General features: G+C 43.2%; 2 protein-coding genes and 1 long non-coding RNA gene across 4 annotated transcripts; all 3 read left to right on the top strand.

The window, feature by feature from the left end:
• The first annotated feature begins 11,960 nt into the window (after nucleotides 1-11,960).
• On the top strand, nucleotides 11,961-14,025 carry FSHB (follicle stimulating hormone subunit beta). The gene is made up of 2 exons (XM_074998990.1): nucleotides 11,961-12,119; nucleotides 13,584-14,025. The coding sequence occupies exons 1-2, from the start codon at nucleotides 11,961-11,963 to the stop codon at nucleotides 13,818-13,820; spliced, it is 396 nt and encodes a 131-aa protein (XP_074855091.1). The 3' UTR covers nucleotides 13,821-14,025.
• Nucleotides 14,026-89,789: 75,764 nt separating this feature from the next.
• ARL14EP (ARF like GTPase 14 effector protein) lies at nucleotides 89,790-104,643 on the top strand. 2 transcript variants are annotated; one of them, XM_074998989.1, is made up of 4 exons: nucleotides 89,790-90,325; nucleotides 96,667-96,980; nucleotides 100,227-100,357; nucleotides 101,904-104,643. In XM_074998989.1, the coding sequence occupies exons 2-4, from the start codon at nucleotides 96,696-96,698 to the stop codon at nucleotides 102,130-102,132; spliced, it is 645 nt and encodes a 214-aa protein (XP_074855090.1). In that variant the 5' UTR covers nucleotides 89,790-90,325; nucleotides 96,667-96,695; the 3' UTR covers nucleotides 102,133-104,643. The 2 variants fall into 2 exon arrangements, with proteins under 2 accessions (XP_074855090.1, XP_074855089.1); XM_074998988.1 differs by having other exon boundaries at nucleotides 96,465-96,980.
• Nucleotides 104,644-106,249: 1,606 nt separating this feature from the next.
• LOC142015460 (uncharacterized) lies at nucleotides 106,250-134,371 on the top strand. Its single transcript, XR_012646156.1, has 3 exons — nucleotides 106,250-106,268; nucleotides 132,868-132,906; nucleotides 134,280-134,371. It is a non-coding gene; the product is annotated as an uncharacterized LOC142015460 (long non-coding RNA).
• Nucleotides 134,372-144,179: the final 9,808 nt, after the last annotated feature.

The raw sequence follows: 144,179 nt of genomic DNA, 5'->3' as shown, positions 1-144,179 counted from the left end.
TCTGTGATATAATTTTACCTCTGTATTTGGTACTGGTACAACCACTCCTGAAGTACTGTTTCAGTTCTGGTGTTCACAATTCAAGAAAGGTGTTCATGAATTGCAGAGTGTTCAGAGAAGAGTCACAGAAATGATTACAGGCTTACAGGACTTATCTCTTATGAAAAACTCATGGATATCAATCTCTTAACTTAATAAAGAGAAGGTTAAGGAGTGACTTGATTGCAATCTATGAGTACCTCAATGGGGAACAAATATTTAAAAAGTGTCTCTTCAGTCTAGCAGAGAAATAGAAGATACAATCCAATGGCCAGAAACTGAAGTGAGACCAGTAATAAGATGCACATTTGTAACACTGAGGCTGGGTCTACACTAGAGAGCTTTGTCAATAGAAGGGACCTTTGTCAACGTAACTCAGGGAGCATCTACACACTTAAAGTGTTCTGTCGACAGGGTCTCAACAGAATTATCCCTCAAAATTTGAGGCATAACAATTTGCTGACAGAGTACTGTCTACAGCAGCGCAGTGTAGACAATTCTATCGACAGAGAGGACTTCCGGTTGCCGGGCAGCCCTCTTTGCAGAGCTGCCATTCTGCTTTCTGGCACCAAAGGGCACTGCAGCCTGGCAGTTCTCTGTCAACAGAGCAAGCTGTGTGTAGATGCAATCTGTTGGCAGAGGTTGTGTCGAGATTTCCATGTCGACAGTAAGTTCTGTGGACAGATGCTTCTAGTGTAGACGTAGTGTGAGAGTAACCATTTATCAAAGTTTGTAGGAAACTCTCCCTCCCTGACCAATTTTAAATCAAGATTGGATGTTTTTTTCTAAAAGTCACTCAGGAAAAAAAAAAAAAAAGCAGTCATTTAGCACATTAAAGACTAACAAATAAGGCCCACTTCTTCAGATCATAGTTATATTTGGTAATGCTATGATCTGAAGAAGTGGATTTGTCCCACAAAAGCTCATCACCTAATAAATTATCATTAGTCTTTAAAGTGCTACATGACTGCCTTTTTGTTTTGACAGAATACAGACTAACATGGCTCTCTCTCTGTCACTGTGTTACATAGGCATTTAGGCTACATGATCACATGGGTCCCTTCTGGTCTCGGAATCTATGAGTCTGTACCAGTAGGGTGTTGGTCCATAGTATAGGAATGGTCATATAATACCAAATAAACACTTTTTTCTTTTAGACCTACATGTAGGTAATAAATCACTGTTTGAACCATTTAAAATCTAATGGGAGTGATAGTGAAGATCTGAGGCCTAGATTCCGTACACACTTGCATGACCAGATCTCTGTGCACTTCCTAGTGTTCTGACTCAGTGGCCCTAAGAGTTTAGTAACTCTCATCCACACCACAGATTTAGAACTACCCCTCAAATTGCCTCCTAACATCCAAGGAAATGGAAAGCCAAAGGGGTGGAGAGTAAGGATGGAAGGGGCAATGGGGCAGCGCTGAGGGCTGGGTAGGGCTGACTGGAGGAAAGGACATGGTGTGGTTTCAGTTAGTGTCTGCTTCTTCTTATAAGCTACAGCATTGGACTATCAGGAGTATAACTCCCCAGCCAGTACGGAGAAAGATGTCCTAAGGATACATGTGATTTCCCAGGACGTGGGAAAGACTTAGAAGGGATTGCGCAAAGCATGTGCTACTCGTGCCTGGGGCAAAGTTCAGCTCAGTAGCTGGAAGGAGGGCAGGAACAGATTGCAGGATATGCTAGTATGTAACTGCTCCCAGCCTCCCCTCTCCCTTATCTCAGCCCCAAGGAATGGGTACATTATGGCCCTAAAGGCTGCTCTAAATTCTCCCTGTCTCTCCTCATCCTGCCAATTTTAAGAACAGTCCTTGTAGCCAAGAGAATGCGATGAATGTAACTATCCCCAGCACATCACAGAGAGAGCATCTCTTTGGCCCTATTTACCCATCCCCCTTATATATCCATTTAAGGGCCTGGTAGATAATCTCACAGCATTTGGAATTTATTGTGCTATTATTGTTCTCATGCTTCTCAGCTTGAGTCTAGCATCACCTATTGGTTGTTGTGATGATACACCAGCTACAGGTCGGAGTGAATGAGATTAGAATTTGCCCCATAGATAGGATGGTGTTAAAATTCAAAATAATTTTGTTTACATTAATTTGATTCAATGCCACAAAACACACTACCGCAGCAAAAAATATTTTCAACAATTGTTCAAGCTTTATTCAGTAATCACTAGATGGCACCACTTCAAGCTATAAAAGGTAGATAAATTATTCAGAACAATTAGTCTGACCATTTGCGAGAACACTAGGTTTCCATGTTTTAGAGATTACAAATGCATCTTCATTTCTGCCAGTGTCCTTCTTCTGTATCCCCAAAATTGTGTATACGAGGCACAAACTTATCTATTTGATCTGGAGAGGATGCATTGATATCAAGTAAGGGTGTGCACAAAGTAAAAATTAAAAACCAAATATCTTTTTGAGAAAAATGTTGTAAGAAAAATATTGACACTTTGTTCTAGATCAAGAACAAGATTAAACTTTTAAAATATGCCTTTAAAGGGGAAATTGATTTTTGTTGGAATTATCCTTTGAATTTTACATATGAACATTTTCACTCAGAAGTATGGTAACTGTGTACATCCTAAACCCTCATCTGAGATTTTCTGAGACAACATGACTAGAGAAGACTTCCTCACTGTATAATCTCCTCCTTCGACTCATATGAGAAAAATGTGCATGAACAGCATCATAACAGCAATATATAAGCCACATGGTAGGAGAGAAATGCAGCACAGGATGCTTCATCCTTCAGATGATGATGACTATCATTCTGACAAGAACACCCATAATAACTCATTCAGTATTAACTACAGTTAGAGATAGAAGGTGGCTGTGAAAGGGACAGAGAGTTCAGGATATTCACCTTTCAAAACTATGAGGATTTCCTAGAAGAATTGATGGGAAGGGTCAGGGTATTAATAGGGGTTTAAGCCTTCTCAAACTTAGAGATGCCTAGAACCTAAGTTAGTGCAAACAGGTCTAAATTACATTGCCGTTCATATCACTTCTGAATTTGGTCCAGTTTATTTCACAATTTTGAAATAATGTGGAATAATTTAATCAGAAACATGAAATGAAAGCATGCCAAAAGGCACATAACAGTCAAAACTCAAAGTTTCTGGAGTATCTGAGAAGAAATAGTAAAATATAACTCAACAATTGAGCTGTCAAAGGTTAAGAGGTGACAAGTGATGGAGCAGCTACCACCCACAGGATGAAAGAACATCATGTTTAATAATAATTGTCTCATTTTAAAAATATTTACCATTTCAAAAAGAATGAAAGTTTCATTAGAAAGGTAACCTGATTTTGTATTCACTTTTTTTACAATACGTCCTAGCAAATTGGAAGGTTTTGTTTCTTTACAAGAGCTATACAATGGGCTGATGGTGTCAAAGATTTTTTCCACAGTAAAACCCTGTATTCATCTCTCATTAGAGCTCAGAAAGATTGCTCCATTTAGTACAGATTCACTTGATTTGTATGTGGACTTATCATTTCCCATTTATTCTCAGTAAGCTTGCAGAAAATTCTGGAAAGCCAATTAAATGAGCACATCTATGGCTCTCAGAGCAAGGCTATCACCTCTGCTGTACAATAATGGCTATTTCTTGCCCTAGACCAAATGGTACTGAGAGATTTCTGGGAACAAAACCTTTAAAAATATCTCCACAGGTGAGAATCCTAGCAAGCAGATAATATTGTACAGATGGATGTTCAGGTAGAGTTTAGAAATTACTGCCGTATGAATTGGCTGTAGCTGTGTGAATTCTATGTGACCTATTTTTTCTATGCAATTTGACCTGCAAATTATTGTACCTAAAAATATGTGGGTCAGGCATCTCCTACTTAAGGCTTTATTTAGTAGGTAGAATGAAAAGGACTTTTTATCCTTTACCCAGTATGCACCATCATTTTGCATCAATTTTACTGCACTGTCACATGCTCAGATCAGTGCACATTGTCAGCGTGATCCAAATAAGCCTGAGGTTGCTGTCACAGCTGTAATTTGAAAACACTTTGCCAGGGCTATCTTCCAGCTGTGAAGAATAAGGGAGAGTCTTGCCCATCCAGCTGTTGTTTGTAGAGAGGTGCATGTCTTCAGGTGGAGGGCTAAACAGGTCAAAGAGGCAGTAATCAAATAGTGTAGTAATGGTCTGTACCTATACAGCAGTTTGGAGGGTACTCCGCCAAACACTTGGGCTGTTTCTACACAGACCACTTCCTTTGAAAGTGGCATGCTAATACATGGAGTGAAAGATGCTATTGAGGCACAGATGCAAATTCCCCTCACCCCATTAGCATAACATCACGTGATTTGGAGTCCAGAAGACCTTTCTTCTGGACTCCAAAATGCCATGTAGAAGCGTGGCCCCAGGAGGGCTTCCGGAAGGAAGTCCTTCTTCTGGAGGCCCCTTCTTCCCAAAAATTTTTGGGGAGAAGGGGCCTCTGGAAGAAGCACGTCCTTCCAGAACGCCCCCCCAGGGGCCACGCTTCTACACAGCATTTTGGAGTCCAGAAGAACGGTCTTCCGGACTCCAAATCACATGACGTTATGCTAATGAGGCATGGGGAATTTGCATCCATGCCTCATTAGCATCTTTCGCTCTGTGTATTAGTATGCCACTTCTGAAGGAAGTGGCCTGTGTAGAAACGGCCTGGCTGGGTCTACACGTGCCCCTTCCTTTTGAAAGGGACATGTTAATGAGCAGGTTCGAAAGATGCTAATGAGGTGCTGCAATGAATATGCAATGCCTCATTAGCATAATGGCAGCTGTGGCGATTCAAAAGTGCGGTTTTTTGAATCGCATGCCACCCGTGGAGACAGGATCTTCCAAAAGGACCCTTACAAGTTTTCAAAAGCCCTTCTTCCTATCTGGTGATAACTAAACAGGCATTAGAGGTACAAAGTGTTCAATCCAAATGACACTTACGTCAATAGCAGCCTTTCCTTGCACCCTCATTCTTTTCCAAATCCCTCCTCAGGCTCTCCATTCAAGTCCTTCTAACCAACTTTTACTCTTAACCTATCAACAGAATAACTTATAAACAAAGGAGACCTATTGCAAGGAATTTACAAGACTTGTATATGTTACGTATTATATAAACTGAATCTTTACTGTGCTCTCTCTCCTGCTACCTGCTTAGTTATTCACAGCAGAGCCAACAGCAGTCGTGGGCCTAGAGGAAAGGTGGAAAGAGGGGCCTAGCTCCCTGCCCTAGAAAAAGTGGGGCCAAGAATGGAAAGGGCAGGGCTTAGGGCCATCAGCTCTGGACCCACCCATGCTTCCTCAGAGCTACGTGCAAAGCAGCAACACAGCATTGCCATGGCAGTTCAAAGGGGCTACTTCAGCAGTCATGGCAGCCAGAGCGCGAGGCCCCAGGTCCACTTCTCCTTTTGCCCTCCCACCCCCATCAGTGGGCCTGGTTAGTCATGCCTTGCAGTTTTGACTCACCTATCCTGTAAACTTCTTTTATCTGTCTGCAAAGCTCCATAGACACCTATGGTGCTGCATAGAAAATAATAACGTCTCCACAGATCTGCATAACACCAATTACTGTATTCCCCCTACCTATCAGAATGCTACACCTAGAAGAAAATACAACATTTTATGAGAAAAATAAAATGCTTCAAAAGAAAATAATATGGTAAATGTTGCTAGAATTGAAGTAGAATTGGTCTGGTAGAACACAGTGTTTCCAGTGAATGAATTATGTTTAAACATCATTGAGTGATGAGAAAAAATCTCAATGCACTTTATTAACATGGGCAACTGATGTCACAGAATGATCTTATATGGCAGCCATCAAATATCTGGAAACAGCTCAGCATGTAGCTTTAGTAAAACAAATAACTGAGAAGTCTATTTAACTCATTTGTTGAGGAATTTCCAGTATACACCCTTGATTTCAAGGGAGGTTTTTCTGGGGACATCAGTAGGAGAAAGATTGTGTCCCAAAGTTTCTTTTGTCATTAAAATATGTATAAAGCATTGGAAAAATCCATCCAAGTAAAGAGCTCAGGGATGATTACACATTGCGACTTTCTCATTATTTATCTGCTTGGTGTGAAGTATTGTGTCGATTTATGGGTTATGTGAGTTTCTCATTGAAGCTTTCCTCTTTAAGTTGCACTAATTAATGTCAGCTACCCACCTGTGTGTTTGGTCGGCACAGTCCATTGAGGAATTTTGATACCATTGACACCAGGAACATAAAACAATCCTGGCAATAATTATATTGAATGATGAGAACCAAGGGTCTGATTCAATTACTACTGAAGTCAACGAGAATTGCTCCTTTGACTTTAACAGGAATTAGAGCAAACTCGAAAGGAATACACAATAGGTCAAAATACAAACAAAGCACTCACTTTGCTTCCTATAGCAAGCACATAGAGCCAAGCTCTGTCCAACCGGCAGAAAGACTTGTGCTGGGGATTATTAGCCCTACTGGGGATAGCTGAAGTCCAGTACTTCATTCACGAGGTCCAGAGACCCCTTCAAATGTGTGGCCTACATCCTCGTACTCTTAGGATACTGACAATCGGCCACTGGGTGGCAGCAGTGATACATTTTGCTCAATGTACACAATGTGCCTGACAGTCACCCCAATGCAAAGGTAGACTTAAATGTGCCAAAACAGGGCTTAAATTCGAATTAAGTGGCTTATAGTCCCTAAGCAGCCGGGAGTGAATTTCACACTGTATGAGACAGCAGTGAAATTTACACCTCCAAACTTAAGTGAAGAACTTTCCATTCTGTTCCAATCCACAGAAACTTAATTAAGCTATATTTTGTATGAGAAACAGCTTTCACATGCTGACACTATTAAATTTAGCAGACAGCTATCTAGTTAATAGGACCTAAAACATGTAGCGAAGCTACAGCCATGAATCTCTGAGGATTAAAACCGAATCCTTGAGCACATTTTTAATATGTAAAGAGTTATAGCAACTGGAACTGTTTTCCAAAAAGACTAGTTATTTTCTAGCAGACATTGTGCCTGTCTCACCTGAATGTTTAATGAATATATTAAAAACCATATTGGCACCAAATGGTGAAGCAAGAAAAGAGAGCCATGAGAACAAGGTGGGTAAATGAAAGTTTAAACTCCACAGATAGCATTTTACAGAGTGGCATGAATCTGTAGAATAACTTCCATAAGGAATAGCCTATCAACTTTCCTATGCTCAGGCCTGCCAATGGGTGAAGGGGTAAAACAGGATAGTTGCCCCAGGGCCTGGCAAAACAAAAGGGCCTGGAGCTCCTGATCTCTGCTACTGTTACTGAGGTTTTGGAGTGTATGTCTCGGGAAACAACATGGTCCAGGCAGAATGGAGTGCTAGCTACCCTGCCCTGCCCCTTCTTGGGGCATAGAGCAGGGCCCTGCCCCCTCCACACACACACCTGCCCTCCCCCCAAAGCTGTCAGTCCTGCTTCCTATACTACAGAAACTAGCTGTAGTCTTTACAACAATAGAGTCAAATAGTCTCTCTGTTGGAAACAGAGAACGCAATCTTCAGCTAGTAAAAATCGGCACTTTTCCCTTAATTTCAATGGAGTTGTGAAACTATACCAGCAGAGAATTTGACTGATAGAACTTATATAGAGGTACAGCCTCTTGACTGTTCAAATGTAGTTACTTCAAGAACTGTTCCTGGCACCTGTGTTCCTGGTCTTGGAGCGGTCAGAAAGATGCTGCAAAGACTTGGACCCCCTTGTCTGGTTTACCTGGAGTTTTGTTCTGAGCAGTGGTTTCACTAAGGAGATAGCATAGATGTGTGCATTAGCTCTCTGATCACTACCTTAGATGAGTACATTGAGAGTCATGGAATTCCAGCAGTTCAGTGTCTGTGAGGCTTTGTCATTGCCTGGACAATGACAGCTATGGAAGCATGAATTACCAGCAGGATCCTAAAGGCTAATTATTATGGAAGATGGGAAGAGACAAGAAAACTGGGCAAAGTGCTGCTGAATCTCCTCAGAAACCTAACCCTTGTTTGACAAACGCAGTGAGTTTCATTGTTCATCTGTTCCATAAAATGATTTCATTGTATGAGCTCTTGATTGTAATGAAAATTTAACACAATGAGGTTACTCAGCAGCTCACAGGACACCTGTCCTAGTAAACACCTATCACAGTCAAAGCAACTGAGTAGACTTTATGCTCTACCTTCCCAATAAGAGGTAAACAAAAGAGCCTAAAGCCACAAAGGTACTGCAGCACCTAAATCCCAGATTTAGGTATGTACATTTTGAGTTTCAATGGCTGTTTTGGCTCCACTGTGATCACAGAACTCTTGCTGAACCCTATAGGTGTACACACACTCATTTAGCACCTAAGGTTTCAGAATAAAAATTCCCTAAGAGTCTATGGTTCTATTTCTGGGCATGCACACTATGGTCTTCCACTAGGCACCCAGACATTTATATCCCTCCTATGCCCCAGTGAAATCCACAAACCAGGGGAAAATAAGTATTTGTTAACTTATAATATGTGTGGGGCCTAGATAGGGTCCCGTTCAAAATCAAGAAGGAGCAGGAGGTAGTGGATCCTGCCTTATAATTTTTAGCCCAATGGTTAGAGCACTCACCTTGGATGTGGGGTACCCTCTGCTCAAATCCTTCCCTCTCCTCCCCAGGCAGAAAGGCAAGACTTGAACCTGAGTGTGCCACGTCATGCATAGCACTCTGACCAATGGGTTAAAAGTCTGAAGCTGGAGTATCCCTTCTCCTCCTCTTCTTTTGGGTAGAATGAGGCAAGTGCCTAATCCTGTCTCACAAGACATGACTTAGGCATCTAAGATCTCAAAAGTGTCACTGTACTCTCAGCTGTAGGCACAGGCACCTAAGATATATGTCTCCAGATAGCTGAATCTCAATTTTGGATCCCTAAACCTGGATTTAAGTGCCTTGAGAGGAGTGGTGCTTAGCCTGGCCTAGCTTAGTTGGCTGTGCATCAGTCTCACTCTATTTATAGTATAGGGGAGCTAAGCACCTAATTTAGACTTTGTGGATCAAGTGCAATTCCTGTATTTTTAGGAGTCTAAAATGTACATATATGGTAAACTTTTAGATGTGTCTAATTCAACACATATATTTAAAGTTATGGATCACATCCCCAGTTGCACCAAAGCTCTCAGCACAGCATAGAAGGGAGGGAGCAAAGATGGTTTTTAACCACTTTTGCATTTCCCCAATCCCCAGAGCTAACAGGAGACAATTCAAACCAGTGCAACATAGAGAAAACTCAGAACTGCTTTAAATCATGTAAACTATGCCTGGCACCACAAGCTCTGATGGACCATTCCACAGCTAAGGTTCACAGGATCACAACTCCTGTCACACCCCCTTGCTTGGTCATGCATCTATTACACAGTGCTTTTACTGTGCCAGTAGTTACCAGTATGGAGTACCAGCACCTCAGCAGCCCAGCCATGGGTTTGGCTTGGATGCAGGAGTGGGGAACTGGCTGAGCACCAGCTCTTGGTTTCTTTTATAAAAATGGCATTGCTGATTCAATTTCAGGGATGGTCTCTCCTCTCAGAAATTGACCTATGGCAGGAGAATCCCTGTTACCTGGGTAAGCTAGTTTTATAGTTGCTTTGCACCCCAGGAACAGTGGGAAACAGATTTATTAAGTGTCAAGGACTAGCACATTAAGATTATTTTAAAATATATATTCAACCTATACACTGAAAGTAATGAGAGCTGGTATATACAGAAAATTCTGTATGTGGGAACTTTTAAAATGAAAGCTAATAGACCCATAATACTCCAGTGGCTGTATTTCAATAAGTTTTTGTAACTTCAATCCATGTATTATTCATTTCCACTTATTAAGTCTTCCTGCCCAAATTCCATGCAGTATTTTTAATGAAAACGGGTAGCACATCCATGCACTAACTTTTTCTAAGCAAAGTCACCTGTAACTCTCTTCTGTTTTTATGCATCTCTATCCCACATGGAACACAGTGGCTTGCCACTGTCTTTCATCTTTGTAGGACTCCTCCCATGTCATTCTGATAGTTTTCAGTTCTGTATTTGTTGTGTGTTTCTGTGTTATCTGCACTCTACCTTGTTGCATCTTGTTCTAGGATTCCCCGTCCAATACCTGTCTTGTTTTTTTTTTTTTTAATTGAGCTCTTTTCTCCGGAAACACGATAGTCATCTCCATTTCGGTTGTGAAATTTCCAGTCTTATTGCATTCTGTTTTATCCTTCTCCAGAATTCTTCACTGGTGATTTTTATTTCTGTAAAATAGAATTTATTAAGCTGGCTACATGTCTTCTGGTACATGCTGTGGGCAAAAATGCTCCCTGCAAATCAATAGCACAGGTGATCTCTCATCTTCAAATCACAGCAGAGAAGATACATAAAGGGGATTTCTGCCTCTCATATATGCACCAGAGCACTTCCAACCCTACAAAAGCCTAAAGCTGGTGCAATGCAAGCTACTGCCTTCACAGTTGAGAATACAGCTGAAGACTGCTAGATCCTTTATGAAAAGCCCATAATGGAAGTCAGTGCAGCTTACAGAAGAAAGTGTGCAATGATTTAACTAGCTTCCCCTTCCATGGCAGAGAAACCTCTCTTCGACAGGTCTTGAGAGGCAGCAGGTCTTCAGTGAAATGGCTCCTGACAGTGAAGTAGCATAGCAGCTGGAGGAGCTTAGTTCTTCAGGGACTTCAGGTGAAGAAGGACACTGAGTAGGAGCTATGAAAGAAGGGGATTCCACATGGGAGCATCTTATGTATTTCTCAGATGGATGACTTTCATGATGGAACCACAGAAGAGTTCCAAGGAAACTCCACAAGTTTAAATTCCTAAGGTTTCCACTTCCTCCCATACATACGGAGAAACGGGGTCCTATCGCAGTACAGTGCATGATTTGGAGAGAATAGGGATTAGCACTATAATGGGTCACTTGACTTTTTTTCCACCCCTAAATCCCACCTCTACGCTTTTCTCTCACACCAGGAAAAACTATGTAATGTTGGAGCTTGGCCACTCATTCACAAAAAATAATTTTAATGTTTCCATTAACATATCACAGAAAAGGTGTGACCATCTCTCCATTTATTTTTTAGTTAAAAAATTGGCAGAAATTTTGCTATTCCATTGCCTCCAAATAATGCCATATTTAAATAATAATTACAAAACATGCTAATGAATAAAAGCTGGTGAAATTTTTAACACATCATGTCTGTAACAATAACATGCCTCATCATCTGCTGAATTTATAGTGTTGCTTAAAAAATAATGTTTGATTTCGCTGTCTGGGTAACAATTAATTCTCTTTCACTAAGCACCAGGTATATTAATACCCTGTAAATCCCCAAGGTGTAAGTTACACATGATTTAGTATAAAATGTAAGCTTTGGGGCTTCGCTCTCTCTACAGATATTAACAGCAAACCAAGTAGAATACAGGTGAGTTTGTCTGGGTTTTCATTTGAAATTGCAAACTTACATATAATTCCTTTAAAAAAAAAGAGAAAAGATTATTCTTTACTGTTACTATTCCTTAGTTCTAATGTATTTATAGTATTTTTTACATCAGTGAAAGTTTGCCAGTATTCTTTGTAACAAGAATTCAGATATAATTTATTCATAGAAAATGTCTTGGTGCATTGTAATCATTTTCTCTCAAAGATTGCTGGATATAAAGGTCTAGTCATTTAACTAAACCAATCTCCCTTAACAATAACCCTACAACTGTATTTTACTGAATGGGCTGTACATTTTTACTGTTCCTCAATGTGGCTGAAAAATTGTCTTTGTGTTAGCATTTGTGGCTAATAGGAAGACCTAGGTTTCGTATTTTTCTACAGAAATCTTATGTTACAAATAACTCTACATGTTCTTCCAGAATGGCTGAACTGTTTGCATTATACTACAGGATGAAGACAATTAACTGTTACTTGCTGTTACTTTGCTGGAAAGCAACTTGTGGTAATACCTGTGAGCTATCCAATATCACCATAGCACTGGAGAAGGAGGAGTGTAGGTTCTGCATTAGTGTGAATGCCACTTGGTGCTCTGGATACTGCTTCACAAGGGTGAGAATCTAAGCTGTCGAAATAACAGGACAGAATTAAACACTCCCCAGAAATGATTATAAACAAGCCAGTCTTTCCGTCCGTAATGTGTAGACTTATGCAAGGTCCAGTTAAAAATGAAACAGACTTAAGTAACCACAGTGTTGGGAAGTGAAGCTGTGAATACCACAGCTGTCTTGAAGTTCAGAGAAACAACTGAGAAGTGTGTTGTCCCCTTAAGTTCACTATTTATTCAGTTAAATACACAGGTTTCCTAACTGGATTCTGTTAAAAAAATTGCCTTTTAATTAATTTGGTTTGAAAGCCACTTGGCAACTGTTCTTTATTCTCTGCACACATAAACACCATGCATCTTGCAGAGTATGGTGGTTTACATAGTGCCCTTAATTTTAAAAAATTTTGGTGTATGACATGCATATTTGGGGCTATTGCCAAAATGTACTGAGTGTTCCTCCACCATACTAAGTGCCCCTAACTCTCAGTGACATAAGGGTACTCAGCAGCCCATAGGAATGCTCAACACTGTGTGGGATTGGATATTAAAAAGTATTTCAGATGCAAGCTAATATGTGGAGGCAAATTCTGCTCTCAGTTACTTGGGCAGAGCTCCCATTAACGTCACAGAAATTGCTCCTGTGTCATTGACAGCAGAATTTTGCCTTAATGATTATATCTGAGAGCAACTGAGTGTCTGCCGCATTTGGTAATGCAGTACAAATTCAGAAATGTAAACCTTAGTAAATTCAGTGAGACAGTCTAATACAAAGTATTTTGAATCAAGGATTAGCACAAATGATCAATTATAAACTAGGTATTTATTTTCTCACAGTAAAGATGATAACAAATCTTTCTTGTATTATTCAGTGTAATGAGCATAGATTTTGATTGTATCATGAACCAGAAATATGAAAAAACATAGATACTAAAGATGGTCCAAGCCTTAACACTGAGTTTCAAATTGATCTTCCCCTCAGTTTTGAGGATGTTCATATTTGGTGTCTCCTTTTTATCCTTTGCAGAGATAGGACATAGTCACAAAGATTGTGCGGCTGATAACTTGTTCATATTTTGACTCCAGTCTAGTGCTCTGCCTTGTGCTAATTTCTATGGAATACAGAGTTGGGAAAGGATATAATTTGGTGGCTGCACTGGAGTTTACATATCCAGTCATTACCAAAGAGAAGTCTATGCCTTCCATGTAAAAATTAATCTGAGATCAAAAAACAATAATCATTTAGCGTTACACCATAGTTGCATGTATATACTATATCCATTCTTTGAAAGGAGAAAACTGGCAAATTCAGTTGTAATTTTAAGCCTAACAAGTCAGTGGGATAGTTTCCATTGAGGTCACAGGGCTTTGGGTAAGACACTACAGAAAGATTCTGGTTTACACAATGTCTGAGAGACACCAAGGGTCTCAAACTAATTTCAGATCTAACATTTTCTTCTTGTCCTTTTCAGGATCCAGTGTATAAGTACCCACCAGTATCATCAGTTCAGCAAACTTGTACTTTCAAGGAGCTTGTTTATGAAACAGTGAAGATTCCTGGCTGTGCTGACCATGCTGAATCATTTTATTCATATCCAGTGGCTACTGAGTGCCACTGTGAGTCATGTGATACTGACATTACTGACTGCACTGTGAGAGGCTTAGGGCCAAGCTACTGCTCCTTCAACCTGAACCATAGCAAAGAATAAAGAGTATTGGAAATGTTAATTTAGTTTAGGTTTTCTGTTTTAAATATGTAAATGTATTGTATTAAAATAGTACAAAAAGGTGGGAGAACAAAGAAATTTACATACAGAAAAGTTTTCAACAATTATACTAGCAATATATAAAATGGAGAACTATGTATTATATTTGTCTTCAGTGGCTCCTCTCACATTATAAATCAAGGTTACTTTCCCCTGGGTCAGCCTCATGGCCCTTCTGACATTTCTGCACTTCCCTCCTTCAACACTTCCTTCCATTCTCTTCACAATTCCATTCTGTCTCCGCCTCATGGCTCCATTTGTCTGCTGCTGCTCTCAGTTTCACATCTTATTCCAAGCCAGCCCTTTTCCTTCAGGCAACTTCCCACCAAGTGCGTACCGAGCAGTTTTTATCTCCTTATTCCATTCTCCCTTAGAAAAGAGCTATTTTGAAAAACCTTCCATCCTTGCTCACCTTCTCAGCATCTGCACACTTATTTTTAACTGTCAACCTGTATTTCTTAATTGTCTAAGTTCGACTATAAGCTTCCCTGGGAAGGGACCTTCATTTTTAATGTGTTTTATAAAGCATCATGTACCATTGCTATAATCTAAAAATATTAATAACCTATGCATTATCAGAATCTGGAAACAAAGACCAAGAGTAATATTTGCAGATAGGTCTTAAGGTAGGTCCACAGAACACTTGCAGCTGGCGTAGGTCAGCTGATTGGGCTCAGGCTGCAGGGTTGTAAAGCTGCTGTGTAGATGCTCAGATTCAAGCAATAGCCTAACCTCTGTGACCCTGCAAGGTGGGAAGATCCCAGTGAGCTCCACCTCAAGGCCAAATATCTGCACCTCAATTAAAAAGCCCCATAGCCTGAGGCCCGTGAACTTGCACCAGCTGTCATGGGCCAGACAGCTGCTGGTGTTTAACTGCAGTATCAACATACCCTTACGTTTTAGGAGACTAAATCCCATTTTGAAAAGTGAAAGTCAATTGAAAGTCATTGGGACTTATGCTCCTAAATCGCATTTGAAAAGGGGACTTCAGATCCTCACTCACTTAACTGCTTTGGAAAATGTTACCTCAGATCTTTTCAAAGTCACCATATTTCCCGTTCATTGTGGAATTCTACATAAGAATGAGGGATCTTTTTAACTTAGTCCCCAACTCTGCAAAGACAAACTGCTTAACTTCAAACACAGCGCATGTTGTTATTCACATATCTATGTCTTTAGAGGACTGAGGCCTAAATTGACAAGGTCGACTATTCTTTCATGCAGTTCTAAACAATTAATGTGATAACAATGAGAAGTCCTGTGGCAGCTCATACACTAATGGATGTTAATCAATCAATCAATTAATTAATTAATTAATTAGTGTGATGGTAGCTAATTTAGATCTTTACTTTAGCTTCATATTGAACAATTGTCTTTTTTGTAGTGACTATATTAGTTTCGTATTGACTCTATATTATATATTCCTCAGACTAGTAGCGAAAATGTTTGGTCCATTGTATGTACCAATAAATATTAAAGTGTAAGGTTATTATGCATATAATTATCTAGGGGAGATTGTCTGTTAACAGAGAAATCTCTTCTAGCCATAATATTTAATTTATTTAATTTTTTTACTGTAAAAATAGTTCTTGTCACAAATTTGTTTGTGAGATGTTGTTTTGGAGGTCTTCGTTGCTCACTGAAGTTATAGGAAACAGAACAGTAGTATGGGGGATATTGAATTGGATTCTCTTTTTGTTTAAACCTGTTCTATACTAGAATAACTCCAATGATGTCCACAGAGCTACTCCTGATTTGTATTGGTGTGAGATCAGAATCAAGTTTATTACTCATTCTCACCTCCAAACCACTCATTAGTCAGTCAAGGGAATTTGAAACTGAATAAGTATTTCAAAATTTGGTCTTTATTTGAAAAAAAGGAGAGGAGAAATAAACATGCCTTCAAAAGTGCTTCAGTAAATTCTATTTGTGCCTGTTTTATGCCTCTTGGAATATTAAAAAGTATTTCATTGCACTTGTGTCATTTTATTCTTTTGTAATGATCTTATTGCAAAAGTTGAACTCCATCTGTGCATTATCTTTAAAATACATTTCCTACATAATATTCTTCAAATCATTCTTTTTTTGCAATATCTCATTATTAATTTGCTACTCTAAACTGCGTTTGCATCAGTCAGTATTGGGCCATATAGGATCCCACAACCTATTATAAAAACACAGATACATTTCATCCCATAGAGGGCAGCAGTACATTAAGTAGAACAGAGAGTCAAAATCAGGATTATAATGAAAGTCTGACGTTTAAAACAGAAAATGATGATAACTGAGGTGAGACAACACTAGGGTTAGCGTCATAACTCTGACACAAAAATAGCCCTGATTGTTCCTGACTGCAAGCTGTCACAGCTTCATTTTCTATTCCATCCTCACATCCTATACCTGTGCTTTGCCTCAATAAAGACCAAGGGGACGGAATATGTCCCACTCGATTACTACATCATTTCAGGCTTCACTATCCCAACACATTCATCTTGTATTGTGAAATCCAACAGTCTCTCTCACAGGACGTTTTATGACAGCTTCTTGTAAATCGTGCTTTGAAAAGGCCTTACACAGTGTCCACACGGTAGTTTGTTCTATTGGATACTCACACAGTGGACACTCACACTCACACAACAGTTCTTTATATGGTGCCCAACTCTAGACCTGTGTGAATGAAGGATAACAAATAATTTATTTGTTAAATTTACCATTCTTTTCTGTCTGTGACTTGCCCATGAGCAGCTAATAAACTCATAAGTATGTTCACCAAGAGCTAGTCTCAGCTACGCAGAGGCCCAATCAAGGCTCGTTCACTACCCCACCCTGAACACTTTTCACTTAATTCAAATTTACGTCATTGAGTTTTGCATCATGGTGTTATGTGGAACCTAAATGGTGCATAGGTCTGGAGCTGGCCCTCTGCACTGAGGTGAATTTCACCCCAAAACATTTCTCTGACTAGTACTCCTACTACTCCTACTATTAATTTTGTAAGATTTTCACTAGCAAATCATTGCCAGTCAACAGGGCCAACAGTCTCACTGGGCCCCTGGGCAAGGCAGGAAGGCCCTGCTCAATGCCCCTGGAAGGGGTGGAGCCCCGGGTGGAAGGGGTGGGACTGGGGCAGCCAGCCCTCAGCATCACCTGGACCATGGCATACCCCCCACAACGCCCAGCCCTCACTGTTGCTTGGAGCACGCCACCCAGCACCCGGTGCCCCTGCTTCCCCAGGCAGCCTGAGAGCCTCCTGGAGTGCAAAACATGGTGCTCTGGAAGTGATTTAAAGGGCCATGGGCTCCAGCTGTTCCCATGGTAACAGTGGCTAAGTGCTCTGGCACCTATATAGTATCACCAGGCCCCAGGACAACTAATCCCTTCTCCGCCCCCGCCCCCCCCCCCCCCCCCCCGGTGGGCCTGTTGCCAACAGTGGATTTGCCAACAGTGGATCTTCAGGCTTGTGGTTCTGTTTATTTGTTTTCATTGGACACATACTGAGGTAACACGTTATAGCTTTTATGCTCCATAGATTTTTTAAAATCAGAGCTACATATTAGCTCCCTTAGTCTGACCTCCCACATATCACAGGCCACAGAATTTCACCCAGTCAGCACAGCCTTGAGCCCAATAGCTTATGTTGACTAAATCATATCTCCCAGAAAGTCATGGAGATGTCAAACGCTGGAGACCTAGTAGTTTGTTCTGTTGGACACTCAATTTGAATAGTCAAAATTTGCTTTTCGCACCATGTTCGCTTTGTTTAAAACTGTCTGTTACATGAATATACTTGCTACTAATCTATCACTCAGATGTCAGCATATAATAAACTTCAAAAGGGTATTATGATAACCCCTGTCACCAGCATGGCAAATGTAAGAACCCCAATTGTTTATTTTCTGCACATGGGTAGTAATTATTTGCCTCCTGCACTGTAGGAAGAGGAGGTAGGCCTTATAAGTAGACTGTGGGGGCTCAGTTGGGAAGAAGCCCTGGGGGAGGGTTTAGCAGGCAGAAAACAATGGAGAAAGAACACTACAGAAACTGTACTGGCTCCAACTGGAAAAGCTCAGAGCTAAGCCCAACAACAGAACTGTGGGGGTATTACTTTGAAGATTTGTTTGGATTTGATGTGGATTCATTTGTATTAGTCTAAAAGGAGTTTAGTCTTTCATGTGACCGGGCTGGAGGGCTAAGCACCAGAACACCCAGAAGGAGAGCATAGAGAAGATTAGCTTGGGATAGTCTATTGTAGGGCTAAAGGAGAGCATGGTTGCGGATGCTAGAGATGCAATGCTTCGACCAAATGGGGGTGCTGATGAGGTGTGTCTGCTATGAGCACAGACACTGTTGAGTTATGTGTCCCAAAATGACTTCAATTTATTATTTGAACAAATCTTTAAAGGACTTGCCCAGCTCTAGCTATTAGGATAACTAGATACAACACTTCTCAATAGGGTGAAGTCTCACCAAGAAATACTGGTGATTCTCAAGCGAGTCAGTATATGGGATAAAAGTTTGGAGATGTCTTACTAGAACAAAAATAGGATGTGTAAAAGCTTTTAGTGTTGTTATAACTCTGTTCCTATCAAAGCCAATGCCCCACTGACTTTAACAGAGTACAGTTACTCTAGCTAGTTGCTTGTAAGAATCCTGCATAAAATTATCACTTGAAAGACAGCTCTGCAGAAGCCTATGCAACTTGTCACCTTTTGTGTCCAACTGCAGTGACCTTGACAAATATTTTGGAGATGCTTTGAGCCACTATAGCTAGTACATAGCTTGTAACATTAAAGCTGAAATAAACCGTATTGCTCAAATACTCAAAATAACTGCTGTCTTCCTTCCTGTAATATCTGATAAGATCCAGACGTGCAAAAAATATTAGTCTTTTCTGCCTCAACAATTTAGCTGAAAATTTGGGAAATCATCTTTTGTAGACCTGATAAGGTAGCAGTTTAATCACAATGAACAATTTTACCAACTCTTGGTTAGTCAGACCGACAGATGCTAGCCGAACGTTCTTATGCTTTTTATTTCATGTACTGTTTACATGTGTTTGGTCCCTTTCTTTCTACTGCACACTATTCCTTATTGTATTAGTAAATGATCTGTCATATGATTAATGTTTGCAGTTGTTTTTACTGTATTGCATCAATGAAAATGTAATGGACCTTGGAGCCTGCTTTGGAAGTTGTTCTGGCTATAGAATTTCTGATGATACTAAGGGAAGTTATAATTTGTGTGGATATTGGTTCCAGAACTGATTCCTCAATAATGAAAAAACCTTGCTACACTTTTTAAGATGAGATAACGAATGACTAGCAGAGACCTAGTAGTGAATAATTTTTACTGTGAGGAAACATTTATTTATTGCATTTTTAGTAAAGGCCCAAATCCCATGTCTTTCAGCTATTAGTCTTTTCTGAAGCTAAACTTTAGTTGACAGCAATAGGTGCCTTCACCTAAATAGCAAGTAAATATCAAAGACCAAAATGTACCTCACAAACCTATTGGATTTGACACAGTAAGAGAAAAGGAGCCTGGTCCTGAGATGTTTGCTCAACTTTTATTCAGTTTTTATTTGGAAAAGTCCATCTGAGTGCCTTTTTTCATAACATCAATTGAAAAAAAAATCCTCGTGCTGTTATGTCCTTCAGATAGACAGACAGAGAGATAAACCATAAAGATTATCCATCTGTGAGTCTACATATGTGGGTGAAATGTTTCCTTCTTCACTTATTGTTCTAGCAGTTTGACCTTGATCTTATGAGTATCTGCACCAGTTATATCTGAAGGTCTCCAGACATCTGCTTAAGAACATGAAGTGAACTGAGAATAGCCATAACTTTAGGATTAAAAGATCATTTTAATAAATAATTTTCCTTTTAGGTGGAAAGCACACACTGAATATCCTACCTGGGTTTTACAGAGCAGCTGGGAAACCTTTGCATCTCACCTTGCAGCAAAGGACAAAACACTAATATCAAAGTGACACCCAGTAACCCCACCATACTGTGGTTAAGGGTCACTTATCAATCCCATTAGGAACCCCATTAAATTCTCATTTTAATTCAAGAGACTGAGATTGGGCACTCTAGTTTTCAGCCTTATATGAATTTTTTGTGTTATTTGGCTATTAGTTTAACCATTTTAGATCATATTGTCATTCAGTTATGAATATTCATCCAACTACAGTATTCACCAGTATAAGAGGACTACTGCAAGTCTGACTAGGGATAGAGACTTGAGACTCTGGTAGTGTATTTGAGACTCCATTTGTCTCATCAGATCAGCACTGTGGACTCAGAGGAAATTGACTGGGCCCTGCTCCCTCTTTACCACAGCTTTGCCACCTCTCAGTAAGAACACAGGTGCTTACTGCTCAGTCCCACTCTACCACAAGCAGGAAAAATGATGAGTCCAATGATATTTCTAGTCCAGTTTAGTGGGCTTGTAGAGACCTAATACTTTGGTGGCAAACACTTGAGTGTTTATCAAAATAGAACCTCTTAATCTGTAGGGGTCCTTCTATCACTAGTAAACTACCTTTTGTACATAGTCTTGGGGTAGCCATGATAGTCTGTGTCGGTGTGGGCAGAGTCGCGGGCAAAAAACCCCACTGACCCCGCACCAGCGTACCATTCGGATCCCCACGGGGCCCCGGACAAGGGTAAAGAGGAGACGGTAGAGGCCCGACGGCAGGTGGAGGCCACTCCGCCTCTCTGCAGGCCAAGCCCACCCACCTTCAGCAGGGGGTCTAGAGAGTTGCGCACTGACTTTGTGCTGTAGTTGAGGGGGGCTGGAGGATGCTTAATTCCCTGGCGGGCAGGAGGCTAATTCGCCCGAAGGAGGAGAGGGTGAGACAAGAAGAGGAAGATCGGTTAAACCACAACCGCTTTTATTAACAAAAACACCAACATGCGAACAAACAACATAACATATAAAACAAACCCATACAATAGTTCATTATAACATTTAAATTATACGAAATATCAACAGTGACTTTAACTAAACCTTATTATCTCTATAGGAGTATGCTATTCAAACACTTACACTAACCAGTAACAGGAAATCCATGTAGGGAGCCTATGTGGGTTTTCTTATTGGACAGAAAGGTAAAATGGTTAAAGAAAGCCTTGAGACTTTAAGGGGTTGAGATAATTTTCTTCTCCAAGCAAGGGAAGGCAGAATTGCCTTTTCCCTTTAGACTCTGGGTGGTTAGCTAAGCCACCCTACTGGAGACCTTGAGGTCCAGCCTGTCAAGATCTCCTCCCAGCTGGGTTAGTAAATGAAGGACTTCCCAGTGGGGTTTGGAGAACAAAAGTGGGTAAGAGAAATCAGAACTTGGGGAAGGAAGAGGGAAGTTGGGAGGTTAAACCTCTACCGAAACAACTTTCTTACAAACACAATCAACATTTAAGCACCTAAGCCTTAACTATGGAACTTATTAAACAAGTGTGCAGCTGGAGCGAACAACTTTGGCTCCAGGGTTGAGGCAATACGTAGCCTTTTCTTGGCCCTGTAGAGCCGTGGCCTGAGCTACAATCCTTTTAAGTCCCTTTACAGGATTTGAATTATCTGAAAGAATTCTAGTTGCTGGTGACAGTACCCCAGGCTATGCCCGGGGCTTGTAGGGATATTACGTGTCCAGTAGCAATGGTCCAGTCAGGTTCTGCGGTCGTGTCCGGTGGTCCAATCAGGTGCGGTGGTTGTGTCCGGTTGTCCAATCGGGGGCGGTGACGTCACGGGGCAGCGAGAGCAATGGTGCTGCTCCAAGAAGGTAAGATGGCGGCCTCTGGGTTAAGCAGCCGAGCGCGCAGTACCTGCCGAGGCAGGCCAGTTCAACACTCGGCTGCTGCTCCACAGAGGCCTCTTAGCCGCCGGGAAGCAGGCCCTGGGTTCGGCTGTCAGGTACGCAGTACCTCGCTACTAAGGTGAGGCCAGTTCGCCACCCAACCACCTTGCCTTCGGCCTACTTATTGCCCTAAAAGCTCTTTTAGAAAATAGGGGCTGGCTCTAGGCCAGGCAGGAGCTCTTTGCAAAGCAGGAGCTCTTCGCAAAGCAGGAGCTCTTTGTCCGCAGCCAGACCCCCCAGACTGACCCTGAGTGCTGTGCTGTGCCACCTTTTATTTGGTGTTCTTATGTTTAATTCATGAGTCTATTTGAATATTTATGAGTTTGTCCCTGGTTTTCAATCAGGTCCTCCAGGTTTTGGAAGTTTCTAGAAGGTTTTCGCCAATGTCCAATCAGAGGCCTAGGTTTGAAGCATGTATGAGTTCAGGGTTACCAGGGAAACCAACTGACTCAGAGAGACCGTTACAAGGGGCTGCTAAAGGCAGCCTACGGGGTTTTTAGTTTATACCTGTACCTGTAATGTTGTTAAATGGCCAAAGGCCTGTTTCCCCTGACCCACGGGGGCGATGATGCCTGAGGGATGGAAAATCCCTGACAGTCTGTATCATCACAAAACAAAGCAAGCAGTCCTATAGCACCCTAAAGACTAACAGTATTCTTTATTAGGTAATGAGCTTTCATGGAAAAGACCCATTTCTTCAGATTCTGGAGCAGTTCTCTCTCAGTTCTGCTCCAGAACCTGAAGAAATGGGTCTGTTCCATGAAACCTCATTACCTAATTAATAAAATTGTTAGTCTTTAAGGTGCTACAGGACTGTTTGCTTTGTATTACCTTTTGTACAGTTGTAGCTGAGGTTCCAAATCTGAACACCTCAAGAATGAAGGTTATTTATAACTCGGAACAAAATATGATGGTTGTTCAGTTGTAAACCTTTCAAAGAACATTGATTCAATACAGTTTTGAAATTTTACTCCAGAGAAGAAAATGCTGCTTTTAACTGTCTTGACTTGAGTGACACTAACAAAGAGTTTACTCACGCTGTCAAACCTATTTTTAAACTTTCCCTTTAAATTTTAGTTGCTTATGTTTAATACAGTACTGTGCTGTATTTACTTCTGTTTTGCCTCTACTGCTTCCTGCTTGCATTCTTCAGATTCCAAATGAGGGGTGTGTGATTGACTGATCAGTTGGAAACTGTGGTGTTCATTACTCTGAGGTTCTACTGTAAATGGGAAACAGAGACGGATTAGTTGCAGGAAACCTGTTCAGTGAACAATCTCAAAAAAAAAAAAAACTTTCTACAGCATATGTTATGTATGCTCAGGAGTGATAGTCACTCAGACACCACAGAGATTCACTTTGGCCCGATGTACAGATGTAATATTTAAAAACTTAGGCTGATTAGCCAGAGGACAAGGAATAGGCCATGTTGGCTAAGCAGCGTATTCAACACAGCACCATCCCTTCTGGAAGCATCGCTTTTGGTAGGAAAAAAATTTACTGTACTGCTGAGTAGATAAGAACCAATTGCCCCACTGGTAGATACATGACTGAGATGCCTAAAGATTTTTCAAAATTTGTTAGCCAGAGCTGGCTCATAGCAGGTCCTCTGATGGTGGGTGGGGGGCAAATGGGACACCGGCCCCTGGGCTCAGCATTTCAAAGGAGCCTGGAGCTGCAGCTGCCATTACTTCCAAAGTAGCAATGGCTGGCACTCTGGGCCACTTTGAAATCCCACAGAGGAGGGGGGCCAGGGCTGACTGCACTTAGCCCCACCTTTCTGGGATAGGAAGCTAGGGCCTCTGCCGTCTTGCCCCTGGGCCCACCGTGGCTTTTGTCACCACTGGCTCATAGGCATGAGCCTTGCGCAGTCCACAGCCTATGCCTAAACTCTGAACTGTAAGACCTTGCTCATAAGTATTCAGGTAAAATGGGTGTTCTGAAGAATGGGAGTATCAAGAGGGACATGATCATTTGTGTAAACCTCATCATGAAAGTCAGGACTTTGGGGTATGTCTATACAGCAATTAAAAACCATGGCTGGCCCATGCCAGCTGTCTCAGGCTAAGAGGCTATTTAATTCAGGCTTGGGCTGGAGCCTAAGCTATAGGCACCTCCATGCAGCTCAAGTCGAATGTCTACAGCACACTTAAACAGAACCTTCACCCAAGCCCAGCAAACCTAAGTCAGCTGGCACAAGCCAGCTGCGGGTTTTTAATTGCGGTGTAGACATACATTTGGATTCCTGAGTCCTTTCAAGGCCTCACTCAAAGCACAAGAGAGGAATGACTTGCTGACCATTCAGCAGTGCTCTCGTACATGATCAAGTTCCCTGCATTTCCTGTCCTGCCCACCACCTTTTGTCTTGTATTTATCCATAAACATTCCACATCTGTACTATGCAACAGCTAATCCAACATAGCAAAGGTCTTTTGGCTAGTGGACAACAAGATGCCTTTGGTTTTATTGGGTGGTGAACACCCCCATTTCTTTCCCCTTTACTCCACCCCTCCCTTAAAGAGGGGGCAATAATCTGCAAAACAGTAATTTTCCCTTTGTCTAAAGGAGATGTACACAACAGGCTGAGTTTGGTACCCACGCTGTGACTTGCAAAGGAGCCCAAAGGATGTAAGCGCCCAGCTCCTATTGGCCAAGTAACTCCTTTGGGCTCCTTTGAAAATCCCAGCCCCAGACCTTTTCCCCCTGGCTGGCCCCACACTGTGCTGCCTCTAAACCGTGAAGTCACTTCTGGGCTAACTCCTGGTGATGGTGTTGTGTTCACTGCAGTCATTTTGTATGTATTTAAGTGCAGTAAAAATAGAAGAGACTTGACATGAGCTGGTGCAGCTGATGTTATAGGTCTTCAGTTACTAAATGAGCTTCCATATTTTTCTGGCCCACCTATGTCTGTGGTATCACAGCATATGATCTTGTTTCACATCAGAGCTTTGTATTAAATCATCAGGGAATGTAGCTTCTCTCACACAAATGGTCATACACACACCATCACACTTCCCACCACCACTTGTGTTCCCTGCCACTTATCTATGACGGCACATCCCTCAGCAACAATGATCTCTCACAGGGACCCAGTAGCTACTAGCTGCTTGGCTGAGGAAAGGTGGAAAGCTGAGGGCAAGACCTTTGTCTCACACAGCTCTATACCAGCGTGTACAACATGCTGAATTCCTGGCATGAACTATATACTGCCTGGTCATATGCTTGATTTTCAATAATGTCTTGCTGCAATATTATTTGGAGTGACAAGAAAACAATGAAATGTCTTGGATAATTAATCTGAAATGTTCATTTAAAGATGACAGATTTTAATTTGTTTCCACTTCATTCTAACACTAATGCTTCTAAGTAGCTAATATTACTCTTCCATTTATTTCATTAATATTCACTATCAAGACATCAAAACTGGTTTTCCAGTATTACTTTTACTGATAGATTTAGTAGTAGCTCACATGATTGGAATCCCTGGGAAACTCTGCAAATAGGACAGCAGAAGCGAACAGACATAATTACAAGAAATCTACTGTTGGAAGAGATTTCCAGTGCAAGTCCCCTGTGTCATTGTCTCAGTAGGTGAAGACAGGAGAGAAAATATTAAATAGTGATGACATATAGTGGTTAATCACAGCATCTCTTTAACATAGCAACACTAGGGGCCAGATTCCGCTCCTCTGTTCACACTGAGTACCTTACTCCTGTTTTCTTTAGTGGCACTACTTGTGTAGTGAGACTTTACTCAGTGGAAGGACAGGTGGCAGAATCTGGCCTTAAAATTTTCAGGCAACACTCTGCCATTCTTACTCGTGTTGAGTAATGGTTTGCTTCTTGAGTAATCCCATTTATATGAATGTATCTCTTCCAGAATAAGACGTTACTCAGTGAGAATAAAAGTGGCAGAATCTGACTTTGGGCATGTCTCCACTACAATAAAAGACCCACAGTATGGCTGCAGCAGGTGTGGGTCAGGGATTCAGGCTGTGGGACTATAAAATATCAGGCTTGGATTGGAGCCAGGCGAAGGCAACTCCTTGGGGTCCTGGGCCCTGCTGCTCAACTTCTCCCACTGCCTGTCTCCTTCCCACAACTCATCCCTCTCCTGGGGCTAAGACAAGTGCTCAATCCCTACCTGCCCTGGTTCCACGTGGCTTCTGGAAGCAGCTGCCAGTCTATCATGCCCTATAGGTGTGTGAGTAATCATGTGTTTCCCTCACTCAATCACCAGTTCCACAGCTCCCATTGGCCAAGAACTTTGACCAATGGGAGCTGCAGCAGTGGTTTCTGCAAGCACAAGTGCTATACAAGAACCTTCCCTGACTGCATATGTCCCTAAAGACCTCAGAGACCTAGAGGCCAACTTTTTGGGAGCTGTTGTAAGTGCCACCAGGACTCCACACACTGAACCACATCTCCAACCCCTGCCCCAGCCCAGAACCCTCTTCCACACCCAAACTCCATCCCATAGCCTGCACACCTCCCATATGCCTGTCCCAGTCTGGAGCTCTATCCTGCACTGAAAAGCCCACATTCTCCTCCATCCCAAGCCTGCACCCTCAACCAGAGTCCTCACCACCTCTGCTTCCCCAACTCCCTTTCTCAGAACAGCAAACCTAAGTGATGGTGAAGCAAAGTGAGCAATGGAGAATATGGAGAGCAGGGGGTGGGGCCTAAGAGAAGGGCCAGGGCAGAGATCCACAGGAAATTTTAAATAAAAATGGCCATCCTCAGGCTGCTGAAGTTTGAGAATTGCTGGCTTAGTGGAAACCCTGATCAGTGTGTAGTGATGGCCAAGGAAAGTGAGCAAAACATTTGTATATCAAAAATGAGAGCTCATAGGGTTCCATATGGTATCAGAGTGACCCTGGCCCCCCAGTAACAGGAGTGTGTCATGGATCAGGGCTTCCCTATCCCCTTGTAACTCCTGACATTCACAACAGTCCTCAAAGGCCAAGGATAGCTGGCTGGGAATTAAAGGAAGAAGAAATGAAGCTTCAAGTTGCTTTTGTCCCTGGCCCCAATCTTCTGTCAAGTACAGCTTAGCCCAGCTGGTGAATCTGGTCCTATAACATTTCTTCTCACATATTTTTCTGTATGTAAGGGATAGTCTAAATATGTCTGGTAGCATTTAATGCTTCCAAGGGTAAAAAGGGAATCCCCAGGAACATATTTAAAAAGTGCAATGTCTGTGACTCAGCTCTTCAGTGGGGAGACTTGCTTACATCATCAGTGTGCCTGCTCATTGCTTTAGCGAATCTGGCTTGTCCGTTCATATCAAACTACCTTATAACAAGGAGATCCTGATCCACAGTATCTGGGTTTGTTCATACACTTGGATTATAATGTCTGGAATTTGACACTGCTTTGTACTGTGATGCTTAGTTCAGGGTCAGTGCAATACCAAATGAAAAAACAATTCCTATTCAGCCTCACTCTAGCCTCCTGAGGTATCTGTTCTCATTAAGCAAACACAATAGAACGTTACCATTGCATGAAGGTAGATATTAAAATTGTTTCTAAAACTATGCTTGTTAGATTACATTAATTGTGGGCCAGACCCTCAGCTCCTCTCATACCCAGGGGTTAGATCAATGACCTGTGACAGCTCCATCTCAGCTCTAATAGTTCTATTCATAGGACCATGGACAAGATTGTATGTCTGAAATGCAATAGGAGAAGGCATTCTGTGACATAAGAAATGTGACTACTGCATATAAATATTGGCTTCAATATACTTCTGACTCTATAGACACTGGCAATTAATTTGGGTCCCACCAGTCTCCCATAATCAATAGTACTGGTATGTTTCTGTATTGCTAATGTCCCCTGGGATCATCTGAATGTAACACTTCTTTATTCAATAATTCGTACAGTATTTGCTGGGAGGAGAGAAATCAGATGCACCTGTGTGCCGAGGAAACCATTTGGGTGTCTTATATTGTGCTTGAATTAAGCATGCAGACCATTTCTACGGGGTTAACAATATTTGATGAATCATGCAGGTTCCTTCTTCTGGCATCAACTCTTGTGTTATTGGGCCTGACTATATCTTGCCTTTTCAATTTCACGGTACTGGCAATCTATTGCTCTCTTCTTAGTCTCTGGGCTCCAATTTATTTTATACAAATCCAATGCACAGTGTATGCTGAGGTAACAATTCCATTTCCAGGGAGGATTTTCCACAAATAAAATAATTCAGGCAACATTATGGCATATAGCCACATCCATTATAGGGATTGAAACAGGCACATACCACCAAAAAGGGAATATTGAGGGCATTGTGCCTCTCCTAGTTAACTAGGGTGGAAGAAGCGTAATTTGCTATATCCCAGAGGTTAACAAATTCCACTGCATTGCAACCTCTTGTAACAAAAATTACTGTATGACCCTGGCATAGAAGGGGGTCAAAGCTTGAGCTCTGCTGCCCCATGAAGGGTGGGGGCAAAGCCCAAGCCCCACTGCCCTGAATAGGAGGTCCAAAGCTGAAGCCCAAAGACTGCAGCTCCAGGATGGGCTCTGTAGCCTGAGCCCTTCCATCATGGCCCTAGTTGGTGGGGCTCAGGCTTTTGCCCTGGGCCTCCTCAAACCTATCACTTTTGATATTCACAGTAATGAGACACATCCAGTTTAATATGCTTCATGAAACTGAAGGGTTGACAACCATAGCTGGTGAGTGAGATTGTGCCAGGCAAGGAGAGGGAAAGATTCCTTGACTCTTACAGACACATAACAAAATGCCACAAACTAGTCCTTGATAGTTATTTGTTATGATTAGAAAGCAGATCAGTATTGAATGAGGTGGTCATTTATTTATATAGCGCTTGATCCTGCCACCCTTCTGCATGCTGAGTACCCTAGCTAGCAGGTTGTTTCATTTACTTCAGTAAACCAGAGTTTCTACCTGACACTAATAAACTTTTGGAAAGGTCTTCACAATAAAACCTCTGTGTGCATATGGTAAGCAGAATGCCAATAACACCATCATAGTATACAGAGCTTCCCAAAAACCCACACACTGTTTGAAAATAATCTCTCAGGCATGGATCCAAATCCCACTTAGGTTAACAGATTTCCATTGACTTCAGTAGGCCTTGACTCAAACCCATAATATAATGAAAACAAAAATCTCTTTAGCACTTTAGCAAGAGTGACAGACTCAGTCTCTTGTTTCAGACAGAACTGAAATATTTCCTCACACTTTCACAGTCATAATACACAGTAAGACATCACCTTGATCCAGTGAAGCATGTCAAACCATTAAAATTAATTATATAATATGTTAAGGAATTCAGTGAATGTACAGCGAGAACCCCTGGTTTAACACTCTCCAGAATTCTCTCTCTCTCTGAAGGGGTGTGCCAACCCCACACTAGGGCTGTAAAAGTTAACCCTGGTCACTTAGGTGGGGCAGCCCTGCCCCCTTCAGATCTATTGAGCATGCTCCAGTTGGAGGCCAGGTATAAAAGCCTGTAAAGCAGCTCAGTCTGGGCTGACCACCAACAGAGGAGTGCTGCAGAAGCTCCTGAGGAGGAATCACCAGTACATCAGGACACCGACACCAGCCAGAGGAAAAACGGTGTGGTCTCCCCAGCCTGGGACACTGCAAAGAGAAGTGACACAGAGAGCCCAGAGCTAGAGTCAGGTAGGAAGTAACAGAGGAGAAATCTGCAGAGAAGAGTAGACTAACCAAATCAACCCAACATGTTTCAGTGGGATACCCACCAAGCTGGTGGAGGGCAACCCCACCGACAGGGCCCTGGATTGGGACCTGGTGGAGAAGACAGGGCCATGTTTCCCTACCCCAACCAACATTGTCTTCTGAGACAGTAAATATGTACCGCCATAGTTACTAACTGGCTGCTAGGTTGTCTGGGTGGTTGGTGTTGGACCCAACTGCGAGGTCATGCAGTGCATGGTCCACCTCTAGACAAGAACGTATATACCAGCCCTGTGACGCGCCCACTTGTGCCACCACCTAGGTCTACCATCTAATCAAGAAGAATCTTCCATTTGTGCATTAAAACACACACACCAATCTTCATATCACGTACTCGATAATGATGAATTTGTCCTGCATAGTCCGTTAATTGTGGGTACAGAATTTCATCAAAATCACAGGACTCCATCAATCTTTCTTATTTCACTTTGTAAACATGGAAGCACAAGCCTTGTTTAAAAATTTATTCTGCATCCATTATCATCAGTCACTTAAGGGAGCTGTAGTTTTAGCTTCCTTCAGTGCAAGACACGTAGGCCAGGAAGCTCTCATTATCTTACCTGTAATTTCTCCAACAGAGTGTAGAATCCATCTCATAATGTTCCAGTCTGCAGTTCATAAACTGACTAAAGGCAACAGAGATACAGTATTTTGGCAAAGATTCAGTACATCCAGACTTTGAGCAATGAGTCCAATCACAAGCATCACTTCTGAGACAGATGTGGCAGTACTAAAAACCAGCATATTCAGGGCTGTATCAATTATTGGCAGAAGCATCATTCTTTAGGTGGTACAGAGAACATCAAGAAGGAATGCAGTAAGTGCACAAGTATTTTGGATGGTTCACAGGTATTCCTTTGGTAGCCAGGAATAAATATACCTGAACATCCTCTAGCAAAAAAACAGAACATAAACGACAGGTTGATAGGAAAACAACCATCTCAGCTCTGAAGTAAAAGAGGGAGGAAAAGGGGTTAAATACGCCAGGGTTTGGGCTCTCCTTAAATAATTCAGTCTGTCTTTTCAGCAGATTTCTGATGCATTTACTAATGCTTTGAAGAGTGGAATGGGTGTTAGATCTCAAATTAGAAAATTTTCTTTTAATGTCATTGTTGCCTTAATATCTGTCACTTTATTTCAGGTTATTTGAAGCTTATCTAGCTGAAAGATATTAATAACACAGAGCAGGGTTGTCCTTACCCATATGCAGAATACACAGCTGCAGAGAGCACCTGAAAATGTAGGGCACCTCTGGGTCTTAATGTCCACCCACCCACCTCTTCCTGTCCCTGTTCTGTGACTGCTGCAGCCTGGTGAGTCTCCCTTGAGAGAGGATCTAGTTAACTTAGAAGTGGAGAAGACATATTAGCTGTGTCTACACGTGCACGCTACTTCGAAGTAGCGGCACTAACTTCGAAATAGCGCCCGTCGCGGCTACACGCGTCGGGCGCTATTTCGAAGTTAACTTCGACGTTAGGCGGTGAGACGTCGAATTCGCTAACCTCATGAGGGGATCGGAATAGCGCCCTACTTCGACGTTCAACGTCGAAGTAGGGACCGTGTAGACGATCCGCGTCCCGCAACGTCGAAATTGCCGGGTCGTCCATGGCGGCCATCAGCTGGGGGGTTGAGAGATGCTCTCTCTCCAGCCCCTGCGGGGCTGTATGGTCACCGTGGGCAGCAGCCCTTAGCCCAGGGCTTCTGGCTGCTGCTGCGGCAGCTGGGGATCCATGCTGCAGGCACAGGGTCTGCAACCAGTTGTCGGCTCTGTGGATCTTGTGTTGTTTCGTGCAACTGTGTCTGGGAGGGGCCCTTTAAGGGAGCGGCTTGCTGTTGAGTCCGCCCTGTGACCCTGTCTGCAGCTGTGCCTGGCACCCTTATTTCGATGTGTGCTACTTTGGCGTGTAGACGTTCCCTCGCAGCGCCTATTTCGATGTGGTGCTGCGCAACGTTGAAGTTGAACATCGACGTTGGCAGCCCTGGAGGACGTGTAGACGTTATTCATCGAAATAGCCTATTTTGATGTTGCTACATCAAAATAAGCTATTTCGATGTTGGCTTCACGTGTAGACGTAGCCATTAACAGTGAAACATATTAACTGAACCTGTGAAAGAGCCATTCAAATGGTAATGAAGCCCTTTAACAGGTATATTCTGTCAGTTTCTGTATTTACTGTGTTAGTCTACAGCACTTTAGTTTAAAATTTGCTTTAAAATATTTAATTGGTGTGTTGCTGTAGATTATAAAATAACATCTTTAAAAAATCTCCACAACTGCCTCCACTGGCTGCTGTTGGGCCAGTGGCACCAGGTTAATCATAGTGTACTGGGCCCCTATAAATCCTAAAGACAGTCCTGGCACACAGAGAGTGGGTTGGTGGTTAGCATGTTAGCTATACAACCTATGTCAAAAAACAACTCTACCCTCAGCCATGGCCATGCAGCCCTGTTGACTCCAAGAGTGGGAAATAGGACAGGTGTTAAATGATTAGTACAAGGCTGCACACTGGATCAGAAGCAGGACTGACCTGAGAGGTCAGGAGCCTCTGACTCTGATTTCAGAAGAGGTGCATGGGACCTCAACTGGGCCCACTGTTTAATTGGTGGTTAGATAACACATTGACCTATTGAAAATGCATCTTACTACCTTGGCTGGGGGCAAAAGTGAGCATCCTGATCTTTGATCATATGAAGAGCGAGTTAGAAGTGAGAAGTCATAACTCTGTATTGTTAGTGATAAAAAAAAGACCTGATTCCAGTCTTGCCAATTTTTGAAACTGGGTAATTGAACTGGGAAATTCCTTCCAGTTTTGGCATGTCATAATATGTGATACTGCTCTGAAATGGCCACCCAGAAGTGATAAATTAAAGCAAATGAAAATAGCTACATACTTACAACACAGAAACAAGCTCCTGTGCACAGCTGAGGGATAGGAACTTTCATGAGAGAAACAAAGATCTGCTATGTTACATTCTGGCTGTGTCTACAAAAATAACTTTGAAGTAAGCAACTTCGAAGCTGAGCATCTACACACACCCTACTTTGAAGTTAAACTTCAAAGTAGGGTGCTATTCCATTCCCAGGAATGGAGTAAGGATTTCAAAGTTGGGCTGCCTACCTTGAAGTTAACTTCGAAGTAAGGGAAAATGTGTGTAGACTCTCTGCTGGCTACTTCAGTGTAGCACCTAACTTCAAAGTTAACTTCAAAGTTACTTCCTAGTGCAGATACACCCTCTGCTCTCTGCACAACTCTAAAAAAGATTAAGCATTAGCATCAGACTGGTCACTTAAGTCACCCAGCCTTTCTAATGGATAAACTAATATTTGTAAGCAGTCATGATGTTTCCGTAACTTTGACTTTGGGTAGATTTACATCATATTGGCTGCGTCTACACGTGCACGCTACTTCGAAGTAGCGGCAGTAACTTCGAAATAGCGCCCGTCACGTCTACACGTGTTGGGCGCTATTTCGAAGTTGAAATCGACGTTAGGCGGCGAGACGTCGAAGTCGCTAACCCCATGAGCGGATGGGAATAGCGCCCTACTTCGACGTTCAACATCGAAGTAGGGACGTGTAGACGATCCGCGTCCCGCAACATCGAAATAGCGGGGTCCTCCATGGCGGCCATCAGCTGGGGGGTTGAGAGATACTCTCTCTCCAGCCCTTGCGGGGCTCTGTGGTCCCCGTGTGCAGCAGCCCTTAGCCCAGGGCTTCTGGCTGCTGCTGCTGCAGCTGGGGGTCCGTGCTGCATATACAGGGTCTGCAACTCGTTTTCGGCTCTGTGTATCTTGCACTGTTTAATGAAAGTGTGTCTGGGAGGGGCCCTTTAAGGGAGCGACTTGCTGTTGAGTCCGCCCCGTGACCCTGTCTGCAGCTGTGCCTGGCTCCCTTATTTCGATGTGTGCTACTTTGGCGTGTAGACGTTCCCTCGCTGTGCCTATTTCGATGTTGGGCTGAGCAACGTCGAAGTTGAACATCGACGTTGCCAGCCCTGGAGGACGTGTAGACGTTATTCATCGAAATAGACTATTTCGATGTTGCAACATCGAAATAAGCTATTTCGAAGTTGGGTGCAAGTGTAGACGTAGCCATTGAGTGGCGTAACTGCTGCTTATGTAGATGTGCCCAACCTGGTTCTGATCTAACATCATCCAGAGAGTCGTGATACAGTACCTCTTCCTCCATAGATCAATAGTACAGTACACATTTAAAAGAGATCAAGAATATAGAGGGAGTTAGTTCTATTTGTGTGTTCAGTGGGGGGCGGGGGGAAGACAAATTAGACAGAGGAGTACGTACGTGCTGGTCCCCTGCCAGGGATAATGCAGTCAAACTCAACTGAGGCAAGTTCCTGTGTGGGGGATTAGTTACATTTCTTCACTCTACTAATGGAGAGAAACATAGCGAAAGGGTCAGGGTTCTCACCATCATCATCCATGGCAACATATCTCATGCAAGGGTCAATCACTCACTGGAGGATGTCGTGTCATGGTTGCATAGACCAGCAGCAACCTGAAATGCATTTTGCAACCTAATTCGTGCCAAACCAAGAGAGGACTATGGTCAGGCCCACCTACAGCAATTCTGGGCCCCAGGGCAGAAATCAATGGGTTTCTTTTCTTGGCTGGGCATACAAGCCCCTCCCACCTGCCAGAGGAGTCCTGAGCCAGCCCATCTCCATCCCCTATCTGCACAGATAAGCACCAGGGCAGACACACTGTGCCTCCCTACCTTCCCCAGACCCAACCTGCCTGCTCTGGGGAAAGCCACGGTGGCATCTCTTGATTAAAAGACACTTTTGATATGCCCCATCCAGTGTTCCCTTCAAGCTGTGTGCTCGTGTGGCTGCTTAGGAACTTCAAATGATGTCCAGCTGATTAGCAGAGCCCCCCACTGCTAGTTTTTTGTTTCTACTGGTGGTGCACATTTGCACATGCCTCCGTGCACAGTATTCTGCACATGGATGGAAAAAATCTCCACATGGATGGAAAATATTAGAGGGAACTTTGGCCCTGTGCAGGTTCTGGGGACTAGTAATCCAGCCCTGGAACCTGCATAAGGCCTACCAAAAGCATGTTTGAATCAACAGACACTTTTTGGCAGAGCTACAGAGTCAGTAGGGTTGAAGGCACTCTATGGATACCCATTTAGACCATCAAGCACCTCCTATCAGTCAGCTCTTCCTGCTCCATCACTGTTTTAATTGATGGTGCAAGTTGTATATGCACACACAACCTCATCAGTGCAAGGAGTGGAAAGCTTCTGTTTACAAGGTTTTTAAATCAAAAAGGCATGTTAATTTCATTCTAAATCTTCACAGACAGCAGCCACCTCCTCCCTTTCCATCAACATTGCATCTCAGTTGCTCCTAGCCACGAAATGAGACAGCTGTCTCTGGTGACTTGCAATCATGATGCTGTTAAAAACTCAGCCCTTTTCCATAAAGCCTCTTGAAAGGTAATCTCTGTTATCTGCCTTTTCAGTTCTGTATCTCAGCTTCTACCCTCAGTACCCACAATAGTGGTACTCAGTGTCTAATTTTCCAAATTGTGTGCCAAACTGAATGCCCAACATACGAGAAGAATTACTGTGGTTTTGCATGCTGATCAAATGTCCATACACACAGATGGCCTGAACACTTGTGTGTGCAAATGCCCAGTTTGCATGAACAATGTAAATGGAGTGTGTAATTGCATGCTCAGTTTTGTACACACAGTGCCATGTGCAATTCTGAAAGTTAGGTCTTCAATCAGTTATTAAAAAAGACAATATCAATGCCAACAGGAACATCATAAACTTTACCCACTCTTGTTCCAAGTAGAAGATGTACTTCATTGATCCTACTTTCTCTAACATAAACACTGAACAGCATGTTAATTTTTTAATCCACCAAAATAAAACTCTGTAAACACAGTTCTCATCGGGGAGAAAAAACACTCATGACACATCACTTCAAGAACTATTCAAAGGTGCTATATACTATAGTAATGAGGGTGAAATAAGAAACTAGAATGCAACACCCACTAACCTCAAATTCCTTGCTTTTGGCTTTAAAACATTGCATAGATTTTGGAGAAGCCAGACTTTTTTCTAATTATGTGATTTTTGTCCTTCTAAATTGCAAAGGGGTAAAGCCATGATATCTTCCACGGGTGGTATTTTCAAATCTATCCTGAAATTTCATTCTCTTTATTGCTGGGTTTCCAACTACTAGGCCCTAGTGAATAAATTTTATTCTAGTTCCTACATAGGACCACATTGGAAAAAAAGAGAACCAGATAAATACAGGATATTGTGACAAATAAGGTGTGCATATAGGAATTGACAGTAACTGGTACAATCTGCATTCTGTGCAGAATAATCTTCTCCCTAGACCTGATTCCTTGATTTCTCGCTTTCACCTTCAGTTTATGTACAATGGCCCTTGTCATTTGTTAAGCAGACTGTTTTTCTTTGCTTGGGTGGGTTTGACACTGCAGCAATGATTCAGAGAGAGAGAGACTAAGGTGGGGTATATTTTTCTGATGCATTGCTGAATGTCTAAAACAAGTACTGACAATAAACATTTCTTTCACTCCTACTGATGTGGTTGGCTAATGTAAACTATAAAATCTTCTGGTTAGGTCCTTGAGTCTAATAATTCTCAGAAATACTGGTGTTAATCTGGAGCATGTCAATGAACATGGCCCTTGGGTAAAATTCTCAAAAGAATCTGTGCTCTAGGTTTCTACTCCGATTTAAAAAAGGTGCCTAAATTTCATAATTTTTTTTTCTAGTGGGAATTAGGAATGTGGTCTTAGGACCCTGTAAGGTATTTACACACAACTAATTTCAATGGGAGTTGAGTATCTAAATGTCTTTGAGGATCAGTACCCAAGTCACTTTTGAAGATGGGACTTACACCCCTAAATTGCTTGAATACTCTTATCACTTTAGCAATTTGTTATCATATGTGTCTACCTTGCACCCCACATGCTAGTGAATTGACCTTGACCTTGGGGTGTTGCTAAACTCTGGTTGAATCAGGACCCATTGATAGAGGGCAAAAGTGTCTTTTCAGCTCCTTTGTACCACAAAGATCCCAAGGCTTGTAGGGTCCCGGTGCAATGCTCCCATGATATGCCCCCCATACTGGAGAATGGGAAAGATGGATGTTCTAGGGCCACCTCCCCATCACTGGGGGATTCCTTCACACCAAGGAATCATCAGCTGGCTGGTGGCGCTGAACTGGTACAAAGGAGCAATAGTGGGAGCCAGAATATAGCTCATTTGTGACAAAGTGGAGTGTTATTCACCTTGTTATGTTGCATGAGACTCATACTGCCCTATACTAATAGTGTGTATGTCTGTTTCCCGGGGTATTGCACCAATGCCTAGATGGTGATGGAAACTGGGTGTGTGATTTTGTTTAGGCCCTTGGGGCAGCTGAAGCTGCCCTGCTGCCTGTGCTGTAGCTGTTGACCAGTGCCTTTCGTAACCTGAGAGCCAGGAGGCGATGCCACCAGAGGATACCTTTCACCTGGGAAGCAGGACAAAGGCTGGGAGGAGCAAGGAGTGTGCCTGAGGCCAGGCAGCTGGAAGTGACTTAGTCTCTTCTGGCTTGGGGTGCAGGGGGAAGGGCAGAACCATGGCTCTGGGCTTCCCTCCCCCCAAGATGGATTTTACTGAACGCTCCTGTTTTTCTGTGGTAAGATCTAGTCTACGCTTTGTCCCTCTCAATAATAAACCTTCCATTTTACAATGCTAGCTGAGAGTCACTGCAGACTGCAGAAGTGGGGTGCAGGGAGGGCCCTCTGGATGGACTCAGTGTAGGAATAGCACAGCTGGGAAGGGGAGGCTGAAGCTATATAAGCTTCTTGCCCTGACATCACTGTGCTCAGAGAGAGGGGGCATGCTGCACCAGACTCCTGGCTGACTTCATAAAACGCTGTTCGAGAGCATCACCCCCATGACTCCATGACATCAATAAATAATAATAAATTGCTTGAAGTCCTCATTAAAGATAATGATCCATTGACTACAGAGCTGATGTATTAGGCTTTCCAGATAATGTGACTGCAGTTTAATTTTAAGTCAGAGGTTAAATGTCCAGTTATTCCACTGCCTGCCATTGCCATCCTTAAACGAGACTGTGCTAACACATTAAAACCCTGTGATTCAGCTTTTATTTCCTCAGGATACCTCATCCTCCCAAACAGATATTTTTTGATACTGCATGCCCTTTAGTTCACCAGAAATCACCATGCATGCCACAGAGTTTGTGAGAGGAGGAGTTACTGACATCCCATTTTTTAATATTTATCATGGGCATAACTATTTAGTTGGATTGATTTGGGGGGCAGCAGAGGTAATCTGAACAAGAGCAAAAATAGCTTGTTAAGAAGGTAGTGGGCTACTCAATCTGTGATACATGTTGCCTAAATTACTATCTTGACCGATTTGCTCAATTGACAAGTCAAAAGGCGTTTTGCTCCACTCATCGATGTAGGGTCAATTCCACTTAGGAAAATCAAGTCTCTTATGTATCGTCCTAGCGGAATAGATAACACTATAGTTGTTGTGGGTTTTTTCTTCACTTTTTTATGGCAACCTACAACTATAAAAAATGCACTTATATAGTATGGAGATGTGGGCTGGATTTTTAAAAGCACTCAGCATGGCCTAACTCAGCTCCCCGTGCAATCCTGGAGTGAGGCCAGCACCAAGTGTGGGCACCAGAGGAAATTCGTTGACCCGTGGCATACAGGAGATCAGACTAAATCATAGTAAGGGTCCCTCTGCCCTTAAAATCTATGAAAAGGGCATTTAAAAACATTTTTTTTACAACAGAGGATTTTAGAAACAAATGTGTGCTGGAATTCTCTCAATCCCATCAAAGTGATTGGAAAGAGCAAAAGCATTTATTTATGTACATGTTAAAGCTGATCAAAAACCATTTGTTGTCCAGTCTAAAAACTATTTAGTTTTTGTGAACTCAAAAAATTTTGAAGAAAAAATTCAACATAATTTAAAAAAAATATTCATATTCAAATATCCTCAGCTGGTATACATCTGCATAGTTGATTCACGCCAGCCAAGAATCTGAGTTTGTGCCTTCTGCTGCCATAAATGTGCAAAGGAAAGAAATGATAGCTTACTGACCAGACTGCAAATGGCAAGCAGCAGGAAAAAATGGTATGATCCAGCTGCTTCTTTTGAAGCAGTGTCCCCAATTTCTGTGACAGAAGAAGTTGATCAATGGGCAACATCTGTTTGCAACCATTGTAACTAGACTCAGCTATACCATTGTCTCACCAACCAGGGTAGATGAAAAGTCACTAGAGCATCAAGATACTGCAGGGATGGATGTTTGAAATATATAATAGACTGACAGTTTTTTATTTGTTAAGCCTTTTTTGTTGCCCTTGTTCTTGAAGAGCGAGATGATTGTGGCATCACCAGTTTCCTGTATGGCTATGAAACCTGGACCTTGTACAGAAAGCATATAAAACTGCTGGAATGCTTCCACACACGCAGCCTGAAGTCAATACTGCTCATTCGATGGCAGGACAGAGTTACAAACCTGGAAGTCCTGGACAGAGCAGGAACCACGAGCATTGAAGCCATGATTCTGAAAGCCCAGCTTCGCTGAACAGGGCACGTCATACAAGTGGAGGAGTCAAGAATCCCTAGGCAACTCCTCTAAGGTGAACTCTCCCAGGGCAAAAGGAATCAATATAGGCTTCGCAAGAGATATAAAGATGTGTGAAGGCCAATATTGCTCATGCTGGTTTAAAAACAGATCAGCTAGAGCAGCATGCAAAAGACAGAACAGCCTGGCGTGCTCTCATACAACACATGTATGACAACTTTGAAGAGTAGCGATGCATACACCTCATTGATGCTTGTGAGAGGAAGAAAGCAACAGCAGCAAGGACCATTTCCTTGCCCCCACTGTGAACACCCATGCTGTTGAAAGCTTGGACTCCTCAGCCACATGCGAGTCCACAACCGATGAGCCTGTGCAAGCTCAAGACGTCATCATTGGACACGAAGGACTACCTACAAAAAAAAATACAATTTGTTAAGCCTGAAAGGGTGTAAGTTCTCGGCATAGTAAAAAACATAAATAAAGATACTCTCTGTCCCCAGGTAGATAAAATACCTTCATCTGAATATCACAAAGAATCATCATTCTGGATAAGCACCTACACACAGATTTGGTTCTTTCACACAGCATACTGTGGCCAGTGTTCATCTGTAATGAAAGACATGCCAGTGCCCAAGTAATTTTTTTACATTCATAACTAATGCAGCAAGCCCAGAAGGGTTGGAGCTATGAACTGACAATGCTACAGGTGCTGGGCCTCAACCTGGAAGCTCCTGGCACAATTTTATCACTGGCTATGGCATATACAACTTGAAAATATATTACACAGGCCTACATTCTATTCTTGTATACAATTCATGGATGTGTGTGTTGCCTTCGGGCCATTTCAAAATATAGTTTCTACTTATACAAAAGTGAAGTGGGAGAAAAGAAGAGAAGAGAAGAGAAGACTATTTTTAATGCAATTTCCAAGAAAGAGCCAGAAAATAATAAACATTTTGCTCAAATTCCCTCCAAGGCCTTTCCATATAGCTTATCCAGATCACCTTGTTCAGTTCCAAAAGAACACTTTAGCCAGCTGTCTGAGTGTGAAGGCACGTTTATGCCACGCTGGCTGTGAAAGGGTAAATTAACCAAACAGGACACACATGAGAGGAATCAAGTGGCTAAGCAACCCCCTAACCCAGGGATGGAACGCAGCTGTGGAGGAAGGAGCTAAACTGGATGTATAAATACAGCAAATTGGAAGTAAAGGGGGCTGTTGGGAAAATCTGCAGTCACCTCTTTGAGAAAAGGATGAGTGTTTAAAGACTGCAGGTATGGTAGTTGATGGTTATTTCCTGGGAGTTGGAAAGATGGCAAACCCAGAGAGGGAGAAGTGCCAGCTAAGTATGGAAAGGGCTCCGCAAAAGGCAGTCAGGTCTATAAGGGAATAGGCATTGGCTGCTTACTCGTGGGTCTCTGAGCCAGAATTTGTAGAAGATAAGCCCAAAATCTGCTGCCAACCACTGAGGATGTAGCAGCAGGGGCAGTGAGTGGGAAGACTAAGACTGAGGAAGGAGCACTGACATAGTCTTTAATGAGACAACTTGGAGTCCCAGAAGGGGAAAACACATATGGCTACATCTACACTAAAGGTCTTTTGAAAGAAGGCCTTCTGGAAGATCTTCTTTCTAAATAGTGTGTCCACACAAAAAATTGATCTGCTGTTTTGAAAGAGAACATCCACTCAGCTCCCACTCTTTTGAAAGAATGGGCCAGGGATTAAAAAATCGAGCACCATGAGGACTGCTCTTTCAAAAGAAGAGCTCTGTGGAGCATCTACACATATTTTCTTTCGAAAGACTCTTTCAAAAGAAAGAGATCTTCCTGAAGTGGGAACGGAAGATCGCTTTCAAAAGGAGCACCGCATTCTTTTGATTTACTTTTGAAAGAATGTTTTTGTGTGTAGGCGCTCTGTGGGATCTTTCAAATGAGCCCCCTTCTTTAGAAAAATCTTTCAAAATAACTTGCTAGGGTAGATGCAGCCATAGTGAACTGGAGCAGAGGCACAAAAAGGCAACAGCAGCAACTAGAGCAAGAGAAGCACTGCAGATTGAGCACGAGGGACAGAAAGATGGCATTCATCTATGGAAAATTAATCCCTGGAATGGCCAGGAAGAAGCACCATCCTATCAGTGAGTAGAACATTCTATGACACTGGGATCCAACAACTCAGTTTGACTCTGCTCATCACTCAGGTTACTTTATTAGGCATGTAACAGCTCTATGCCCATGCTAGACAGGACCAGACATATGGGGTGAAATATAGGATCACGTTGCAATGCCAGTTCATGTAACATACTGCACAGTTTGTGTACATCTTTCCAAGCTGCTAGTATTTATATTGCTTCTATGTCAGGGTCAATGGTTTTGCAGACTGTTAGTGTTCCTTTCCACTTTGTTTACTATAAACATAGTCACAATAAAACAAAGCAGCAGAGATGTAGCACTTTAAAGACTAACAAAATGATTTATTTGGTGATGAGTTTTTGTGGGACAAACCCACTTCATCACATCACCAAATAAATCATTTTGTTAGTCTTTCAAGTGCTACATTTCTGCTGCTTTGTTTTGTTGGAGTACAGACTAACACTGTTACCTCTCTGTTACATAGTCACAATAGCTGTTTGAGTAGGTACTTGTTCAGACTTGTCTTATCTTAACTTGAATCTGCTTGGGTCAGCTAAGCTAGCCATACTCCGGGGCTTGAATAATTCCTGCAGAGGAAAAGGATATATGATCATAATTTAACCAGTTCTCTCAGCTGGATCTTCATTTTACCTGAGGTATCAGTCACCAGCATTGACTTTCACAATAGGGAGCTAAGGGAAAAGGAGGGAAAATGTCCTTGTCTCAACAGATTTATCAGAGGAAAAAGAAAAACATTCACAAGTACATCACATGTTCACCAAATCCAAACCCCACATTCTTATCTGACTTCCAGTCGATTCTATGCCTGGAAGCAAAGGGAGGATTAATTGACGCGAGTCTCTGTTTTCCACAGCTAGTTGACCTAGATGATCTACATTTAACCTCTGGACTTGACTAGAAGCCAAATCAGCTAATGTTTACACCAGCTGGGATCTGGCACTATGTAGCAGAATGTCACTTCTTTGTAGTGGAAAGCAATCAGATACTAATCACTGATACAAGTATTGTACATTGTACATACTGTATATTTTAGTTTTATACACCTTCTCTGTAGTAGGCATCCTTCAATCTGCATAGACTATGGATCACGCCCTTTATAGTTTCAGTTGAGGACTTCATTTACAGCATCTACTGTGACTATGAAGACCCACACGAGAGTGACAGCCTTGCTGCATCTCTTGCAGATGTAGTGGGTGTCTGGCAAGTCCTTATTGTGCTTTCTGTGCGCTCGCTTCTCCTCTGCTAGCTGTCTGATCTTCATCTTGCCCTTCTGAAGGCCCTTGTGTAACCCCTGCCTCCATCTGCTGCGGTCATCTGCTAGTTCTTCCCAGTTGTCCAGCTCGATATCTACCTCTCTGAGGTCTCTCTTGCAGACATCTTTGTAGCGCAACTGAGGGCGTCCGGGAGGTCTTTTGCCAGAGGCTAGCTCACCATACAGGATGTCTTTTGGAATCCTTCCATCATTCATCCTGTGGACGTAACCAAGCCAGCGGAGCCGACGCTGCCTGAGGAGGGTGTGCATGATTGGGATTCCAGCTTGCTCGAGGACGGCGGTGTTGGTCACTCTGTCCTTCCATGATATTCCAAGGATGCGCCTGAGGCAGCGCAAGTGGAAGATGTTCAGCCTCTTTTCCTGGCGGGCATACAGGGTCCAAGTCTCACTGCCATAAAGGAGGGTGCTGAGGATGCAGGCTCTGTAGACTTGCATTTTGGTGTGAGTGTAGAGCTTGTTGTTATTCCACACTCTCTTGCTGAGTCTGGACAGAGTTGTGGCCGCTTTTCCGATCCTTCTATTCAGCTCAGTGTCCAACGACAGGGTGCCAGTGATGGTGGACCTCAGGTAAACGAACTCATGGATGACCTCTAAGGTATAGTTGTCAATGCTGATTGATGGGGATTCAGCAAGATCCTGACCGAGTACGTTTGTCTTCTTTAGGCTGATGGTAAGCCCAAAGTCCTTGCACGCTTTGGAGAACTGATCCAGCAGTTTTTGAAGCTGGTCTTCTGTGTGAGACACTACAGCAGCTTCGTCTGCGAACAGCATGTCTCTGATGAGGACTTCCTGCACCTTAGACTTAGCTTTCAGCATTGCAAGATTAAACATTCAGATCTTGTGTGCAGCAAGATGCCCTCTGTTGAAGATCCAAAGGCATGCTTCAGGAGGAGTGCGAAGAAGATCCCGAACAATGTCGGAGCAAGCTCCGGCAAACTCAGAGAAAGCTGAAAAGTTCAGAGGGACCCTCCAAGAAAATCTGTGCAGCGGCTCTGGGGCGCCGATGTGACATCCAAATGGCAACATCTGAGGGATACAGTTTACAACACGGCCTTGTCGGTGTTTGGAAGAAGAGCTAGAAACACGAACGACTGGTTCGAAGCTAACTCCGATGAGATGATTCCAGTCATTGAAAAGAAGCGCGCTGCACTCCTGGAGTACAAACGCTCACCAAGCCAGAGTACCCAGCAAGCACTTAAAGTGGCCAGAAGAACAGTACAGCAGACAGCCAGGTGCTGTGCCAACAACCACGGGCTCCAGCTATGCAGCATCATCCAGACCTGTGCTGACTTTGGTAATCTCAGAGGAATGTACGAGGGTATGAGGAAGGCATTAGGACCCACCCAGAACAAGATGGCACCTCTGAAATCCAAATCTGGTGAAGTCATCACTGACAAAGCCAAACAGATGGAGCGCTGGGTTGAGCACTACTCCGAGCTGTACTCACGCGAGAACGTTGTGGTTGACGCAGCCCTCGATGCCGTCGAGCTCCTACCAGTAATGGATGAACTGGATCAGGAACTGACTGTGGATGAACTGAAGAGAGCCATCGACAGCATTGCAGCAGGAAAGGCCCCTGGCCAGGATGGTATACCACCAGAGGTAATCAAATGTGCCGCAGACACACTCCTGGAACCCCTACATGAGCCACTGTGCCTGTGCTGGAAAGAGGGTGAGGTTCCACAGGATATGTGTGACACTAACATTGTAACATTGTATAAGAATAAAGGAGACAGAAGCGACTGCAACAACTACCGTGGAATCTCCCTCCTAAGCGTCACTGGTAAACTGTTTGCTCATGTCATCCTTGGCAGACTCCAGAAGATTGCTGAGAGGGTGTACCCCGAATCACAGTGCGGATTCCGCACAGAGAGGTCTACCGTTGACATGGTCTTCTCTCTAAGGCAGCTGCAGGAGAAGTGCAGGGAGCAGAGGAAGCCACTCTACATAGCCTTCATCAACCTGACCAAGGCCTTTGACTTGGTCAGCAGGGATGGTCTGTTCAAACTGCTCCACAAGATAGGCTGTCTTCCACGGTTACCCAAGATGATCCAGTCATTCCACGAAGACATGAGAGGAACCATCCAACATGATGGCGCATTATCGGATGCTTTCAGAATCAGAAGCGGCGTCAAACACCTTCTCTAAGGAGTAAGCAATCTGTCCTTCTATGTTAATGGCTAGAAGAATGATTAAAATATCATTCCCAATTCAATGTTTGCTGACATTAACTAGTCTTCACATTGATTCCAGTGTATGCTGGATCAGACCTTTATTCATAAGGCTACAAAATACTATAGAGTTTGTACAGTATTTTGTGAAATGAAACTACGGATCTGGGCGCCTTAGAGCTGAATGTTGTGTCTTCCACCCATCTCTATATCTCAGAGAATTCTGCTTTGTTTATGAGAGACTTCCTGAGTATGAATTCAGTAAACTCCATACTGCATGGGATCTTCCACTATGCAAAGGCTGCTGCAGGATTCTGAGAGGAGGAAGCAAATGGGAGAGAAGGATCATCCACGAATATTAAGGAAGGCAGATTCTAAGGCTATGCCTATGTGTACAGCTGGTCTGGTGAAGATGTTCTATGGCAAGAGGAGAGAATTCTCCTGTCTGCATAAAAAATAACCCACCTCTGTGAGCGGCAAAAGCTATGCCAGCGTAGGCTGTGATAGAGGCATTCCTGAGAGGGAACAGTCAAAAAATGTTTTTTGTTTGTTTGTTTGTTTGTTTGTTTTTTTAAATCAAGTGTTCAAGTTAAAATTGCCTAAGCTGGTGTCCTAGACACACAAAAGAGTCACTCATGATAAATAAACTGTAGCCTAGGCCCACTGAAAACAGAGGCAAATGGAACACAGGAGAAAATACTCTAAGCACTTTTCTATTTAACTCTCTGTACTTTAAAACAAAAAAGCAGTCAAGTAGCACTTTAAAGACTAACAAAATAATTTATTAGGTGAGCTTTCGTGGGACAGACCCACTTCTTCAGACCATAGCCATAGCTACTTGACTGCTTTTTTGTTTTGATAGTACATAGACTAGCACAGCTTTATCTCTGTCCCTGTATTTTAGTGTCTTAAGTTGGAAAAACCTTAAGTTGCTCAAGAATAACTCAGTATGAAGGCTGAGCATGGATATTTTCTCCCCTTGGCATAACCAACATTTCAAGAACTGAAGCTGTGATCTAGAGATGGGCCCCAAATCAAATCACCAGATGTGCTCATTCTTGTGCTTTCAGGGGATTTGAAATCAGAAGCTGAATCTAACTCTAAATTTTGTAAGAATCCTTCTATTTGTGACGATCTTACTAAAACTCAGTGCAAGCTAAGCATTTTAGGGGTCCTTGAAAATCCCAGTCTTTGTTTTTAATCTATAGCCTTATAACTGGCAGAAAACATAGAAACTCTGTTACATCTCTGAACTGGCACCGGAGTCAGTGTTTCACTTCTTTCAAGCCACAGTTGGCAGGTGTTTGTACTGTTTTGATAAACTGCCTGGTTGTGTGCATTGATGAGGGTTAATGGTCAGCAGTGATGCAACTGTGTTTACACTAACAGATTTAGGATTAGCAGCAGAGAGGCAGCCATGTTAGTCTGTATTCCAACAAAACAAAACAGATTTAGGAATAGGACCTCACTATACTCTACCCACCTGTTGCTATGGCACATCAATTGTTCTTGGAATATCTCAAAATTGCTTTGTCTCTGCCATTCAATATTTTATGTGCCATAACCCAAAAGTATGGTACAGCACAAAGCTTGACAACATTCTGTTTGTAGACTTGAGTTTCCTGGTGATAATATCTGAGATACTGTGCTCTGTTGCATAAGTTACTGGCCTAGCAGTAGAAGACCAGAATTCTGGTTCTGCCAGACTTCACTTATTTGACAGGTAGTAAGTCACATCAGATTTGTATGTGTCTCTCACATTCCCCTCTCACCCAATTTCTTTTTTGCGGGGAAGGGCAGGGGAATCTGTTTGTACTGTAAGCATTTGGGGCCAAGAACTGTCTCTCAGTATGGTTATGTCTATACTAGAGCCATCTGTCAACAGAAGTTTCTGTCGGAAGATATCTTTCCAACAGGACTTCTGTCGACAGAGCATGGCCAGATTGCCGAGTGGATCGAAAGCACAGTCTGCTCTGTTGGCAGAGAGTGGCTGGACCGCCCGGTCTTGAACATCCAGACTGGCTTTCTGTCAGCAGAATCTGTCAACAGAGGTGTTCTGCCTCATGCAGAAGAGCCAGAATGCTGTCGACAGAAAATTGTCAGCTGAAGTGCTGTGTTCTGTCAATTTACTGTTGACAAAACGCCAGGGTTTTTTGTCAGCTAAACTCTCAAATGTAAACATAGCCTATGTGTACAGCATTTCTACAGTTTCACTTGTGGTTTTATTCTCTACATGATCTCCCACCACATACCATTATTATGTGGCATTTCTTCAGGCTTCAGGCAATATAGAATCCAGCTGGGTAGGGACAGGAAACAGCCGGTCCTACCAGCTAAATGACTAAATTCACATCCCTTCTGAAGAGAAATAAAACAGTGTTTTGCAGTGTGCCCAGCTGTTTCTATATTAATTTGTGTATGTATATGAGAGAACTTACATCACAGCCAGTCACTAATGCTTTTAGCAACCAATAGAAAAGCTTCAGTAGCCATGAAATTCCAAAATCTGCAGTGCCAACTGTCCTCTCTTTTAAGAATCAGATCTTGTCTGCCTTATTCCAGCAACACTCCTGCTGACCATCAATAGGAGTTTTGTTGAAGTAGGGTTTGCAGGACCCGTTTGGTTTTTTTTGGTTTTTTTTTAAGAATAAACAGAAAACTCCTATACTAGAGACCAAGAGGTCAGATTATATGATCAGAATAGTCCTCTGCCCAGGAAATCACTGAGTGAATTCCTGGCATCATTAAAGACGAGGGCAATATTGCCACTCAGTTTAACAGAGCCAGGATTTCACTCTGAGGTGTGACATACACAAAGGAACAAAGTCAATCCCAGATACGCAATTCTAGCTAAGCCATTAGCATACCAAGAATCAATTTATCAGGATTGACTTTGTTTTCTGGTGTCGATCAGGGCTCTTCAGGCTCACACCCACGTCCCTTACTCAACCAGGGTCGACAGTCAAGCCAGATTGATTTTGCTGCATCTTCATACATCTAAGTACTGTATAGACATTCACTGAGTCCTCCACACACTTAAATCTTGGCAGGAGAAGGTGTGTGTGAAAGTGGCAGGTCATATGACTCCCAGGTCAAGTATACCTTTCTTTAGCTAACCAGCAGGCTTCATCTGTTGGTGTTAGATTCAGCCCCAGGGTCTGTATGCAGAAAACAGCTCCACAAAGCTAATATATGAGGAGAAAGGTAAGGGAGATGGGGTAATAAATTCCTAGTAAGTTATTCAGTTCATTTAGCTTCTTTCTTTGCCCACAGAATGTTTGCAAGCAGACTATGATTTCCCAGGATGGATTAGTAACAGAGAGTAAGCCGTGCTAGTCTATACACTATCAAAACAAAAAGCAGTCAAGTAGCACTTTAAAGACTAGCAAAATAGTTTATTAGGTGAGCTTTCGTGGGACAGACCCACTTCTTCAGACCATATCCAGATATGGTCTGTTTATGATCTGAAGAAGTGGGTCTGTCCCACGAAAGCTCACCTAATAAACTATTTTGCTAGTCTTTAAAGTGTTACTTTGACTGCTTTTTGTTTTGTCAGGATGGATTAGTTACTCACACCGCTTTGATTTACCACCACCTTCTTTTTTATACTCCACAGATTGACCAGAACAGTTTTACAACCAGTAATTATACTCAGCATTTGAAATTCAGGTTGTATTGGTTAACTGTGATTGGTCATATGAATGATGTAGTATTCGTTCATTGATCAGAGGATTTTAACTCTTGCAGGATGTACATCTAGCGCCAAAAAACCCACCCATGAATGCAAATCTCACAGTGCATGAGCAGTCCTGTATGAATTGGACACTCACTTCACTTGAATTCTTATAAATAAACTACAGTTACTCAAGTGACCATGGGAAGAGAGGACAAAACTGATGTCAGCACAGTGAGAAACAACTAACTGGAAAAAGAATATAACCTATGCCCATGGAACTTATTTCATGATCTTTGCCCATCTTTAGTAGTATCAAATTATAGCAAGTCAGCAGTACACTCTATAGTACATCAGAGCACTAGGATATCAGACAACAATACTCACTCTTGCCTATTTTACTGTGCACTTCAGATGCACATAGCAAATGGTTTCATATTTACCTACATTCACCTGTTGCGCTAGTGACGCTAGTTACTTTGTGCTTAAATACACAAAGTAAATGCAGTTGCAGAGCAGGGCATTGCTGCTTGCTCTGTGAAACATGTGCTTGCTTTCTGCAACAACTGTTGCCTAGGGACTTTCTTATCTCAGGGCTATGATGCATGAGGGTAACTTTGTTCTCTGTACCACAGCATAATAAGAGTACCTCTTCCCGCAGCCTTTGCTGCCACAATGGCACCTTTGGCTAAGGAGGATACAAGTGAGCCTATTGGGTGGATGATCTTCAGTGATTAGTTTTAAATAAAAGCTGTAAAGTACATAGAAAACATGTAGCATTTATGTAGGCTAATTAGTGTGATCTTTTTTTCCTCCAGTGCTGTAGGGCACCTGAGAGCCACTAGTGAAATTCTACATTCTTCCTAGGGACTCAGTCTTATTTTCCACAGCCCATCACTTAGGAAATGGTGGCCACAGCAACAGCATCTCGTGGGATGTCAAGGTGCAGCCAAAATTCTGTCATCCTTTGTGAAACATTATTGCAAATGGTCTATACTGCCACATAAACAACTTTCCGTACCTGTTGGGTGGAGCCACAGGGTTTAACAGCTCTTAACAACTACCCAGTTTCCAAGTATAGCTCAGGCTTTTGCGCTCAGTGTTCTATTTCAGCACAGGGAAGGAGACCAGTACATTTTTCTTCCCTTGAGGATAAAGGACAGTGCTGCTGCACAATTGCTAGTTCTTTGCATCAATAATATACCAAGAACTCCACTAGATGGCACTACACTACCTTTAAAAGAAAATACACTCAAGCTTAGCGTATACCCAGCTCCTGTTTTTCTATTCAAAAGTTATTTGCTATTCACTGCAAACCATCCAGAAATAACTGAGATTCAGAAAATACTAATACTAATTCTCACTAGTATTTATTACCAGAAAAACAATGGTGGAAATAGGAAATACAATGACAAGCTACATTTCCTTCTTTTTAGAAATAAATGAGGAAAAAATTCAGAGAATGGGGAGGGAGGAAAAAGCAATTCTCTGTTTTGCTGCCATTGATTTGTACATTAACAGACTCAGGCTAGCTCTGCTATAGGTTTATCTTTACTTCAGTGTTGACCTTACTTACTGAGTTTTGCCCCTGACCTACCTGTCTACACAACAGTCTCTAATTCAAGTTAAGCAGTGTGTTAGCCTATTGTTAGCAGGTGCATTGGGGGGATGGGCTGAAAGTCATTTCACTTATGCTCAGGCTAGTAATGGAGTGTGTGTACTCAACTCCTCATTGCTGCTAATATAACTGCTGTGATGCTAATCCTGTCACTCTGTGCATATTTTCCTTGTGTAATGCCTGAGGTACATTCTTCACACCAAATGGGAAGACTTTGTCACAAATTAGGAGCTTTGGAATAGAGCAGGACAAGAACCACTTGACATTCAAATCAAGAGAAGAAAGTAGGGATGGCTAGGCCACACTCTCAGAAAACCATCATCAACCATGGTCTGTCAAGTTCTCAAATGGAACCCGCAAGGAAAACACAAAGGAGGAAGACCTCGGACAACATGGAGAAGATCTACTGAGACTGAAGGAGAACAGCTGGGGTACTCCTGGAGTCAGCTAGAAGTTTTGTCCCAAGACAGAGTGAAACGGAGGAGACTTGTAGATGACCTATGCTCCACCTGGGGTACAAGGGTTTATATTAAGTAAGTCAAATCACTCACAGTGGTACTTAGGTACCTTGGCAGGAATTAGCCAAAACCATTGGAGTAAACTGTAAGACTCCTATTGACTTCAGTGGTCTTTGGATCAGGACCTGAATGAACAAGATGTTTGTCTTTTTAACAGGGCTCTCAGTGGAACATGCCCTCTGCATATTCATCCTATGTGAATGTTTCTATCTTTATATTCTTTAAAGGCACAAATATGTTGGATTATCAGAAGCATGAACATTTTAAAGGGAAGCTCTGTAACAAAAGGGCCATGCCCCTGAGTTAAATTCGTTCATACAACTCAGCAGTCCTTGAGAATACTTCCATGGTGTCTGGGTAGGTCCCAACTGCTTGGACGGGCACCACTGTGTCACAGATTCCAGTGCAGATTCTGGAGGAAGACTCAAGTTGGTGGAGCATGGCTGTCTCCAGCTGCCTGCGGCCACCACTGTGCAGAAGTGACAAAATTCCAAAAAAATATGTACTGAGACAATTCTTTTTAAAATGCCACAACTCTGGGGAGGGGTCAGTTGGAGAGGCAAAAGGGGGAGTCACTAGGTTGGCTGTACTAAGAAGGCAGGGTATTTGATGGGGACATGAAGGAGAGTTTTATCCATTAGGGAACATGGGGTAAGGAAGAGGGGAGTTTGCTGGTGGTAAGGCATAGGGGAATCAAGAGGGAACCTGTTAGAGACATTTGGTTGGGGGAGTTGCAGCAAGGGAGTTGATGGGTTTGTAAAGAAGGCAAGATTCCCCATCCCTCTTAGGAAAGTTACTAGTGGCTCAAGAAAAAAAGGAAGAGAGGCTTTAAAAAATATCTGGTTCCCAATTTTATAGCTTGGGCATTGTGAGGGAGTTTCCTGGCCAGCATGGGGCACATGCCTAGAGTTAGCAAGCTGCTGTGGGCTCAGTAAGTCCCACCTTGCCAGAATTTAAATAGCTTTCAGGTTTGGAAGGAGGGCTAAGAGGCAAAAGACCGCTCCACTGGGAGCCATCTTAAAAGGAGAGCAGACACTAGTTCTAATGGGGAGCCTGGCTGGAATAAGAAAGACAACTGCCAGTGTGAACCTCCATGAGGGAATGTAGGCTGCCTGAGGCAGGAAACAGTTTTGTTGATTTACTCCTCGTGCACTGTCTGTGGCTTCAGAGATACCCTACCTAAAAGAGATGAGAAACAAATAAAAAACGTTTTATTTCTTTACTCCTGACTGAGAAGGTGGCAGTGGTTTGACCTTAACCCAAGAGTGAACACAGTCACAGGCTTATTTCTAGTATTAACACACTAGGCAGTCTGAAGTTGCCCACTCTAATTTAGTTATTCTGCCGTCTAATTCCAATTTGAATAGACAATCATCTTCTAGTTTAAGGGTATGGAAATATGATGAAATGAAAATGAATGCATAAGGTTGGGTTCATCTGGCAATTGGTCTTGCCTTTTGTGTAAATTACAAGACCCAGGATGAGAACTACGCAGAAAAATTCAGAGCCACACAGATCAATGCAGGACTTACACCAAAGTGTGCTACACATTTGAAGAATGCAGAATTTCTTAGGATTTTGTACCTTGAGGACCTGACATGGTGACTCTCATACAAAGGACTTTCTATTAACTCTGTATTCTTAGAGGTAGACTCATCTTAATTACAGAAGTATGAAACTGAACTAATTCCACTGTAGTCAGTGTAAGTTACTCTAAATTTACATCTGTGTAACTGGGATGAGAACTGTAGTCCTCCATGGATTATAAAGAGCAATAATGCCATGGAACAGAAAAGTCAAAATGTGGCAATCTACGTTAAATAGCGAAGGTATCCTAAGTGTAACATTTATCTTTTCTATTAACCAGCACAAACAGCTGTGAAAGTTTAGTGTGAATGATGATCATAAAGAACCAAATGAGAGATTTAGACTGAGGTTTAGAGCAAACTCATTAGCATCAAGATAACCTTTAAAGGTTAAAGGTCCATTTGTAATCAGAAAAGTGACTAGGTAAAAATGGCATCTTCCTGTATTTCTATACTGGTGTGCCATTAAGCAAAATTTGCTTGTTCAACGGACAAAACCCACCATTTTACTGCGTCAACAGTGCAGAGCCAATGAAGCTATAGAAGGGTGAGCTAAAGTCTTCAACACCTTGCACATCAACAAAACTGTCAGCTTTTGCCTTATTGCAGACTTTTTTCACGTGATGTCAGAGGTGAAGATCTCATCTGGATTCTTATCTCCTAAGTTCAATTTCCAGATATGGCCACTATGAAAATTAACTTTTTCTGCTTGTAAACAACAGATTTTCTGGAATCACTAAGACCAAATAAATTCAGAACTCTCTGATTTTGTTTTTACAGATGTACTTTTCAGAGTGTAGTTGTGATTTAAAAAACTGAAAAGGAAATTTTCATACTGCAGCAATCTTGGAGCAGCAAATATCTATACAAAGCGTTGCCTATCTTCTTTGAAATTACACATCTCATTGCACAGGAAATATTTTCCCCTGCTCCCAGTGATGCTGGAATAATTTTCATAATGGGGGTGTTGTAAGCCATTGAATCACACAGTAAGCCTCCCTCCTTTTAAAATAAAAATATTTTAAATCTGTGGCTGTCTAGAAGCCCTATTGGTGATGTTACACTTAATGCTAGTGCCGCTCAGAACTTCAGAGTGGCAAACATATGTGAAACACTAGGAAGGCCACTTCCAGAGTCTTTGGTTTTAATCAAATCTAATTGATTCTTTCTCTTGAAGTATGGATTGATCTTGATTAACATGCAAGCTGAAGAGTCATCATCTATTTATTGTAATTTTGAGCACATGCCTTCTCTGCCAGTAAAAGTGATACAAAAATTAAATCAAGATGTCACTTAGATTATGCAAGTGATCATATCTGATAAATCTATAGCCAGATCCTCTGCTGCCTTACACCTCTGAAGAGAGAGAAAAGTGTTTAAGGAAATATTTTTTATTGGACCATCTTTTGTTTGTCAGGGAAATAAACTTCTGACCTTACACAGAGCAGAAGTTGCTGTAATAAAATAGATTACCTTACTCACCTGTTCTCTCTAACATCCTGGGATCAACATATCACAACAACATTGCTTAAACCTGTGTAGTCACTTACAGTGAGATTGGATGTAAACCAACGGAGTTGCTCTATTTCAAATAGGAAGTCTTGCACGAAGCCCTTAATTCCTAGGTGAAATTCTTCAGCCTGTGTTAGGTAGGTCAGACTGTATTTTTATGCTCCTTCTGAACTTGGAATGATGGAACCATTTTATTGTGGACCGTGCTGAACCAAATGGTAAATTCTGTATAAAATGGAAGTCAGAGGGTACTGGACACCACATTCTGCCCCATACCCACACACCTCTAGTTCCTGCACCGCTGTTCTAACCTTACAATCCATGAATCTATTTACACCTCTGCAAAGAAGATAAAGGATATAAAATACTCCTGTATAAACTGTTTATTCCCTAAGAACCAGCTGACCTCAAGGGTAGTCTGTCCACTTGCTTCAACAGGCATTTGGTCTGGGGTCTTGCAAACCAGTCTTTTAAACCACTTTGCGTTATTATCCACAGATGTAAGTGACTATTCAAGTGACAAGAGAGGAGAGAATCAGGCCCATATTATTATACTGTGGAATGGCTTCTCGATGTGCTGACATTTCTCTCCATTGAACAACGTAAATGAGAGGACAGTACTTCTCTCCTGTACCTGACATTCAGATGAGTGATTGGGAACATAATGGTAAAGGTAATTATAAAGGTATGACAATATATAATTAGTGGTGTAAGGCTGGTTAATTTTCCAAACTATTCTAGCTCTGGACTTCAGGTTGAAAACCCAACCTGCTGAGCTTAGTAATCAGTACTGAAACATTGATTCTTCAATCCAATCTATCTAATGTCCTGCTTTCAATTTCTCCATTTCTCCTGATTTCTAATTTCTTGTGGATTTATGTGAACCAAACTAATTTACCTATTAATAAATATCCACCCTTGGTCTTGGCTGCCCTGAATACAGTGCATCTGTAATTAGCTTCTATATTATAGTGTCAGCTTGATTCATTTTTTAATCTATATCTATTTTGCCTTCTTGTTTAAAGACCACTGAAATATTTTTGTTACATAAAAGTTGGAGGATTCCCAGTGATTTTATCGAGTGTTCATGCTTCTAAATCCAAATTCCTGCCAAAGATATCACAGGTTGTACCTCTCTAGTCTAGCATGCTTGCAACCTGACCAGGGCTGAATGACAGAATTTGACAGACCACAGGAGGTCAATATTGTCTAGCAGTATAACCAACATTTCCACTGGTTACTGGGCTCTTAGAAGATAGTTAGGGGTAAATTACAGCTAAATAACAGCACAGACCACTGAGAGCCAGAACGTGTGGCTGTAAACAAACTTTATAGGACCACAGTAAATTTGGCTACGTGCATGATAATTGGTCTTCTGGCTAACTAAAATCATCCTGCATTACAGATGTTGCTGGACAAGAGAGTTCCAGACTAGAGCAGTTCAACCTGTAGTCAAAATTGATTAAAGTAGGTTTGTAATTGGTTTATTCAAATTTGAAGTATTTCATTCAAATATAAATGTTATTTGAATGTATGTGAGCATTTAGATGATTTGCAGATTGGTTGCTTTTCATCCATAAAAGTCAGAACTAGAGATAGCAGTAAAGAGGAGAAGAGTGTTATCTAGAATATGCTCAGGATTAGCTAGAAGCCATAAACAGATTTTTTCAATTGTAGGCTCAGTATCTCCCTATAAACACATATTTGAACAGTTAATCCCTTCTATTCTATTAAGTGTCATCCATGCTCTTAGAAATGAGGAAAATAAGGCAGAGATGTTACAGGATTTGCCTAAAACCATACAGGAAGTGAGAATCAACATTAGAGGCAGACTACATATTCGGAAATTCCTGATTCCAAGCTATAATAATTTTTTTAAAATAAGCTGTGTTCATCAGACCAAAAGATCCTTTGCCTCTTAATGAATGTTTTAAAATAAGGAGAGAAGGACTGAGGCAGATGCAAAAAAGGTGTGGGTGCCTCATTCAGGGAGAAAGCACAGAAAGACTTGGTTAATATTTCACTTTGGTTCCCCTAGAAGCTGATAGAATTTTTCCAGTGACTGCAGTAAGGGCTGAATTCCACTCCCAGACTATAAAGTGTTGATGTAAAGATAGTGCTGAAGTCTTTGTTGGAGTTTGGCTGCAGCCAAAGCACACATATTTTGTAGCTATATCAAGTGTGTTAATGGAGATTGTGAATTTATTTGCACATTAGCAGGGCCTTACCAAATTCACAACAATGAAAAATGCATCACAGGCCATGAAATCTGGCCTTTGTATGTTTCTACCCTATACTATACAGATGTCATTAAGGAAGGAGACCCATGTTTCTCAGACTGGGGTTCCTGACCCAAAAGGGAGGTAGTTCAAGGGGTAACAAGGTTAATTTAGGAGGTCATAGTATTGTGACCCTTACTTCTGTGCTGATTTCAGCAGCCCTGATTTTCAGCTACTCAGCTCTGAAGGTATCACTGCTACCAGCAGCACAGCAGAAGTAAGGGCTGCAACACTCACCCCCTCCCCCGCCATCTGCAATATCTAATTTCAGATTTAAATAGTGAAATCATGAACCTCACCATACTTTAAATCTTCTGACCATGAAATTGACCAGAATGGGTTGTGAATTTGGTAGAGACCTGCCCACGTAAGCTCTCATTTTCAGTCATTTGACTATATATCTCATTGCATTTGAAGTCTTAGCTAACTCAAGGGCGTGGCTCTGTAGTTACAGAGATTCCCTTTAAAATGTTCATACTTCTGATAATACTCCATATTTGCTCCTTCGACGAATATAAAAGTAAAAACATTCACATAGGATGAATACGCAGAGGGCATGTTCAACTGAGAGCCCCGTTAAGGAGACAAATATCTTGCTCATTCAGTGCCTGATCCAAAGCCCCTTAAAGTCAGTAGGAGTCTTTCAATTTACTCCAATGGTTTTGGATTAAACCTAAATGCTTCAAATGAACAATCTTTTCAGTGAATCAGAAGTTCCTGTGGTTATTAATTATTGGACCTAAGAACTGATCCATCCCATATTGCAGAAAATTATACAGGCAAACACTATATATATAAGGTTAAGAGAGAAGCCAACAGCTTACCGATCATAAACCTATAAAGTCCCTTCTAATACAAACAAACCACACAAGAACCTGGCACACTGATCTAAGTGTTACAATGGCCGTGTCTACACTAGCCAAAAACTTCGAAATGGCCATTTGCATTACTAATGCATCACTAATGAAGCGCTGAAATACATATTCAGCACCTTATTAGCATGCGGGCAGCCGCGGCACTTCGAAATTGACACGGCTTGCCACCGCGTGGCTCATCCAGACGGAGCTCCTTTTCGAAAGGACCCTGCCTACTTCGAAGTCCCCTTATTCCTATGAGCAGATGGGAATAAGGGGACTTTGAAGTAGGCGGGGTCCGTTCGAAAAGGAGCCCTGTCAGGACAAGCCACGCAGCAGCGAGCCGCATCAATTTCGAAGTGCCGTGGCCACCCGCATGCTAATGAGGCGTTGAATATGTATTTTAGCGCTTCATTAGTAAACTTCGGAATGGCCATTTGCATGGCAATTTTGAAGTTTTTGGCTAGTGTAGACGTAGCCAATATGTTTGTGCAACCTCCTCCCATTATAGAAGAGTTGCACTGACTTGTTTTCTGTCAATCACACAGTAAATCAGAAATCTATTATGTAAATACATAGTTCATGCTCAGGTGTCTGAAACAGCACACAGGATTTGGGGATGCATCTGACAAGAACTCAGTCAAAAGAAAAGAGGTGCCAAATTCTTATAGCAGAGAAGGAAATTGCTTTAACTCATCAATGGGCAGTGTGTTGTTCTGTTTGCTGTATTGTAAACAAAATAACAATTTACAATGGGAAAAATCTCAGGGACCTGTATTGTGGCTTACAAATCCAACATATATGCACATCCCATAGAGCTTTGTTGTCCCAATTTGTGCAGAAGTCCAAGGCCCATGCACTAACTAAGATTCTGTTTACTCTTACAACTTTAAACCACAGCCGCAGCAGCACTTCGACACAACAGTGTTGGTCAGGGCAAGAGTGCTGGGATAGACAACTTACTGCATTTGAAGTGTGTGAGTGCTGGGGGCAGGGGGTGTTTTTTCATATCCTTGAGACAGAGAGTTGCAGCACAGTAAAGTGGCAGTGTAGACTTCACCTAGATTTCTCTTAAGCCTTTCAGAGTGGTGCAGACTCCTTGTGATGGCTATCTGCACAGGAGTGAACTTCAAATCAGATGTTTGATTTGCTTCTTCTCTTAATTTTCTTGAAATGTTTTCTAATCATCCCTTCTACTAACTTTGTACTGAATTCTGTTGCTAGATCTGTATATTGAATGACAAATAAAGCCAAGACCTTCACTTCATTAATTGACACGTTGCATTTTCTACAAAATTAGAGGGGATTCCTCTCATTAAAATTACTCTGCCTATCAAAATAAAAATTATTATCCTCTTCCTGGCTATTGCATTAGGTTTCTGTGAGCCGTTAAGGAGCTATTGCATTCTACTCCAGATGAAACATATCATTGATGGATGAAGTGTTGTCTCTAAGTATGGTCTGAAAAGCATTTTATAATCCTTGTAAATGAAATCTGTTGTAATAACTCTGACTAGCACCTGATATATTTACAGCTGTATTTCAGCTGCCATTTGAACCTCCACTTCTCCTTTCTTCCTCCACTTTTTCTCAGAAGTTGGTATTTTTATTGATTTGTTTTCAAGACCCAAAGTTTGTGAGAGTTTTGTTCGTTTTGTTCTTTGGGGGCAGGTTGGGTAAAATTTAGATGGCTCTTAATGTGTAGAATGTCCTAGTTTGTGTGTGCTTTATATTTCAAAATTAACACAGCATTCAATATTGTTATTAGAACTATCATGCAAGAAAGCTTTGGAATGAAGATTTGGTTTAAATAAAAGCTGTGGAGTCATCTCCAATCATCTAATGAGAGGGAATTTTCTTATGATCTTTTAGCAGTAGATATTTGTACTGTATGTTTAAGTCCTCATCCTTCATCACATAAGCCAAACTGCTAATTGTGGGGATCGCAATCATCCTATCCTATAAACAGGTTAGCCCAAAACTGCCTTCTGGTCATTTTCTTGATCTCTCCAAAGCAGCAGGAACTGGCCGCTTTTCAAGAGAAAATACAGGATTTGATGGAACACTAGTCCACTATGTATTGCAATGCCTATGTTCCTAGCTATTAGTGCTATTACTGTGCACTGTGCACTGCCAAACGCAGGGGAAAGCATGGTCACTGTTCTCAGTGTCAGAGGTGAAATTAATGCCAATGAATGTGTCTTATGTGCACCTGACTGGATTCTCAGAGCTCAAAGACAAATTCCTTGCTACACCTCAGTTCCTCCAATTTCAGAATCCAGCGTCTTGACTGTTCCTGAACTCATGTTTCCCATTCAGCTCCATATTGTGACTATACCAAGACAAAGGACTGAGACATGAATGATTTGCTGCACCTTACATAGATTTTTTTGCCCTTCATGGCTTCTTCCTTTTCTTTCTTGTCTTTCTCCCTTTTGTCTCCTACAGACCTCTCTTTTTATGTCCCAGTTTTATCCCTGGCTTCACTCATTGCACTCTCAAACCACTCTGATCTCTTAGCTCTCATTCTGTCCCTAATGCTTCTTCCTCCACTCCAGCTCTCTGCTTCTTTTTCTCTGCACTTTTTCCCTTTTGCACTTGATGACTCTGACTTTGTTTTTGGCACATATTTTTCCCTAGCCCTGCAACTGCTCTAGCTCCTCAAAAAGATTTCCAATAGGACTGTGGGATTTTTATTATGGCTGTGGTGCCTTGGGCCCCACATCTTCTGAGCCCTGCACTCCAGTTGATTGTATCATGTACCGTCCACTGGCCTGGCCCCACTGTCAACCTCCTGCCTTAGGCCCTGCACACCAGTGGGGCTCCACTGTCACAGGGCCACCTTTGGCCCCACACACTGTTTGGCTGAGCCTGGTTCTATAGAGCCACAGCTTATGTGTGTGTCTCTGCCACAAAATCCATTCAAGGATGATTAGCTAGTGAGGAGATTTTTTTAGCCAAGATGTAACCACCGAGGGATAAGTTGAATGCCATAACATAAGCTGAGTTAATTACATATACGACTGATATATGTTTTCTTTGCCATTGCTATTTACCAGAGGCAGAGCTTCCCAAGCCAAGCTACAGCAGCCACATCAGTAAAGCGCAGAGCAGTCAGACTACTATCAAATCTGGTCAGGGGGCTGTTTGCAGTGATGTATTCTATGCCACAGGCTGTAACAAAGCTCTTCATTGAAGGTGGGCTAGGAAATCAAGCCAAAGACAAACTGTTAAATGCAACACTAACAGACCAAAATCTGACTTCCCTACAAAACTAATTATTTAGCATATCACTCACTTCTCATCCCGACCAAATATATTACATAGACAGTGATCACATTTTGTTGCAGGTAAACTGCAAGATAAATCACCCTATGCCCTCCCTTCCCCCCATGCCTCTAACAAAGAGCCAAATGAAAAATGAAACATTGTTCCCATGAGGTAACTTGCAGTTCACACAAACACTCAACAAAGCATGCTGGCTTCTGTGTGTTTCAGTCACAGCAGCTTGTGCTTCTGCACACAGAGCATGGCTGCCAAATGAAAATGCAGCTATTTCCAGGGACCTTTAGCAGAAATCTCTGGAAATAGTTATCAGAAGATAAACCCCAAGAATGAGCAACCTGAGAAACCAGTCATTTGAGCTGAATTTGAACTTCAGTATCATATCCAGGTTCCCTAGAACTTTGAAGAAAGCCAGATTCAAATCCACATACAAAAATGTAAGGCTTACGTTTATCTCTGATGCCACCGATTATTATGCTGGCCAGTATTGTCTCACAATTTCCTTGTACTCCCCAGTCTGTTTTCCTGTCTATCCATTTGCTGTCACTTGCAATATACTTTAGGGCAGTGACTAACTTGGTTCTGTTTGAACTGTACCTAGCACAGTGAGAGCCATGACTCGGGCATAAAGGCACTGCAGGAATACAAATAGTAAGGGTTAATAGATAGTATTGTTCCCCTAGGAGGTGATTTACAGGAATCTTCATTTTCAAAGTTCTATATAGCTATTAGTATTGAGGCAGTCATTTCAGGGAGAAATTCCTTCATCTGAAATATGCAATCCAATTTATTTATTTGATTATCATCATGGCAGGTTATTTAAAACCCACTGACTGGCAAGCATTGAGATAGTATGTATTTTCAGAAGCCCAAAGGAATTAGGAGCACCATGCTGTTCTAGGGGGCAATAATCTAGTTCCCCGGGGGACAAATCTTAAGACCCAGGGAGAAAGTAGACTCTGGCATGTTTGTTGTTGCTCTAGATAATTCTGCCAGGTGCTTGCTTTTTCAAGTTAGACTGAACCGATGGGTATCAAGGCAAAAGAAATGGATGGTGGCAAAGTCAAAGACTGTCCCCTCCACAGACTTCACCCTGTGGCCATCAGAGAGGCCATTATATTCACCAGAAGGCTGTATAAAGTAAATGGAAGGTGAGCTGCTGGATAAGTCCACTTTCTAGAGAGTAGGTGTCTACATTCTAAATATCACTATCTCAAGCTGCACTAACTGGAACCTGTGTCAGTAGTCTGTTCCTATAGGTGGTTTCATCACTCATTGTTGTCCCTCCAGGATAGAACTCAGTGGGTAAATTTTTTCCCTCCTTTGAAGCCAGTGGATCAAGGAATCCACCTGTGTATTGGTGGGTTAGGGACATTTGATTACCTCTCCCTCTGCTGTGATTATTTTAAAGCTATATCCAGGACCTCAGAAATCAAGTAGGCTAGAACACTTAATTGGAGCTATACTCCTTTTTTTAAAAGAAGTACAATCCATCTTATTTACTAGTTTCTGTTCAAGAAAGGCCTGCAACCAGAAGAGCAAGATACGCTGCAGATCACTACTAAGCTATGTAAGGAAAGTATACACCAGCTTGTCTGCATTATGCTTGGCTTAAGCCATGTAACACTACATTCTCTCACTGCTATCCCCACCCAAAAAAAAAGTTAAAAAATAATGCAAAGCTATAACAACTTGTAACTCACAGGTCTGGAATTCTAGCTGTGCTAAGAATGTACTATTGCAGCACAAAATAGATTTTTTTAGACTAGCCTGGAACTCATGGTTCTTTTTGATCTTACAACTCTACTGAATAACTTTTAAAGAGCAAAGCTGGAAAGTCGGAACAGGGACGTGCTTCACTGTTGAGAATGATGTTCGAAGTTAGTTATTCACATTTCTTATGTGCCTAAACTAAGATCTGGGTTAAATTCCATTCATTCAGTAACTAATAATCTCACATAGAAGAAACCAAACTAGTCTTTCAAAGCTTAGTTTAGAAAACTGCCACTCATTGACATTAAGTTTATATAAAAATAAACTATCAGGACTCTATCGATCTAGGGTTTTATATGGTCTCCTTACTTAGTATATATAGCAGACCTTAAGGCTAAATTGGCTTTCTGTTTGAAGCATGACTCTGAGGGCTCTGATGACATAATCCTACATTTCATTTCCCTCATACCCCCACTGTATTAAGCAAACATCCCTTTTTCCAGGTGGAATCTTGTTCATATAACTGATTTGCTTTTTATAAGCAAATACAAGGGTAGCAAAGCGGTTAGAGCATTTGCTTGCTCAACTGAGGGCTGTGCGTTCAATCTCAGATGGGGGCATTTAGGGATATGGGACAAATAGATTTAAACAAAAACCTTGCCCAGGATGGTGGTGGATCCTGCTGTGAGTGGAAGAGGTCGGACTCAATGAAGAAAGCAGATAGGAAAGCTCAGTGAAAAGGTTTTGAGCTTCCCAACCAACAGGTTACAAAAGCACTGGAGCACATGCAGAAGTGGAGGGGCTGACAACAGAAATTAATGTGGCTATACTTCAGTTTTGCAATCTGCCCTTGATATGAGGTAGCTCATAGCTTTTCCGCTCTACAAGCAATCTGGAGAATGAACTGTGACTTAGGGCAGATCTAAACAACAGCTGTAATATTAAGGCTTAGATCTGGATTTAGACCTCCTGGCAAAGAAGAGCCTCAGAACAAGAATTTTCTCTCAAAGGCCAGCCACGCTAGTGACAAAGTTTCTTCTCTTGAGAGAGTATTTTGAGTGTTTTTCATAAGAAGGTCTTCCCAGTCCAGATCAGTGATCTGGAATGGATTAACCCATAACTCTGAAAAGAAATTCTGTGTCATTGAAGGCCTGAGCCAAAGCCCATTGAAACCAGTGTGATTCTTTTCACTGACTTCAATGGCCTTTGGATCAAGACCATACTGAGGTATTGCTCTGTCATGTTTATCTCTTCATGCTCCATAATCTAGAAATGTGTGTCTATGTACACATGGGCTTTACACTGAAAATGCAAATGGCTCATTAAATCAGTTAGGGTTCCTATGGTCACTCCAAGCCCAAATTAGCCAATTTGGCTAATTGTGGTAATTACAGAGCTAATATATTGACTTTAGTGGCCTTTGGATCAAGCCTATCCTGAGGGATTGCTCTGTCATGTTCATTTCTTGATTTTCCATAATCTAGAAATGTATGTCTAAGTACACATGGACATTACACTGAATGTCTGTCCTATCAACTTTCGATGGCACTTCGTGTGCCTACCATGGTGACCATGGGTAATGGGGAATCAAGGTTTGATTCTGGAGAGGGAGCCTGAGAAATGGCTACCACATCCAAGGAAGGCAGCAGGCACGCAAATTACCCACTCCCAACCTGGGCAGGTAGTGATGAAAAATAACAAGACAGGAATCTTTCAAAACCATGTAATTGGAATGAGTACACTTTAAATCCTTTAACAAGGATCCATTGGAGGGCAAGTCTGGTGCCAGCAGCCGCAGTAATTCCAGCTTCAATAGCAAATATTAAAGTTGCTGCAGTTAAAAAGCTCATAGTTGGATCTTGGGATCAAGCTGGTGGTCCGCCATGAGGCAAGCTACTGTCTCTCCCAGTCCCTCCCTCTCGGCGCTCCCTTGATGCTCTTAAGCATTTACTTTGAAAAAAGTAGGCTAGTTGCTGGAATAATCTGGCTAGGAATAATGGAATAGGACTCTGTTTCTATTTTGCTGGGTTTTGGAACTGGGACTGTGATTAAGAGGGATGGCCAAGGGTATTCATATTGTGCCTCTAGAGGTGAAGTTCTTGGACCGGTGAATAGCTGCCAGCCCCTGAATATCTTAGCCACTGAGGGACACTTCCCCCAGGTGGCTCCAGGACTCTCACCATGTTCAGCACATCTTTTATAGGTATGGGGTCAAGCCACATGATTTGGCTGGGTTCAGGAAAGCTCCAGACTGCATGGAGCCTCTGGGGGGAGGGAAGAGAGGGGATGTGGTGGTAGAACAAATGTAAATGGCTGAAAAGAAGTTTCTCAACCTCTCATACGCACATGACCCCCATCCCAGCCTAGCTGCCAAATGCTGGCGGGGGAGGGAGTGGCTGGCACCAGGCAGTGCAGAAAAAAAGACAGCTAGCAGAGATAGACACAGAACCACAGACCCCCACAACCATGCTAATAGCAGCTTCTCATACAAGCATGACCTTACAGTCAAGGGCTTCCAGGTGCCCAATTGAAATGGTCTTCCTGTTCTTTAATTCCTGCACACCTGAGTGCACTGGAGATGGAAGAGGCCAGAGCGGGTAGCACTGTGGGGCATTGTGGAGCACATACAGGGCATCTCTGGAGGCTAATGAATTCAATTTAAAGAGGTGGTGCTTCCTCACTAGCCTTCATTCGAAATTTCAGACTCAACCTTAATGCTACACCCATCAGGTTCCGACAATATTATGGTATTGATATTATATCAATTTTAATGCTTTATAAATTGAGTTAATCGTATTTATAGTGAAGACCAGACACTTGATACAATTGAACTAAATGCCTTAAATTCAATTTTATCTTGTAGTGTAGATGCAGCTTGAGAGCTGTATCACGCCCATATCCTTTGTGGATTTGGTAAAGATTTTGATGTATAAAATATATAGAGCTACTAAAATTAAAAATTCTCCCTAGGACCTATTTTCTATAAAGAAATGAAAAGAACAAGTCACTATTGGAAATGAAGTATCAAGCATGATGTAACATATAGGTTAAACCTCTCTAATCCAGAACTTTGTCATCTGGCAACATCTATAATCCGGCATGGTTTTAGTTAGCTGGGTGATCAATTATCATGGGAATTGCCAAGTTTTCCAGGATCCCACAAAGCTTGTTTCCTGCCACCAGTCCTGGCTCTCAGTGTTCTGCGCTGTTATTTAGCTGTAATTTACCCTGATATGTCTTCTGAAAGACAAGTAAGCAAAGGAAGTGCTGGTAATGCTGCTAGACAATATTGAATTCCCATGGTCTGGCATTCTCTCATCAGGTCAGGTCCTCAGGGTGCTGGATCGGAGAGGTTCAACCTGTAGGAACATCTTATCCCACTCAGAAGAGTTGAAGTCTCCTCTTCAATGTGAATTGTTGCAGATCTTGTGTTTGATTTTTTTTTCACAATACTCAGTATTTTTTCTTAACATTTTAGCTACTGGAATAAGGTAATTATGTGAGTCCCTCTTTCATTTGTAAGTTTCTAGCCCTTCCAGTTGCAGAGAAAATCCTGTGATTTAAGTTCACCCTAATGGCTCAAACCGGAAGGCAAATAAAGAACCAACCTTTTTAAAAATCTCACTATTTTAAGCCCATTTCAGATGTTTGGAGGCCTGACTCATGCTTTTTGAAGGTATGAGGTTGATAAGTGTACGTGGCAGGGATTCTTTTCAGGGTATACACAATGAGATGATCTATTCATAGTCTGAATTGAACAGGCTCCATAGGAGCTGCTTTCATGGCTTATCACTTACATTTTGTGCACTTTACTCCATATAGTCATTTGGTGCATTTAGCAGCCACTGCCTGAGTTTGTAAAAACCTGCCTCAAGCACTCCATACTGAGTGCACAAACCACTTGTAAATGCCTCTGATGGTATGATGGCATGAGGAGACAATCTTGCAGAATAGGATAACCTATAAGAACAAGTAATGTAGAGTTTGATTGCCTGATGCAAACAACACATCATAGATTGTTTTTCCCCCTTCTTACTATTATGCTGATGGTCAAAATAAAGGAAAAATAGGGTCTGTTTAAAAAAAATATGTTACAGAAGCACCAGGCAAAGGAACAAGATTACTCCAGTGTCTATTAAAGTATCACATTGTGTTTGTTTTTCGTTAATTAGAACGTTACTCATAAAATATGCAGTTATCTGAAATATTGTGTTTTTAAGCCTTTTATTTTATGTTAACATCTGACCCAGGCACTCTAAATATTTTACATGTTAAACCAGTGGCAGATAATCTGAGGCCTGAAGGCTGCATGTGGCCCACTGGGGTTTCTCACCTGTGGCTTGCAAACCCACTGTCTGCACCCCTCCCCCACGCACCTCTCATGCACCTGCACTTCCTACACCTCTCCACCCTCCTAGGACTTTCAGAGCACCACAAATCACCTGATTTGTGCTCCGTCACTGCTTCTCACCCCTCCCTCCCAGAGCATGAGCCCCACAAATCAGCAGTTGGGCTGTTGGAGCTTTGGGAGGGAGGGTGAGGAGCAGGAATGGTTCACAAATCAGCCATTCATGGTGCTCTGAAAGTGTGGGGAGAGAGGGGGAGAAGTAGGAACTGCAGGTCTCCAGTGTTCCAGTGCACTAGAGGTGCGTAGGGGGAACAGATGGGGAGGTCCACAGACCCACCTGCAGCCCACTGAAATGAAGGACAGCCAATCATGCAACCCACTCACTAGTCTTGATTTCCCGTTTCTGTGTTAGGCTATTCACCACTGGCTAGCTCAGTCGGCATTACAATGCAGCACTATATGGGAGAGTAATATAAATAGTGGGTAATTTGGCCTTACTTCTTTGTAAGTCTGAACTTTGCTTTCCTTTTACTTCTGTTGCTCTCATTTCCTACTTGTATGAGTTAATGCTTTCAAACACTAAAAATGTACTGATTGTACTGTACTAAGTAAAAGAAGAAAAGTCACAATGGGAACATTTTGGTTATGGGCCCTTAAATAAAACAGTGGAACATTTTTGCATTTAAAATGACACACTAGGGCTACGTCTACACGTGTCCCAAACTTCGAAATGGCCACGCAAATGGCCATTTCGAAGTTTACTAATGAAGCACTGAAATGCATATTCAGCGCTTCATTAGCATGCGGGCGGCCGCAGCACTTCGAAATTGACACGCCTCGCCGCTGCACGGCTCGTCCAGACGGGGCTCCTTTTCGAAAGGACCCCACCAACTTCGAAGTCCCCTTATTCCCATCAGCTCATGGGAATAAGGGGACTTCGAAGTAGGCGGCGTCCTTGCGAAAAGGAGCCCCGTCTGGACAAGATGCGTGGCGACGAGGCACGTCAATTTCGAAGTGCCGCAGCCGCCCGCATGCTAATGAAGCGCTGAATATGCATTTCAGCGCTTCATTAGTAAACTTCAAAATGGCCATTTGCGTGGCCATTTTGAAGTTTGGGACATGTGTAGACACGGCCTAGTAAATATTCTGCACAGAGTCTTAGAAAATTAATGACCCAGGTGGTAGCCCTCTCTGGGGAATTAAGTTAGAGGATTAAGTTAGAACTTGCAGCATCAGTTCACACAACAGATCCTTCTTATTGTGGACTCAGACTTCATTCCCTAAAGTCACTTAGTTGTTCATATTTCACAGTCTTTATAACAGGATATAATCAAATATACTCCCAATCTGCTGTGTCTTTCTTTTGTATGGGATAAGTTCAAAAGCTACTTTTCAACCTTGGAGGTAACTCAGTCTGTGATGTATTTTTAAAAGGTCTGAAAGGATTTTAGGTTTTTTCTCAAAAACATTTTTTTGCTCGTTTTCTAACCGATCATATGCAGAGCTTAGGGAAAAATGAGCTTTTATTTTTCATTTTATTTTGTTAGCCAGCAAACCAAAGTGGCAGAAAAAATAGTTTGATTCCCAAGAGAATAAGAATTCAAGGGCTTGTACCAAATCTATTCTACCAGCAGAGTGCCACAATCACTAAGTTTTCCTAGAGAAGGTTGTTCCTAGTATCTCCTGGTAAAACTGTTCATCTTAGTTTATATATTTATTGGTAGAGAGAGAGAAAGAGAGAGAATTATTCTGGGTATCCTGAAAATAATACCCTCAGCTAGCCAGAGCCAGCTGACTTGGGCTCACAGGTTAAGAAGATGTTTAACTGCAGTGCACAAGTTTGGGTGCAGACTGGAGCAAAGGGGCTAGCAGCCTGCAAGATGTGAAGATCCCAGAATTCAGGAGCCCCAGTGTCCACACCACTTTTCAATAGCCCCTCAGTCTGAGCAGTAAGAGCCCCGAGTTATAAAGACTCTCTTTCCCCCAGCACCTACACAGACAGTAGGACAGCTGCACACGGAGGGGCTGAGGGGGATGTCTTCTTTTTCTCCCCAATGTTTTTTAAAGCATTCAAAAGAAACTGGCCACTGAGAACTTGACCAAAAAATCTGTATGATATTCTCTCCCCTTCTCAATTAATCATGCTTAATTGCCTGTTGTCTATGATGTTGTCATCTTCCTGGTTTTCCAGTCAGGAAATAAACTAGAGTAAATGAAGGCAATATAAAATCACCATCATTAAGCTGTAGAAGCAATATAGTGTAGGGAAATATAGGGGAAACATAGTATAGAAAAGGTCTGAATTTGTAATATATACAAAAGCACAAAAGAACATATGTCCAACTTTTTTACAGAATGTCAATTTTAAGTTATTTATGAAGGATCTCAGATGTTTGTGTGTTTGTCATAAAGCTATTATTATTTGTATACAGCCAAAACCTCCTTTTCTAAGCTTACAGGTACTTTGCTTAAATTAAATCCATAATCACTTGGCCTGTCATTTATAAAGTATTTCATGGCATTCCTGCACCAGACTGATTTACTGTAAATTGGCTTGTGCCACTATAATAAGCAGTAGCTTGGCTTTGACACCTGAAAGTAAATCAATCAAGCAATCCCAGGCTGAAATTTCACACCACACTTTTTAGTTCTTGTGAAGAACTTACATTAACATTCACAAACATAATTTATCATAGGTATTGTTGTTTAGTTTTCAAATGGACAAAGAAAGGCAGAGTGTAAAAATTCAAGCTGAGATTTCTAGATTAAAGGGCTTTTAAATAATGTTACTTAGCATAATGTATAACAGTGTTGTACTAGCTTTCAAAAGTTAAAAGCCACAAATTTAAAATAAGACCATTCACACTAGCACCTACTAACATCCCTATCATTTATAGACAAACAATTGCACTATTCTCTCTTCAGATACATAATGATGCATGAAATCCAGGGGCAAACTGAGTGTGGTCATGTCACTCTGATTTGTCGGAAAGCTGTAAAACTGCTGGGCAATGCAAACTGCCTCTTGCATTCAAGACAAAGTCATTCTGTGCCGTGGAAGGCATATAAATAAAACCTGATATTAGTAAAGGTTTCATGGAACAACTGACTCATGTTTCTAGAAGATTCTGGAGCTACCATGGTGATTCTCACAACAGCAGTTTATGGGTAAGTTTGGTAGAAGCATTATTCTGCAATCAGCCATATACACAGGGCTTTGCCCTTGTACTCCTCTGGGACACCACAGCTGTGGAATTTGGGGTAGAACTGACTCCTGTAATTCTGTTCTGCAGCAAGAATCTAAAGTTTCAATTTTTTTTAAATATAAAGGTAAAATTTTTTGCTTGTGTAACATTTGCAGCCTCTTCAAAGTTTAATGGAGCTCTGTTTACTCCAGCAGAGAACTTGGATTTAAATTTGTAGTCTTTAGGCTTGCAAACGAAACCTACTGTGAACCAAGTGCAAACCAATGCAGCAACATTAGTGTTAGTATGCAGATACTATGAAATGTAGTCCAGAGCTGTAAACTGACCCATTCATACAAATGGAGGTGTTAATTTTGAAACCTTATGCTGTTGCCTGATTTTAGATTGCTTATGCATTTTTAGTTACCCACCTTTTGGTTTGACAGGTCCTTTGTGCAAGGATCATGCCCAGTATTTACTTACTCTGTGATTAGGAACCCTGAGGTGCATCTTTGCAACATTCACACTATAGGAACTCTTGCATATTTATAGTTTATTAATACATTTAGCACTGTCACAAACACCGCAAATTCATAAGGTAGATAGGGAATGTAAATCTGTATTTTCATGTTCTTTACCTATGCCATTCTTTCTAGAACAGCCTCAGGTGTTAGCCATCATTTTCCCCATCTCTTTTGCCCTATCATTACCAGCGACCATCATTCTGGTGCCTTCCAATGACTACATCTTCTTCTCCTACTGCCCCTCAGCTGGGATGTCACATTTATAATAAGTTATGACACTATGTCTGATACATATTCAGTAGGGTACATTTCCTTTTCTCCTTATTTGCTTTTCCTCACCTTATTAATGTTGAAGTGTTTTTTTCCTATAAGTCAGTATATCATTCATCTCAACTTATTATCATATATGTCAATTTGTTATGATGGGCCTTTTGTGGTTGTCTATCACATTAGTTATTTCTTTCTACCCGGTTATTTGGTCTGGTCTTAATTGATTATTTTGGGTTTTTCTAAATAATCATGTACCTGCTAAGTTCGAGAGTATTCTTGGAAACCCCTATGCAGTTGAAGTTTGCTTTATGTAGGTGAAAGGTCCTGAATATATGCACCTAGGCATACGTGTACTAGCTTTACCTTAATTCCACACACAGGATGTGGCCTGCATGTCCCTTGTGTTACAGCCAAACGGCCAATATAAACCTACTGTAACACAGTATAATAAACATATAATCAAAACAATAGGAAATAATAAATCTATATAACTATAGGCAAGCAAGCAGGTTAGCCATATAGGCTGCATGCCCACCTTTGATGGGGTGAAATGTAAAATGAACCCTGTCCCACAGGTATGGATGAAAATGGTAGGGATGCTGCCAAGGATGGTTTCAACATTATTCCCCCCGCCAACACACACACACTTGGATAGGATGAGGAGTATCATAAAGATGATACTTTTGATATATTTCTAGGATTGTATTCAGCCCCATCCTGTATTTCTAGGATGTGCATCATATACATATATGTATTGTTATGAATGTGTGGTACCTGTCAGGGTCTTTGCTTATACTTGTTAGATTTGTATTCTAAAATGACGAAAATAATGCCTGATCCATAAACTCAGCCTCACCAGGCAAGATGGCAATAATTACGTATTCCATAATTCCTCTCCCTGTCATCCATACAGAACATTGTCTGTCTTAAACACATCACATCTACAGATGTAACTGACCTCTACGTTTTGGTCCCCAAAAACTCAGGGTTTTCCATTGGGCTGTTAGTCTGTATAAAGTTTATTGGTTCAGATATTATAGGCCTTATACTAACTTCCTGAAGCTAATGTCTTACAGAATACAGGCCTATAGGTTACGTGCATTATTGCTGAATCTCATGCAAAGTATATAATGAAGCAGGAATAGAGTACCAGTAAATATAACAAAAGCAAACTAGCCCATTGGGCTACAATGCTGACAATTTCAAGGTCAAAATTGCTAACTGTTTCACTGCTGATCACATGCGCAGAAATGTCCAACTAATGTACTATTCTCAAACTACCATCTACATCTTTCAGTCTGTAGCAGATTGGTGAAAGGTAGAGTAAAGCCCCAGTTTGCAGGATACTAAGGCCTTGTCTTCACATACAGTGGCACAGCTACAGCAGTGCAGCTGCACTGTTATGGCTCTTGAATGAAGAGGCTACTATACCAACAGAAGAGCTTCCATTGGCATAGTTAATCCACCTTCTCCACAAGGTTTCTTCCACTGACATAGCTCTATCTACAAAAGTAGGGGTAGGTCAATATAACTACATTGCGTAGAGGCATGGTTTTTTTCACACTCCACAGTACCATAATTACACCAATACAGGCTTGGCCTAAATGTTCGCTAGACACCCCCCAAAGGCCTACCAAAGACAATACATTTCTGACTAGCTACAAAAGGAATGCTGTACCCACTGTATGAGTCATTTTCATCTTTAATTCAATAAATTGTAGATGTTTTTATCTGAAGGAATCAGAGAATTGCACTCCATTTCACTGGGGTGCTGCAGAAATTAGACCAAGCTTGCCACAGAGTGCACTGGGCCCTTGTAAAATTCCAGTCATTTTTGTTTGTGTCCAAAGGAATTTGCTTATAATATGAGTTTTATCAGAAGCCAAGTTCCTTAAAGACTGAGTAACTTTTAAACAGGACAGCAGCAGCAGCAGCCAGGAGTACCAGTCCCTTTTGAATCAGCGGTCCCAATGGCAATGATCCCCTTTGCCCCATCTGCTGTTCACAGGCCTGCCTACAAAGTACAGTCCTACAAACTGAGATTATCAATAGGGAGAAAAGCCACCACCAGGGAAAACAGGTATGACCATTACCCTGGATGTAAACTTAGCAGTGGATCCAGTAACCAGTGATGAACATGTGTAGATTCATTCAGGCAAAAACCACATCAGAAAGATGTGACAGTCAATACCATAATGGTCTCCAATTTTATAGGACTATGATAAATTTTCTATGAAATGTGCCTTGTGTAGCATAACTTGAAAAATCACAACCTGTTGTCTTGGTAGAAAGCGTACCAAAATTGTGTGCAAAATTCTAAATTATAACATGCGCTAAGGTTTTGACATGCAGGTCCAAATCAGTTTTTTAGCAACAGAATCTAACTGGCACCCCAGAGATTACCAACTTAAGCAGCCATTCTTCAGGACTGGAATATAAACAAGAATTTTACATTTTATCTCAGACAGTTTAGATCTCACTAGACAAGAGACTGCCTGTCTGCATGTCAGAAGACAGTAATTGATAAAGAGGGGAGAGCAGTATAAGTAGGCAAAAGACTGATCCCCGCATCACCTCTCCTGCTCCTATCTCTCTGCTCATGACACCAACAAACACTTTATGGTCCTTGAACTGAGGGTGGAGTCTGTGGCTGAAAGGAAACCCAGACTGCGAACTATTACAAACTGTGGTAAGAGTAAGATGCTTGCTTTAAATCCTCTTAGCTTGTTATGGGTTAGGAATTCACTCGCATTTTTATCTTTATTTCTTTTATAACTATTTCTGACTTTTATGCCTTATCACTTGTAATTTATTCTTTCTGAAGTTAGTAAACTTATTTTGGTGTTTTACCTAAACCAGTGTGCATTTGGATTAAAGGCAGTGGAAGACTGGCTGGTGTATAATATTCCTTTGTTGAAATAATGGACTTACTATAAGCTTGCACTGTCCAGGACGGTACTGTGAAGTACATGATGCACATTTGTGGGGTCAAGTTGGAGACTAAAAAATGCAGATATCACCCTGTAAGTAATTTATAAGTGACTAGCTAGTAGCACTTGATACCATGTAATTTGATCCTAGTTATATGCTGGAGGCCGTCTGTGAGCAGAATCTGGAAAGTTGGTTGTTTACCAGCAGAGTAGTGTAAAATGCAGCCCAGGACAAAGAATTAAGAGGACACGGCTATTCAGTGGTTCAAATTATAGCCTGGTGAATGTCAGAGTTTACTGCTATAATCGTAGAATCATAGGCTCATAGAACACTAGGACTGGAAGGGACCTCGAGAGGCCATTGAGTCCAGCCCCCTGCCCCAATGGCAGGACCAAGTACTGTCTAAACCATCCCTGATAGACATCTATCTAACCTGTTCTTAAATATCTCCAGTGATGGAGATTCCACAACCTCCCTTGGCAATTTATTCCACTGTTTAACCACCGTGACATTTAGGAACTTTTTCCTAATGTCCAACCTAAACCTCCTTTGCTGCAGTTTAAGTCCATTGCCTCTTGTTCTGTCCTCAGAGGCCAAGAAGAACAAGTTTTCCCTCTCCTCTTTATGACACCCTTTTAGATACCTGAAAACCGCTATCATGTCTCCCTTCAATCTTCTTTTTTTTCAAAATGAACAAGCCTTTCTTCATAGGTCACATTCTCTAGACCTTTAATCATTCTTGTCGCTCTTTTGTGGACCATCTCTAACTTCTCCACATCTTTCTTGAACTGCGGTGCCCAGAACTGGACACAAGACTCCAGCTGAGGCCTAACCAGAGCAGAGCAGAGCGGAAGAATGACTTCTCGTGTCTTGTTCACAACACACCTGTTAATGCATCCCAGAATCATGTTTGCTTTTTTTGCAACAGCATCACACTGTTGACTCATACTTAGCTTGTAGTCCACTATAACCCCTAGATCCCTTTCTGCTGTAGTCATTCCTAGACAGTCTCTCCCCATTCCGTATGTGTGAAATTGATTATTCCTTCCCAAGTGGAGCACTTTGCATTTGTCCTTATTAAACTTCATCCTGTTTACCTCAGACCATTTCTCCAATTTATCCAGATCATTTTGAAGTATGACCCTATCCTCCAAAGCAGTTGCAACCCCTCCCAGCTTGGTATCATGTGCAAACTTAATAAGTGTACTTTCTATGGCAATATCTAAATCATTGATGAAGATATTGAACAGAACCAGTCCTAACACTGACCTCTGCGGAACCCCACTTGTTATACTTTTCCAGCAGCATTGAGAACCATTAAGAACTACTCTCTGGGTATGGTTATCCAGCCAGTTATGCACCCACCTTATAGTAGCCTCATCTAAATCGCATTTGCCTAGTGTTTTGGTAAGAATATCATGCGAGACCGTATCAAATGCTTTAGTAAAGTCAAGGTATACCACATCTACCGCTTCACCCCTATCCACAAGGCTTGTTATCCTATCACAGAAAGCTATCAAATTAGTTTGACATGATTTGTTCTTTACAAATCCATGCTGGCTGTTCCCTATCACCTTTCCACCTTCCAAGTGCTTGCAGATGATTTCTTTAATTACCTGCACCATTATCTTTCCTGGCACTGAAGTTAGTTAAATTGGTGAACCTTTTTCTAAATAGCATGGCCTCATGAATAGAACATTGGACATTTACAGGAAATATAGAAGACTACTTCTGTAGAAAACTGGTGCTGAGGCACAGTTGTCAAAGCAAAATGATTGTCCCGTTTTATGCTAGAATGAGAAACAGTGCAGAGAGGAAGATGCTGCACAGATTCTACACATATATGTTTCAAAGGATGTTCTCTTCAGCCCTGAAGCAAAGAATACAGTATAGTTCCAGTGCAATGTGCCGGTTCCCATATCATCTGTGAAGCTTCTCAAGTAAGACTTGCAAATTTGAAGCAGAAGCCAAATTGTACTCAGTGCAAAATGCAAGACATCAGTGAGTAGACAGCATATTCCAGGCAATAAATTTGTAAAGGCTATTAAGAAATTAGGCCAGAAAGGGTAGGCTATTTCCATAGCGACTTCTCAAAGTTAGATGCCAGACTACCACTGAAACTGTTGAAAGGGCACCAGAGAGAATCAAAGTGGGTAAAGACAATTGCTGTTGACTAAACAGATATTTATGGTGTACTTATTCTAGAAATGGGTCTGAGTCAAAACTCAGATGTAAACAAGCCTAGAGTTTGTGGATCAAAATCTGAATCCATTTTGAAAATATTCCCTTAACCCCACATATGGCTTTGGGGTGTTAAGCATGCAGGTATGCAGGTATGCAACTGATGGTTTGAGACCATACCCGTATTAATTTGTGGAATGTGGTTTTAAAATAAAAATAAGTATGAAAAGGTCTCCAGGTATTTGTAGTTAAGGGTGAATTTTTTTTTAAAACTCATTGGACAGTTTTATAGAACTAAACTTTTGGCAACTTTAAAATAAACAGCTCCGCTAGTGACAAGTATCAAAGGTGAAAATCAGTTCATGGCTCAGAGTTAAAAGAAAGTTCTTGGCATCACATTTTTCACAGGGCAGCTAACTATGAGTTTGGTATTTGCACTTGGATTTGAGGTTTAACATTTTGTGTGAGTTTGTGCAGGGTGGAGAGGGAGAAAGAGGCAAAATAAACATTTGTTCAGATCTGGGATAAGATATGTTTAAGATACATTTATTTAAGAGATAAATATAAATAAGTCAAATGGAACCAACTATTCTTAGCTCAATATAAATGATAAAAACAAATAAGACAAATAAATAGCAACAGATTTAGAAAAACTGCATAAAAATAAATGAATTAGCATGAGAGTAACAGTCAAATGAATGTTTTGGGGCCCAATTCTGCCACCTTTCCTCACACTGACTAGTAGTTTAGAGCCCACCTGTGCACACTTACTAACTGTGGGCAGTTCCATCTAGTAGTTATTGTTTAATATCCTGTTGAGCTACTGTTGTACTGGAAAGTGTTTCATCATCACCACATGATTACATCAGCTATTTTTTCCAAAAGCAGAAGACAAAGATTTATTGAACACTTCTTCCTTTCTTGCATTATTATATACAGTTCTACCTTTCCATTCAAAGGGATCAATACCATTATTAAGATCACTATTTTTTCTAAATATGCTTTTTAAAAACCTTCTTATTGCCCTTAATCCTGCTGTCCACAGATTTTTCTTTGTTTTTTGCTTCTTTATCTATTTTCTACTATTGCTAACGATTTATTGTCATTACTATCAAGTTCCCATCTTTATTCACAGAATCATAGACTCATAAGGTTGGAAATGACCTCAGGCAGTCATTAAGTCCAACCCCCTGTTCAAAGCAGGAATAATTCTAACTAAATCATCCCAGTCAGGGATTTGTCGAGATGGGACTTAAAAATCTCTAGAGATGGAAATTCCACCACCTCGCTAGGTAACCTATTGCAGTGCTTCACCACCCTCCTGGTGAATAGCTTTTGCAAATATCCAACCTAGACTGCTCCCACTGTAACTTGAGACCATTGCTCCTCGTTCTGTCATCTGGCACCACTAAAAACAGCATTTCTCCCTCCTCTTTGTAATTCCCCTTCAGATAGTTGAAGGCTGCTATCAAATTCCCCCTTACTCTTCCTTCTGTAGACTGAATAAGCATAAATCCCTCGGCTTCTCCTCATGTCACATGCTCCAGCCCCTTAATCCTATGTGTTGCCCTCCGCTGGACTCTCTCATTTGTGTTCATATCCTTTTTGAAATGGGGGGGGGACAAGAATAGGAGGGCACATTGTTGACTCATGTCCAGCTTCTCATCCACTGTAATGTCCAGATTCTTTTCTGCCAAACTGCTGCTTAGCCATTCTGTCCACAGCAGTGTTTTGAATTCTTATGTCCTAACTGCAGGACTCTGCACTTGTCCTTGTTGAACCTCCTCGGATTTCTCTTGGCCCAGTCCTCCCCCTAGCTTAGTGTAATCCGTGAACTTGCTGAGCGTACAATCTATTCCCTCGTCCAGGTCATTACTGAAGATGTTGAACAAAACCAGCCCCAGGACCAACCCTTGAGGGACTCTATTTGATACCTATCAGCAACCAGACATCAAATTGTTGATCACAACCCACTGGCTGTGTCCACCCTTGGCCAAAACTTTGAAGTGGCCATGCAAATGGCCATTTCAAAGATTACTAATGAAGCACTGAACTGAATATTCAGCGCTTCATTAGCATTAGGACGCTTCCGGCCGCGGCACTTCGAAAGCGCCGCTTTTGAAAGTGCGCTGCTCGGCGTCGCTACACGGGGGTCCTTTTCAAAAGGACCCCGCTCCTTTTGAAATCCCCTTATTCCTCTCAGCAGAGGGGAATAAGGGGATTTTGAAAGGAGCGGGGTCCTTTTAAAATTGACCCCCGTGTAGCCGCACCAAGCCGCGTGCTTTCGAAAGCGGCGCTTTCGAAGTGCCGCGGCCGGAAGCGTCCTAACACTAATGAAGCGCTGAATATTCAGTTCAGCGCTTCATTAGTAATCTTCGAAATGGCCATTTGCATGGCCATTTTGAAGTTTTGGCCAAGTGTGGCCACAGCCACTGAGTCTGACAATCTAACCAGCTTTCTATCCACCTTACAGTCCATTTATCCAATTAATACCTCTTTAATTTGCTGGCAAGAATACTATGAGAGATAGTATGAAAAGCTTTGCTAAGTCCAGATATATTACATCCACTGCCTTCCCCATATCCACAGGGCCAGTTACTTTATCACAGAAGGCAATCAGGTTGGTCAGGCAAGATTTGTCTTTGGTGAATCCATGTTGACTATTCCTGATCACTTTCCTCTTTTCCAAGTACATCAAAATGGATTCCTTGAAGATCCCCTCCAAGATTTTTCCAGAGACTGAAGTCTGCAGTTTCCCAGATTTTCCTTCTTCTCTTTTTAAAAAATGGGCACTACTTTTGCCTTCTTTTCAATCATCTGGGACCTCCTCTGATTGCTGGGAGTTTTCAAAGATAATGGCCAATGGTCTTAAATCACATCAGCCAACTCCCTCAGCAGCCTCAGATGCATTAAATCTGGCCCCATGGATCTGTGTCTGTCCAGCTTTTCAAAACAGTTCTTAACTTGTATTTCCTTACTGAGGGCTGCTTGCCTCTTCCACATACTGTGCTACTGGATGCAGCATTCTGGAAGCTGACCTTGTCTGTGAAGACAGAGGCAAAGAAAAGCACTGGATATTTCACTTTTTCTACATCATCTGTCACTAGGTTACCTTCCCCATTCAGTAACAGTCCCGCACATTGCTTGACCAGCTTTTATTGCTAACATGCCTGTAGAAACCTTTTTTGTTGCCTTTCACATCCTTAGTCAGCTGCAATCCCAGTTGTGCTTTGGCCTTCCTATACACTGCAGCAGTGTGCAGCACTTCCTATACTCTCCCCTTAACATCTGTCCAGGTTATCACTTCTTGTAAGCTTCTTTTTTTGTGTTTAAGCTCAATAAAGATTTCTCTAATAAGGCAAGCTGGTCGCTTACCCTATTTGCTTCTGTTCAGATTATATTTTATTTTTTAAAGCTGGCTTCACTTCCTCTCTAAACCAGGCTGGGTTTTTTTGACATGGTATTAATAGCATCTTGAGGCTTTCACAGTACTTTGCAAGCATTCCTTAAGAGCAAATCTGTCACTGTCTTTAATAATGCATGATCAGGGCCACAGAAAGCTGCAAAGAAGGTAATAAGACTTCATCTATGAAGTGGTGTGGTCTGTAATGAAATATATTAAATTAATAAAGGAGAATAATTCATGAGGTAAAAAAGTCACTAGAACAAATGCTTTATTATTTATTATATCTAATTTTAAAGAGATGGAAACTGAAGTACAGACTGGTTAAATGATTTGCTCGATGCCACCAAACTAATCAGAACTTAACTCATGTAATCTGACTATCCCATATGCCTGTCACTAATTTGAAAAAACTTAGGTGTCCACTCATTACTTTGCAGCACCTGCTTTAATACAGTAGTTTTTAAGATTGGACATATGATAAATATTGTTGTGAATTAATTCTGAACTGGGAGAGAATCAGACTGGATGATTTAAGACCCCATCCTGTACTACTGAAAGCTGGAATATAACCTTACACATCATTCTTCTGTAATCCTCTAGAACTGAAGGGACTTCCTTCCTGTGGACCAAATTCTGATTTCATTTCCACAAGTACAAAGCTAGTGTAATCAGATATAGCCAGTCTAGATACACTGAAGACGGATTTATTCTGGATTGACAGTAATGTGAATGAAATCAGGATCTGGCCAGATAGTATCAGCCTTACTGATCGACACTAGCGTTAAAAAGGTGAACACCAGATTTAAGTGCTCTTCCCTGATATTTAATATATAAATTGATGTCACAACCTGTATCAGGAAAATATCACCTCATGAATTATTCTCCTTCATTAATTTCCCACATTTTATCACAGGCAATACCACTTAATGGAGGAAGGCTTATCACCTTTCTTGACTGATAAGACTTTACGGTTTCACTGTCAGTATTGGGAAATGTATGACTTAAGTAATATAAATTGACTTCTGAATGGTTTTCTAGTAATAGTTAGAAATGGCGAATGTAGTACTCTAAATCCAGTATCTGAAACATTAAGAGCTATGCAATGTATTTTGGTGCTATAGAATCCTATCTGAATCTTTTCTGCAAAAAATATAAATTCCCTTCTCTCTCTCTCTCTCTCTCTCACACACACACACACAAAACCATTTAACCCATTGCGCATCCCTCTCAGAAAGAGTTCAAAGAAAGGGCATTATGACTCAATCCTTACATATTAAAGGGACACAGTTAATGTAAAAATCACATTTGCATGATTTTTTTTATCTACAATCACTATACATTACACCAAAGGTTACTATAAATGACAGATTAGCTGGAAAACATTTTCTGTTTTCTCAATTTCACTTGTTCATTTGACTACACTTGTATATAGTCTGTTTTCGTTTTCACTTTCGTTTGTGATGCAGCAGGATTTCTGGAGATTCTTTAGAATTGTAGAAAAATCCTCTTCTGAGGTGATTTATATGTCCCTGTCCATGAGCCGTGGTGTCTGTGTGGTTGCCCTGCATCCTGACCAAACAGCCTTTAAGCTGAGCATTTAAAATTTATAATCTGCTTTACCAGCAGTGGTGACATATTTCCCTCACAAACCGCATCAAAATTAGATAAATTGTAAAATATATTTACTGTCAAAATGGTGTTTAGATACACAAAATGGCCGCTAGAAAATGACAGTTGCAATTAATATTCGGCGGGCTATGAATATGTATGAAGTTATGGTTTGAAAGGTTTCAAACTGATTGGTTAATTTAGAATCCTTATACATATGTAGTAGTCAAATGCCCCTTTGATACATTGTGGCACTGAGGAGGACCTAGCAGGCAGAAGTTGTCAAACAGGTCCACCCAGGCAGCATATATTCAGGAGAGCAGCGCTGCTTGGGGCATTCCGGACCAGACCTCGGAGGAGAACAGACAAAGAAGAAAGAAGACTACAGAGAAGGACTGAGGTAAGAGCTGGACTGAGCCTGTAGCCGAACATCGCTGGCGGAAGAGCCGAAGCTGACCTGCGTGTCAGTCATCGCTCGCTAGCTGCCGTGGGCCGACGAAGAACAGAAGAGTTCTAGCCAGAAGACCAGAAGAGCTCCAGTCTACAAAGAGCAAAAAATCACTAGTAAGGCTCCGGTTCTTTTATCCGGAGGGTTTGCCTGGCAGACTGCACCACCTAAACAACGGTGCCCTGCATGGGGAAACTGCAGCAGCGACCCTGCCCTTCCAGTCACTGACCTTAGCTCGGGCCGGTGTCTGAAATATCACGGTCGTTCCTAAAAACCACAGGAGGTTTTTGTTAACCAAGCCGGTTTTTCCTCCTGGCTTTCTTTTTTCTTCCTCCTTTACTATCTGACCTGACGCGGCTGCCATACAAGCACGCCGTGAGGGTCATAACTTTCTAGCTCGAAGAGAACTACAGGCCCAGCGCCTGGATTACAGAGCAGGAATAAGGAGGTATTTGTGGTCTGGGTTTAAGGCTAATATAAGTAATTAGGTGAGCAGTTAATGTTTTTATATAGTTTTGTAACAGAAAGTGGATTGGGACTTCCCCAAGTCCATGATCTGCGTCTTAAATTTTGTATCCCTTGTCTCTTTGTAAAGGCACAGGAGGCCAATGCTATTGGTCTAGCCTAAAACTATTACATGCACACAGAAGAATAGTTAGGCAAACTGCTTTATAATTAAAATCCAGAGCTATAAGCTCCCCCCTATTTAGGAGGGTAGAGCGGTCAGGGATAACCCTATATAGGGAAAACCCTGGTGTTCTTAATAACCCTTTAAGGGTAATGAAGGTCTGCAATAAAGGGCTATCATAACAAGGTGGTCGAAATAGGCAGTACCTTTTTGAGGGGATAACCTTTAACTAGGAAAACCCCACCATTTAACTAAGGGGATAACCTCTCAGAAGGAAACCCCGCATATACTGGGCTCTCCCCTGCTTGGCCAGCAGGGCAACCCACTTAACTAGAGAATTGACCTAGCTTAGCGCAGGCAAATTCTTATTCTAAGTAAGATCTGCTCCCCGCAGTAGTCGGCCAAGGGTCGAGCGACCTGGTGAACCTCAGGAAGATCCAGGAATAAATAAATACAATATTCAGCTCTGAAGTTATCCTTTCCATTTTACAGCACGCATCGAAGGCTGCACGGCCCGTCCCGGGAGCGCAGTAAGTAGCTAAGGGGATAGATAGCAGTGCTGTTATAGCAGTTACCTATTGTTTAAGGCTATAAGCCAATTAGTATTCACATCCTGTGCTTATTTCAGAAAAACAAGGGTCCATATATTTTGTGTCACCCAGCTTACCATAATCCACACTTTTACTTTGTTAAATAAACCCTTTCTCCCTGTTTGAACCTAACACCTTGTCCGTATTTCTTCCTTGGGTAAACACACCGCAGCAGCGCAGTTCACACACCCTGAAACCCCGTTGTGACTAGACCCACCGTAGACGGCGAGCAGGGTCGCGGGGTAAAATCCTGGGAGCATTGGAAAGGACTTAGTTTTAGTCCAGTCCATTGCGCTGGTGTGACTGACTTAGCCTAATCAATATTCAAATTTATTCTTACGTCACTCACATCCTCGATAAGAATAAGTAATACTGTTACCCTTCAGGGAAGAAATATATATTGAGGAGGTATTTCAAAAAGGACATGTTGCCTACTTGCCTAAATTTTTTCTAGTCTAATAACAATGAAAGTCTTCATAACTTGAATTATATGAAATCTACAAGTCCATTAATTGTTTTTAAACAGTAACTATTTCTGGAAGGAAAAAAAAACAACTACCAGAAAAGTTTAACATGCCCTCTTCTGGTTCTATTGTATTACTGCACCCATAGTTGGCTACCTATAGCTGACCATGTTGAGACAGAGAGCTGTGAAAAATTCTGCTCTTTCAGTTCACAGATTTTCACCTTCACATGAACTTGACTTTTCAGTTATGGCTACTGTTGGTATGTATAGCCTGAGGGTATGTCTATACCTAAAACATCACAGTTGCAGAGCTGCAATATGGAGGGGTACATTTCTCTGGTGTGTGGATTTTTCATACCTTTGAAAGACAACTAGCCACACTGATGCATGTTCCAAATGTAGATCAGTCCCGAGTTTCATGTTGATATTTGGCTTCATTTTATTTTTTTTGCCTGTTTTTGTGCAGACCGGGCCAAATTCTCTCCTCACATAGACACATGGGGCTTTCAGTGTCCTCAGTGCATGTGTAACTGAGAGCCTGTACATACTACAGTGGTGGAAAGGGTTTCCCCCAGCTATAGTAAATCCATTCCCTTAAGAGGCATTAGCTAGGCTGACATTTCCAGTAACCCAGCAGTGTCTACTCCAATGCTTAGGTTAGCTTTATTACGTTTTGCTTGCTTCTGAGCAACGCGGTTAAGTCAAACCAATTGACATGCAGACCATGCCTGAGAGTAGAATTTGTACCACATTGGATCATTAGCTTTCACAAAAATGGCTTTGTTACAGAAAAGACTACAAGATCCAACAAGAAAGAAAAGCTTTTGAGCCACACTGAGTTCTTCTTCAGGTCTTCCTGTCTCTCTCATCAACAGAAGTTGGTCCAATAAAAGGTATACCTCACCTAGCTTGTCTGCTTATTATCTTGGGACAGACACAGCTACTACACTAGACATAAGATCTAATTTTATATATGTGTGTGTGTGTGTGTATATATATTTATATACACACACATACCTATTAACAGCAACGAAGGGTCCTGTGGCACCTTATAGACTAACAGAAAAGTTTTGAGCATGAGCTTTTGTGAGCACAGGCTCACTTCATCAGATGCTCATGAAAGCTCATGCTCAAAACTTTTCTGTTAGTCCATAAGGTGCCCTTCGTTGCTGTTAGATCCAGACTAACACGGCTACCCCTCAGATACTTGACACATACCTATTGTTATCCTGGCAGAACAGGTGTCACTTCTTGCTTGGTTATCAGTGGCATAGGCAGCCAAAGATACTAGGGTGGGCCCTGATTTACAATGCGCAGGCAAGGTATTAGGAAAAACTATTTCACCAGGAGAATGGTGAAGCACTAGAATGCATTACGCAGAGAGGTGGTGGAACTGCCATCCCGAGAGGTTTTTAAGTCCTGGCTTGACAAAGTTCTGGCGGGGATGATTTAGTTAGGGTTGATCCTGCTTTGGGCAGAGGGCTGGACTCAATGACCTCTTGAGGTCCCTCCCAACCCCAGGATTCTATGATTCTGTGTCAGGAGGGCAGGGTAGCAGGTGATAGAAGCTCTGACCAGGGGCCCTGGAAAAATAGGGGGCTGAAAAAATGTGTACCCCTCAGCACTCCACCCAAGGAACAGGGTTGGAGGTTGCCCCACTCTGTCTGCCTGATGCGCCTGCTGGGGTTTGCCATGCTCCACCTGCCTAGCACTGCTACTATGGAGAAGGGTCAGGGCACAGACACTGATCCAGCTGAGGAGCGGGGGTCAGGGGCTTGTAAGCCACCATGCCCCAATCCCACTTCCCATCAAGAGTACCAGCCAGGCAGAGCAGGCAAGTCCCAACCTGGCTCCATAGCTGAAGCTCCAGGTGAGTGGAGCAGGGCAAGCCCTCTCCCTGATCCTGGCCATCTAGAGCACCGGGTGGGCAGAGTGGGGCAAATCCCATGCCCCAGATGTGACCATCAGGAGTGCTTGGCAGGCAGAGCAAGGCAAGGCCCGATCCCAGACCCCAGCTGAAGTGCGTCCAGCTGGCAAGTACTGGAGCTGGAGAAATCTGGGCCTGGGCCTGGACTATAAGTCCCTGGCCCACCTGTGACTATACCTTTTTGTGAATTATTGTTAAATGTATAAGACTGGAGGTGGTGTCTAAACTTCATGAAAACTAGTGGGGTGTTACCTGCATTACTGTCACTTACCTGTATCCCAGTAATGTAGCAACAAACATTTATATTGTGTATGCCCCATAACCAAATACCCTATCATGCAAGAAAGAAGCTTTGTGGAATGCAAGTGAAGAATTTTAACACAAAAGTTCTAATTTCACAGTGAGTGGTCATTGTGTGTGATGGTCAAAGACTCAAAATGCATTCCTTATTCTTAAGTCATCAAAGGAAAAGCCCACCTGGGTAGTGACACTGGCAGCTTATATTCTGTGAGAAACTGTAACTATGGATTCAAGGAAGCATCCTACATAGCTGAACTGTTTGGATTTTTACTGGGAAGAGCAGCAGATAAAAAGCAGAACTCCCTATAGACAATCTGAATACCCAGAAAAGACTAGTGGTAACAGGTAGATTATATCACTGCCACCATTTGGAATTACAAACTGTGATCCACTTGTACATATATATTACCTGCTTTAACCTCTCAATAACTCATTTTCTTTTCTTACTTAATGAAACTTATGAATTTCCCATAGATTTGGCTATCAGCATTGTCTTTAGTGTAAGATCTTGAGTACCATTTGATCTTGAGTAAATGACTGGTATCTTGCAACTGAGAGCAACCTGATACGATGTGATTTTTGGTATGACCATTGAAGTCCAGTTTGTCTGGGTGACCAGATAAACTGAAGATTGTAAGGGAACTGTCTGTGACTCTATGTTAAGCTTATTAAAATGATCGAGGAGTTCACATTTGTCACTGGCTTTGTGCAATCCAATTATAGAACACTCCACCAGTCTGCAGCGTTCGCCTTATTTTTAGACAGTCTGCCTGGAGCCAGGCACTTAAGTTATGAGCCACTCCAGCCACCATGACACCTGTGTACTTAAGTGTCTCTCTACATAGGTGTTTAAGGGACACATACTTCAGAGTTTACTTAAGATTTATACGTGCAAAATTCTCATAGACATCAATGGGCCAAATACTGAAGTCTTTTTGTAATTTGTATTTGTTAATAATTCAAGTAAAACTCCCACTGAAATCAACGGCAGTAAAGTGCAGTAAAAAACTTCACACAGGATTAATGGTTGCTAGATTATTTTCCATTTTCCATTATAGAGTTAATTATTTTGCTTGTGGTAGTCACAAATAAGGATGGGAATATTTTGCTTTGTGAGTCTCATATTATTTCTTCCCATTGATAGGCCAGCATGTGGTACCTAGTCCATCTTCACTTGATATAGCATAGAGAGGCATACAGCTGTAACCATAATGAGAAATAAACCCTCTTCAACTTAGTCTCATTTTGTTGACTCAAGAGCTTAAATGGTTTAAACAGGAGCATAATTACGAGAAGCATCCTGATTAAAATGCATGTTTAGTTCTTTCTTTCTTTTGAATACAATGTACAGTAAACTCTTCCATATCTGGCAGCCCCAGGACCCAGAGGTTGCTGGATATTCAAATATTCTGGATAATAGAGAGGTATACATAGTAATGTATAACACTAAAGAAAAACAAAATTAGATGTTAAGAAACAAAGAGAAGTGTATGCAGAGAACTTTATTTATAGGGGACAGGGAGACATGCGTGGAGTGGCGGCTCCTCCCAGCTCCACTAAGTCCCGGGGAGCTGGCGCTCGCCTCTCTCTCAGCCCTGGGGAAGCAGTGGTCGCGGGTGCTCCCCTCCTGGAGCCCCAGGGTAGTGGCAGCTATGGGCGCTTCCAGCCCCATAGCCCCAGAAAAGTGGCAGCTATGGGCACGCCCGGCCCCAGAGACCCAGGAAAGCGGTGGCTGCAGGCACTCCCAGCCCTAGAGCCCCCAGGAAGTGGCGGCCACGGTCGCTCCTTGCCCAGAGCCTTGGGGAAGTGGGAGCTGCAGGAGTTCCCCCACCATCAGGCCTGACTATGGGACAATCCATCCCTTTTAAAAAATGTCAGGATGCCTTTTTGGTGTCCCAAATACAGGACCATCCCACCCAATGTGGGACAGATGGTCACTGTAGTTATTTACCAACAGTAGTATTGTATGCTGTATTTGCTATACTTATTTGTATTTACTTTCATTATACTGTACTTATGGAAAACGTAACTAAAATTTACTTATGGTTTAAATTCCAGTTATTTGAGGGTTCTGGACGATAGAATGCTGGATATGAAAGAGTTTACTGCACCCCCACAAACATGAAAGTGGAATCTAAAATTCACCGGAAGACCCATATTTTAATTTAGACTAAATACCAGTGAATACCACTTGATTGGAATTTAAACAAACAGGCTGCTAGCGTCAGCACTCAGCTGTTTAACTTGTCACATCTTGAACACTGCAGAAATAAAAGCTAGGTTTAGGGTCAAACTCATCTTGAAAGACCTCTTTTGACAGATCTCTCCAAATGAAATTAACAACAGCCAACAATAAAACAGTAGCCATTAATTAAAAGATTCTAATGGTCTCTACTACAAGTCCTTAACCCCATAGGGCAAAGCTGTGGTATAACAATGTTGTAATGTTTATTTCATGACAGAGTATGAACACATTGCATTGATTCTCCACAGTAACTCTTTGTAATAGTGCCATGAACCAATCACCCCACAACCAAAATGAAAGAATGAAAAAAAGGAAAAGCTGGCAACTAGAAATTTGCTAAAGTGTGGTTATGAAACAAGTGAAACTTGCATAGCTTCATTATTGAGTGGGTTAAAAATTTTCCCGTGGAACAATTTTTCACTGAAAAAAAAAATCTCATTAGGAACTGGAATATACCAATGTTGCCAAAATTTCCTTTGAGGGGACAGGGAAAGAAATCTGAATGAGCATTTAAATAAAGCTAAAAACATATGTACCTATACTTTGTCATGGAAACAAACATTAGAGAAACAGTGAAAATGAAAATTGGCTTATGAATATGCAGGCCTGCTAAGAGGAGTTGGGGAGGCAAAGGGAGCAACTATCCTGTGGCCTGGCAGTTCAAAAGGGCCCAGAGGTCCAGGCTGCCACTGTTAATATTGCTGCAGTGGCAGCATCCTGAGCCCATTAAATTGCCACCACAGCACTGCACCCTCTCAGCATCTATGAGAGTGGGCAGATGGGGAGCATGGTGCACTCTGGACAGTGTTGATGGCTGTGTTCCCTCAGCACTGCCCCTTTTGGGTACATGGAGCCAGCCCTGCCCACCTTGCCCAGGGACCCAACATGGCTGTCAGCTCTCCTGTGTATATGAATATGCATAATTCAAAAATACTTTAGACAAACACCTCATGTAACATACCAGTTTTAATGTTAGTCTGCTGAATGTGTATATTCTATTTTTGTGCACGTATCATTCTTGCATGTAAAGTTAGAAGCATGAAATGTGGATCTGTATATAATTTGAAATGTGCCGAGGCCCATTCTTGATGCTCCAGAAACTTAATGACTGGGTTATCAAGTCAACAACCTGTGAATGGGTTGGTTTATTCTGTAAGCCCAAACTGTGGCTGGTCCCAGAAAGATATGTGGCCAGGCCACCAGATGCTGAAACACTTTTGGATCTGGTCCTTTTCCACTCAACTTGAGAAGTTTGAACTAAGCACACAGAATTCTAGGCTTGGGCGAAAGTGACTTAAGGGCTACATCTACACTAGCACACTACCTCAAAGTAGCCTATTTCGAAGTAAGGATATCGAAATTGGCTACTTCGACGCGTATCGTCTACACATCCTCCAGGGCTGGTGCCATTGACATTCAATGTTGAAGTAGCGACAGGGAACATCGAAAGGAGCTGCTCCGGAAGGAAATGTGGAGCGTCCACACGCACAAGCGCACCCCGTCGAAATAAGGGGCCAGCAAAGCCCCAAGCCGCTCCCTGAAAGGGCCCCTCCCACACACACTTGCCCTGCACAACACAACATCCACAGAGCCAACAACCTGTTGTAGACCCCTTGTATGCAACATGGACCCGCAGCTGCAACAGCAGCAGCCAGAAGCCCTGGGCTAAGGGCTGCTGCATACAGTGACCATAGAGCCCCGTAGGGGCTGGACAGAGTGTCTCTCAACCCCTCAGCTGATGGCCACCATGGAAGACCCTGCTATTTCGAAGTAGCAAGACATGGATCGTCTACACGTGCCCTACTTCGACGTTGAATGTCGAAGTAGGGCGCTATTTCCATCTTTAGATGGGAATAGCGATTTTGACATCTCACTGCCTAACTTTGATTTCAACATCGAAATAACACATGGCGCGTGTAGACGCAACGTGTGGTATTTTGACATTGTGCCAGCTACTTCAAAGTAGCCAGCTAATATAAACGCACCCAAGGTGAGGAAACAAATAGTAGGGGCAGACACCTAGAGATGCCCCCTTCCCTCCCATTTATCACCTAGAAGGCCTTCTGGAAACATGTAAAACTAAACTCCAGGGAAGGGTCAGGGCCAAGCTAAGAGGCTGCTTAGCTTGGGAGAGAGATGTTTAGATCAATTGTTTAGGGTAAGACTTTACACAAAACAAGTTTCTTAGTATAGTTGTAGAATGCGGGTGCATTCGTTTATGTTAACTTAGAAACTTGACCTGACTTTTTCATTTGCAAACACTTAAATCCTACTTTTTGTACTTAAAATCATTTTATTATCAAACCCTGTATAAATAATTGTTACCATAGAGGGGGAGCAACCATTGCACTATCTCCTTTTAATTGATAAGGGGGGGACACACGATGACACCCACACTTCATGAGCTTTCTCAATGTAGATTTATTTGGGGTTTTGGTCCTCTTTGGTGGCTGTGTTCCAGCATGCTGGCCCTCCCAGAGCTAAATTGGTTCAGCATCTGTATTTCTTTGCAAGCGGTTGGTAACCCCAATTCTGTGCCTTTGCTGGTGGAAACCAGAGCTTCTGGGCCAGCAGGACAGGGTGGTGCCCTGGAGAGGTGGCGGGGAAGGGTGGGGGTACTGATCAGCACACCAGCAGACAACCCCAAGGGGACTTCTGATTCACCCCACAGCAAGCTTGATTATATCCCCTGGAGATGCAGCGTTTGGAAACTTTGGGGAGTAAACTTAATGGGGGGCAGTTTTGTTGCTGTTCAAAAATGACTCTTCCTACGTTTATTTTACACATTTGATTAAGCAGATTGGGGAAAATGTTGCACACACGTTGGGCTTCCGATTCAGAACCAAATAAACGTCAGCGGGTGGGATCCTGAAGAACAGAAGCAGCAACTCTCAACCAGCTCTACCGAGAAGTTAGAGCGGGGGGAGGGCGGAGGAAGGCGAAGCTGCCCAGGGTTTCCGCTCCCCGCCCTCATTCTTTGCCAACTCCGCCACGGGGCCCGTGGGCTCGGGCCCGCACTACTGCACGGGGCGCGGGAGGTAAGCGTGACCCGCCAGGCTTCCACACCCTGAGGTACCGCACGCTGGGCAAGTCTCCTCCACGCCGCCGCCAAGAGGCACCCACCTACCGTCCTGCGAGACAATCACGCGCCCCCAGAGCGCGCTCTCGGCCTCCTCGCGACGTGCACGCGGACGGGACCGCGGACGCCTCCGAGCCCCACCCCCTTGAGCAAGGCCGCGCGCGTCCGCCATAGAAGTGCAGCTAGTCGCGCCTCCCGCAGGAGCTGAGGGGTCACGTGGGCGATCCCCTCGTCCCCCACGCTGGTGGTGGGGAGGTGTGGTGTGTGTGGCGGTGTGGTGTGTGTGGCGACTGAAAAGGCAGCGCGGCGACGCTCTAGCCTTCCCGGTGTTCTCGCTCGCTGCTCCTCTGTGGTGCGCGGCTAGGGCTCATGGCCGCCCCTAGCACCGCGGCTCTGGCCGGGAGCACTCGGGAGCCGGGTTCCGGCATGGCGGCGCAAGGGCGGAAGAAGACCTACGGCAAGGTACGGGCCAGGCCCTGGAGGTGGAGGGAGAAGGGCGGGCGGCGCGTGGGTGATAGTGAGTTTGTTCTCGCGCCGAGTTGGGCCTGTCTCGCGGCCCTTGGCCCGTGCGGCTGGCGCGGGGAGGGACTTCTGAGCTCTGTAGCTGTGTCGCTCTGAGTTGTCCGGTGAGGGCAGGTTCCAGTGTCCACCCCGCTTCGCTGCAGGCTGGGTGTAGGGGCCTTTTCTCCTCTTTTCAGTGTACTGGCTGTTTAACTTTGATCTCTTCGCCTTGTATTATGGAATTGCCTACAGTGTACATCGTTGCCATCAGCAATGCTTGTGTGACTTTGTCTCTAATAAACCTTGCTTTGCTCCGAGTGTTGTCTGTGTCTGCTGTTTACTCTAAGTGTCCGATTTTTCCCCGGCCTTCTGCCCAAGTGATTAGATAAGAGTCAAGTGCAATATAAATCAGGGATGGGCACCCCGCTGCAGGATCTGTGTGTGATCCATAAGACCTTTTGTCTATCCGTGACAGGGTTGTGAGGTTCCGCTGGTTTCTGCATGCATAGTTTTTTTTCCTACCAGTTTTACTAATGCAACAGGCACATAAAGCAAAGGCACATGAAGTCAGCTGTGATGCTGAATGCACACAACATTAGATGAAAAGGGAATGCATGTCTGACAACAATTTTTTAGCGGTTGGGAGGGCCAGCTCAGTGGTTTGAGTGTCGGCTTGCTAAACCCAGCATTGTGAGTCCAATCCTTGTGGAGGCCATTTAGGGATCCAGGGCAATTAGATTTAAAAAAAGGGGAGAGGTGGCGGTCCTTGATCCTGCCAAGAGGGCAGGGGACTGAATTCCATGACCTCTCAGGGTCCCTTCCAGCTCTATGAGATGTGTTTCTCCATATATTTAAGTGAAAACATTGCTGTGGTTCCAGTCGCACAGCCTACAGATTCTAGGTACACAGTTAGCAAAATGATCCTGTCCCAGGAGATGGCCTTCATTACCACTGTGTTGTGGCCCACTGAGAGGGTGAGTTATGCATGTGTTCTGCTCACTAGCCTAGGTTACCCATTGCTGATACAAATCCTCTTTGGTTGTTTAATATTGGGCAGTGTTTAGGTAGAGTGGAGATTTCAGTTAAGTAGAATTTGCCAAAAGTAGTGGCAGACGCTGTCTCAGAATTAAAGCACGTAAAACTTAAAATCTCTGAAAAGCTGGCTACAAGCAGTACCACTGTTAGGACATATCAAAACAAAAAAAGCAGTCAAGTAGCACTTTGAAAACTAACAAAATAATTTATTAGGTGAGCTTTCGTGGGACAGACCCACTTTTTCAGACTATAGCCATACCAGAATGTATGTTCTGGTATGGCTATAGTCTGAAAAAGTGGGTCTGTCCCACGAAAGCTCACCTAATAAATTATTTTGTTAGTTTTCAAAGTGCTACTTGACTGCTTTTTTGTTTTGATAGTATAAAGACTAGTGCGGTGTTCTCTCTGTTACTAATCAACATGTTAGGATATAGATGAGCAACATGCTCTCCTCTAAATAAATAGGAATTTAACTTGCTTGATCACTGTCCATTTGGGAATGGGGAGACCTGAAGTTGCAGCTTCTTGCTGTTCTTCCATTTGTTCCCCTCATAACCCAGTGCTGTCATCTAGCTTTATTTCATTGCCTACCATCTTTGCTTCAGTATCCAGCAGTTCTCCCCTGCTTTCCCATAGCACTCCTCTTTCAAATGTGCTTGGCTTGGCTTGCACAAGTGCTCATTGTGTCTTGAGCATCTGCATCACATGCCACTTCGATCTGTTTTAGTTTGCTCTGCAAGCAGGAAGTGTCAATTAGGAAATGTTGGAGCTGTGAATACAAGCTCTTTTTAAAAGATCTCTACTATTGTTTGAAATTTGGCACTGTGCCATTCTGTATTGCTATTCTAGATTTAAAGAACTGTATATATGTCTACCTTTTGCAATATGAAAAATCCATCGATTTCTTTGTATATGCCAAGCTTTCACATATAAATCAAAGGAACGAGAACTAAATTTACTGTCGTATATACTTTGTTTTATTGTTGACTGTGCAGTGTTGTCCCTTTTAAATGGTCCTTTCTCAAAAGCAGAGCACAGTTGGAACTTCAGGTAGCACAGGCCTCCATTACTGAAGTTGTCTGTGAAGATTAGCAATCTGAAACTGGGTAGCTAAACATTAAATACTTTAAGTAATCTCTTTCAAATTCTGCTTTTGAGTTTTCAAGTTCTGAATGTATCAGCAATATCGGAACTTGTTTTACCGGTATGTTGGCTCTTTTATATGTTGTTTTCAGTCTAGCAGAGACAGGAATCATTCAAAACTACACACGCACTGAAGGATAAAACAAAGGAATTTTTTTCTCCCAACACACAGTCACACCCAAAGTACCAGTATGCGGTTTACACCGCTGCCAGAAGCGTTCATCGCCTATTATATTTTACCCAAAACACACTTTGGAGGCATAGAAATAAATGTTTTATATTGATTGTAAATATTTGATTGTGTGGTTCTGTATGGATTATAATCTACAATGTAATTTGTGATGTAAAATTAAAATATCCAGAAGATAGCTAGATGAGTATTCGTATAAGCAAAGTCGCTAGCAAAATAAAACTCAAAAAAGGTTGAAAATCTTAATACACTTAAGAAAAGCAAATCCTGACAAATATCTGAGTTTATATTCTCAGCAGATGAGTTCTGAAAACAAAAAGTCAACGTTTTGTGTGCCAGCTGTAACACTTGCACCCTTAAAGGCACACTATTAAAGATCGAAGTGTTAGACTGTAGCTTCACAAATAATAAGCAGTGGTGACACAGGACTGCTTATAATTATCAAAGATCAGTTCTATCTGGGGAAGAAATTACTTTGAGCAGCAAAGTGAAAATTTAACATTTATCATTCAAAAATATTAGAGGGAAAATATTTAGTTGGTTTATTTTGTTCACTTGACAGTTCATGTATACAGGTTTATAATTTTGCTTATTGTAGGCTACGTCTACACTAGAAGCATCTTTCTCCAGAAGTTACTGTTGAAAGAGAGAGGTTCCAACAAAACTTCTGTTGACAGATCATGTCTACACATAAAAATGAATCTATTTTTTGATCCACCCTGTCAACAAAAGGGCCCCAGCGTGTCTACACAGCTTTTTTGTCAATCGTTTCTGTTGACAAAATGCATTTTGTATGTAGATGCTCTGAGTTTTGTTGACAGAACCCCAGTTTTGTCTACAAAACTCTCCAGTGTAGACATAGCCCTAGTCAGTCATTTGGGCTATGGTTACAGTGACCCAAACTGCTGGCAACATTATGCAAATGGCTGTTCATTTACATATCCACTCACTGGCTGCTGACACAAAAAAAAGCTGTGTAAACGTCGTTCTGCTGGCGAACCCCCCCCCCCCCCCCCCCCCCCTTTGTTGGCAGCCTCTTATGCCTGGTTTTTTCCAGGTAAGCTAATATTTAAAGAAATTGGTGGTGTGTTGAAGTTATGTTGGGGATCCTTTTTCTACGTATGAAACACTTTGATCCAAAACTAGGAAGGACTTGATGAAATTACAAAACTTGTTTGTACAGGAGAACAAGATAGCATTCCATGAAACCTTCAGGCCAAATAAATGTGTTAGTCTTTAAGGTGCCACAGGACTCCTCCCTAGTTTTGCTAAAACATACAAATATTAAATCTGTAAAAACTGAGTCTCTGGTGTCATGCCGCTAGTGCAGCTATATAAACATTTTCGAATAAACATGCATGTTATAAAAGCTTACAAGTTCTATGAAAGCGATATGCACTGAGCTTTGAAATTTCCTATTCAAATTTTCAAGTCCCCATTGGTTTCCAAATTTCAGGTAACCATAGAAACTGCAGGTAACTTCAGGACCTTAGGAGCAATTCAGGGTAAGAATTCCCATCAGAGCTCACAGTTAACCAAGAAAAATCTGAAAATTCAAGTTAAGCAGAGTTTAGAAGTCTGACTGTAAATACTTTCCTGAAGATACAGAATTGAGAGCTGTAGCCTGAATTCAGGCAGTTAATATATTTCAAAACTAGATAACAAAAACAAACTTTCTACTATTAAAATGAAAATGACATACATTTCTTGAGTGAAGTCAAGATATTTTTTTTTTTTTTTTTAAATACACTGTCCCATTAGCATCAAACCCTACTGCTGAGAATCCTGGTATGTTTCATAGTTTTTTTTGTTTTTTTTAACTCAGGAAATTAACAGAGCATGTCTTAATTTGAAAGCCTGCAACAATCTACAAACCAAGGCACAGAATTTTCAGGAATAATGAATACAGTAAAAACTGCCACTCTATAGTACCTTTGTCTTCAAGCTGCTATAGAATTGTGCACTGGAAACTGGTTTGATGCTCACTGAAATTAGTGCTCAAGCAAATCATTTGGGTATGAAAACAAAAGTGCAGTCAAGTAGCACTTTAAAGACTAACAAAACAATTTATTAGGTGAGCTTTTGTGGGACAGACCCACTTCTTCAGACCATAGCCATACCAGAGCAGACTGAATATTTAAGGCCCACAGAACCAAAAATAGTAATCAAGATGGACAAATTAGGAAAAAAAAAACTATCAAGATGAGCAAATCAGAGACTAGAGGAACAGAAGTGGGCGGGGGAGAGTCAAGAATTAGATTAAGGCAAATATGCAAATGGGACCCTATAATTATCCAGAAAATTCCCATCCCAGTTCAAACCATTTGTTAATGTGTCGAATTTGAATATAAAAGAGTTCAGCAGCCTCTCTTTCAAGAATGTTGTGAAAATTCCTCTTCAGTAAGATGCAAACTTTTAAGTCATTAACAGAATGGCCCACTCCATTAAAATGTTGGCTGACTGGTTTGTGGGTTAGGAGTGTTTTTATGTCTGTTTTGTGCCCATTAACTCTTCATGTAAGAGGCAAAGTGCTACTTGACTGCTTTTTTTGTTTTGATCGTATGTAGACTAGCATGGCTTTCTCTCTGTTACTATTCAACATTTGGGTATGGATTATTTTAGTTTTTGAAACAACAGGATCACGTGCAAGACATGAACTGTGTCTGCAGTGAATAAATGTTAACATTCTGATGTTCCTCATTGTATTTTAATTGCATAGCTAACTTTTGTGTATATATACATTTTGAACAGATAGGTTATATTGATATTGGTTGTAGGAAAACTCTAAAGCATTACAATCAAGGGGATTTCTGCTGCAAAGTGCTGTATGCAACTGATTTTCACAGTCTTTGTTTTCAAAAGACATATTATTTAGTCATTGTCCCATGTCAGGAAACTTTTCTCAGCTTTAGACACTTAAATATGATGCTAACATATTCTATATATTGGTTAGGTCTGAAACACTTTCTCATTAAATATTAGTATGTGTGTTGCTAGAACTTCAGAATTTATTTATTGGGTGCTGAGTATTGTGCTTTTATTTTGTTGGCAGTGATAATCTAGTAGTGCAGAACACTTTTCTTTTCCCCAGTGTACAACTGGCTTTTGCTATATCTGTAAATAAAAGATTGATAGTTCTGTCTTCATATTTAGCAAAATATGTGCACATAATTTTTTCCCAATTTATATATTTGCCTAAGTCTTTATACAAAAAAGATCATGTGGTTGAATTCAAGTTGTTTGTGTTATTAATTCAAGATTGCGTGTAGGTAGCCTTGGCAGTTTGAAAAGCTTATTTATCTCCATCTGAATGCTTCTTAACCCTTTGGCTTCAAGCACATGCAATTTGCACCATTGTGTTGTACTAGAAAAATCTCATAAAGCTCTTATCGGACTCTTACACTTTTAAAGGGCTTATGTTGGGTTTACAACTAGCTTTAATAAATTTATCATACCAAACCACAGTGTATCTAAGATAGTACTCTTGGAATTTGTATTTTCCATAGATAAGTTTAGGTATTTAAGGTAGGTCAGTTCTTTTGAAAGAATATATTTGTGGCGTAATTTATGAATGAAATCCAGCATACCCGTAGCTTTATCAGGTATAACAAAAGGATATAGTACAGTACACTAATAAACCTTAAAATTATGTTTTAAGAAATAACACCAAACCTAGTCTCCAGGGATAAAGGTTTGCAGCACAAATCTGATTGGTTTTAATGCTTTCTCCAGGGTGGTCCTCCTAGAAACTACTAAAGACTACAAAGAATTGATTCTAGGCAAAGTAAAAGTGAAATAAAATAACACTGAAACTGATCAAGTATGATGGATCCATGTTCAGTTGGAATTCAGCTCCAAGCTGCCAATGAATGTCATAAGATATATTATACCCGTCATGCTGGCTTCAAGACTAAGCAAGATCTATCCTCAACAGATCTGCTGCTACTTCAGCTTAGGACTGGAATGACTCTTTCTGAGAACAATACAATCTGTTTCCATCATGCAAAAATTTACATTGACAGATTTGAAGAGCTGCAAAAATCTTGCTGTGATCCATTTAACATACACAGGAAAGTATCAAAGAAAAACTTGCGTGCTATCGACTTAGATGATGCAACTTTTCTAAGTGACAAGTTTGGAAGACAGTTTGTACCTGGCTGGAAGCTTTGTCCAAAGTGTACACAGATAATCAATGGAAGTGTGGACGTTGACACTGAAGATCGCCAAAGAAGGAAACTTGATTCAGACGTATGTATATGGATCAACTTTTTTTTTTTTTTTTCCGCGCCTCTAAACTCTACAAATGAATGGGGTGGTGCTTGGTTGGAGTACTACATAAAGAAATTGCTTAACTTTTTTCCTTAAAATGTGAAAGTGTTACTTTTTAATGTACAGGGGATGTTTATAAGCCTTTTGGGGGAAATGTGCCAGTTAAAAGGGTGTGTGTTTTAAAGGAAGATAGTCAGTCTTTTGCCTTTTTTATACTAACTTTTTTAAAATCTACTTTCTTCTAGGGCAGTCATTTAAATAACACCTGTCTTGACATTTTAGGAAAAAGAAGGGATTTTCTGCTCCCCTGTAAATGTGTATAAATACCTTTTCTGAGGCTGCTATTTAATACGTTACTAAAATCTAATGTAGACAAGATTGGGTGCACTTTGGAGGTGTTAAACACATCCTGTTAAAATCTACACTCTCTTGTCTGGGTTTTAATAAATATATCTAGGGGTAGGACCACACAGTTAAGTTATTTCAAGATAACAGGTGTTGGTTTGAAATAACTTTGTTGTCAACTACACTATGCACACACTATTTTGAAATATATTTGAAATAGCAGGTGTTATTTCAAAATAGGCACTATTCCTCCTGCAGTGAGGTTTATGGTGCCTGATTTTCATAGAATCATAGAAGAGTAGGACTGGAAGGGACCTCGAGAGGCCATTGAGTCCACCCCTCTGCCCTCATGGCAGGACCAAGCATTTTCTAGACCATCCCTGAAAGCCATCTATCTAACCTCTTCTTAAATAGCTCCAGTGATGGAGATTCTACCACCTCCCTTGGCAATTCGTTCCAGTGTTTGATCACCCTGACAGTTAGGAACTCTTTCCTAATGTCCAACCTGAACCTCCCCTGCTGCCATTTCAGTCCATTGCCTCTTGTTCTATCCTCAGAGGCAACGAAGAACAAGTTCTCTCCCTCTGCCTTATGACACCCTTTTAAATACCTGAAAACTGCTATCATGTCCCCCCCTCAATCTTCTCTTTTCCAAACTAAACAAGCCCAATTCTTTCAGCCTTTCTTCATAGGTCATGTTCTCTAGACCTTTGATCATTCTCGTTGCTCTCCTCTGGACCCTCTCCAATTTCTCCACATCCTTCCTGAACTGTGGTGCCCAGAACTGGACACAATACTCCAGCTGAGGCCTAACCAGCGCAGAGTAGAGCGGGAGAATGACTTCTCATGTCTTGTTCACGACACACCTGTTAATGCATCCTAGAATCATGTTTGCCTTTTTCGCAACAGCATCACACTGTTGACTCATATTTAGCTTGTGGTCCACTATAACTGCCAGATCCCTTTCTGCTGTACTCATTCCTAGGCAGTCCTTTCCCATTCTGTATGTGTGACACTGATTGTTTCTTCCTAAGTGGAGCACTTTGCATTTGTCCTTATTAAACTTCATCCTGTTTACCTCAGCCCATTTCTCCAGTTTATCCAGATCCTTTTGAATTATGACCCTATCCTCCAAAGAAGTTACAACCCCTCCCAGCTTGGTATCATCTGCCAACTTAAGTGTACTTTCTATGTCAATATCTAAATTGTTAATGAAGATATTGAACAGAACCGGTCCTAAAACAGACCCCTGCGGAACCCCACTAGTTATACTTTTCCAGCCAGACTGAAAATCATTAATAACTACTCTCTCAAAATAGGTGCTGTTAAGCACTATCCAACGTCTTATTTTGAAATACCTATTTCTAACTAAGCACTAGTTACTTAAAATCAGGCACTATTTTGAAATAAGCTCTGTGTGTGCAGACTGTGTTTCAAAATAGTGACTAATTATCTTTCATTGTACTAAGTGATATTTTGAAATACATTTTTGTGTGATGCAGCCCTATTTTGAAATAGCTATTCCAGAATAGCTTAGTTCTAAATAGTGCTGTTGTGTAGACATAGGTAGTGTACTCTTTAACATGTTCTAAACTAGGTTATCTACATTAGATACTAAGGACATGTTACAGGCATGTATTAACATGCTTGTATGTCCTAGTCTAAGTTGTAGTGCTGTTAAATCTACAAAAAATTTTGAAAACTGAAAAAGGCAGTCTGACAAAAATGGTGTCTAATCAAAATATGAAAGGGATATTAATTACAGACTCTTTCTGAAGTATTGCATAGTGCCCAGAAATAATTCTTGCCACAAAAAATTAGCTGGAGGAGTTTATGGTGGACTGAGTCTTTGATTTGTGGCCTGAGTCTTAAAAGGCACTTTAAGTTTTTTGCATATTTGTGCTGCCAGACTTACACAGTAACTCATTTATTACTTATCTTGAAGGTAACCAAGAAAAATTAATTTTAGTAGGGATGTAGCCTACGTTTATGTACATACGTAATGTCAGAACTTTGACACGGTGTTTATTTTTATTAGTTTTAATGTCTGTCCTCAAATGTCCAATATGGTTTTGGTTAGAAATTTCTGCATTTTGACTTGTCAGTGGCTGAGGCACTATCTAGAACATCTCTATTTCTTTTCATTATAAAATTTTTCATCAAAAGTTTAGTGGCATCATGGGAAAGGTATTTTTTAATTATATTTAATCAGCTGTTGTAAATATTACACATTTAAAATTACAAGCTGTTTTTCTGTACATGTTAACTTTTTTGGAGAGTTATGTCTTGATCCAATGATGTGAGGAAATTAAGTTGAAATTTTTTTTCTAACATATTCAGAGGTTATAAAAGAAATGGAAAACAAAGGACTTAATAGGAACGAAAACAATGTATTAATGGACCATTTTGCCTTTGTTAAATGTTAGCTCATTTTAAAAGAAACTAAGTTTGGTGCTGTGGGAGGAAAGGTTGACTGCTTTAGAAAGGCTGCAGGTTATGCTCCAAAAAGTAGATTGCCTTTAAAATTGGGATACATCTGTCCATGTAGCACTTAGAGTATTCCCCAAAACTGTATTTTAATAAAATATCAAAACCTTTTTAGTAAAGGGAAAGAGGTCAGAGTGAGAACCAGAAAGTAAGACTCTATTCTAGTTAATAACGTCACTTACATTAGTGTTTATTCACTAATGATGGTAGTTACTTCATGAAATTATTTTCTTCTTAAGATTCAGATTGTCCTCTGATGATAGATGCAGCACTTGGCTCAGGTTTTTGCTGAACAATTTATCTGTGAATTCACAACATCCCAGCTTGATTGCCACCTCTCCTATGTATTTGTTTTGGTATTAATACTTTAAATGAATTTCTATCTTTGTTCAGGGGCGAACAGCAAAAGCTTTGAAGTCCTTGCAGTTTGCTAACCCAGGACGACAGACTGAATTAGCTCCAGAAAGCAGTAAAAGGGAAAAGAGAAGGCTACAGACAAAAAGCACATCAGTTAGTTCTGACAGGTAGGCTGTTTATTAATACAAATTTAAAATTTGAGATGCTTTGGATTGTCTCGGGGGAAAAAAAGCTGGAAGGAGTGATGACAAAACTAAACCTTTATTATGTAGCCCAGTCTCATGTTAACTTTGTTTTACTATGTAGAATGTACACTACAATATAGGAAAACTATGCTTTGAGATTAGAATAAAATATTTTAAACATGGCAATGCTAACTGACTGAGTTTAGACATAGCAACTAATCCCCTGCAATTGTGCAAAGGAAGGTCTGACAGATAAAACGAAGTAAGCCAAATAATGCAGGTCTTATATAAAAGAAATATCCAGATGACCAATCACCTTTCATTCCACTAAATTAAATGTAATTCTTATCTGGCTTCTAAAGTAGGGGCGAGCAAACTTTTTTTTATGCCACTCCCCTCTTTCTGGCCCTGCAATTAGCCAGGCCCCCCTCCTGCTGCCCCCCTCCAATCTTTGGGAGGACCAGAGGAAGGGATGTGGGTGGGGGCGTATGCTGGCCAAGTGTCAGGCCCTCGGCAAGCAGTGGCTTCTTCTGGGGGAGGGGGGAAGCACTATGGGCCAGGCTGGCTGTGGTATCATGGGGGGGAGCGCAAGCAAGCACTGTGCCGAGACACCTTGCAGCCAGCCCAACCCCTGCTGCTAGGAACTAGCCACTTCAGCCAAACAGTGGGGCAGGTGCCACGGGTGCATCCTCCCCCTCTTTTTGTAATTTGCTCAGCAGGATTGCTTGCCCACCCCCCCAACCCCCGCAGCTTCTGCTGTGTTGCCAGCCCTATGACATGGGAGCAGAGGGCTGGGGATGCCACAGAAACTGCGGGTGGGGGTGGGGGTGATTGTTCTGTGCCCTCCCTTACAAAGTGTTACACCCCTGTTCCAAAGCATTAAAAAAAAATCAAGATACTGAATGTCAAAGGGAACTTTAGGGAAGAATAGCCTAGTGATAATATGTATGTATGGAAACCTGTCATTTGGGCAAAATAGTCCACAACTTCAGCTTTAATTTTATGATTCCTCTCCCCACACGCAATTTGCTCTTTTTTTTTTTTTTAATTCCTGCTTAAACCTGCTTTTTGGATTGTCTGTCTGTTATTAACTAGGAAGTGAGTGAAGTGTAAATGGAATATTTCCTCCGCTGCCAAAAGTACATTGTATATTTTTTGTGTAGTCTCTCTTGGAAAAACATCTGTACCTGTTCCAAAAATTATTTTAGTGTATTAGTAAATTGAGTTGCAAGTGGCTGAATACAGAATGATGGTAGGGAAGAGATTCACAACCTTCTTGTTAACTTCTCTTCAAGAACACTATAAAATAATGGTTCAGTTTTCAGAGTTCAGATTTTAATATGCATGGTTGACAGTAAGCAGTGTGGCATGTGTAACTTTTAGAAAAGCTTTGGTGATAAACCTTTCAGCATGAGAACTGCTTTACCAAGTTTAATTCCTTTCTTTGTCCATTACTAGCTGTTTGTAATTTAGCTAACTGAAGGTCCATTATGAATTCTGCAATTAACAGCTGTTTTTCATTATACAGGCAAGTAATCCCAGCAAAGAGTAAAGTCTATGATAGCCAGGGACTTCTGCTTTATAGTGGGATGGACCTCTGTGACTGTCTGGATGAAGATTGCCTGGGATGCTTCTATGCCTGTCCCAAGTGTGGCTCCAACAAATGTGGAGCTGAATGCCGCTGTGACCGCAAGTGGTTATATGAACAAATTGAGATAGAAGGAGGAGAAATTATTCGCAATAAGCATGTGGGTTAATTTATAATATTTTGCTGGGCTCCAATACAGAATTTGATGGTCAAAGAAAATCAGTTATCATATAACACACACATGAACAGACAGTTCAGAGTTACAAACCCATTGTTTGAGATGATTTTAGGAAGGTTGTTACTAATAATAATTCTGTACTGTCACACTTCATTCCACTTTGTAGTCATCCATACAAACCAGTTAAAAGACTGGAACAATGCTGTGCTTGACTGTTCAATGACAGTTTTGAAACTGAGTAGCTGGTTAAGCGCTAAAAGAAATTTGGGATTAGCTTCAGTATATGTCCTGCTCTGTAGAGAGAGCTTTTTCCACGCATCTCATTTTTCATGTCTCCCCTTGAAGACTTGGTCCTCCTGCTTTATTTTTAAAGATAGTAAAAATAGTTTATTCTTTTTAGTTTAACATATAAACAGTGGCACTGATGACCAGTATTAGCAGATGTATTAAATGCTGCATTTTATAAAATGAGACTTGATACTGCTTTATTTCATTTAGATGCCTAAAAACATAGGGGCTTAGTCAACTTGCTTATTGTCCTAGTTTGCTATAAATGTACTTTTAGAAATAGGTTTTGTCCCAATTTCTTAACAGTATTTAGCACTTAGCAGATGCTCTCCCCCACTTGGCAGTTGATAATTTTTGCTAGTTGCACCAATGTAAAAGTAGTTACATTTCAGGATTGGGGAAAATCCTGATTTTAACACCAAATGTGTAAAGATTGTCAGTACCACTTTTACACACACATAGTTTTGGAGATAACTGGGATTTTTGTTTTAAAAACAAAATCCTTTCTTGAATGAAACTTGGCAAACACTGTCAATTCAGTTTTGTAATAGAATGTGGTAAGCATTTGATTTTGAATAACAGGAGCACAATTTTGAGCTCTGGAATCTGCAACACATTATTTAAGCTTTAAGCAGATCTTTCCCAAGTAACCTGTGGTCTGTCTTCTGTTTGGGTTTGTTTTCATTGGGGTGGAGGGAGGATGTCCTTTTTGAAGATACCTTAGTATTACATGACATTTGCTGAAAGTCTTTTTGATAGCAGTTGAGAAGGCTAGACCATTTTCCCAGCTGTGGCTACTCTGTTCATCCATCTTAAACAATCACTTGCAGATTATCCCTAAACATCCAGAACAGTGGGTGTTGCCAGTTATTAACACTGCACCTTGAAACGGTGGGTAGCTGACAAAACAGAGAACAATCTGAGTGCTCTCACTTAAACTGAGGAACTGGAGCAACTGTGGGCAAGAGCAATCTTTGCAACCCTCTTCTTAAACTGAACTGGGTGAGCAAAAGCTCAGTCTGCCATACAGTGTATGGCCATGTGACATGTGGCACCTGGACTGTATTGATGTACAGTAATTACTTCCATAACACTTGTCATCACAAACTTTTGATGGAATTGCTTCTCCCAGATTAAAGATCTAGTTTTATAGTGAGACATGTTTTCATGTTCTTTGAAGCTATCATTGCATTGACATAATTCGATGAACTGCTTTGGTATAAAGTCTTGGATTTTAAATAACATTATTGAAATTGTCTAGACTTAGTTAATTCTGTAGTAAACAAAAGGTCAATGTGGCTAATGCATGGTAGAATGAATTACATACTTTAATTCCTTTTTTTTTTTTTTTTTTTAAAGGTAAGGGTTTATACATGCCACTGAAAATAGTCCTAATGTCCTTCCTCTCTTTAGACTAAAAATAACCAAATTGCTGTACAAACTCTTTGGCTAAAATGATTTATTGTTAATTCTGTCTGAAGCTAGATATGTAAAATTTAGATTTCATAACTGAGTTTTACAAAACTCCTGGAAATTAACATTTTTTGTAGAAATGCTGATAAATTCTTAATAAGTAAGACCTAGAAGCTGTCTATCGAGTGTGGCACTTTTGAAGGGGAGAAATGTAGAAAATCTTGTAGTCTTATTGTGGCTTCAGACTTTTGTCAAACGTGTGTATTTTTGGACTGTTTTACATAAATTTTGCTCAAGAATACGTTTAACTATTGCCTTCTGAAGAATTTTCTTGGTAATGATACAATTTATAATTGTGGGATTTTACTGTTCAGGTACTTTCAATTCTGATAAATGATGTAAAACTCAGGAGTTTGCAGCTGTAGACATAATACTCAGATTTTTCGTTTGTTTGGATGCAGATTACTGCCACTAGCTTCATGGTGTTATGCTGACATCTGCTGGTACTGATGAAAAATTAAACTCCAGTTTAGACTTGAATTGCATTTTAATCTGCTTAATTTTAAGGAAGAGGTTGGATGTTCTTTTCTTTTGTCATTTGATTATTTTTTTTCTTGTTTCATTGAATAGTAACTGTGAAATAATTCACTGAAATGTAAAAAATCTCTTGACAGCAACTTCTGATAAACTTGCTGGAGCATCACCTCTTTATAGCACAGTCTTATTCCTTATTCTGTTAACTTTGTAAGAAGTCTGTAATTTTTCATGAACAAATGCAAATAAATATAAATGACTGTCACTTTTTAACTTGGTCAGGTGTATTTAGTTTTTTCAATTTACTACTTCAATGGTAAAGTTACACAAATTTTTGAAGTTCAGTGGAGGTTAAATATTCTCTTTATTTTTATGTGCATGATAATTTATGTGACTAGTCTTGGACTAAGAATTGACTGGAAATGCTGGGTGCAGTGATAACTGTAGGCAGGAGTGCCTAACCAAAGGCTGTCCTTGGTTCAGGTTTCACTGTAACAAGAACAGAGGAATTCTTATTTTTCTCAAAGCTCAATGCAAATATCAAATACACTGTTCCTCTTGAATGGGGTGGGCAATAAGTGGCCCATGGACCAGATGTGGTTCACCGGGGTAGCCCTTGTTGGATTGCTGATGCTTTATTTACCTGCGCATCAACAAATATAGCTACTTGCAGCTCCCACAGGCTGTGGATCACTGTTCCCGGCCAGTTGGAGCTGTGGGAAGCAGCATAAACCGGGACATAGCTTCCCACAGCTCCCACTGGCTGGTAACAGCGATTCGTGGCCAATAGGAGCTGCAAGTGGCTGTGCTTGTTGATGCACAGGTAAATAAAGCGTTAGCAACCCAGCAAGGGCTAACCCTGGCAAACTGTGTATCCAGCTTGTGGGCCGCTTATGCTATGTCTACACTGCAGTCCGCTTTCAGAAGCAGAATGCAAATAAGTGAGATCAGAAATGCAGATGAAGCATGAATTTACGTATCTCACATCTCATTTGCATGTTCTCATGCGGTCTTGCTTCCAGAAGAGGCTTTTCTGGAAGCAAAAACAGCCGTGTAGACGTGGTTCTTTTGAAAACGGGGTTTCCTTTCAAATGAGCCCCGTCTACGTGGCCGTTTTTTCTTCCAGAAACGAGATTGTGGGAGAATATGCAAATGACAGATATATGTAAATTGGTGCTTCATCTACATTCCTGATCTCACTCATTTGCATTCCGCTTCTGAAAGCAGACTGCAGTGTTAACATAGCCTTATTGCTCACCCCAGTTCTAGGAGGTTAGTTTCAAGGGAGTGTGTATTTCTAATCAGTTTCATTTCACTCTTTATTACAACCTAAAGATGAACTACTGTCTGATAAGGAATAGGCATGCGCAGTATCTCCAGCTTCATAAATCAGAAAATGTTTGTGAGGTAATGATTTGGTGAAAAGATAAATCACTGCTTGTGATCTAAATATTAGATTAAATACTTAAAGTATAGTCATAACTTAAAATACAAGTGATGGTCATTGATTTGCTCATCTCAAAAGATTCATGGTGGGCAGAGAGTCTGATCCCTGGAAGCCTGCTATTTTGCTCCAAGGTGAAGAGGTCCAGACTGGTTGGAAATGATGTGAGGTGCCTTTGATCCCCAGTGTATGCTGTTGTCTTGGGCTCAGAATTCCATGAGAGAAACATTCATTCACATAATATTCATTCTTAATTCTTCAGTTGCAACTAGGCTTCACCTTTCTTTTCTTCCCTTCCAGAATAGCCCCCAACTTCCAAGGGAACTGAAGGGTAAACCTACTTGGGTTGAGGTTGGGGAGGAGGAGAGTATTCATACTGGCTACTGCAGAAGAAATGCTGTCAGGAATGTTCTACTGTGGTGATAGAAAGTGCAGAGTGAGACAACAGGTGAGCTGACAGGGCTAGCCTTGCTCTTTGATTTGGTTTGTCCTTCTAGTATATGCAGCAGGATCACAAGTGGCGTCTGTTTCTTTAATGGGATTGTATATGATACCTAGGCTTGGTAACATTGTTTTGTAAGTGCACTTAGTATTTGGACAAGTTTCCTCGCATCCTGCAAGTAGATGATCTCTATAACACAAGATGACGCTTGCTTTCTTGCTTGCTTTGCTTGAATAAGAACAGCCTGTAAAATTAGCTCTTTCCTGTTGCCTATTACATGTTACTAGAGCTGGTGTCAGAGTAATCTATCAGCTGTAAATCTTAAAAGATGATTTGCCATTAGCCAATACCGAAGGCCTCAGGGCATGTGAAATACCAGGTCACACTGGTGTCACATGGGCTACGTCTAAACTAGCACATTACGTGGAAGTAGCCTATTTCGAAGTAAGGATATCGAAATAGGCTACTTCCACGCGTATCGTCTACACATCCTCCAGGGCTGGTGCTGTCGACGTTCCACATTGAAGTAGCAACGAGGAACATCGAAAGGAGCCGTCCCGGAAGGAAATGTGGAGCGTCCACACACACAAGCCGCTCCCTTAAAGGGCCCCTCTGACACACTTGCCCTGCACAGCACAAGATCCACAGAGCTGACAACTGGTTGCAGACCCTGTGCACGTAGCATGGAACCCCAGCAGCAGCAGCAGCCAGAAGCCCTGGGCTAAGGGCTGCTGCACACGGCGACCTTAGAGCCCTGCAGGGGCTGGACAGAGTATCTCTCAACCCCTCAGCTGATGGCTGTCATGGAGGACCCTGCTATTTTGAAGTAGCGGGATGCGGATTGTCTACACACGCCCTATTTCGACATTGAACATCAAAGTAGGGCGCTATTCCCATCTTCAGATGGGAATAGCGATTTCGACATCTCACCGCCTAACGTCAATTTCAATGTCAAAATAGCACACGGCGCGTGTAGGTGCGACGCATGCTATTTCAACATTGTGCTGGCTACTTTGAAGTAGCTGGCTAGCGTAGATGTACCCATAGTAGCATGAACACAACGCTAACGAAGAGTGTCAAATTGTGTGTATTACATATGAGATATAAAAAGAAAAGCTATGGCCATGGTGGAAGGTAGCAAAGCAATGGTTCTCACATCACCTGTAGAAAGTCACCTAGTGTCTCCAGGTTGTGGTAACATTCACACTGAATACCTCCCAATACTGCTGTTCTTTTCTTTAAAATAAAAGTTGGGCTGCTGATGTATTAGTATAGCTGAAAAGCAATGCTCAGTGTGCCATCAAATTTTGAGGGGAAAAAAATTAAAATTTAATAAACCAGGGCTGTGCAACCTGCAACCCTCAAGTTGCGTATGGCTCTTTGAGTCATTAAATGTGGCTCTTCCTCAGAGCTGCATGCTGGGAGTGCCTTCCACCGCTCTGTACACAAGCTCCATTGCTTGGTGGGAGAAGCACATGGTGGCAGCGGCCACAGCTCTGAGTTGCTGCATCATTAGAATGGGGAGGTCGGTTGGGGGGTGCCTTGCTCTAGGGGAGGCATGGGGGATTGGGTTATCATGAGGTGCTGGATGTGCCTGGCTCTGGAAGAGGCGAGGGGGATTGGGTTGGAGTGGGGAACTGGGTGTGCCTGGCTCTAGGGGAGGGGACTGGAATAATATATATAAGGTGTGCCCTGAAAGTACAATAAGTGCTGAAGTGTGCCACGAGGTGATAAACCACTGAGCACTGGTATAGCGCATCACAGGGACTGGAGTCTGCTTTAAGGGAAAGCTTGTTGAAGCCTGATGAACCTGAGACAGAGGAAGCAAACCAGATTCGTAATTTGAGACACGATATAGCTTTGGTGATTGCCACCAGGCCATGGTGGAAATGTGAAGAAGAGAGATTAAGAAGAAAACAGGCTAGGGTGAAATACAGTCGTTAATAGAAGAAACAACGGTTCCAAACATCCCCCTCTTTTGACAGAGTAGATGTTGGCATATGGGACCATTGTTGCATTCAGGCCCCATCTCCTCCACCATGTGCAAGGGGAATGGTTTCTTAATACATATTTTTCCAAACAAATACCTTTCATGAGGAAGTCTGCAGTCAAAAACATGTTTTACTTTGTGGACTTCTCTCTGTAAAGAACTGTCATAGACTATAATTTCCACAGTTCAGTTGCACCTACAGAGATACATTTGAATGGTTTTAACACCACCCATCGAAAGTCAAAAATGGGCTTGTTTTTTTTTTTGCAGGTATCTCAAACACTGAATCCAGCTAGACCAACATTCTCTTTCAGTGGATATACAGCCCCAGCTCTAATCTGCTCTTCTTGCAGTTCACATGTTTGTGTCCCTAGACACTACCCTCTTTATTACCTCTGTGTAGTATTCATTTTACCATCTCACTCTATTCCAAATGCTATTTTCATTACTGCCTTCATCTGCTTTCATGTTCTCAAACAGCAAACTCCAGAAGCTTGAGGATACAGCAGCCTACACCAGTGTCAGATGTCCATGCTGGGAAATGGCCAGTATGAAGCCTGAACCAGTAGATTCTGTAATTTGCAAAAGAAAGCCCATAATCCCAGGAAGAAGGGTGAGAAGTTTTTATTAAAAGAACCCTTAGGTTACATGGTGGCAGCTCTCACAGACTGTTAAAAATGGACTCAGAGAAGCAAAAGAACAATGAAAGAGTGTTCTGCAGCAACATTGTAATGGTATATCCACTTACTGTGTGGATATAAACTAAATTGTGTGCTTGTAAATTGTTAATTTAGTGATGCCTCTAAGAAGTATCACAGTTGAGTTTGCTACCCCAGCTCTATTGCACTGTGGATGAACCTTTTGTTTCACCAGAAGCCTTAATAGAGCAAAAACTTAAAAAAGACTCCTAGATATTTTTATCTACTGCCAACGTTATACAGTAGCTGTACCCTAAAATTTTTAAAAAGTAGCCTTGGCAAACTGTCACAGTTTTCCATGTGCATATCAAGATATAGGGACATTTTAATGGCTCTACTGCAATTTTTTTTTTTTTGTGGTGAGGGAGGGGTGTTGAAAAATCTGATCATCTTGATCAAACAAGTGGTGATTGGGAAATTTATTTTTAAAAATGTGTAGATTCAGTCTAGTGAAATTAACTGGAATCTTAAACCTTTATTGTGTGTGGGTTTTACTGAGCCTTGTGATTCTAAAAATGAATCAATGAAGTTTATTAAAAGAGAAGTTTTTAAACAAATAGAACAAACTTCCTTAACTTGGTTGAATTGTATTGGATTGTTAAACTGAATAATGTAATCGTATAGACTGCCAAGTCCTCTGCTTTATTTCCTCATTTCAAAAATTCTTCTTTTTTCTTCCCCAAGTCAAACTTTGTTTTAGTTTATCAGGACTAGTTACATAGCATTTTTGGGATTTCTCAGTTTTACTTCATATATAAATCTCTCAAATAACTAAATACATGCATGATCTTTTTTTACCATACGTGAATAGTATTGAAAGATTATTTCTGTCCTCACTTGAAACTAATTGTGGTTAAGGCGCAATCCCCAATTTTTCCAATTTACTATATGACAATCACTTAAAACCATGTTCTTATAGCATAGTCAAAAAACAAAAAACACCCACTTCTGTTTGTAAAGAATAGAAAAGCAAAATCTTTTGTAAACCAAGTATTGCAAACCTGAATTCTATGTGGAACTAGAAGATTTTCCTGGCATTGCTTGGGGCCTTGGACCAATTCATTTTTTTTTTCTTCTTTTAAATCATTGCTCTGGAGTGGAGATGTGGAGGAAAGGCTCTGTATGCAGGTTGCCTTGACTACCCCATCTCTCTCTCACCACAGCAGCTTACTGCCAGGTGAGAAGCATCTCTCCATGGCCGGTGGAGCCAGGAGAAAGGTGCATGCTCCCTTCTGGGACAAGTACAGGTTCATCTGCCCCCTGTGGCTCCTAAACAGAGTGAGGAACGCAGCAAACTGTGCACTGTGCATTGTCCCCTGATGAAGGGGAACAGTCATCAAAGTTCCCATATGATTTGGTGGGGGGCAGGGCTTCAACCTCCCCAACCATCTCTAAAGGTTGCCTGTGGATTGGGAGGTTTGGGGCTGGGGCAGGGAAGGGAAGGGACATCCCCAGCCATTCCCTTTCACCTACCTGCGATTCTGTATCTTTTCTGTATTGTTTTATGACCAACATTCCCATTCCAGGTATATTCCATTTTCCTGACTCAACCAAACCATTGCCTTACTTTAAGTTATGATAAGAGGAAGTTCCATATCATATGTGGTGAGCCTAGTTCTTGTGGTTTAGAAGGAGTTCTTGAACAAACAGGATATAGTCTCTCAAATATATAGCAGATAATGGCAAATGTAAGTTAGGTTTTAAAAATGGTCATTAAAAATTTACTAAACCAAACTTAATATAAAGGTGCCATGTAGAGAAAGTTGGGGTATTCAGAGTCACTAAGAACAGAAGTTATTCCATGTATGAATAACATGCAATACACATCAGTTTAGCTTCTATGTAATGGTTAGTTGTTCCCCATTCATGATGTTTTCTTTGAATACAATGAATAGCATACTTTTCCCCCGCTCCGATATGTACAGTATTTTGAGTTTGTTGACATGAATACCACTTCAGGACTTAATAGTTTTAAATGAATGAGTATTTGTCTTGTTGACTTAAATACGAGTTAGATCAGACACTGGTAGCAGAGATGTGGTGTGCCCTATTTTTTCTGGTGGAGTTGATTAGTTTTTATACAGTGATAAAACATTTCCTCGGATGCTGTCTAATTGATTAAGCAGCTAATGCTTTTTTTTTTTCCTACCATGGGTATAGCAGATCCAGGTAATTAATTATTGAGAGAAGAGAATCTGTTAATGTCTGCCAACACCTATTCTACTGAAAGACATAAACCAATAATGCATGAATATATCTTAGGGAAATAAGTTGGGGTGAAAATGAGTGATACCTCGAGCAACTGAAAAACCAGTGCATAAGTGCTCTTCTTTTATGAAGGGTCTGTATAAACTCCTTTTACAAATAACCAGTATTAACTGTCACGTGCCAGCTTTTTATAATGTTTCCCGCACTGCCTTTGTTGCACCATATTAGTCAAGTTGAAAATGTAATGGATGCTTTTTTTTCATTAATTGACTTTTCAGACTCTTGAAATAAGACTGAATGACACTGGAACTGGGCATTTCAGATGGGCAGGCTGAACAGGCTTCTTCTACCTGTAGAGGTCTACAAGTACATTTCAAGCCTAATCCTCAGCTTCCTTTTTGGCAGGAGAATTCTGAGACTGGAAAAACAGATTTAGCATTGAGCTGAAATTTGGGCATTTAATAATGTGGATAAATAGATGATGATTGAAGCCATCACAATTGCTTCACTTATGCTCTGGGCACATTGTTTCCTGATGTGAGCAGTCCAGTGATGCCTGCCTCATGGACTAAATGGTGCAATACTTGCTTAAGCAATAATTGACTCCATCACAGGAACTGAGTAAGGGAAAAATATTTGAGGAAAACAATTAGAATTGAGATTTCCTGCACAACCTTAACCTGTGTATTTCAAAATTCAGTTTGAAACCTGATACTTTTTTTTAAACTTTTGTTGTGTGGTTTGGTGGCTTTGGATGATACACTCCTGTAAATTCACAGTACAGATTAAGAGCCAGGTTCCAAAAAAGAGGAGTGTAATGGCACAGAAAGCAACCATAACAGTGTGCTTAGATTGAATACACAGTTTCACAGATTGTGGGCAGCTGAATATTTAGTTTTGGTTGTGTATGCTCTTTTGCAAATCTGTCCCAAAGTGACTTTAACACATTTACAGATGGATAAAACTAACATGAGGACATATGAGTTCTACTCTGAGTACTGTATTCAAAGCTCAAGAGAAAGATGTGCATGTGCAAACACAATAATTCCACTCCTCTCATCTGATTTTGGAGTGCCTTTAAAATTTTTCTTTCTTTCCAGGTTCTGGTTTATTTTCCATGGTTTTTACAATTGCCAGGTATAAGGTATTTTCCAGTTACTTTCTAAATTGTAATTAGTAAAACAGATATCTCAGATCTCACGCTCACAAATTCCCAATGTATTCAGAGAGGATTTAATCCGAGATTTAGCATAATCCAGGTCAGTAAATTCTCTCAATAAATTCTTTATCAGATGCTCTGAAAGTTTTGACTTGCCTTCCAAACTGATCATGATGGGAAATGAAATTGATTAGGATGACAAGAATAACTATATTTTAATACAAGCCTATAACTGGTTCAAGGGTTAAAAGCGTCTATAAATTTTAAGTGTTAATGGAATAGTCAGTTTAAAAACCACACGTTAGAGTGTTTTACCTTCTCTTGTTCCAAGTGACACGTAAAATTACTGTAAGAAAAAGAAACGGGCATAACAAATGCTCTTATTAGGTTTATTTATTACTTCTGTTTGATAGCAATTTGTGCATAGTCAACAGTGGCTGATAGCTTTCTGTTGGAAATCAATCAGTCGGTTTAAATGGTTGCTGATGTAGTTGTCTCACACACAGCAACATGAGACAAACACTTTTAAAATAGAAAAATATAATAGCAATACAACAAAACTGCCAGGGGAAGTGACACCAGGAGTACTTGAAACTATTTTTAGTTATTTCCTAAAGCTGACTAGATTTCAAGTTGCAGTGTCCTTTCACAGGCAAACTATATTAGGAGTTCAAAAGAAATAAGCGCTCACTATCATAATTAAATTGCCAGTTGGTTATTTTTAGTTATTTTTAATCTTACTGATATCTTTAAATGCACTAGTTCTTAGGTTTTATTATAGAGTAGCAGGGCTTCTCTTACACCCAGCAGAGGGCATTGTTTTACTACAAACACGAATGGTTTCATTCCAGGGTTAGCATAACAGTACGTGCTGCAAGACAATGAGGCCGTGTCTACACTAGCCCCAGACTTCGAAATGGCCATGCAAATGGCCATTTCAAAGTTTACTAATGAAGCGCTGAAATACATATTCGGCACTTCATTAGCATGCGGGCGGCCGCGGCACTTTGAAATTGACGCGCCTCGCCGCTGCGCGGCTCGTCCCGACGGGGCTCCTTTTCGAAAGGACCCCGCCTACGTCGAAGTCCCCTTATTCCCATGAGCAGATGGGAATAAGGGGACTTCAAAGTAGGCAGGGTCCTTTCGAAAAGGAGCCCCGTCGGGACGAGCTGCGAGGTGCGTCAATTTCGAAGTGCCGCAGCCGCCCGCATGCTAATGAAGCGCTGATTATGTATTTCAGCGCTTCATTAGTAAACTTTGAAATGGCCATTTGCATGGCAGTTTTGAAGTTAGGGGCTAGTGTAGACACGGCCTGAGATTCCATTGGTTTTCAGGGATTTACAATACAAGCTATTCAGGATTGAAGCCAAAGGCAGGAAAAGAGTTTATTGTGTGAGTAAGTTTGCAGGATCAGATTGGTAACTTAAGTATGATGTAATAGAGTTTCAGGCTACATCTACATGAGAGGCTTTTGTCAGGCAAAAACCACAGAGCATCTACACACAAAATGCACTATGTTAACAGTTTGTTGACAGAACTTGACACATCCGCTAGCAGCATTATACCTCTCCCCATTCAGGTATAATGCCTCTCTCAACACTGTTCTGTCTACAAAACAGCAGTGTAGACGCTCCGGGGACCTTTTGTCAACAAACAGGGCTTCTGGTTCATTAGGCAGCCCTGTTTGCGGAGCTTCCAGTCAGCCGTTCTTTTGAGAGCAGGCCGGGCAGCCTGGCTTCTTTGTCAACAGCGCGGATTGCTATTTCAATCTGCTTTTATGTGTAGATGCAATCTGTCTGGAGAAGTTTTTCCCGGAAATCCTTTCTGACAGTTACTTCATTCAACAGAGGCTTCTCGTGTAGACGTAGCCAAAATGTTTTATGCTTGCTTTGTGTACTTTTGATTTAATGTCTTTGCTTTTCAAACTTACTGACATCTCTTTTAGCCTTTCATGGCAACCACTTTGTAGCTCTCCTTTTAAGCACAGCAGATTTACAGAGCCTCAAATTCACTAGAGGCTATGTCTACACTGCAGGGTTTTGTTGACAAACCCAAGGCGTGGCCACATTGCAAAGCGAATTCTGTCAACAGTAAATTGACAGAATGGAGCAGTTTTGTGGATAGCTGTACCCTGCTCACAATCCTGCTCACCACAAGAAAGAATGCCTCTGAGTGAGATCTGTGGACAATATAATGGAGGGCCTTCTGTCGACAGAAGAGGCCTCCGGGATGCCACACAGGTGTCCCGGTGGACACCCTGTCCATAGCAATCAGCACAAACCCTTCTGGTCCTTCACAGGAGTGGCCCCGGGGTCCCCAGACTCTCCATGGAGGTCAAAGAAGTGGGCTGCCTCCTGATCCAGCCCAGAGGGCTTCCTGGAGGCCCTTCGGGAACCCTGGGCCAGATGCCAAACCCTGACGTCTATGGCTGCATGGCTGTGGCTCTGGCCGAATGTGGTAACCCCTGCCGCACCTGTGGACAAGTAAGAACCAAGATTGAGGAGTTCCGGCTAAGCTGTGTCTGAGCCTGGGCCACCACAGGCCACTTGGGAAGAACCACCATGCTGCTTTTATTATCAGAAGCTCCACCAGATCCTGGGGTGGGGGGAGCACATTGCCTCCCCCTGCCTCAGTCTGGACTCAGGGCTCGATGCACCAGTCATTTGCCCAGGACAAGGATGAGCAGGAAGAGGAGGGCGAGCTAGAGGAGGGGTAGCAGTGAGACCAGGAGGAGACTGGCAGCCTGACCATCATCCTTGAGTGTGTCCCAGACAACCAGGATACCTTCTGGGCATCCTTCTATGCCAGGGAGGTCTCTTTGTGTGAGTGCCCTGTTCATCAAACACCCAGGCTGTGGAAGGCAGGAGCAGATGGGGTGGGGTGTGAGTATCACCCAGCCAACTCGAACAGGACATTGCGCTGTGGTCACAGCACATGGAACCACGTGTAGCATTGGTGTGCGCAACACGGAGCAAGCAGACAGCCCTGAGCATTGGTGACATTTTGCTGTCAGCCTCACAGGAGGCTTGATGAGCGTCAGGTCCCCAAGGGAGGAGGCCCTCCCAGCACCTGCCACGGTAGGAAGCAGGCTAGCCACCAGGGTACCAGCATGAACCTGGGAAGCCCGAGGGGTGCCACACAAAGCAGACAGGAATACCTTCCTGTGCGTGGAAACACCTGCTCTTGCAGGCAGTGCTGCAAGCCATGGGTGCATGATGGGCCCCATGGAAGGCCAGGCTTTGCCCAGCTCTCCCACCACCCATGGGGGAACCCTTCTGTGGCTGGACACCCCACCCTTGGCTGCTTGCCCACTCTCTGCAGGGAGGGGTGGCAGCAGGCAGCATAGTCTTGTAGGCACCTCTGGAGCTCCTGTTGCGCAAGGCCCACTCTGCAAGCCACACATGGCTTTCTTCCCAGGACATCACCCTCCCTTTCCTCAAGGGATGGTTGCCACTCGTAGTGGAGGGCATGGCCCCCGGGACTGTGTCTGTATGAATGACTGACTGTCTCTCCCTCTTTGTGTTCTGTACAGCTGAACCAGCACTGACCAAAGGCCTAGCCACTCCAACGTCACCATTCCACCTTTACTGGAGCCGGAGGAAGCGGGCCTGTGTGCATGAGGCCACTATGTAGCAGCACGTGGCCATCCTCAAGGAGATCTTGCACACACTGGCTTACCAGGTCTGCGAGGATGTTGAGTGGTGGTCATGGGCCTGGGACCACTTGATATTGCAGCGTAACGCTGTCACCATAATGTGGCAGGGCATGCTGGTGCAACTGCCCACAGCTGCCCCCGCAATGGTACAACCTCCTGCAAGGTGCCTTGGACCCCCATCTGCTCCCCGGGCAATGGCCATGCCTACTCCCCCACCCCCTCCACCAAACCAGCCCCTGTTCTAATCCCCCCTCATCTGTACCTCCCCATGTTCCTGGCACCCAGCCAGCCCCAACGGGGGCCCTGAACACATGGTGCTGGCTTTAGGATCCTCTTCTACCACTTGGGGTCCCACTCCCGCTGCTGAGTTCGTAGCCCACCTCCCCCGCACCTTCTGACACTCCCCTACCCCATGTCCCAAGCCCACATCACCAAGTTTTGAGGTCCCCCACCATTCTACTACATCACTTCTTCCCCCTCCCCCACCACATTGTAAATAGTTCAATAAATTAGTTTTTTGTTTGACACACAAACAAGTGGTGCTATTATTCAGGAATTGGGGGGGTGAAGGGAGGGGTTGTGGTGGGGAAGCACTAGGACTGTGACCATGAGGCCCCTGATGGGGGGCCCTCGGAAGGGTTACTGGGGTCATTGGGAAAAGCTCTCCATCCGAACCTCCCAGATCTGTTCCCCATCCCAATGGACATGGCAGATGGTGGCTGTGTTGGGCTGCTTGTAGGCTCACCCCTCATGGCCAGTGGCTGCCTCCCACCCTGGGATGAAGGCCTTCACATTTTCCTCCATGTTGTGCAGAATACAACAAGCTGCCACAACCTCAGGGATGTTGTACTCGCCACACTGAAGTGGGTCAGCAGGCACCTGAACTGCGCCTTGAGGTGGCTGAAGGCACACTCGGCCTGCATCCTGGTGTGGTTCAGACGCTTACTGAGTTGTCCTCTGCTGGGGTCCAAATGTCTGGCATATGGTGTCATCAGTCATGGTATGAGGGGGTAGGCTGCATCCCCCCCCGGATGCAGACTATTATCCGCTTGTCCCCAACCTCCCCCCTACAACGGGGAACGAATGTGCCTACCTCCAGCTTCTGGCGCAGCCTGGAATTCCAGAACACATGGGTATTGTACACCCTGCCCAACCATCTGACATAAATGTCTGTGAACTGTCCATGGTGATCAACGAGGGCCTGCAGCAACATGGAGAAGTACCCCTTCCTGTTAATAAACTTGGCTATGTACTGCTGTGGTGTGCAGACTGGGATGTGGGTCTCATCAATGGCTCTGGCACAGTTCAGAATCCGCAGGGCAGCAAATCCAGCCATAACCTGGTCAAGATCTCCTAGATCGCTGACCCTTTCCAACAGGATGAAGTTGATGGCACTTACAACCTGCCGAGAGAGGTGAATGAACAAATAACAGGCAATGACAGAGGGAGTGCCTGGGTCCTTGGAAGGTACCTGTCCCCTTCCCATCCCCTCCCCGAGCTCTCCAGGAGTGTCCCCTGTGAGGTTGCCCCTCTCCCCAGCAGCAGGGCTGTGTGAGGGCAAAACAGCGTGATTCCCTGGGGATGGGGCTTTCCCCCATCCCCACTCCACCCTTCACACCCTGCAACATTGCTTCCTTAAGGTCCTCCTTTAGCAGGACACCCTTCCCCCACATGGGAAATGCAGCCTGAGAGTGTGTAACCTCCATGAGGAGGGCTGCAGCAGTGGACTTCCCTACGTGAAACTGGTTGCCCACCAACTGGTAGCTGTTGGCATCCAGATAGTGATTGTGACCTGCTTCTCCATGGGGATGGTAGGCTACAGCTGGGTATCACATCTCTGGAAGGCAGGGGCAAGCCAGCCACAGAGCTCTAAGATTTGGCTTTCCGCATATGGTAGTTTTGGAGCCACTGCTGGTCATCCCTCTGTTCCATGAACAGCTGGGTCCTGCAGATCCAGGATGATGGTCCCGAAGATGAGCTTGGGGTTGACGCCACTAAGGAACAAGAAGGCAGCTGCCAGAAAGTGCAGCACAAGATACATCTTGTCGTGGGGGGCCATTGCAAGACGAGAGGCAGCTCCAGCTTCATGACACCCCGGGACCAGCTGTGTCACCTGCAACTGCAGGACAGGCACAGCGGGTACTGTGAGAGCATTGCTGTCCTTCTCCAGGGTAGACAAACCCGGAGCTGTCTGGAGGGGTCCCATTAAGCGTGCATCTCCGCAGGGCTCTGGCACCAGCACTCGGAAGGAACTGCTGACTTGCAGCCCTGGCTGATGTGGTTCCGTGTGTCTGTTTTGCCAAAAGAGCGTACCATCTGTCTGGCCGCAATCTGTTGAGAGAGAGGATTGCTCTGTAGACAGAGCATGTCCAGACACCAAAGCACATAGAAGTTTTGTCAGAAGATATCGTCCAGTAAGTTTCTTTCGACAAAACCCTGCAGTGTAGGCATAGGCAAAAGGTTTATCACTGTTATTTCATAATTTAGTCATACATCCTCCTCCCTCTTACCCTCCCACTTCCCCCAAGTCACGAGGTTGGCTTATATATTTTCCAGATTGCCTTATGCTCCCTAGCTCAATCCAGGATCTCTTACAAAACACTTGTCAATGTCCACACTATTGTAGTGTTGTGGTGCCATACAGGCTGTTAGAGTTAAGAACATTAGATTGTCCAGTATAGGTGCCTTTCTTGTAAGATATTTTACTCAGCCGTAGTATGTACCTGACAAGCTAACTTGGCCTTTGCAAGGTGGTTTTTGGTGGTTTTTTCCTAAACTGAAAACAGAGTCACTTGCCATAGACTTAATACAGACCACAAGGTGAAAGTGCTGCAGCAAACTCTCAGGTCTGCAGCAGATAACTCCTCTCAAGCTCTCACAGCTCCAAATACAGACCACTGTTTGTGCTGTACATTGATTTCATTGGGTTATAAATATGATCTATACGTCTGTTTCCCTTACATTGTAAGAGCTGGACATGCGCATGGGAGCTACACAGCGAGAATGCCACAGAGTATTCTGCTGTTTGCTTTTCCACCGTTCAAGGGAGCGCAGTTTTGACATAGCACATCCTTAGCAGATGGATGGACTGTAAAGCACTCACATCTCCGCTTTACAGGTGATGGCAGTGTCTTCCCATTCTTATAAAAAAAACCTAAACAATAACATTGCTATTGGTTAAACATGGAGGAAGGCAGGGATTTTCTTCAATTGTGTCTTCTGATCATGCATATTTACTTGCTTTCCATAAGATTTCTATCTTAGTTCTTCATTTTTGTCACCCGAGGTAGGTGGGGCTTAGAATATGCCATTGTCACCTTATACCATTTGTTAACATGCTGAAGAGAAGAAAAAACTTTAGCCAAAAGAAGAAACCAAAATATCAGATAGGCTGATTAGTCAAAACCACTGTTCTATCTATTTTTCCCCCATTTACAAAACCCATGAGTCCAGTTGTACAAATCTCTTTTCATGCTGCTTAGTTCTTACTTCTGTAGTCCCCTTCACTTCAGTTGAACTGTTTAATGTAAGAATGGGCCAAAGTTTACATACAGTGGAGCAAACAGTTCAAAGTTGATACTTCAGACCCACAACAGGTAAATTTAAAGTGTCAGCTAATGACAATTGACCAAAAATCTCTCTCCTGCTATCTCCAGCTTAAAGCCAGCAGGCATACAGCTTTCCTTCAGGTACCACTGACAGATAAGCAGAGATGATACCTGCAGGTAACAGTGATTCTGGGGCCAATAAGTCACTTGTCTGAGTGGCTGTCTTCCAAGGAATCTATCAGCACGCTGAGGATTAAAAGTGAAACTTTTGGCTAAACTTTGCAGTGATGGTCACTAGCTATTTTGGCTGTTCCTTTCACTAGCTGTTCTAAGACATTTTAGTTGTGCAGAGTATATGGACATGGAAAAAATTTTTAAAAAGGACTTTGGAAATAAGAAAACAAAAGAATTTATTTGCACTGTCTTTGGTGTTTGTATACAGTCATACTAATGCTTATTGGGCAGAAACCCAATGGTAATGCATTGACAGCGACAAAAAGTAGTGATATCCGCAAGCAGGAAAGCAAACACAGTAAGATTTTCAGGGGAAGGGTGTTTGATTTTCTTTGGTTCTTTTTTGCCTCAAATTCTTTAAGAAAAATCCAGAAAAAGTTTGTCTTGACGGCTCTGTGCCAGCTACTTCTGGTTTATAGCACCTGCTTTCTGGCCTTTTGTATGCTGTGCTGCTGATTCCTCAAAGTGCAGTACTGAGCCAGATCCACTCAGGTTTATATACCTGCTTCAGTAAAGCAGGGTGTAGAGTCCCTCACCATGGAAAATCCAGTAAGTGCAATAGTATGGCAGCAGAAGATGGCTGCTATTTCCTTTCTCCTTTTGAGGGAGGTGGGGAATGCTTGAAATCCTGTTGCCCCTAAAACATGATTTTTGTCCCATGATGGTAGAATACTCTTATTCAGCAAAACAAAAAAACAGTCCAGTAGCACTTTAAAGACGAACAAAATAATTTATTCGGTGGTGAGCTTTTGTGGGATAGACCCACTTCTTCAGACAATAGCCATACCAGAACAGACTCTGAAGAAGTGGGTCTATTCCACGAAAGTTCACCCCCTAATAAATTGTTTTGTTCATCTTTAAAGTGCTACTGAGCTGCTTTTTTTTGTTTTGATAGTATATAAACTAACATTGCTATCTCTCTGTTCTTATTCAGCAAGTCCCTTGTGCACCACTCAGTGGAAGGGCTCCTGTCCAGTCCCCAGATAAAGTTGCTGTTGTTGATTTAATCTTATCAGTGTGCTATGTTCAGCCTCACTATCTTTGAATTTTTCATTGGTCAAATTAAAAACCCCAAGCTAAAAAAAGCATTCAGATGTTGTCCCTAACCCTTCTTCTGACTCTTAGTAAAGTTGCTAATATGTAGTGGTCACACCGTTTGGCCCTATGAGGCTTGTCTAACCCTACTTTCTTCTTCGAGTGTCCCCGTGGGTGCTCCACAATAGGTGACAGGCTTGCCCGGTGCCGCAGATCGGATCTTCCAAGCAGTTTCTGCCGGACCGCGCATGCGCCGGCGCGCGCCGCTCCCTTGCGCGCTCCTGGCCATGTGCGCGATCCGGTCCCCGCCAGTTCCTCTTAACCGCCGTCGGCTGCAGACGGAATCCGACTAGGCTAAGGCCAAATAGCGTATTCAACGACTTTATCTGTTTTTTCTTTGAAGTTTTTCAGTTACTTAGGCTACTATAAGTTAGCCGGTTGTTATTTTGTAAAAAAAAAAAAAAAACAACAACAACAAACAAGCTACGAGAGGGACAGCTCAGCCCAGTCACAGTAACAAGCGCCGGAGGCCAGGAGCTAGGGCCATCAGCCCTCCTGCTGAGGCAGGCCATCGGACGGGGAAAACAGCACAAAGAAGGTGCTAAGTACCCACTTAAAAACTCAAAGACTCACCAACAATGTCCTCTTCAGGCTTTAAAAACTGTGAGTCCTGCCGAGAGGCGATGCCAGTGTCCGATGGGCACAGTCTATGCATAAGGTGCCTGGGGGAGTCCCATGTGGCACAGAAATGCGCCTTCTGTGCTAAATTAACAACCAGAGCACGGAGGGACAGGGAGATGCGGATCAAAATGCTGCTTCTTGACAAGGCCCTCCAGCCAGACGTGCCGGAGCGGCTGCAGCAGGAGGGACCCTCCGGGGCCCTTAAAAGGAAAGCTGCCTCCCTCACTCCATCAGCGCAAAAACGGAGGAAAGTTTCTCCGGCCCGATCCCTGCTGGCAGCAACAGTGAGCGGGACGGGAGGAGCAAGCAGCCCCCAGCCGCAGAAACAGCTGATCGGCGGCGGCACGGAGAGCCACGTGGAAACGGCTCAGCCTCTGATAATCAGCCAGCCGCCCCGCACCGCAGGCAGGGCGGCGGCTAAGCAAACGCCGGTACCGGCGGCACCGCAGACAGCGGCACCGACCCCCAGGGAACTGGCGGTGCAGGGTGCGCAGGCACGTAGCCTGCAGGCGCAGAAGGACACCGCACGTGCGGCACCGCCTTCGAGCGTGCCTAGCACGGTGCCGACGGGGCCGGGATCCCCCGCCCGTCAGGGGGCGGAGTTACCTCCTCCAGGGAGGGGGAAGGCTGCTCACAAGAGGAGGCACTGCAGCTCCTCTCCGGACAGGGCTGTGGAGCTGCTTTCTCACAGCCCTCCGCTTATGTTGCAGACTCCAACCAGAAGGCAGGGGTCCCCCCTAGCCTACCCAGAGCCGCCTTCTCCATTTTTACAACCAGCCTCACCATGGCTGGCACCACCTTCACCCTTCCTGGGATTTGAACCGCTGGACTATTATGCGAAATCGCTGTCTCCAGTGTCTCGACGATCTCCCTCCCCCAGACGCAGAGGGTACGCACCAAGGGAATGGTCAAGGTCACCTTCCCAGGAACAGTGCCTATACTGCCATGGTCGCCCCTACCACGTGGGGCACGGACACCATCGGCAATCTACTAGGGAAAGATCCCCACACACTACCTCGTACCCCCGAGGGCAATCGCGATCGGGGACAGAGACTCAAGCATCTCAGGGGGGACTGGTCATGGAACCCCGAGATTTTCCCTCGCAAACCTCTAGCGAGAGGGTGTACCATCACCAGCAGGAACCGGAAGGGTCCAGAGAGACGTACCCCAGCGGTTCCTCGCTCTCCTCCCCGGACGAGGCCACGGCCCTGGGGGACGTCCATCCTATGGACGATCTCAAACAGTTTCAGGAGCTGTTTAAGAGGGTGGCCTTCACTCAAGGCATCCAGACAGCAGAGGTGCAAGAGAAACACCATAAGTTCCTCAAAAATTTGAGACCTCCGGCCTCCTCCAGAGTAGCAATACCGCTTGATGAAGCAATCTTAGAGTCCGCCACTACCATATGGCAGACCCCTGCAACTATTCCGCCTGTCCAAAAGAGAGCGGATAAGAAATACTTCGTGCCGGCGAAGGGCATGGAGTTCCTGTTTAGCCACCCACAGCCAAACTCCTTGGTGGTGGAGTCCTCGCAACAAAGATCAAAAACATCTCAATTTAAAACAGGGGGAACGGACAAAGATGCCAAGAAGCTAGAGCTGTTCGGCAGAAAGGTCTACTCCTCCTCTACTTTAACGTTGCGAATGGCAAATTACGCAGCGCACTTGGCGAACCATAATTTTGACAACTATTCTAGGTTAACCTCCCTCATGGACTCGCTTCCAGAGGACAAAAAGCTGGTCCTCAAGGCCATAGTGCAAGAAGGCTACGCGGCTGCGAGGATGGGAGTTCAGATTGCTTTGGACGTTGCGGACACAGCAGCACGTTCCACAGCAACTGCAGTGGTGATGCGACGGGAGTCCTGGCTCCAGACCTCGGGTATACCGAGAGATCTGCAGGCAAAGATAGTTGACCTTCCCTTCGACTCGCAGAAGCTGTTTGCTGAATCAACTGACTCGGTCCTTCATTCCAGTAAAGATTCAAGAGCCACACTCAGGACCCTGGGGATTTACACCCCTCCATACACAAAGAAAAGGTACTACCCTCAGCAAAGGCGGTACCAGTACCAGCAACAGCGCCCCCAGTATCACAGGGGTTACGAGCAAGGGCGGCATCAGCAGCACCAGCAGTACAGAACTCCCAGGCGACGCTCACAACAGGGCCGTGCGTCCTCGGGGCGGGGCCAAAGGCCACAAGTTTGACATACAGATCCAGGGCTGCGCCATCACTACCATCGCACAAGGTCATCCGAAGCGGCTATTTCACCATTGCCTCCGACCATTCTACGACCAGTGGCAAAGGATCACCACAGACAAATGGGTGCTGGAGATCATAGCCACGGGGTACGCCATCCCCTTCCAGTCGCTCCCACCATCGCGACCTCCGCCCAAGCCCCACCTCCAGGAGGCCTCCCATGTAGCCAGGCTCAGGAAGGAGGTGGCCCATCTCGTGCTCATAGGGGCGGTGGAAAGGGTGCCGGAGCAACTGCAAGGAAAAGGGTTTTACTCCCGGTATTTCCTAACGGAGAAAAAGACAGGAGGCTGGAGGCCCATCTTAGACCTTCGCGGCCTCAACAGGTATCTGCGCAAACAACGTTTTCGGATGATCACGATTGCCTCCATCCTTACAGCACTGGAAGATGGAGATTGGTTCGCAGCCCTCGATTTACAAGACGCGTACTTCCACATAACCATCCATCCGGCTCACCGGCGATTTCTCTGGTTCATGGTAGGCAACGAACACTTCCAATACAAAGTCCTACCGTTTGGCCTCTCCTCGGCCCCCAGAGTCTTCACCAAGACCTTGGCAGTGGTGTCAGCCTACCTGCACAGACAGGGGGTATTTATTTTCCCGTATCTGGACGACTGCCTGCTCAAAGGGGCCTCGAAGGGGGAGGTTCTCCGCATGATACGCGTCACAGCAAACACGTTCTCCTCACTTGGCCTGGTTATCAATCTGGCAAAATCAAAAATAGACCCCACACAGGACATAGAGTTCATAGGGGCTCGCATAAACTCGATCACGGCGAGAGTATACCTACCAGAGGCTCGCTTTCGAGCCATCGGTTCCCTCGTGCAAGTCATCACCTTCAGCCCTACGGTGCCGGTCTTGACGTGCTTGCAGCTGCTGGGCCACATGGCAGCGGCGACGTTTGTGGTACAAAACGCCAGGTTGCACATGCGCAGCATGCAGCACTGGCTGGCCAGTGTATACGAACCGGCGGTACACACCGTTCACAGGGCGGTGTCGCCCACACCCGGGGTGCGCAAATCCCTGCAATGGTGGGTAAACCCCAGGAACTTGCTAACAGGGGTACCCTTCCATCAGCCGCAAATCTCGGTTTTCCTCACCACAGATGCCTCCCTCATAGGGTGGGGAGCGCACATGGGCGAAGAGGTGACTCAAGGACTGTGGTCACCCACGGAACAGTCACTACACATCAATGTACTGGAGCTCAGAGCAGTGTTCAACGCCTGCAAACACTTTCGAGACCACGTACAAGGCAAAGTCGTCGGGATCAGTACAGACAATACCTCCACCATGTTTTATATAAACAGGCAAGGAGGAGCTCGATCCCGTGCCTTATGCGCGGAAGCAATCCGCTTATGGAACTGGTGCATCGCCCACGATATAATCTTGAAAGCCTCATACTTGCCGGGTGCGCACAACGTGAAGGCAGACCAGCTGAGCAGGCATTTTGCGCTCACACACAAGTGGCAGATTCGTCCTGATCTGCTACGGCCGATTTTCCACGCATGGGGGTTTCCCCAAATAGATCTGTTTGCCACTCAGCACAACAAGCAGTGCCCACGGTTCTGCTCCAGAGCAGGACTGGGCTGGGGGTCCCTGGGGGATGCGTTCGCGATCCAGTGGGGGGGCCCCCTGCTTTACGCGTTTCCTCCCACAGTGCTGATCCACAAAGTTTTGCAAAAAGCCAGGAGGGAAAGGGCCCGGATGATCCTGATAGTCCCAACGTGGGATCGCCAACAATGGTTCCCCCTACTCCTGCGCATGTCGGACCGTCCACCGATGCCTCTTCCGGTGGCGCCGGATCTGCTCACGCAAGCCCAGGGGTCCATAGTGCATCCGCACCCCCCAAAGCCTGCGACTGCAAGCGTGGCTAATCCATGGCTCAGCTCCCTAGAGAGCACATGCGCAGTGGAAGTAGAGCAAGTCCTAGAAAGTAGCAGGAGGACTTCCACTAGGAAGACCTACAAACAAAAATGGACTCGCTTCACGGCCTGGTGTTCTACCAAACAACTGGCCCCCCTTTCGGTGCCTATACCTACAATTCTAGAGTATTTACTGGACCTCAAGAGAGGAGGACTCTCGCTATCCTCGTTAAAGGTCCACCTTGCCGCCATCTCGGCATTCAGACATGAGGAGGAAGGGCACACGGTGTTCGCCCACCCTATGGTTACCAGGTTCCTCAAAGGGTTGGTAAACCTCTACCCCCCTCGGAAACCGATTCCACCTTCGTGGAACTTGGACCTGGTGCTTACCACACTCATGGGACCACCGTTCGAGCCCTTGGCCACGGTTCCCCTCCGCCTCCTTACAATAAAGACGACCTTTCTTCTTGCAATTACGTCAGCTCGCAGGGTGAGCGAGCTCACGGCAGTCATGGCAACGCCACCCTGCACTGTTTTTTCCAAGGAGGCGGTAACCATACGGCTGCATCCAGCCTTTGTTCCCAAAGTTTCCTCCGAGTTTCACATCAACGAACCTATTGTTCTACCCTCGTTTTATCCAAAGCCTCATAACTCCAACGAAGAGGCGCGCCTACACCTCCTGGACGTGAGGAGGGCGCTAGCCTTCTACGTAGACAGGACCAAGTCCTTCCGGAAGACGGATAGACTCCTAGTCTCCCTCGCTCCCAAATCGAAAGGAGAAGGTCTCTCATCGCAGAGAATCTCAAAGCACATTGTATCCTGCATAAAAATGTGCTACGAGCTCAAAAAGACTCCTTTATCGGCCACTCCCAGGGCTCATTCCACCAGGGCGGTGGCAGCATCAACAGCCTTTTTCAAGGGCATTGCGTTAAAAGACATTTGCAGAGCGGCGACCTGGTCATCCTACGACACCTTCGCCAAACATTACGCCCTTCACAGGGTATTCCAAGAGGATACCCGTCTCTCTGCAGCGGTCCTCTCGGGGACAAGCTGCACATAATCCGATTACCCACCTCCTATCTTGGGTTACTGCTGGGTAGTCACCTATTGTGGAGCACCCACGGGGACACTCGAAGAAGAAAGAGAAGTTACTCACCGTAGTAATGGTGGTTCTTCGAGATGTGTCCCCGTGGGTGCTCCACTACCCGCCCATCCTCCCCGCTTCGGATCTCTGTTAGTGTTTTGCAGGGGCACCCGAGGCGGTTGGTCGAGGAACTGGCGGGGACCGGATCGCGCACATGGCCAGGAGCGCGCAAGGGAGCGGCGCGCGCCGGCGCATGCGCGGTCCGGCAGAAACTGCTTGGAAGATCCGATCTGCGGCGCCGGGCAAGCCCGTCACCTATTGTGGAGCACCCACGGGGACACATCTCGAAGAACCACCGTTACTACGGTGAGTAACTTCTCTTTCTGAGGATCACCCAAATGCAAAGCATAAATTTAGTACAATCCGGCCATAATTAGAGTAGGTTTGTTTGAATATTTCTGAGAGGCAGGCTCCCTGATGCCTGGAATTGATAAAGAAGATGAGCAGAGCTTTTCTACCTGTGTTCTGTAAGGTAGGGCATGACAAAGGGAATGGCATGTTTAGTTGGCTTTTACTGACCCTAACCATTATTCAATAGCTAACTTATGTCAGGATATTTTTGCTGTTGGAAAATTATCCTATTTTTTCCTTCAATATAATCTGAAAAGCTCGTTCATCACTCAATTACAGCTAGTAGCTTGTTTGATATTTTGATAGTACAGTGTGAAATGTACATTTATCCCTAAGGAACGGAACTGCAATTCGTTTCCACCTTACATCTCTCCCTTTTGTCAGACTATGCTAATTTCACAGTTTGATTTTTTTAAAAATTAATCTGAAAACCATACCTTCCAACCAGCAGCAGTTGATGATGCTCCCTATGTGTCAGAAATTGCTACTGATATTTCAATTTTGCTTTATTTTTCCCCTTCTTTGATAGTATCTTAGGGAATTTATACTTGAATAAAAAACAAATAGTGCATGTCAGAGTAAGCATCAAGGAATGCTGGGTTTTTTTCCCAATTACAACTTTATTTCAAATAGGATAATGCACTTGAACTATCATTACTAGAAGTACAAAGCCAAGGTTATGATAAGAAATGGTTACCCTTTCACTTAAGTCCTGTCTTGCTACATAAAATATTCCTGCAGGGCAAATTACTAGGCTGGTAACTTCAATACTCATCTCCAGAAACAACCAAATGTTTGGTATGACGAGTAGAAGTACTGATTTGTGTCTAAAAGACCATATTTAGAGAAGATGAAAGACTGCAGATGAGCTTAGGTTATTGCTCTGATTATTAATGTGCTAAATTAGCTATAAGATGTAGTATTAATTAACACTATATTAGTTATTTTACTGCCACTAATGTAGCAAGCTTTGAAATATGTCATTTAAGTTGCTGACATGTTTTTCTATCTATTGAGCTGTATTTTGATTTCTCGTGTGCCCCGAGGAAGCATCCGCAGCAAAATACTGAGGGAAAAACTTACCTCTATTATATATTCCCCACAGCTTACCTACAATAGTTTATTTTGTATGCTTAGCCAAATATTATTAAATTAGATGCTAGTCAAGAGTAGCAGTAAAAGAAGGTTGTCTCAACATTGAAAGTGACTCAACATGGCAGCCTAGCTGAAAAAACAGAATAATATGTCACTAACTGGAAAATGGACATGCTTCTGTACAGTCAACATGAGTCTGATCTCAGCTACTGCACATTGGCAACGCAGGTAATTCTACTGAAGCCACAGCTACTCCAGGTTTACGTTAGCATGACTGAGATCAGATTTTGGCTCAGTGGGTCTAGACTAGAAAAAAGTGGATTTCAGAAAAGGAAGAATTTCTCTCCCCAGCCTCTAGAATCATCACTGAGTCAAGTTTCCAAAACTTTAGATTGCCTTTCCTAGTGCTGCTATTAGGATTTGTGGAGAGTAGTGTGACATAAATATGTACTGCACGTTATGAGGGTATATTAGGGGAGGTGGTCAAGCTGGCTGTCCCTCACTAAAAGAAGGGAAGTTTAGTCCACTGAGGAAGACAGGCATGCAAAACCACTACTGCCAGGTCATAGGTAGTTTGGAGGCCTTTGTCAGTGGGAGCTGATTTTCTGTGTAGGAGAAATGGGTTGTGGGAGATGAAGATACAGCGTTAAGAGGGTTAAGCAGGGTTTGGATGCTGTGCAGGCAGAGGCATAGTTAGGAGTACTGTCATTAAAGAAATACTACCATAACCCATGTTAGCACTGTCTTCCTTAACTCTCCTTCACTCACTGGCTGGGTTTCCTTATTGCTTCTCATATCATAGGACGTGCACTGTCAGTCTGATAAGTCCTCATCTGTCACATGGTGCTGATTGTCTTCTGGGATGTAATCAAGATGTCCTTTCTTCTGACCAGTTGGACCTCTGCAAATACTGCATCTTCTGAGGGATGATGGGCCTCAGGGCAGGGTTCCAAACATCATGAGTGCTAGTGCAGCTCCACGTGCATAGTCGGGTTTGGCTTGCTATTTTTCCCCTGTTGAAGATTTAGAAGAAACCCTGGCTCCCATAATCTTCCAAGTGTCTTCTGATTGTGTGTTAGAGAAATAAGTCATATCTGGGTGGTTCTTAAAATTCCTCCACCAAGTATGTTAAGAAAACCTCACTAGAATTTAAGTGTAAGTCCAAGCTGGTAAGTTCAGATGCAGGTCTTCATCTTAACCTTCCTAGAGTGCACAATTATTGAAATTCTTCCTTTTGCTTTGGGTTTATAAAGAAGGCTGTAACAGTGCTTGAATAGAGCATGACTCAAATTCCAGTGTCCCTTTTCTAATCTGCTTTATTGATGTTCATAAGATAAAAAACAATCCTCACAATTTATTTGTATTGTGGGAGCACCTAGAGGCACCACTGAAAGTAGGTGCTGTACAAACATAGGGTAAAAAACACTCCTTGCCCTAGTGCTCTTACAGTCTAATTCAAAGCTCAGTTTTCTCCTGCCTCTTCATCTAAATTGGGCTTATGGGAAGCTGGCAAAAGTGTGGGCCAAACATTAAAAATGGAGAGCATTATGAAGTATAAATCAGACTTTTTTAGTACACTTAGCAAAATGGGTAGAGATTTTAACCTGACTCCGCCTCTGTGTTTTACGTGCAAATTTTAAGTTTTATGAGCACACGAGCATCAGTCACACATACGGTCAATATGTATAAGACGATAATGACTAGTGTTGGCATATACCAAAAAAGCCCACACTACCTTAAAATAAGAGGCAGCCGAAGAGCTCAAAATGTTGCTGCATGCATACAACGTAAGGACAAGACTCCCCGTTGGGAAATAATGATTGCCAAGGGACCAAGGCATGGAAAGAGAGCTACTGTGTTGGAGAACTTCCATCCCCTTTCCCTTGGAAGAAGTCCTTATCCTGCTAATTGGATGGATTAAATTTTAAATAAAGTTAAAATGTCTCTTTTACTCTTGTTGTTGGAATCTTTTGACCATCCTGAGTCACAGAAAAATTTCAGGATTGACCTGAAGTACACAGGACCCATTTTCTATTAAAGTGTATTAATTCCAGGGTCTGTGCAATTAGTGAAAAGTCAATTCCCATTACTAGTTAACACTATTGAGTATCTGCTTTCTTTAATAAAAAGCTATGTCCAGTATAAAGAGTGTAAATCAATAAGCAGCTACATTTAAATCTATTTTGCCTTTTGCTAAAATGCAGAGATGCACTTTCCTCTCAAAGCCTAAAATGTCTGCCAAAAATGCTTCTGAATAATGTTCTAGTTTAGTTTACTCATTTCTAAAAGCTTTTTGGCAAAGCTGCCAATTTTTGGTAAAAAGTGTGTGTTAATTTAGTGCCCATCAAAAGTGCTAGAATGGCTGAAATCTCGCAAAGAACCAAATTCTATACTTATTTAAAAAAGGACAATAAAAGCTGAGGCATTGGAAATGCAGACTTGTATCATCAACCGTGGCCTGAATTGTCCATACCAGTTCAATTCTTCTTGTCTCTGATAAGACTGCTTACATGTTTGTTAATTAATTAGCGCTAATTGTAAGTTTATGATGGGGACAGTTTCTAGGAAGAGGATAAAGGACCTTTTACAAAAACCATTAAAATCAATAGGAGTCTTTCCCCTTAATATTTATGTTTTTTGTATCAAAGTACACATTGGTGCATAGTGACAAGGGTTGGAATTGAATTAGCTGATCTAGTGGGTGACCTTTGTTTTATTTTAATAGATATTCCTCCTCATAACTGAACTGGAAACTATGATGTATTATATTGGAGCTGTAATATAAACTGGATGCAAGCCATTATCTTTTGTTGTCATGCTCACAAATTTTCATGAGATAAATTCCAAGGGTGAGAGAGAAATGTATGTGATTTTACAAGTATTTTCTTTCTAGTATTGAACAGTAGGCTGCAAATCTCTACTCAGTGGGAGCCATATGTCAATATCCATTTAACTGAATTTGATATCCAGTTGAAAACATAGTCTGTGCCAGTAACTTTCCACCAGTAAGCTCTGGTCTGGAAATTTATGCAATATTTCAAACTAGGCTTATGTCAGATGATGCCCCCGGGGGCTGGAAAGGAATCACAATACTCCTGGGGGCTGCAGTTATTTTCCAGGAGCAAAATCCCATCCCAAGCTATGCTGCAGAATAGCATTCATGGGAATGAGGCCTGTCTGAGACTTCTTATGGACTGAGACCCAGTAGGGGACTCCTCACCAGGGTTGCATGTAAGCCGAGGGTTTGGCCAGCCACCCAGGAGCTGCCTATGTGATAGCAGCATGCCCCCCAGCTAGCATCATGTTTCTATTGTTGGTGCAATAGAGCGAAAGAGTGAGTTCTTTCGAAACAACCCGCAGAGCATCTACACACACAGCACTCTTTTGAAATTAACTTCGAAAGAATTCCTCCATTCTTTCAAAGTTGGTCCTCCCTTCCCAGGATGGGAAGAGCGCCCTCCTTCATAAGATTATTTCAAAAGAGCGTATGTGTAGACACTCCGCGGCCCACTCTTTTGAAAGAGCAGGTCCTCCATGGCTGTGATCACTTGGCAGGTGGCAGCACCACTCCCAGCACAAGCGGAGCTCTATGGCTCCAGCCTCCGGCCGCATTTCAGGATGCAGGCTCCCAGAAGCCCTCAGGCAGGAAGCTGAGAGTCTGAAGGCAGCAGGGAGCACACGATGCTGCACAGCCACTCCGTCACAATGCTCCAGCCAGCCTGAGCCCTCCTCGGCACCATGGCCAGTGCCCCCGACCCCTGCCCACCCAAGGAGCCTCCCCCAAAGAAACCGGGGAACCATCCCCCCAACCACTGAGCTCCTTCCTGGACCGACGCTGAGGTATGGGACCTCCTTGCCCTCTGGGTAGATGAAGACATCCTGCACCAGACGGGGGTCCGGCGCAGGAACGTGGCGGCGTTCCAGGGCCTCGCCACAGGCCTCGCTGGCTGGGGTCACCCCACCCGGACCCCGGACCAGGTGAGGTCTAAGGTGAAGGAGCTATGCCAGGGATACTGTAGGGCCCAGGACATGGCCAGGCGGTCAGGGACAGTGCCAACCAGCTGCCCCTACTATAAAGACCTGGACCGCCTCCTTGGGCCCAAGGAGACGGGACACCTGGCCGTGCTGCTGGACACAATGGTCCTGGCCTCGGAGCAGGAGATGGGGACAGAGGAGAACCATTCTGGATCCGTTCTCAGCACCAGGCACCTATGGAGGCTGGGCACCACCTCTGATGATGAGGTCTCAAGCGAGGGGGCCCTTGTCATCGACATCCCATCCGGGCCGTCCAGCCGGGCCCCATCCATCCACACCTCACCCGACTTCCTGGAGGGACCCACAGATAGGTGGCCCACACACCAGCCACCCCGGGACTGAGGAGGGGGCATCCGGTCTCCCCCAGGGTTGCTGTAGCCCCCCTCATGTGCCTGCCACACTGTGGACTCCAGACAGATGCGTTTCCCGGGCCTGGACAGGGGGGCCGACTCACGGCGCTCAGCACCACATGGGTGGCACAGCACCACAGACCGGTGGCTGTGGAGGGACTGGGGAGGGGCAGCATGGGGCAGCCTGTGCCCTTGGCACCCATGCAGGGAACCCCGGGACATGGGCATCACAGGGCCCCCAGATTGGCGGGGGGGCAAGGTTCAGTGCTTGGGACTTATGCCCCGCCCCCACTCTCCCCTTTTGTCTCCACAGCTCCCATAGCCAGCGGCTGGACCAGCCCCACCTCCAAGGGTGAGGGGGAGCTACCTGGATCCCGCGCTGTCCCTGCAAGTGCCCACTGCAGGGCTTCCGCCAGCACCACCGTGGTGGGGAGGAGGATACAGGGGAGGCTGCCCCCACCGCAGCACTGCGGGACCTTTCCAGTGTGCTGTGGGAGTGGCTGGAGATGGAGCGACAGGCCTGGGACCAGGTGGCAGCCAACGCTGATGCCCTGACCGAGGCCATAGCCGGCCACCCAGCCCCAACCACTGCCCCATCGCCACCCACTCCTGCAGCTGCCCCTCCCATTCCCACCTCACCACCCCCCACCTCACCCACTCCTACCTCCCCTGTTCCCCGCTCAGCCTCCCCACTTCCAACCTCCCCCCACTCCCTGGTCCGCCCTCCAACCCCACCACCCGCAGTGAACCACCTCCCCGCAAATGCCCGACCTTGCTGCCCCGATCCCGACCCACCTGCCCCAGGCCGACCTTGTCCAGCTGGCCCACATGCTGCTGGTGAGGACCAGCCAAGGGGAGGCCACAGCTCCCGCCATCCACTCCCCCCATGCCAACTCCGCACAGCCCACAGAGGCCTCACCCCAGGTGCGCCCCTACCTGCCTGTGGCACCAGCACCAGCCCCAGCCTGGCCCCAATGGGGTCCCTGGACACGGGGGGAATGGGCAGGGTGTGGGCAACAAGGATCATGCCTGTTGAGCCCCCTGGAGCACTAGGCTGCCCCCCTCCTGGGAGCCCGCCTGGGGCCTCTCCACCCCTGTAAATGGTTACCCCCTACCCCATCATCCATTCCGCTCCTCTGTAAATATTAATCAAGAAGTCTTGGCTTTGTTATTTATATAAAACATTTATTTTTGTGTTCTACCCCATGTCCCCTATACATGTGTGGTAGTGGGGGTGTGTGCAGTGTGGTGGTGTGTGTGCATGCATGTGGGTGCACGTGTGCAGGATGATGGTGTGTGGGTGCAGGCTGGGTGGGGGGGGCTCACCATGCGCCCCAATCAAAGGCCTGGTGCAGGGCCTCCTGGATCCACACCCTATTCTGCTGAGCCGGGCAGCAGGGGCCTGCTCGTACCTGTGCCCCAGCTGGGTGGCCTACCACTGCATGTAGGGCTCATTCTTGGCCTCAACAAGGTTATGCAGGGTGCAGCAGGCCCCGACCGCTGCTGGGACATTGGCCAGGCCCACCTCCAGCCTCATGTGGAGGCACCTGAAGCACCCTTTGAGGCGGTTGAACGCCCACTCCACAGCATTGCGGGCCCAGTTCAGCTGCTCATTAAAACGGTCCTAGCTGGGCTGGATGTGCCCCGTGTACGGCCTCATGAGCCAGGGCTGCAGGAGGTAGGCTGCATCCGCCACAATACATGGTGGCATTGTGTCCCTGACAGGCAGCTCCCAGGAAGGTCCCCTCGGCCATGCTGCGTCCCAGTCCCGAGTTCCTGAAAACCCTGGTGCCATGGGAGTGGCCGGACCAGCCCATGCAGATGTCCTGGAACTGACCGTTGGCATCGATGAGTGCTTGCAGGACCATGGAGTGATAGCCCTTTCGGTTCACATAGGCCCCGCAACTGTGCTCCGGGGCCCTAATGGCAATGTGGGTGCCGTCCACGGCCCCGAAGCAGTTGGGGAAGCCCAGCTCCTGGAAGCCCTGCATGGAGCCATCCAGGTCGCTGACACGGATTAGCTGCCACAGGAGCACCTTGTTGATGGCACAGATGACCTGCGGGGTGGTGAGGGGGCGCGCTCATGAGTGTGGCCTCGGCTGCATCCTGCACACCCACCCCCTACCACTCCCCACCCTTGTCCCCGGCGGGGGATGCCCCCTGCTGCCCACCTGCAGTGTGTGTGTGACCCGGCCATAGTTTACCTCAATGAGGACGTCCCCCACGGTGGCCTTGCCCACCCCAAACTGGTGGCCGACAGATCGGTAACTGTCTGGGGTGGCCAGTTTCCATAGGGCAATGGCCACCCTTTTCTGCAGGGGGAGCGCTGGCCTCATGCGGGTGTCCCAGTGCTGGAGGACTGGGGCGAGCCAGTGGCACAACTCCAGGAATGTCCCCTTGGTCATCCTGAAGTTCTGTAGCTACCAGTTGTCGCACCAGTCCTCCACACCAGCCGGTCCCACCAGTTGCTGTTTGTGGAGAAGCTCCACAGGTGGCAGGTGACCTGGGGGACCGGCTGGGGACATCACACCCTGAGAACAGCCTCCGGGAGGGCAGCTAGCAGAGTGGCCAGCCAGAGTCACTGGAGCACAGTGGCCAGGACCGCGGCCAGTGAGCTGGCCACAGCCTTGATGCTGGGTTGCTGCTGCTCGAGGTCCATGAGGGCCCAGGATTTCTGCTCTGAGCTCTCTCTCTCTCTTCTCTGCCTGGAGACAGTCCTGTGAGGGATGGGGGGACCTTTAAGGGGATGGAGAGTGGTAGCCCCAGAAGGGCTCGTCTGCCATGCGACCCTGCCTGTGGTGCTTCCTGCCCCTGCTCTTTCGAAAGAGCGCCCTGTGTGTGTGGACGCTGTCTTTTGAAATTGTGCTGGGGGCCTTTCAAAATAACAGATCGAAACTTTGGTCCCCGCTGACGTGTGTGGACGCTCTGTTTCAAAAGAGCATCTTTCGATGTTCTCTTTCGAAAGATGTTCTTTCGAAACAGAGCTGTAGTGTAGGTGCACCCTGACAGTTTTGAGGTTTCACTGAGAAATGTTCAGCAAATGAAAAATCATCATTATTTTTATGAAAAAACAAACCATTTGAGCCAAAATAGATTTTTCCCCCCTTGAAAAATCTATTACACCAAAAAAAAAATCATTTAAAAAAATTAAACATGAAATATTTACCAGGTCTAGCCCCATTCCTCCCTCTGGCCAGGCAGCTCTCCTATTCTCCCCCTTTATTTCCCCCCTCCCTGCTCTTCCGCTAACTTCCCTTACCTCCTCACTCTTACCCACCCTCTCCTGTTGTTTCCCTTGCTGTGCTAATTCCAGGTTGGGCTGTTTTAGGCTTACCCAGTCGTTGGGTTTTTTCCAGTACCAAGCATATTCATTAGCTGTTTGAAGCTAGTTAGATGATTACCATTATGGAGAAGCAGCCTGGCAGGACACGCCCAGAGTCACTTCCAGGGAGTGGAACGAGTGGGTAATCAAGAAAGGAGGGTATGGGTGGACTTTATAAATAGAAGGAATGAGAACAAGTTCCAAGGACTTCCTGATGGAGCAGTGTAAGGTCCTGAAGGATCAGTTGTGAGGATTGCGGGGAGGGGGTGTGCGTTGCTTGCTTGCTTTTTTGTTGTATTTGACTACAGGCTTCCTCACCCCACTGGAGAAGAGGAGGGAATGGGCATTTGCTGTGGCCGGTGCAAATTGCAGAATGCTGTTACAGAGACTCAGAGGGAGTTCTGAGGGAGACTGTGAGACTCTAAGTAATTGGATATCTATAAGGACCTGGCATGTGCCCTGCAGCGAGCCCAGACATCATTCCAGGGCGAGTGAGAAAGGTGAGTCAGGGGCAAATCTGTGTGTACACAATGATATTTTTGCATCTGAATTTGTGGTAAGTACTAACTCTTTGGGGAGCTCCTAGTCAAGTGTTATCTATAAATGATTTGTCATTGACAGTATTCACAATTGTTTCAAGACTCTAGTAAATTAGGGGTGAGATACCAGGTGAATGTCTTCCTGTAGGGAGTGTGTTATTCTCTTATCAGTTTGCCCATCTATGGTAGCTATCAAAGTCCTGAAAAGGCTAGACTTTCATTTGCGGCACAGCTGAGAAGTAAACTGAGATTCAGGAAGAGGAGGTAATGTTATACTTAATGTTAGCATGGTGCTTCCCACATCTCTGTGAAGCAAGGATTAGCTTTTGTAAATCAGCTAGCAGGATGGCAACCTGATCCTAACTGGGGCCTTTGGGTGCTTCAGTAACACAAATAATTAAAATGAATTAAAAGCAAAGTGAAGAATAACGGGAGAACTTGTACTCATGTTTCCAGAGCCCTTTAATTTCCAGTGATTTTATTGTTTGAATAAATAGTTTGTCAATGTGAATTATTTATGGAAACCACACCAGAATTCTGTGGGTCTTTGTCTCTGTCTTGGCTGGACTAAGTGTTTGTAGTCAGTCTGTGGCAGTTAGTAATTTGGAGGGCTAGTCCTATGCTCACCCCATTAAGCCTTAGCTTTAAGCAGCGAAGGTCTCTTTCAAAACCCTCTCTCTGGCTTGGGGTCCCCCTGATACTCTGTATTTGGCATAGTAACTCCAAAAGTGAGAGAAATTACTATTCAGTGAGATTGTATTTCCTGTTGTTGCTCTCAGTGCATCTGCTGGATCAACAACTGCCAGTGTCATTTGCTTGTATAATTCCTATATTTACCAGAGTAGTTTGCAAATTGTATACACTGACGATAGTCAGTGGTGACTGCTGTACTTGATGGCTGAAATTCATACTATCAGAATACAAGAATGGAAAACAGAGCTCTCTCATTTTAAGTAGCCCCTTACCATGCTATGGCTACGTCTACACGTGAAGCCAACATCGAAATAGCTTATTTCGATGTAGCAACATCGAAATAGGCTATTTCGATGAATAACGTCTACACATCCTCCAGGGCTGGCAACGTCGATGTTCAACTTCGACGTTGAGCAGCACCACATCGAAATAGGCGCTGCGAGGGTACGTCTAGACGCCAAAGTAGCACACATCGAAATAAGGGGGCCAGGCACAGCTGCAGACAGGGTCACAGGGCGGACTCAACAGCAAGCCGCTCCCTTAAAGGGCCCCTCCCAGACACAGTTGCACTAAACAACACAAGATACACAGAGCCGACAACTGGTTGCAGACCCTGTGCATGCAGCATGGATCCCCAGCTGCCGCAGCAGCAGCCAGAAACCCTGGGCTAAGGGCTGCTGCCCACGGTGACCATAGAGCCCCGCAGGGGCTGGAGAGAGAGCATCTCTCAACCCCCCAGCTGATGGCCACCATGGAGGACCCGGCAATTTCGACGTTGCGGGACGCGGATCGTCTACACGGTCCCTACTTCGACGTTGAACGTCGAAGTAGGGCGCTATTCCGATCCCCTCATGAGGTTAGCGACTTCGACGTCTCGCCGCCTAATGTCGAAGTTAACTTCGAAATAGCGCCCGACGCGTGTAGCTGCGACGGGCGCTATGTCGAAGTTAGTGCCGCTACTTCAAAGTAGCGTGCACGTGTAGACACAGCTTATATCCTGCTGAAGCTTTTTGCTTGCATGCACTTTCTCTCAGCAGAAGGTATAGATTGTCAGCTAGAATTTCCAGTATATAGCTATGAAATTCCTAAATATACCGTAGAGCAGTACCATTATAAACTATTTCAGTGATTCTGATGTCCACCTAAAATGCTCTCTTGGAGCTACTGTAGATTTAGCTGGACCTCAGTGCATTTAGCTGTCTAAGCAGAAGCTTCTGGAACATCCTAGCCAAATGAAGGTTTTGATGTACTTTGTGTCAGCCAGTGGATTAAGCCAAATTATTTTCTAAGGAGTGGACAATGCCTTTCTGGGATTCACAGTGAGAGAGTTCAAAAACATTTTTTGCAAGCTTATTAAGAGAATGGCTAAGTGGTATTCCACACATGTAATATTGGTGAAGCCTGTGGCTCTGATTCTCAGGTCCAACTGAGCTATGTTCAGCGTGAGCCTGGAGGGGGGGGGGCGGGGCTTGATAAAAGGAGGCTTTTCACAACTTGTGTACTCTCTAAACCGGGTTTGGTGTAGTCACTACACAATTAGAACAGCAAGGGACTGCTCTGAATTGCACTCACCTGCTCTGAGTCAAGCAGCTTTTCCAGCCCTGGCAATACCCAGAGCTCCCTTTTGCTTGGGTTTACCTTCAGTCACCTCCTGTACTGAAAGTTGTGAAAGCTGAGTGGTATGAATTTTGTGGGAGAAACTGTAGCAGGACCTGGTATTGTGAGAGAGTTAGTAAAGTAACTGACTTTTTTTTTCTTTCTTTCAAAGTGGACTCTAATTAAACTGTTGGAATGAGGAGGGAAAACAAACTACAGTAAATGTTTGAGGGGGGAAATTCTGACTGTTTTATTCTGCTTTCTTAAAGGGACACTGATCAAGTTTGGATCACCATTTAGGAGGAGAAAGCAATAAGCTTCTACTAATCCCGTAACCAATAGAAATATTGGCATAGCCTTTTTCTTTCCTCCAGTTATATTGGAAACAGAATTTGCAGCCCCAAACATTATAATGAAGGTTTTTGAAAGTGGAAATGAGTGCTGAACACTCAACTCCCATTGAATATCACTGAGAACTGGGGGACCTAAGTCCCATTTGTGCCTTTAAAAATTGCCACCTACAGTGTTATGTCAATGTACAAGAATCTGAGGGCAAAGTCAGTTACTAGTCAGTGGTGTAAAAATGAGAAAGAAAAGCAAAAAGAGAAGTAGGAAATATTCCTAAATGTTTAATGTAAGTTGTTTCTAGAGGATGGTAATAATACTGGTTTTTTTCTGCAAAAATTTGTTCTGCGTTTGAAAGAAATTTGTTTTGGCTATGTTATGCTCTCAGTGCCAGTCTTTTGAGCCAATTGAGTTTTAGTCTCATGAATCTTCCTAGACACAAAGCTCATAGTTATGTACATTATTATTTGTGGAAATTATATATTATATTCACATGGATGTGTGTTTCCACTGGAAGTATTTGCATGTTGATCCATTTGTGGGACAGAAGGAGTACTATTTGGTTCAATTGATCAATCACAATTAACTAAATTCAGACTTCAAATACAAAGCACTGAATACTTGAAGCAAAGTGCAAACCATTCATTAGGCACGCTTTTTTAAAACTACATCATTGTTTTCAAATCTCTCAATATATTTTAGCCACTGTGTGTGTCTGTCAGTCCATCCAGCTGTGAGTCTGTTTGCTCACGAACTCCTACCAAACCAGGGGTGGGGAACCTTTTCTGAGTCAGGGACCACTAACTCACAGAAAAGTCAGTTGGGGGCCACATGCAACAGAGAGATGCCAAAGAAAAAATCCAACCAAACCCACACTGACCTGCTGTGCCTTCCTCCCCGCAAGGGGGGGGGACCCTAAAACCTCAAAGATGTGGTCCCCAAACACAAAAAAATACATTCACCTCACTAACCACTAGCTCCACCCAAGAGATTAGGAGCACTGGGGCAAATACATTTTATGGGGCATCCCTAGACTGTAAGGTGGGGTCAAAAGGAAGGGTTCAGGGCATGGGAGATGTCTTCTGGGGAGCAGGCTGGGATGGGGATTGGAGCCCAGGCAGGAGGTAGGGTTTGGGAGCAGGCTGAGAGCAAAGATGTAGTGTCTGGATCAGATGTAGGATGAAGGGCTGGGGGCGTGAGGTCTGTGTGGAAATTGGAGTGCAGGAGCAGAAAGGAAGCTGGGGGTAAAGGAGTCTTGTGGGAGTCCATTGGGTGTAGAGGTCTGGGTAGGAAGTAGGGAAGAGGGAGGGTGCAGGAGTGGTGGTGGGTATGAGGTATGGGGAGAGAGCAGAGGGTGGGAGTACCTAACCAGCAGCTCAAGAGGCTCCCTCACATGTCTCCATCAAGTGGCTTTGTGTACTGCAGGGAACTGCTTCTACCTGACCCACAGCCCTCTGTCCTGACTCCTGCACCATCCCACCCCATGCCCCTTAGCATCTCCATATCTCCCAACCCTCTACCCTGAGTCTCCACAAGGACCTGAGTATTCCACAGTCACAAAAAAAAATTAAGCTCACAGGTAAAATGTTGATAATTTTTTGTTTGTGTTAGCAACTTGTAACATATTTGTGTGTGTGCTATTTTTTAACAAATCACAGCCAGCTCGGGTTTAAAGTAACATGAGACTTGAGTGTATAACTCCTTTTCACAGAAGCCTTTTTAACATAACAGTTAAATTCTATGGCAAAATATTTTGTGTCACGAGAAAAGTCTTAAATAGTTCCAGGGCCATCAAGGACAATAGATTAGACCCTCAGTTTTCGTACTCAATATTTGGAGTGACTGAGAAGTTGCTTAACGAGACGATAAAGAGATGTGCTTTCACCTTTGAGTTCAAGAGCATGGCTGTGATCTTATCTGAAATTAGGCTGATTAGTATCAGCTTGAACTGCATAAACAAATATATATGATCACGTGCCTTGACACAGCTGGGTTCAGCTGACAGTATCTGAGCCAGAATGAAGAGTTACTGGCTGAGAGTTAATATCATTGGTGATGCACTGTAGGGAAATCTGTGTTTCAGCATGACTATTACACAGACTGTTTTCAGTTTCCAGTATTTGCTTTTTGTTCATAAGCACAAATCTAGAAATATTCATTTCACACTATAAATATGTATAAATATGCAGCTAATGTGGGGAACAAAAGTGTATTATAATGGCAATTGTAAATTATACCTATACTCCAGAGCAGAGTTTTTTGTTAATCTTTGCTGCCTCTTTCCCTTAAGTTCCTGTGCATTTAGTGCTCATGAGTGTCTGGATTCTGAAGCCTTGTATTTGTTCATGGAACCAGCAGCATTAGTTCAGGCTGCCATTCTCTGCCCTATCAATATGCCTCTGCTCACACCTAGAAGGACGATCTCTGGGAGTGAGGAGAAGTTGTAGCATTCCGGAATAAGGGTATGTCTTCACTGTCCAGAAGACTGACCTATTAGGGTCGATCTTCTGGGGTTTGATATTCCACAGCTAGTAGGGATTCATGAAATTGATCTGTCGGGGTTGTCAGCTGACCCCTGCACTCCTCAATATTGTGAGGAGTAAGGGAGGTCAACAGGAGAGTTTCTCCTGTCAACCTCCCTCTGTGAGGACAGCCAGGTAAGTTGATTGCGTAGCTGGAATCAACTTACCTACAATTGCCATAGCTGGAATTGCATATCTACAATCGACTGTAAGATCTAGTGTAGACCTGGCGCAAGTGTGCCCCTTGTTTTGTGTTAGTTTCATTGTAATTTCTTCTCCACATCCTGACATCTAGTGGTTTGCAGCTTTTTGTACAACATCAAGCATGTTGTAAGAACTACACACAAATAATATTACAAAATGTTTTTATTTAACATAGATGTGCGTACCTGCATTTTGCAAATAGGAGCGAGCACAACATAGTTTACTCAATGTAAACACAACAAAAGCCTGGTCTTGCTACTGTAAGTACTGTTGTCATATGCAACACTATTACTGTAGTAAGCCTTATCTAATGGTTGCTACTAAGTGTTTCCAGGATTGGGCTCTACAGTTTTAAAACCACAGACCTAAACGTTCTGTTAACCATGTACAGTGGTATTATTTCAAGAATGAAATGTAAAGAATCAGGCTCAAAAATCTGTTCTCATTGACACACATGCAACAGACATGACAGTAGAACTTAATCCTTTTGCCTGAGACTAAGGGCCTGCTCCAAGTCCATTTAAATCAATAGACTCAAGTGGGTTTAGCTTGTTGGGAAGGGTACCAGATTATCAGGCAAAAATCAGCTCTGCCTTACCCTCCTGAAATGCCACTGACTAAAGTAGGTTATACCTAGGTGTGAGGACCTCTGGATCAGATCCTAATTCACCGAATTATTTGATTTGGTGTCTTTCTCATATGCAACTCTGACACTAATAGAATAGAGATCCGCATCAATGTCGCACCAAGATCTTGACCTGGTTTTCTGTTGTTGGATAGCAGCTTTGCACATGGAGCAGGATTATTCCAGTTTTTTCAAGGTTAGAAAATTTCCCCAGTCCCTCACCTCCTCTGACTCTATATTCCCAAGTGGCTCTCTGTGCCCACAGACCATAGCCAAAAATGTTTTAAAACAAAAATAAAATAACATCAAGGAGACAGAGATACCGAGAGCGGTTCTCACTGTATATTCTTAGTGTGTCCCACTGACAGTGTCATGTGGAAGGGAAATTGTTCCATCAGTGACTGTTAGATTCATGACCCCGCCACAACCTTGAATTGGCCTTTAGTTGTCGCTGATGGGAACTGAAGAACAGCTCCTGTCGACATGATTGCTGCTCTCCAATGAATCAGAACACACAGGGCACAGAGCAGCACATTAAACTAGCAACAGAAATACATCACTGTACTTTTATATAGATGTATTGCTTTTGCTCAGGCATATAAATGATTGGGCTATCCACTTATTTTTTTTTCAAGGACTATAAATTTAAAAATAAGATGAGGGTTTGGAAATTATGTCCCTTTTTAAAAAACTGAGGTGATATTTTAAGTCTACAGTGAAATATTTAAAGGTAATCTTAAAGTGTGTCTGTTTTACCATCCTCTGTAACAAAAAAAAAAAAAAGTCTACTTCTGCAGTTCTGACTCAGCTAATTAACTTTAAATATGCTGTACTAGATTTGATTATATGGGGTTAATTTTATGCTAAGCATCAGCTACATTTTTTCTTATGAAGAAGCTATTTAGTTAGAAGTAGTTTGGAATATTCTCTCTGTATATATGTGGGTAGGTATTTCTGGGAAGCATGTTATAGTCTCATGGGAGACTAAACCCCCCTTTTTACATTGAAGAATCTGTGATTTATGTTATAAAAATCACATTTCATAGAATCAGGTTAGATAGTCCTAATTTACCTTAATTTAGTAAAATCCTGTTTAATGAGTTAATCGACTACACATTAGATTAAACCAGTGAACTGATTAACTGGGTCAGGGAGGCTGCTCAAGACCAGCTGCAGCATCCCTGCTTGCAGTACTGCCTCAGGTGGGGATGCCCCAGCACAGCCAAAGCAGATCCCATCTGGAGAAGCCCGGTCCCTGGGCATGCTGCAGGCAGGGGCACTCTGGCCGGCTGGGCTAGAGCAGCCTCTCCAGCCATTCCCTCACCACTGCCACCACTGCTGTGGCCAGGGGCTGCTCTGGCAGTGCTGGAGCGTCTCCCACTCACAGCAGTGGGGGGAGGGAGACAGCTGGAGCAACCCCCTGCCTGAGGCTGGGTGGGGGGGGGGGACTGCTCCAGTCCCTACCTGTTACCTCTAACTAGTAAGCCTCATCCATTTTGGTTGAGGCTTACTGGTTAACCAGTTGATCGTTAACATCCCTACCTTAACCAAAGGTCACTTTGACATACAACTTGGTTTGTACAGCTCTGTAACTTAACATGGTACCTCAGAATCTAAACATTCCATCATTAAGTATTTGCTGCTTTCTCTGCTCCCTGATTAAATCATCTGTTTAAGTCTGTGATTATTTCCTTCAGTTTAAATGCGTGGAATGAGCTATGCTATGCGTTGTCAGTTTCACAACCCTTGTGTCTTTAAAACTACCTGTTGTATACAATG

This window comes from Carettochelys insculpta, chromosome 6 (genome assembly GCF_033958435.1).
Source record: "Carettochelys insculpta isolate YL-2023 chromosome 6, ASM3395843v1, whole genome shotgun sequence".
Lineage (NCBI taxonomy): Eukaryota > Metazoa > Chordata > Testudines > Carettochelyidae > Carettochelys > Carettochelys insculpta.
The sequence above is the reverse complement of the archived record's forward strand: the minus strand, read 5'-3'. Positions and strand labels throughout refer to the sequence as shown.

Coding starts and splice junctions, on each gene's coding strand:
- ARL14EP (XM_074998988.1), top strand. CDS start 96,555: ATGATGGATCCATGTTCAGTTGGAATTCAGCTCCAAGCTGCCAATGAA. Junction 96,981..100,226: donor GAAGGAAACTTGATTCAGAC/GTATGTATATGG, acceptor ATCTTTGTTCAG/GGGCGAACAGCAAAAGCTTT. Junction 100,358..101,903: donor ACATCAGTTAGTTCTGACAG/GTAGGCTGTTTA, acceptor TTCATTATACAG/GCAAGTAATCCCAGCAAAGA.
- FSHB (XM_074998990.1), top strand. CDS start 11,961: ATGAAGACAATTAACTGTTACTTGCTGTTACTTTGCTGGAAAGCAACT. Junction 12,120..13,583: donor CTGGATACTGCTTCACAAGG/GTGAGAATCTAA, acceptor TGTCCTTTTCAG/GATCCAGTGTATAAGTACCC.